General features: G+C 43.1%; 1 protein-coding gene and 1 pseudogene across 2 annotated transcripts; one reads left to right on the top strand and one right to left on the bottom strand.

Moving 5' to 3' along the window:
* The first annotated feature begins 45,962 nt into the window (after positions 1–45,962).
* CCAR1 (cell division cycle and apoptosis regulator 1) lies at positions 45,963–139,080 on the top strand. Of its 2 annotated transcripts, none has more exons than XM_056530322.1 (25): positions 45,963–46,089; positions 69,136–69,250; positions 76,673–76,851; positions 77,700–77,741; positions 79,347–79,379; positions 79,478–79,671; positions 80,585–80,699; positions 80,784–80,982; positions 82,790–82,919; positions 83,680–83,841; positions 84,707–84,932; positions 85,620–85,733; positions 89,895–90,061; positions 90,678–90,888; positions 91,533–91,616; positions 99,214–99,402; positions 99,477–99,668; positions 115,165–115,389; positions 115,875–115,971; positions 119,162–119,253; positions 121,629–121,775; positions 124,501–124,621; positions 124,719–124,904; positions 131,960–132,165; positions 138,689–139,080. In XM_056530322.1, the coding sequence occupies exons 2-25, from the start codon at positions 69,175–69,177 to the stop codon at positions 138,740–138,742; spliced, it is 3,441 nt and encodes a 1,146-aa protein (XP_056386297.1). In that variant the 5' UTR covers positions 45,963–46,089; positions 69,136–69,174; the 3' UTR covers positions 138,743–139,080. The 2 variants fall into 2 exon arrangements, with proteins under 2 accessions (XP_056386297.1, XP_056386296.1); XM_056530321.1 differs by having other exon boundaries at positions 115,875–115,983.
* Positions 62,900–63,059, bottom strand: LOC130283544 (U2 spliceosomal RNA; annotated as a pseudogene).
* Positions 139,081–144,179: the final 5,099 nt, after the last annotated feature.

Here is a 144,179-nt window from a genome sequence, read left to right as displayed (position 1 = left end):
GAGAGACAGACACACAGGTCAACTAGGCCAATTTCAGCTATTGTGCCAAGAAAGCTTGTCCTACCTCACAGGCCATGTTAACACGACAGAATTTCTGAGCGGAATCTGCCTAAAAAATGCCCCTGTTTTCAATGGGATTCTGCTGCACCGTGCACTTGGCACATGTTTCAACAGCAGAAATACCAATTCCACCGAAATGAACATTAGCGGAAAGTCCACTCATGTTTTTCGGGTAGCCACTCTGCAAATCTTACGCCGTGTGAACGACGCCTAATATTAGTAAAATAGACTGCCTCTACTGCATCACTGATTTGGGCTCTGTGCAGTTGCCTAATTTGCTGTCCCCAAAGATAAGTCTTATATGACACACACAGGTTGAAGAACCAAGACAGATAAACATGCGGCTTGATGTGGTTCCTCAGCCCTGGAGAACAACAGGCATCTATTCATATCAATATCTAGGTACTGCAAGGTAAATAAGAACTTCATTTGGGATTCTTTCCAGTGGAAGCGGCTGAACATGACAGGAACCGTCAGTAATGAAGTTTCCCTCTAGGGAACTCACAATTTGGAACAAGAGTATCCAAAGGGCACCCTTTTAACTAATTCCCAGATCCACAGATAATGAACTGCTCTAAACAAATAGTATTCCCATGAGGCTTTACTCAGTTACACTGAATTCAGCAAAATATTGTTTTTGTCATATTTCCCAGAATCCAAAAACAATATTGACCGAAACCCAGATTATACTCTGCCAAGTAAGTTTACATTTTACACTGGGGTACTGCCAAATAGTCTTTGGGTGTAGTGAAAAACTATCAGTAGTTATAGATAAGTGGGAATTGGTGTTTAACGTAATGAAAAATGATTTGCCACAAATCCGACACTTGCAGATAGTTGATTATACATTACTATATGGTTTTCAGTTATGGTTTACTTTTTTGCACATTCTTGGCTTATTAAGACCTCTGAAAGAGAACCTCTACTGGGCTTTACTGTACAAGCTTGCATCATAAAAAGGTAAAAGTCAGGACAACATAAAAAGGCATGAATATAAAAAATATATATATCACTTTTTAACTTAAAACTTATTTTTTACCGAAAAGAGACATCCCACTCAAGAGCTTCTTGACTGTAAAGAGCGACAAGGGTGTTTAGGAATGCCATTCTTTAACCCCTTATGGACACAGTGCATTTTGCCCTTAAAGGGGTAATCCGGTGGAAAACTTTTTTTTTTTTTTTTGTCAACTGGTGCCAGAAAGTTAAACAGATTTGTAAATTACTTCTATAAAAAAAATCTTAATCCTTCCAGTACTTATTAGCCGCTGAATACTACAGAGGAAATTATTTTCTTTTTGGAACACAGAGCTCTCTGCTGACATCACAAGCACAGTGCTCTCTGCTGACATCTCTGTCCATTTTAGGAACTGTCCAGAGCAGCATATGTTTTCCATGGGGATTTTCTCCTACTCTGGACAATTCTTAAAATGGACAGAGATGTCAGCAGAGAGCACTGTGTTCCAAAAAGTAAAGAATTTCCTCTGTAGTATTTAGCAGCTAATAAGTACTGGAATGATTAAGATTTTTAATAGAAGTAATTTACAAATCTGTTTAACTTTCCGGCACCAGTTGAATTAAATAAAAAGTTTTCTACCGGAGTACCCCCTTAAGAACAAAGCCAGTTTAATTTTTGCATTTTCGTTCTTTCCTCCTTCCTTCTAAAATCCATAATATTTTTACTTTTCCATCCACAGATCCATATAAGAGCTTGTTTTCTGTGTGACCAATTGTACTTTGTAATGACACCTTTTATTTTACCATAAAATGTACAGCGTACAACTTCTGGGTGGTTTCATTTTTACGCAGAACACGTTACGATATAACTGACATGTTCTATTTATTCAATGGATTATTACAATTAAAATGATACCCATGTTTACATGCTTTACTATTATTGTACGACATCAAATTAGTATGTTTTAAATCATCCAATTCTGACCCCTATGACTTTCAAATTTTTTCATAAATGGGGCTGTATGAAGGCTCATTTTTTGTGCCGTGATCTGTAGATGTTTAGATGTTATTTGTACCACTTTTGTGTATATGTAACTTTTTGAGTGCTTTTTATTACATTTTTCTGGGATGTGATATGGCCAAAAAGCAGCAATCGATTTCCTTTTTTTTTTTATTTATTTATTTATTTTTTACTTTTATGCCATTCACTGTACAGGATCATTAACATTATATTCTGATAGTTTGGACATTTACGCACACACAGATACCAAATATGTTTATTAAACTTTTTTTTTTTGTAAAATAGGGGAAAGGGGTAATTAACATTTTTATTGGGTGAGGGGCTTTTTCAAATTTTTTAAAAACTTTTTCACATTTATTTTACTCTTTTTATGTCCCCAAAGAAGATGTGTTTATAAAAAATGTTTATAGCAATCATTTGCTAATACTGTTCAGTGCTATGCATAGGCATAGCACTGATCAGTGTTACCGGCGATCTTCTTCTCTGATCTGCTGGAAGGCAGTCCAGAGATGAAGACCCTGGGATCACGGCTAGAGCAGGTGAGGAGACCTCCGTCTGTTATGCCGCGGGCAATCAGATCAGCCATTAGTAGCGCCGCACTACCCCAGATGCCGAGATCTGTATTGATCACAGCATCTGAGGAGTTATGGCATTGGCTGTCCGGGCATGCTAGGAATTGTAGTTTTGCAACATCTGGAGGTCCACACTTTGGAGACCACTAATAAAGGGTTGTATACAAATCTAGACAGAAAACAGAGCTGTGCAGACAGCACATTGTTGAGGGTGTACAAGCAAACGAAAAAGTACAAGCAAAAGTAATGTTTCTGCACCATAATAAGTACAGGGCAAAAAGAAAGAGAATGCTTTTTAAGATGTGCATAGCCTTAACAATGGATTTGACAGGAATTGTTCTGAAAGGTAAGCAAGAGATCCATTATTGGTCATAACCTGCCTGACAATACTCAGGAATGTAGACAACTTCAAACAGTATACCAGGAATTCTTTATGATAAGTAAACTATTTCTCTTTAAATGTTCACTGTGCCATTCAGGTCAGGTACGGAACAAGCTTTAATAAAGGACAAACAATAAATATTTTACATAAAGATAACTCAGCAAGAGTAAATAGTCGGCACCTCTACCCCGAATAGCGCTCCTCCCTTAGTGCTTCAGCAGCAAGATGTATGTACCCTGGTTCCTGAATCTGTCCGTTACAGTTCCATAAAGTGCTGGCAGGCACTGTACACTGTGTGGTTCCAAGTCCCTTAAAGATGCAGCATTCACAAAAGTATGCACAAAGGAGAAAGAGAGGGACGTCACTCACCAGGATACGGTGCAATTTTCTTTATTTCTTATCAACGGTGCAGAGACATGGAGCACGGACGCCAGAAGGTAGGACTAGCTCATCAGTGGGAAGCTGGGTGACAGCTGTTGCGCGGGTCTGAAGAAGGGTCTGAAGAAGCGTGATACGCACGCGCAACAGCTGTCACCCAGCTTCCCACTGATGAGCTAGTCCTACCTTCTGGCGTCCGTGCTCCATGTCTCTGCACCGTTGATAAGAAATAAAGAAAATTGCACCGTATCCTGGTGAGTGACGTCCCTCTCTTTCTCCTTTGTGCATAATTTTACATAAAGAACTTACCTATTTTCTCTAGATTAAGAATATCGTATAAATACTCCAATACGATAATCTTATTATTGGGACAGAGGGGTCAGCCACAGCTTTATTTTAACAAAGGGCAGAAAATAATATTAGGAGGCATTGCCAGGTGCTTTAATATTTTAGAAGTCATAGAGGCCATTAAAGACCTATGACATCCTGAATACCAGCCAATCTTTTCCTGGCTGGATATGTCCTTGATGATCAACAATGACTTGATGTCAAGGCAAGGCTCTTCCTTCCGCCAGCTGGGACATCGAATACAAAACAGAATAACCACAAATAAGTTTTCTGAGTAAGAAAAAATTAAGTACAAACGCAATACATGGAAAATTATAAATGGGAAAGTGAGGAAATCTTTATATCAGTGCCTGTCATTTTAGAAATCTGTGCGAGTGCTCTGCTTCTTAAATATACAAATACAAAAAAATCTTCCCTTCACCCTTTTTATAGCGTGATAACCCAGGGTTCTTCTTTACGCTTAAGATGTCCACATGCCTTCAACAGCTGTCAGCCAACAACTATTCCACTTAACAACTCCCCCCCCCCCATGTACATCCACACGAGTGTTTCCTTTAAATATTTTATATTGAGATTTCATTTAATAGTTAAGTAGCATATACAAATTACAAATTAATATGGATACCCAAGAACAAAGAAAAAAACATTCACCCTTAGGCTAGGACTCCACTGAGATTTTTGCCTTGCGATTTTTGTGGTATAAAAACGCTAGAAAAAACGCCAGAAAAACTGCCACAGTTTTTCCCTGCATTTTTGCATTTTTTTCTGTCGTTTTTTCTAGTGTTTTTACCTTTGTGTGGAATTTGCCGTTTTTTGGCCCCTTTGGCGTTTTTTTTTTTTTACAAAATAGTTGGGTACCAAAAAATAAATAAAATAAAAGGGTGCAGTAGGGATATAAAAATCTATTTAACTAAATGTTTATTTTTTATAACAACATTTTTATAATTTTTTTTATAAAGTGTGTGTGTGTTTAACGTTTTTGTTTTTAAATTTTTTATGTAGTACTACTACTCCCAGCATGGAACACACTGTTCCATGTTGGAAGTAGTAGTACCTGTACTATAGACATATCGCCCCGGGTGTCAGTCTGACACCAGATGCGATCATCCATAATATAGCAGAGATGGAGCGGCTCTATACAGCGCTCACATCTCTGCTCTATTCACATCACTCATTCATATTTTCCGCCCAGAGCTGTGATTGGCCGGATGGTTGCAGCCAATCACAGCTCTGAGGAAAATATGAATGAATGAGTGGCCGGAGTATAGTGCAGAGCAGGAATGCGAGCGCTGTATACAGTCGCTCCATCTCTGCTATAGACAGGACGATCACAGCGGGTGTGAGGAGTGACACCCATTGTGATGTGTCCTTAACTGCAGGTACTCCTACTCCCAACATGGAGCACACTATGCTCCATGCTGGGAGGTGTAGTACCTGCATTAATAGACAGATCGCAGCGAGTGTAACTTCTGACACCCGCTGCGATCTGTCTATTAATGCAGGTACTACAGCTCCCAGCATGGAGCAGAGTGTACTTCATGTTGGAAGTAGTAGTAGGAATGATCACAGCGGGTATCACTACTGACACCCGCTGTGATCCTCCGGTATAATGTATGGATGCGGCCGGCGCTCTCCTATGGTCCCATGCACGCCGTATATATACACATAGAAGAGCGGCCGCCGCATCTATACATTATACAAGAGGATCGCAATGATGATGATCTGTCAATTAGTACAGGTACTACTACTCCCATCATGGAACAGCGTGTTCCATGCTGGGAGTAGTAGTACTACCTAAAAAATGTAAAAAAATAAAGTGATAAACACACACACACACTACATTTTTATTATTGTCGGCTACATTTTTATTGCCCTGCCCGCACACATAAATTGATCCCTGTATAAAAATGTATAAACATTTCGTAATAAAAAAGATAAATTTCATTAGGTATTTTTTCCATCACTACTGTCTTTTTTTATTATTTTTTTTTAATGGTACCCTATGAAATTTTAATTAAAAAAAGGTATCTCCATCACTTTTTTGGATCGCTAAAGTCCAAAAAAGAATAAAAACGCCACGATTTCAGTGCAAAAAACGCCAAACTAGGTTTTTTCGGGCGTTTTGAAATTCCAGCCTCTGAGCCCGAAATTGCTGAAAAACGCCAAGTCAATCTGGCATTTTGCAGTTTACTATTGACTTGCAGCCAACATCTGGCCGCGCCATTTTATCCCAGAAAAAATACTGTGCGGGAAAATTGGCGTTTTTAATGGCGTTTTTGCAAAAAAAAAACTCTGTGAAGTTCCAGCCTTACACCCAACTGCACCATTCAATTACCATTCAACCTGCTTCCCCCCTCTTCCTTTTGTCATCCCAATCTATGCTACAGAAATATTTCTTCAGCCTGGTGTAGTGGTTCCCCAAAGTGTTCCCAGAGATTATAGTATCTACATTTTGTTTTGGTGTTTCTAACCTATCTAGTCGTAAACTTTCCGTAACACATATTTGTTTGAGAGAACCTATTACCTAGGGGATACTTGGTAAATCCGGACTTTTCCAACATCTTGCAATAGCGTTCCTTGTTACTTAGAGTGTGTGGAAAATTATAGTTGTTTTTGTAAGTGGAAATACTTCTAAGCCTAACGATAACATTGCCATTTCTGGCCCCCACTTAATGTTAACCCTCCCCCCCTCCCCTAATAATACTGTCAACAGTAGATAAGTCTTTCTCCAAACCCCCTGTATTTCCTAACAGTCCCACCAAAAATGTTTTAATGAACCAGTCTCTGTTCTGCATCTCCAACACAGAGGGAAAGTTCTGGCGTTAAATCTAGCCAACCTGACCGGGGTGAGGTACCATCGGTAGAGCAATTTACTGGAGGACTCTAGGTGAGATACATAATGTGAGACTTTAGATGGGATTGAAATTGCGTTATCCCATGATGCGTCAGAGATGGAGTGACCCAGATCTTTCTCCCACTTTCCCTGGCAGGACATTTTTGCCGGTAAACACATTGATTGTAGAACTTTATATACCCTAGATATTCCTCCCCTTTCCCCTTTCGATCTCCAGAAGTACTCATCGTATACCTTCCTCCCTTTATCTTCTCCCCACTTAAAAAAGGGCTATGCAGTGGCGCACTTGGAGATACCTAAATGGGGAAAGGCAGAAAGACACAACCAGACAGACCAGAGAAAAAAAAGGGTCAAGCAGTAATTTCAAGCAGTGGTGTGCACACAGCATAAATAAGGCTAGGATTACATATGTCCTGTGTCCGTCATACGTAATCTCAGCCTAAATCATGACACAACTGATGCCACAACTCATGACAACATGCATCAGTTGTGTAGCATCTGGCATCTATTTTTTCGGAAGTGGAACATAGCAAGGTGCGTTTCCCTTTCCGGTGCCGATCCATTAAATTTTTTCCATAAGTGGCTAACTCCTCCTTCTGCATTCTGTCCTACTCATCCTCTATATTTCTATTAGCAAGCACTACAAATGCCATAACATTTCTTAAGTGAATCTGTCAACATCATACTTAAAGGAGTATTCCGGCATTATATATCTTATGCCTTATCCAAAGATCTCGGTGCAGCCCCCGGGATTCTGTGCCAGGCACTGCCTCTGAGACGGGGACGTGTTGTCACGGCCACGCTCCCTAGTGATGTCACGCCCCCTCCATTCATGTCTATGGGAGGGGGCGTGACAGCTGTCACTGGGAGGGGGCATCCCCATCTCAAAGGCTGCGCCCAGCACAGAATGCTGGGTGCTGCACCGAGATCGCAGGTGTCCCCAGCGGCGGTACCCCTGCGATCATACATCTTATCCCCTATCCTTTGGATAGGGAATAAGATGTATAAAGCCAGAATACCCCTTTAAATATATCAGCATAGGTCTGGGTAAATTGAACACATTTTGCAGTAAGAGATTTTCATGCTCCCAGTTTGAGGGTTTTTATGTTAAGTTTGGCTTATAATAATAAATGAATTAAAACTTTCACTTACTAAGAGAACAGGGGTCCTTTGACTCATGCCCCAAAATAGTGCTACAGAAAAGACTGTGGCAGATGAAACAGGAATATGAGGCAAGATAGAGTGACCCTCACATTTGTAGATCTCATTTTAAAAGTCTACAGGAAAAAAAGAAACTGTTTAACAATGAACAATGTTTCATTATAGATGGTAATGTAAAAGGAATTACAATGGATTTACAATGGATTTTATCATTTACAAATAAGGGGTGACAGACAAAGCAAATCTGCCGCACAATCCACAACCTGAACCTACCTACAGTATGTAGCAGTTCTTCCTGACCACATAACACTTGACATCTGGGGTTTCCCTACAAATAGCAGAAAGAATAAAAGAGGAGTCCCTATTAAATTACAGTGGATATGCAGACACATCTGTTATATGAGACATATAAATTACACTTACACATCTGCTATATGAGACATACAAAGTACAGTATCTTGTGCAGGTGTACCATCATCCCATTTGTACAGAGTAGATAAATCACCTGGGTGACACAGCCCTTAGGCACATCCTGAACTAATAAAAGGATTTAGGATAGTTTAGTGTAGTTAGACGATGAGATATACCAATGGTAGACACTCAATAACTCACCCTGAAATTACTGCTACCTCCAATACTTTTCCATTCTAGTCATTTAGAGGGGATAAGTACAGTATCCCACATGCGTGCATTATTTCCTTGCAGCATGGAGGTTCTAAGTGCTGATTTTATAAGTTTTTATCAAAGATTTACAAAGAAAGATGAAATGATGTCAAAATGTAATCAATAAAAATGCAAGTATAACATCATGAGAAAGAAATATAGGGGGAGATTTATCAAATCCTGTGCAAAGGAAAAGTTGCCAGGTTGCCCATAGCAACCAATCAGCTTGCTTCTTTCATTTTTCAGAAGCCTTGTTAACCCCTTAAGGACCATGCCCATTTTCACCTTAAAGGGGTACTCCGCCCTTAGACATCTTATCCCCTATCCAAAGGATAGGGGATAAGATGTCAAATCGCCGGGGTCCCGTTGCATGGGACCCCCGGGATCGCCGCTGCGGCACCGCGCTATCATTACTGCACAGAGCGAGTTCGCTCTGTGCGTAATGACGGGCGATACAGGGGACGGAGCAGCATGATGTCATGGCTCCGCCCCTCGTGACATCACGGCCCGCCCCCTTAATGCAAGTCTATGATGGGGGCGTGATGACCGCCACGCCCCCTCCCATAGACTTGTATTGAGGGGGCGGGCAGTGATGTCACGAGGGGCGGAGCCGTGACATAACAGTGCTCCGGCCCCTGTATTGCCCGTTAATTTTTTACGTTTACGCCGTTCACCGTACGGGATCATTAACATTATATTTTGATAGTTCGGACATATACGCACGCGGCCATACCAAATATGTTTATTTTAAAAATTACGCTTTTTGGGGGTAAAATGGGAAAAACTGACAATTTTCATTTTTATTGGAGGAGGGGATTTTTCACATTTTTTTTACTTTTTATTTTTACATTTTTCAACTTTTTTTTATTACACTTTTTATGTCCCCATAGGGGACTATCTATAGCAATCATTTGATTGCTAATACTGTTCAGTGCTATGTATAGGACATAGCACTGATTAGTATTATCTGCTATCTCCTGCTCTGGTCTGCTCGATCTCAGACCAGAGCAGGAGAAGCCGGGAGATGGACGGAGGCAGGTGAGGGGACCTCCGTCCGCCATTACAGATGACGGGATCACCGCGGCAGCGCTGCGGGCGATCCGATCATCTATTTTATCAGGCGCAATGCCGCTGATGCCGTGATATCTGAGGGGTTAATGGTGCGGATGTCGGCCATTACCGGCGGGTCCCCGGCTGCTGATAGCAGTTGCAACCTGCCATGTATGACGCGAGCACCGCTCCGATGCTCGCGGTCATACACAGGATGTAAATGTACGCCCTGGTGCGCAAAATACCGCCAAGCCAGGATGTACATTTATGTCCGTGGTCATTAACCCCTTAAGGACCGGGGGGTTTTCCGTTTTTGCATTTTCGTTTTTTGCTCCTTGCCTTTAAAAAATCATAACTCTTTCAATTTTGCACCTAAAAATCCATATGATTGCTTATTTTTTGCGCCACCAATTCTACTTTGTAATGACGTCAGTCATTTTGCCCAAAAATCTACAGTGAAATGGAAAAAAAAATCATTGTGAGACAAAATTGAAAAAAAAACGCCATTTTGTAACTTTTGGGGGCTTCCGTTTCTACGTAGTACATTTTTCGGTAAAAATGACACCTGATATTTATTCTGTAGGTCCATACGGTTAAAATGATACCCTACTTATATAGGTTTGATTTTGTCGTACTTCTGGAAAAAATCATAACTTCATGCAGGAAAATTTATACGTTTAAAATTGTCATCTTCTGACCCCTATAACTATTTTATTTTTCCGTGTATGGGGCGGTATGAGGGCTCATTTTTTGCGCCGTGATCTGAAGTTTTTAACGGTACCAAAAATGCACTATTTTGGACTTTGGAATTTTTTTGCGCGCGCACGCCATTGACCGTGCGGTTTAATTAACGATATCTTTTTATAATTCGGACATTTCCGCACGCGGCGATACCATATATGTTTATTTTTATTTACACTGTGTTTTTTTTTTTTTATGGGAAAAGGGGGGTGATTCAAACTTTTAATAGGGAAGGGGTTAAATGATGTTTATTCACTTTTTTTTTCACTTTTTTTTTGCAGTGTTATAGCTCCCATAGGGACCTATAACACTGCACACACTGATCTTTATCATTGATCACTGGTTTCTCATAAGAAACCAGTGATCGATGATTCTGCCGCTTGACTGCTCATGCCTGGATCTCAGGCACTGAGCAGTCATTCGGCGATTGGACAGCGAGGAGGCAGGTAGGGACCCTCCCGCTGTCCTGTAAGCTGTTGGGGATGCCGCGATTTCGCCGCGGCTATCCCGAACAGCCCACTGAGCTAGCCGGCATACTTTCGGTTTCACTTTAGATGCGGCATTCAACTTTGAACGCCGCGTCTAAAGGGTTAATAGCGTGCGGCACAGCGATCAATGCTGCGCGCTATTAGCCACGGGTCCCGGCCGTTGTTAGAGGCCGGGCCCGACCCGCTATGACGCAGGACCACGCCGTGGAACCGCGTTATAGATCGGGAGTGGACACATGACGTTCCAGTACGTCATGTGTCCTTAAGGGGTTAAGGGGTTAATAATGAAAGAAGGGAGCTGATTGGTTGCAATGGGCAACTTAGCAACTTTTCCTCTGGACAGGTTTTGATAAATCTCTTCCATAGAGCGCAAACTCAAATAGGACATCAAAATATAATGTACTTTACAAGAAAGACCTGTAAACATTCCAATGGAGTTCTCCCATAGCACCCACTCAGCTACCACAGCTACATGCACTTCGCTCCCATATCAATTGTGTCCATATTGACATGGAGGTTCTAAGTTCATCTCTATCCAAGAGATACATCACATCTACATGGAGATTTTTAATGCCTTTTCCACCCTCATCTTCCTCTGTGGGTTTCTTTCAGGTATCTTACTGTAGTTTCCTTCTACTCTGCAAAAACAGTTTATGAAATAATCAGTGTTGTGAATGGGTGGATATATAAGATAGCAATATCAGATTGGCGGTGGTCTGATACCTGGCACAGTTGCTGATCAGCTGTTTGATGAAGCCGCAGCATCTTCAATGTTGACTGCTGCTGGATTTTGCAACTACTATACTTAGTAGTATAGGTGATGCAAGGTACTGCATTCTATGAACGGGACCACCCTGCAGTACCTTGTACCACTGCTACCAAATGATGGTGACTGTAGGACAAGAAGCAGTAAACAATGAAAATTCGCTTGCATGAGTTCTACAATTTGGCAATTTCTCTATACCGCATACTGTAATCATAGTCACATGGTATAAAGGTGGTACACAAAAGTACAAATGGGTGGTTGACTGGTTGCATCTAGATACTGACGTATAGATTCCTATATACCATTTACCAACCATTAATAAATATATCTACTCCTGTAACCCCCAACCAACAGTTGGTATATAGTACCCTATACATAAGTATATATACGTTTGTGTACATTCTTTTAAAACAACTGAAGGCAGATTTTGTTTTATTATGTTGTTTTTATTTAGCATTATATACATTTCCACTTTATTATTGGTTTCCTGTTTGACAAACAGTTATTGAATCTTTACCTTTACATACACACTTTTCTTCATTATTATCAACTGTTGGGGTTAAATAAGGATGAATATAAGGATGAAGTAATAAAATTATAGTAAAATACTTTGCTATTTTTTATTTATTTTTTGTAATTCATACATTCTATTTGAGATTTGAATGATATTTCTTAAGAGCAGCTGTTACCTATATAAGATCACTATTAGGGATTGACCGGCTGCACCTTTACAAACATGAACTAGTTGAGGGCTACTTTTACACAGCCATATTTGTGGGGTGCATTCACATCTCGAATTTGTGTATCTGGCAACCGAATACGGCGGGAGAATTTCAGAACCGTCTCCTGCCGTATCGGGTTTGGATCCGCGTTGTACAGCATTGATTTTAATGAGCCTCTCAGAACCATATCCAGTTTTTGAACTGGACTGAAAAGCACAGCAGACAACATTTTTTTTTTTTTTTTTAACGATACGGTTGGAAAATAAGCGAACTGGAGTCACTACCTGACTGGGCGGCTCATTGAAATCAATAGGTTATTGCGCGGATCTGGCAACAATATCGCAGGAAGTGGTTTTGAAATTCTCCCACAGTATCCGGCTACCTGATGCTCAAATCTGAGATCTGAATGCACCCTAAGTGGAACTAAAATACATAACAAATATAAATGTTTCAGTAATACATCTTCTCTATGCAGGTTTAACTCCTGGCTTAGACTTTGCAAATAGTGATGCAAAATATTGACCAAAATACTACTGTATGATTTATCATTAAGGCTACGGTTCTATGATAACTTTTGGGCATGAGAAGCAATGCTTCAAGGGGAGAATGTTTTTGGTGCCTGAATAACTCCTTTAAGTAACATTTTATATTGTACAGTATATAACATAGTGATGCACTGGTGCTGTGTTAGTAACTACACTAGCTGTATGTTGTGACATCAGTTTTACTGATGGATGTATAAACCTTGCTGGAGATAAGCTCGATGTCATCCATACATTTTTAATACAATTGTAAACTAATTCAGCTTTGATGTCTAGATACACAAAATGACACCCTACATGCTATCAAATTCGGTGCTCAAAGTCATAACATAGAATCACAGAAGATGGTTATCAGTACCACTGGTCTGTCCAATCTGCCCACATATTAATTTCTTTTTATTGTTATCTTAGACATGATATATGTTTATCAGTCATGTTTACTTAGGGTAGGATCACACTGTGTGTATTTGATGCTGTAAGAAATCTGCTGGGCAGCAGGAAATATGCTGCATATGCACTAGAAGCAGACACACAAAGCTTTCCCCGCCTTAGCCCTCTGTGTGCACTGAAATTCGGAGGGGGGCCAAGCGCACCACCATAACTGTGATGTGCGTCCCGCTTCCGAATTTCACTGCGCACACACAGGGCTAAGGCGGGAAAAGCCTTGCGTGTCTGCTTGCAGCGTCAAATACGCTGTGTATGCGCCCAGTGTAACCCTACCCTTACAGTGGATTTACCAACCACATCTGCTGGAAACTTGTTCCAAGCATCTACTACTCTTTCAGTAAAATGATAATTTCTCAATTCTTCAACTAACCTAAGATTGTTTTTGTGCCTAGTATGTTTTTAAAACCTCTACACTTGAAACATATTTAGTCCTCTAACATCTTTAAAGGTTTTGATCCAGTTCCCACTTTCCCATCTTTACGCCAGACTTTACAGATTTAGAGGGGAGTTTATAATTGCCCTTTTTCTTCATTTTGGTGTAAATTTTTCGCACTTGTTTTTGCACAAAAATTTGGCAACATTTTTAAATCCCTGTATCTCAAGTGATTTTAGCAAAACTGACTTGGTAGACGCTTTCACCGATTGTGCATGCAATGCTCCTATTTAGAGTTAGAGTTAAGTGCAAATTGTTGTTACAATTGTTTTTACAATGCAAAGAACAGAAATTTTAGCAAATCCACAATACCCCAAGCAAAGCTCGAGAAAAAGGCTTTAAATTCACAGCCTTCTTTAGTATACTTGCCTGAAATTTACAACACGTTGTGCAAACTTTTCATAAATTTCTGTCAACGAAATTCTACGCAAGAAAAAAAAAACACGGAGAAAAGAAACTACTACACACCCGTGATAAACTGCTCCCTTAGTTCTTTAAAGCATTGCTGTTATTTGAATTAACTTTTGACATGTCGCCCACTGAGCTGGGAAGTGAGGCGCACAGCAACGTCCTTCACCAAGCTATAACTAGCAATCAGAGGAGGTATTATTTATATATTTATTTATATAGCGCCTACAGATTCCGCAGCGCTTAGGTATTAGTATTGAGACCCTGACCAATCTTTACTTTTGTGACATGTCAAAAGTTAAAGGGGTAATCCAATAACCTGACTTCAGCTTTTAGGCCCTTGCGACCTGTTTGCTGGCGCTGGAGGTACTCAGGTAGCTGAAATAAGCCAGAGGTTGTGCAATTTTGCATAACTCCTTTTGAATTTAATGGGAATTGTGCAAGCAGTGTAGTCCAGCAAGCTACATTGTTTACATAGCCCTGAGAGTTACATAAACAGATAAACTTACGGGGCTGTGCCATTTGTACAACTCTCCATACAGTCAATGGGACTTCCCCACTTTGGCTGTAAAGTTTATTGGATACATCAAAAAAAACAATGCATCATGGACTTTATAAAAAAAACAGTCACAGAAAATATGAATTTTGTAGTCACAGTGTTAATGATGTAACATACAATGTAGTAGAACCATGAGAGTCTGGGTTTTGTGGTCATTATGCAACTGCTAAAATGCGATCATTTAAACCTGCCTAAGTCCCTTATAAAAATCAATTCTCATGTGTTTCTGTGGTGGAAGTCACTGGTGTAAAAATGACTGTGACACTATAGTACCATCTAGTGGTGGAAAATAAATAGTAGGTCAGAATATAGTGGTATACAGACCTCTAGGTATATATTAAATAAATTGTATTACATAAATATTAGAATTGAGATGTGAGGAAGGTGTGTATGTGCAAATAGACTAGCAGTAGATGATATGAGTAAAAATGTTTTATTAATGTAAAATATAGTCCTAGCAGGGCCCTTGCTATGGATCTACTAAATATATTAACAACAAATTTGTACAAAAACTGTTAAAAATAATATTACGTTGTGCAAAAAATTATAAAAATATTAAAATATAAAATAAAATAATGGGGCAGTCACCAATGGTGTAGGAACTTGTGGACAGTTATAACGCTTTGTAATCCATAGAAATGCTTTGTAATCCACAGAGATACTTTTAGAGTATACTTCAAGTATAGTTGCAGTCCACTGAAGTTTTAGCAAAATAGTAACAAATAGTGTGTGGCTGGGGAGTGGATGCAGGTGCAGATTAGCAATGCTGAAGGCGTCGTCCTCATATTGGAGAGCGCACGAATGCACAGTGGTCCCAAAAGCAAGGGATTCCAGCTGTTGCAAATGGTAGGATGGTGTTAGGCTTCCAATGGTGATCTGAATGCTGGGGGTGGATAAGCTAGGCGCGTTTCGGGAGTGACCCCTTTTTCAATAGCTTTCAATAGCTCTTGTTTTCATCTTCACTTTATAACTCTCAGTAAAAGACAGTTTAAAGGGGTACTCTGGTGGAAAACATTTTTAAATCAACTGGTGCCAGAAAGTTAAACAGATTTGTATATTACTTCTATTAAAAATCTTAACTCTTCCAGTACTTATCAGCTGTTGTATGCTCCACAGGAAGTTCTTTTCTTTTTGAATTTCTTTGCTGACACCTCTGTCCATGTCAGGAACTGTCCAGAGTAGGAGAAAATCCCCATAGCAAACCTCTCCTGCTCTGGACAGTTCCTGACATGGACAGAGGTCTCAGCAGAGAGCATTGTGGTCAGACTGAAAAGAAATTCAAAAAGAAAATAATTTCCTGTGGAGCATACAGCAGCTGATAAGTACTGGAAGGGTTAAGATCTTTCATTAGAAGTAATTTACAAATCTGTTTAACTTTCTGGCACCAGTTGATTTAAAACAAATAGTTTTCCACCGGAGTATCCCTTTAAGGCTATGTTTGCACAGTGTTTTTCCTGGCATATTTTTGCAATGTAGTATATTCCTGACATATCATAACATTTATTATTTACAACCAATTTTTCCTATTTAGCAGACAAAATTTTTATTTCTGTCAATATTCAAAAATGTTTTATCTATTACTTTAAAATTTTGGGTGTGGGTGTGTGTGGAGGCACTGGGTGGATGGGGACGTGCTAAGGGAAGGCATTGGATGGATGGGGGGTATGCTGAAGGGAGCACAGTATGAATGGGGGACATGCTGAGGGGAGGAAGTCATTTCAGAGAAAAAGAATACGTGGAGTTTCTCAGCAGGGCGCCTACCCATCTGCCCGTTTCTCAGCAGGGCGCCTACCCATCTGCACATTTCTCAAGCTCCCCCATCTGGTTTTGATGTCTATGACTTTTGACTCCCTGGATCTGTGAGGTTGTATGCTATATTTTGGTATTGGTTATATTCTAATGGGACATAGTACCGCTCATCAGGAGACTTGTTATTATATGGATTTTTATTTGTAGACAGATTTATTAGGGATAGTTGAACATATATTATTGGTGTTTGAGCACCCCTGGGGTGGGAACCATGGTCCCCACCCCATGTGGAGTTTTCTGCTTCTTTATGGGGACATGTTGAGGGGGCACAGTATGGATGGGGGACATGCTAAGTGGGGGCACTAGATTGATAAGGGACATGATTGGAGGGACATGTTAAGGGACATGAGTGTAGGGACATGTTAAGGGAAGGGGTACTGGATGAATGGGGGACATGCTAAGGGCGTTTTGATAAATTGATAAAGTAAATGCTGAGGGGAGACACTGGATGGATGGGGGACATGCTTTTTTGATGACATATTGGTTGAAAGGACACAGAACCATGGAATATTTATGGTCATTTTTAATACTACAAAACTTCTAGGAATATACAAGTGTGTTCATTTGTAAAACTGAATCTGATTGGTTGCTATGGGCAAATGCATCACATTTCCTCTGCACAGGTTTTGATAAATCCTCCCCCCCTTATGTTCTTGTCTCAATCCTCTATGACTCTCTTGATGACTTTATTAGCTTTGGCAGCCGCTGCTTGACACTGGTCACTAATTCGCGAATCGCATCCCAAGCCACTTACCTGTCCCGGTCCCAGGCTGTCACGTTCTGGCGCGCGCGGCTCCGCTCTCCAGGGCGCGCGCGCGCCAGCTCTCTAAGATTTAAGGGGCCAGTGCACCAATGATTGGTGCCTGGCCCAATCAGTCTAATTAGCTTACACCTGCTCCACATCCATATAACCTCACTTCCCCTTCCCTTCCTTGCCGGATCTTGTTGCCTTGTGCCAGAGAAAGCGTTTTGTGTATGTCCCAAGCCTGTGTTCCAGACCTTCTGCTGTTGCCCCTGACTACGACCCTTGCTGCCTGCCCTGACCTTCTGCTATGTCCGACCTTGCTCTTGCCTTGTCCTTTTGTACCGCGCCTGTCTCAGCAGTCAGAGAGGTTGAGCCGTTACCGGTGGACACGACCTGGTTGCTACCGCCGCAGCAAGACCATCCCGCTTTGCGGCGGGCTCTGGTGAAAACCAGTAGCAACTTAGAACCGGTCCATCGGTACGGTCCACGCCAATCCCTCTCTGACACAGAGGATCCACCTCCAGCCTGCCGAATCGTGACACTGACCCCTATGGTACCCAACTTGTAACCGTGGCCCAACAGGAGTATGTTCCATTGATGCCTACCCTCTTCTTCTTATCACTGAGCCAGTTGCTAACCATTTACATACATCCTCCCCTAGTCTCAGCATCCTCATTTTATGTACTAACATTTTGTGTAGCACAGTATCATATGCCTTAGAAAAGTCCAAATACACAACATCCAAAGCTTCACCTAGTAACGTCTAGAACTGACCTCCTCATAGAAGCTGATCAGATTAATCTGACAGGACCGATCCTGCATAAACCCATGCTGGTGCTGCATTAGGTTAGTTTCATTAACACTTAGACGACACAGGGCATACATGCAGGCCCTACATACATGCAAGCTTACTCACAAGACTGAGGGTCAGATGAAAGATGGGGAGGTTCCATCCAATTCTAAGGGGCCAAGGACCTTTTCTGTGGATGATACCAAAAACTCTCTGATGAACAGAGAATTCAAGAAACCAGAGAAACCTTAGTTCTTGGCTATGATGTTTTGTACCCTTTATCCATGCAGATAGGGAAATTGTCCTCTCAGGAGATAAAATCTATCCGGAAGAAAAACTCATGTTTCTTTTATGGAGAAGCGGGACATTGGATACAAACTTGTCCCAAACGTCAGCAGCCGAGAAATGCCAGCGCCTAAATGACATTCGGGGAAATCATTTAGGCACACAGGTATCTCTGAAATTGTCTTCCAAACTTTTGTTGCCTGTCCAAATATTATTTCATGAAACATCTGTATCTGGTAAAGCATTTTTTGATTCAGGTTCTGCTGCCAATTTTGTTGATCTGAATTTTAAGTCACCACAGGAGAAATTCTAGCACAGACTTCCAGTATCCGTAGTTTCAGGTGCTGCAGAATGGGCAAAACAAAAATTGGAACAGGACCCTCAGTTTACGCAGAAGATTTTGATCAGTGATGGGGCAAACTTTTATGTGAATGGTGAAGTTAACAAACAAAACCACCGCTATTGGTCTAACACTAACCCACATTGGATAGATCCCTCCAAGACTGTTGGAACACAAAAATTGATGATATGGTGTGGTATATGGGGTACAAAGATAGTGGGGCCATTCTTTATCAATGGAAACCTCAAGGCCACTGGATATGTGAAAATGCTACATGATGATGTGTTTCCCTCTTTATGCACTGAAGCTGGCATGTTCCCTGAGTTTTTCCAGCAAGATGGTGCACCACCACATTATGGGTGTCAGGTCCGAGCATTCCTAGATGAACAGTTTCCTGGAAAGTGGATTGGTCGTCGTGGGCCAGTTGAATGGCCCCCAAGGTCTCCCGATCTGACCCCCTTAGACTTTTGTCTTTGGGGTCATCTGAAGGCAATTGTCTATGCTGTGAAGATACGAGATGTGCAGCACCTGAAACTACGGATACTGGAAGCCTGTGCTAGCATTTCTCCTGCGGTGTTGCTATCAGTGTGTGAAGAGTGGAAGAAGAGGGTTGCATTGACAATCCAACACAATGGGCAGCACACTGAACACATTTTATAAGTGGTCAGAAACTTGTAAATAACTCATGAAAGAATAAAGATACGTTAAAACTAAGCACATCATTGTTTTTCTTGTGAAATTCCCAGTTTGATGTGTCACATGACCTTCTTCCTATTAAAAAAACAAAAGTTGGATTCAAAATGGCAAACTTCAAAATGGCCGCCATGGTCACCACCCACCTTGAAAAGTTTTCCCCCTCACATATACTAATGTGCCACAAACAGGAAGTTAATATCACCAACCATTCCCATTTTATTAAGGTGCATCCATATAAATGGCCCACCCTGTATTTTCTAGTGAATTTTTGGGAAAATTCCAGGTGGTTTATCTAGACGATATTCACATTTTTTTTCTCATGACTGGTCATCTCATGTTAATCATGTACATTCTGTCCTGTAGGTACTTCGTCAAAACAAATTATTTGTCAAACAATAGATATGCGTCTTTGGTGTCAAAGAGGTACAATTTTTGGGGTATATCTTAACTCCAGGACATTTCAAAAATGGATCCTGATAAGGTTAAGGCTGTTTCAGACTCGGTGCGGCCTTCTTCTTTAAAGGCTTTACAACAGCTTCTGGGCTTTGCGAACTATTACAGAAAATGTATTTAAAAATGTTTTATTGTCGCAAAACCATTGACTGATTTAACTCACAAAGGGGCAGATCTGGTCAACTGTTCGATCTGGTCAACTGGTCTCCGGAGGCGGAGGCCGCTTTTAAACATCTCAAAGGGTGCTTTATCTCAGCTCCGATATTAGTCCAACCAGATAAAACCAAGCCCTTTATTGTAGAGGTTGATGCCTCAGAGGTTGGTGCTGGAGCAGTTTTGTCTCAGAGAACTTCTTCTCTGACTAATTGACATCCTTTCTCTTGAAAATCTTCTGCAGCAGAACAAAATTATGATGTTGGTAATCGAAAACTTTTGGCAATCAAGTGGGCTTTTAAGGAATGGAGACATTATCTGGAAGGGGTTATTCATCAGATAACGGTTATTACTGATAACAAAAATGTTACCTTGCTTGAGTCTGCCAAACATCTCAATCCTCGTCAAGCTCGTTGGGCCTTTTTCTTTACTCAATTTCATTTTGTCATTATATATCGTCCGGGTACTAAGAATTTTAAGGCTGATGCCTTATCTCAGAGTTTTAATGCTTCTCAGCCTATTGATTCTAATCCTGAGACAATTCTCCCAGAACGTGTGGTAATTTCAGCAGTGTGCTCAGATTTAACTTCTGAGATCTTGAACAATCAAGGTTTGTTCCTTCAGAGACTCCTAGAGGTATGATCTTTGTACCCAGTCAGTTTTGTGTCTGAATGAGAGTTGTGCCATTCCTAAGAGGCTGTGGACTCATATTTCTATGGATTTTATGACTGATCTGCCTCCATCTGAGGGAAGAAACTGTTCTATGGGTGGTGGTGGACAGGTTCATTTAACAGCGTCATCTCCTTTGAAGAATCTCCCTTCAGCAAAAATGATTACTAATTTGTTTTTAAAACATGTTGTTAGGTACCATGGGGTACCAGAGAATATTGTATTTGATCGAGGAGTACAATTTGTTTAAAAATTTTGGCAAGCTTTTTGTAAACAGTTGGGAGTTAAATTGTCCTTTTCTTGTGCTTTTCATCCACAATCTAATGGTCAGACAGAAAGAATGAATCAGAATGTTGAACAGTACCTTAGATGCTACGTAGCAGATAGACAGGATGAATGGGTTTCTTTTTTTGTCTCTTGCTGAGTTTGCCTTGAATAATCGAGATAATTCTTCTATCGGCATGTCACCACATATATATATATATATATATATATATATATATATATATATATATATATAGGTTTCATCCACGGTTTTCTTCCTGTACTAATACCATTATTGATAACCCTGAGGTCGAAACAACTATGAGTAAACTGTGCACAGTTTGGGCCCAGGTTCAGGAGAACATGAGGAAAGCCCAAGAGATACAAAGTAAATTTGCCAACAAGAGACGTACTTGTGGCATTAAGTTTAAAGTGGGTGATAACGTGTGGCTTTCTACAAGAAATGTATGTCTCAAGGTTTCGTCTAAAAAGTTAGCTTCACGTTTTATTAGACCTTATGAGATAACAGAAATCATTTATCCGGTCTTTTTATAGATTGAAATTGCCTAGTTCATTTAACCCCTTAAGGAAACAGACAATTTTATTTTTGCATTTTCATTTTTCCTTCTCGCCTTCTAAAAATCATAACTCTTTTATATTTTCATCCACAGACTCATATGAGGGCTTGTTTTTTGCTTGACCAGTTGTCCTTTGTAATGACATCACTCATTTTACCATAAAATGTATGGCACAACCAAAAAAATATTATTTGTGTGGGGAAATTGAAAAGAAAACCGCAAATTTGCAAATTTTGGAAGTTTTTAAGTTACGATCAACATGATACCCATGACTACATACTTTTCTATTATTGTACTGCTTAAAAAAAATCTCAAACTTTTTAACCAAATTAGTATGTTTAAAATCTTTAAAATTTTGACTACCTAAAAAGCTCTCATTTTTCCGTATACGTGGCTGTATGAGGGCTTATTTTTTATACCGTGATCTGTACTTTTTATCAATATCACATTTGCGTATATAAATAAAAAAGGATGCACACCTTATGCAAATCATCAAGAGTGTACAGTAAGTGAAGGAAGGTAAGATAGATTGCACTTTACCTAGACATGTTATGCTGAGAGCATAATATCTAATAGCGCGTCGTTTGCAGTAAGCCGCCACCTAGTCCCTCCGGTATTCAGCCGGTGAGTCACCGGTAAGCGCAGAGCAAAGCACAATGCCACCAAGGCACAAAAAGCGGACTTCATATGGGGCGTTAAGCAAACATGGTCAGACTTGATGAAAGGATTTTATTTGAAGGTAGGAAGAACCGCCCTGAATAAAAGCATTTCTAGCCCAAACCGGGCTCTTCCTCAGGCATCATAAAAATCACAATGGTTAAAAATTATATTGTCAAACTAGTCATATCATCTATCTGATCCAATGCTTGGAGTGTCATCTCCAATATATAGGACGGACTATACGCCCTCTCCATCTAAGACTCAACCAGCACAGACTCAATATAAGAAATACATTTTTACTGCATTTTTTTACTGCATAGAGTGTCCAAAACATCTGCACATTCAGATACCAGGAATCCAATCAGCATCACGCCTATTGACCATGTTCCATCTAATGTCAGTAATAGGTGTGAACAGTTAAAAAGACTCAAAATTTTCTGGATCTACAAGATGAACACAATTTCTCCCAATGGATTGATTGCAATTAAAGAGGTCCTCACAAATCCATTTTTTAGCATTTTGTCCATTCACCATATTAAACTATATATATAGCGATATGCCTTTTATTCATCACCCTTTTATTTAATAATTTTTTGCTTATAACTCATTATGTCTATTATTTACAATATATCATATACACCTATAGATTTTCTATTGATCACCCCTTCAATTCATCATATTTATTTACTGTCCCATATACCAAATCACCACTTAAAGGGGTATTCCAGGCAAAAACTTTTTTTTATATATCAACTGGCTCCGGAAAGTTAAACAGATTTGTAAATGACTTCTATTAAAAAATCTTAATCCTTCCAATAGTTATTAGCTTCTGAAGTTTTCTGTCTAACTGCTTAATGATGATGTCACGTCCCGGGAGCTGTGCATGATGGGAGAATATCCCCATAGGAGCTGGACAGCTCCCGGGACGTGAGCCATCAGAAAGCAGTTAGACAGAAAACAGCAACTCAACTTCAGAAGCTAATAACTATTGGAAGGATTAAGATTTTTTAATAGAAGTAATTTACAAATCTGTTTAACTTTTCGGAGCCAGTTGATATATATAAAAAAAAGTTTTTGCCTGGAATACCCCTTAATTACATAAATTCTCTTTTTCATCATGGTCATATTTACATAAAATTCTCTCCATTAAATTCAGTATATTGACTCTCTTCATATTTCATCATCCCTCCATCGCATACTCATGTCACATAACTACATATTCTTTCACAACCACACTACCTTGTCTCCATATTCCCATTTGCCCTTTTGCCTGTGGCATAAATTTCTCTCTTTCCCAGTTTGTGCCAGTCTGTTATTTGCACATTTATACAACACTCTTGCGCACACCATATGTTTCATACCACCCATCCATGTGTGGTATCCCAATACAGGTACACGTTCCTGTACTACCTTTAGGCCCTGTCAGGTTGAGTCCCTCAGTGACCTGGGGGCTCCCTGCAGGGACTCCTTGTGTTATCTTGCTAGTTTATTAAATGTGGTGTATGTTACCTTAAGACCATAGATAGGATTCTAATGTATAGATAGTATGTAGGATCTTTGATGGACTCCAAGGACCTGTGAGTAAGCCTGATCACATGTTATGTTATGCAGTTATATGATTTGTTGCAATATGTAATCCCAGAGAACACCAGCTTTAACCTATGACCCACAACTTGATCAATGGGCTATAGTCCAGCCCCCTCACTATATAAGGGGCAGCTCTCTTTCCTCAGACTCTTCTGAGAGTAAGGCTGCTTTCACACTATAAAGTTCTTCCGTTTAAAGATCCGTTATGAAATTCCGTTATAAAGTCTTTTATAACGGATCCTTAAACTTCCGTTAATAAATCCCATTAAAGTCTATGGGATTTTTTAATCTTCCGTTTGTACCTTTTTTGTTCCGTTAAACTAATGTCTGTTAGTTATAACGGAAGAATAGAACGGACATGCAGTATTTTTTTTTCCGTTTATAATTAACGGATCATTGAATGTCCGTTAATTAACATTGAAGCCTAAAGCGTATTGGACGTTACAAAATACACCCGTTATTGTCCGTTAATTTAACGTCCGTTAGTGCTACTGAGCATGCTCAGTAGAGACTTCACACTCCTGACGTCACATGGGAAAGTTGAGTAGTGCTCACACCCGCTGTCACACCCCCTCTACTTCCTGGTCAGACAGCAGGAGGCAGCAGTAGGAGTCTGTTCTGGGTATCCGTATTCATCCGGTGCCATCCGCCTGACAGCACCCCTGATAGCACTTTAACAGCACCCTCCTGCACCCCCCCCCTCCAGGAGGCAGAGTAGTGCACCCTCCTGCACCCCCCCCCCCCCTCCAGGAGGCAGAGTAGTGCACCCTCCTGCACCCCCCCCCCCTCCAGGAGGCAGAGTAGTGCACCCTCCTGCACCCCCCCTACACCCCTCCAGGAGGCAGAGTAGTGCACCCTCCTACACCCCCCCTCCAGGAGGCAGAGTAGTGCACCCTCCTGCACCCCCCCCCCCTCCACCCCTCCAGGAGGCAGAGTAGTGCACCCTCCTACACCCCCCCTCCAGGAGGCAGAGTAGTGCACCCTCCTGCACCCCCCCCCCCCCTCCAGGAGGCAGAGTAGTGCACCCTCCTACACCCTCCCTCCAGGAGGCAGAGTAGTGCACCCTCCTACACCCCCCCTCCAGGAGGCAGAGTAGGCAGAGTAGTGCACCCTCCTGCCCCCCCCCCCCGCCCCACCTTGATAGTCTGATAGCAAGCAAAGCAACCCATAGTACTCTCCCTCTCAATGCTGAAATGCAGACTGCGGCAGGATCATTGTGGCATCCTTTTACACCCTCCCCTTCAGGTAGGAGGAGGAGCTTCAGCTGTTGTGCAGGTAGGGAGAGGTCAAAGGTGAATATAACGGACGTTAATAATAAGGTATTAACGGATAATAATGGATAAACATTTATCCGTTTAATTAACGGACGTTAGAAATCTATTCATCCGTTATAATCGTTTTATTCATCCGTTATATAACGTCCGTTAAATCAGTATAGAATTGAATATAATGGATGTTTTATAACGGATTTATGAACCATAGTGTGAAAATAACAGTTCATAAAAGAAGTAGCACGGCACTGCGGTATTAGTGGAAGCTAACGTGTTGGATATGCGTCGGTGTAGCTAGGTGCTGTTGGTGGTGCTCTGACACAATGAGATTTTCATATGATATTCCAACTCACCATTTCAGCTGGTATGTTCTTCTTTATTGAAGCATACTCACATAAATATGACAAAGGGAGAGGGTGGTGGGGGGATAGTGATATGCGACCGAGCTCCTGTTTCGCACACTAAGTGTGCTTCCTCTGGCCGGAGGAACATCAAAAGTCTTTGCTGAAGCAGCTACCAGAGCATCTGGAGCACCACAAAGCTACAACTCTCCAGTAAGTCAAGTCTATGTCTTCTGTCACTGAAGTTAGTCAAGTCCTGCTCATAGTCAAGCCCAGTCTAATAACAGTCAAGTCTAAATTACAAGTCCAAGTCAAGTTAATTACAAGTATTGTACCAGCAAGCTGCGAGGTCCTCTGGGTACTGGTCACATCTCTGGGACAATCTTTCCATAGCTGTGAAGATAATTACATCTGTCTTCTACTCAGTAAAGCCTCCGTTTACCTGCAACTGGTTGTAAACTCTTTATTCACTACTAGCCCGTAGGATAGCAGAGAATCCGGGCGTGTGGTGTTCCGGAACCCGAAAACCACACTGGCATCATGAACACATAAGGGTTAATACCATCTGACCCCCGGGGGGTTAATAACATCTGATCCCACCACTCACTGCAACACCCGTGGCCCTGCCACTACTTACTATAGTGGCACACCACACAAGTGTCCAAGTTTATTTCTCCAAGCCTCGTCTTTCAGGTTTGCTACAATCCATACACTGGCAGATCTTCACTTTTTTAGTCTGCGCAATCTGCTGTCACAATCAGCAACATCACATTTTCATACTACTAATGGTCCCAGAACGCACCTCCTGGCATATCTGGCCAATACCCCTTGTCAAGCAGTAACTATCCCAGTCAGCGAGTGGGCAGCAAAATATGTTGCTACAGCGGCCGAGAGGCACGTTCAGACTGCTGGCATACCTTGCTGAAATCTCCTGTCAAGCAATAATCATCTCAGTAAGCGAGTGGGCTGTCAATATGTTACTACAGCGGCTGAGAGATACCTTCAATCTGCGCAGATGCACCAGCTCCATATCGCGCAGCGCATCCTGCTGCCTTACAGAAGTAAATTGCAGAGCTTCTGATCCATTATCTTAAAAACAATCAGCTACCCTGTTTTGACATTCTCAACATATCCCTGCCTTTCCTTGATGTTTATTTTATCAAGTGTCTTATCCATTTTATCTTACATATGTTTTTATTATGTTTTATGCTTTTTCAATTGTTTGTTGCCGTTCACACTGTTCCGACTTAGGTTCCGGGAGTATCCCTCTCCCATTAACCAGGAAGTGTTCCTGCACCATGTGTTTTTAACCAATGTGATTTTAATAATCTCTATGCCTTAGGAAGAGCCTGGTTCGGGCTAGAAAGAAACGCTTTTATTCTGCGCGTTGCATCCTAACTTCTAATAAAATCTGTCAAGTCTGACCATGTTTGCTTAGTGCCCCATGAATGAAAAGTCCGCTTTTTGTGCCTTGGTGGCATAGTGCTTTACATTTGCGTATATGTATTTTTTACGTTTACGCCGTTCACCATATGGAATCATTACTATTATATTTTGATAGTTCGGACATTTACGCACGCAGCAATACCAAATATGTTTAGACATTTTTTTTATGCTTTTTGGGAGTAAAATGGGAAAAAGGGACGATTTATATTTTTATTGGGGAGGGGATTTTTCTAATTTTTTATTACACTTTTTCTGTCCCCATAGGGGACTATTTATTGCAGTCATTTGATTGCTAATACTGTTCAGTGCTATGCATAGCACTGATCAGTGTTATCGTCGATCTTCTGCTCTGGTCTGCCCAATCTAAGACCAGAGCAGAAGACTCCTGGAGACGGCCGAAGGCAGGTAAGGGGTCCTCCGACCGCCATGTTGGAGGATCGGTTCCCCACGGCAGTGCCGCAGGCTATCCAATCATCCATTCTAACGCCCGTATTGCCGCAGATGCTGTGATCTGTATTGATCACGGCATTTGAGGGGTTCATGGGGAACATCAGCGCAATCGCTGATGACAGCCGGGACCTGCCGTGCATGATGCGAGCACCGCTCTTCATGAACTATTTCTCCCATTACTATCTTCTGTCACAAAATAATGGCCGCTATTAATAACGGGCTATAATGGGTTAAAACGGCTATTAGAAAAATCCCATAGACTATAATGGGATTTTCTAACAGCCGTATAGGATTTTGTTACTGCCGTTTTCAGCTGATTTTCAGACAGAACTTCGTACGGATGTTTAAAAACAGATAATTTTGTAGTGTGAAAGGGGCCTAAGTAGGGTATCATTTTAATCATATGGACCTGCAGAATAAAGAGAAGATGTCATTTTTACCAAAAAATTTACTGCGTAGAAACGGAAGCCCATTTCAATTTTGTTGCACAATGATTTTTTTTCTGTTTCGCCGTAGATTTTTGGGTAAAATTACTGATGTCATCACAAAGTAGAATTGGTGGATTTTTAGGTGCAAAATTGAAAGAGTTATGATTTTTTAAAGGTAAGGAGGAAAAAACAAAAGTGCAAAAAATGAAAAAACCCGGGTCGTTCAGGTGTTAAGAATAAGTTCAGAAACAACTCTGTTAAAATAAGAGTGTAGGTGCACTGTTCTCTTGAGTAGCTGATCTAATAGGGTTCTGGGTTCAATCCCCACACAGGAAAGAAGATCATAGAGTTTTAAAAAAATGTTTTTTAAAAGGAGTTTCATTAGGCGTCGGGTGGCATGCGGGGGGGGGGGGGGGGGGGGCATGCTCATTTGGACATCGGAGAGATCGGGGCAGGAGAGCAGGGGGGCATGCTCATTTGGACATCGGAGAGATCAGGGCAGAGAAGGAAGCAGGAGAGCGGGGGGCATGCTCATTTGAACATTGGAGAGTTCGGAGCAGAGAAGCGGAGAGCAGGGATGTTGAAAACTGTGTCCCTGCTGCTGTGTCTCGCTCTCACCGCTGCTGTAAAACTGTGAACCGATCCCCACGGCTCTCATCAGCCTGGGGGATGTAGAAATCTGTGTCCCCGCTGCTTGCTCTCTCCATCCCCGTTCCCTGTGGCAGGGATGTAGAAATGTGTATCCCCAGGTGCAGAGGCAGGGGAAACCGCTATCTATCACTGCTCTCCCCTGCCTCTGATTACTGCTTCTTCAAATCAGTATGCCCATGCCTCACTGCTTCCCCATGGGGTGGGGGACGACGACGCTTAGAGTACTTTTCAGAGCTGAAGTAAATTGGTGTGGGTTAGTGTGTAAAGGACGGGAGCTGCGACTTTTGTGCGGCTTTCACTTTCAGAGTAAAGTCACATATCATGAATCGATTACCACTGCATAAAACTGGTCTAAAGCACTACACATGATAGCTCAGGTTCAGATATGATCTATAGTAAAAGTCGCACAAAAGTTCCAAAAGAGACTTTTGATGCAACTTTTTTAGATAGAAAAAAACTGTCTAAAAAGCTTCATGAATTTCCCCATAATGTTTTTCATTGTTCTTTACTTAAATTGTATGTGCCAACACAATCTCCTGTTTCTGATCCTCCTCCTCCAGTTGAAATCGATGGTGAACTGGAGTATGAAGTCTCCAAAATACTGGACAGTCATCGGGTGCAAAAGTCTGTTCAATATTTGGTTCACTGGAAAGGTTACAGTCCGTAGGAGAGATTGTGGGTTCCAGCATCATCCATTCATGCTTCCAGCTTGGTCAAAAAATTCCACAACTCTCATCCGGACAAACCTAAACCCAAATTTAAGGGTCCGATGGCCCCTCCTAAAAGGTGGGATACTGTCAAAACCCATAGGGTTAATAGGTTCTACATTTTCTTTTGTTTGTATTGGTTGCTGGGCTATGGCTAGCTGTCTGACCTAGTCAGTTGACCTTGATGAGAGCACCTGTCTGGCTGTTTATATAAGGCTGGGTTCACACCGCGTTTTTGCAATACAGTTCCCGTATCAGGTTTTTGATAAAAAACGGATTCCTTAAAACCTGACTAAACTGTATCAAAACGTGTGTACAAATTTTAATCCGTATACGATTGAAAACCACATACGGTTTGAAAAATGATGTGATTTTTTAAGGAAAAAATTTATAAGTTTTTAACTTTTCACTCCATTATGAATAAAGTTTCACTTGTTTGATTGCAATTCCAATAAAAAAAAATGTGCAAAGTCAAAAAACGGATGGAACCATATGCACATACGGTTCTGTATGGTTAAAAAAAAACCGTATATGTTTCAATACGGTTTTTCACCCAGACCAAAAACCGTTGTAGGCTACGGTTTTGGGTACGGGAAAAAAACTGATGAAACCATACAGGATGCAAAGCTGACACAACCGAATGCGTCATTTGGCATATGGTTTTTAATGGAGAGTCAATGCATACGGTTTTCAAATTGAAAACGTATACGGGAACTGTATTGCAAAAACATGGTGTGAACCCAACCTAAGCCTGCAGTGTGCCCTCATACCTTGCCTGAGAAAGTTTCCTCCAGTAGCTAGTGTATATACCCTGTTTTCCTGGTATCTGTGACTTTTGGCTTGGCTTCCTGATTCTTCTCTTGTATTGGCGACTTGGCACCTTTTTACAACTCCTGGAATAGACTCGGCTAATGAACTTTGAATAATTGTGTGTGTTTGTTAGCATTATTTCTGTTAGTTTGTGTGCTTCCTGACTGTATCCCAACAGGTGTCTGTTTTGTAGTTTATTTTGTTGACAGTGTCTTCCATCACTTATTTAGAAAGGGGCCTTCACCGTGGTTGTCGATCCACTGTTTAGGGCAGATAGACAAGTAGATAGGGTCAGAGGGAGTAGGTGAGATCAGGGCCGCACTCCTTCCCTGCCCATTCATGACATTATCTTTAGTTTTGAAGAGACTGTTAAAGCATCCCTTTGAGCCCGTAGAAGACATTGGAGGAGATTTATCAAAACCTGTGTAGAGGAAGAGTTGAGCAGTTGCCCATAGCAACCAATCAGATTGCTTCTTTAATTTTTCACAAGCCTCTTAAAAAATGAAAGAAGCTAGCTGATTGGTTGCTCTTGGCAACTGCAATACTCTTCCTTTGCAAAGGTTTTGATCAATCTCCCCCATTGACTTAAAATTGATATAATTGAAGACAGCTTTCCTCCTAGCAATAACTTCAGCTAAAAGAGTGGGGGAGCTTCAAGATCTTTCTTCTAGGGAGCCATGTACTGTCTTTTTTTTCCAGATAAATGGGGAGATTTATCATAACCTGTGCAGAGGAAAAGTTGCCCATAGCAACCAATCAGATTGCTTCTTTCATTTTTAAAACGGCCTGTGCAAAAATTAAAGAAGCAACCTGATTGGTTGCTATGGGCAACTTTTCCTCTCCACAGGTTTTGATAAATCTCCCCCAAAGTCCTTTTTAGATTATTACCTACTTTCCTTCCAAAAAACACTTCTTTTCAAAACACTAAGCAAGTGATTGCCTTACCTGCTCTTTCTCTGGAGGAATATGGATGTCTAAGAAATCTGGATATTGTACGATGTCTCAAGGTCTAACTGGACAGGACATGTGTTTATCCTCTTCCAGGTATGCAATTAAGGTTGCCACCTTTCTTGCACAAAAATACCTGCCATGCCAATTTGCATAATCAATTATATATGCGTGACATCACATTCATTACCCCCCGATCCTCCTGTGCCATAATCATTCTAGTTGATTCCCCCCCGTGTCATACTCTTTTACTCATTTCAATTGACCCCCCCCTCTGAACCCCGTATCATAACCATTCCAATTGATTCATCCCCCCTTTCCACTGATCCTCTTGTGCCATAACCATTCCAATTGATTTATCCCCCCCTCCCACCAATCCCCCTGTGCCATAACCAGTTCAATTGGTCTCCCCCCCCATACTCTTTTACTCATTTCAATTGATCCCCCTGTCCCCCCGCTGCCTGTACCTACTTACCTGGTGTGTATGTCTTCAGCAGGCTCAGATGAAGCGTAAAGATAGCTGCAAGCTTTTCTCCGTGTCGGCGGGCGAAATTCAGTCCCTGCAGCCACCGCCGCAGCACACTGTTTTAAAGTGGCTGCAACGCCGGGCTGCTAGTTATGCGACCTTACAACAGTGAGCTGTGGTGGCTGCTGCAGGCAGGGCCAAGGCAGCAGGTCTAAGGGTGCATCATTTAGGTCCGCAGTGGCCTGGGGCTCTTTCCTAAAAAATACCGGCCTTTACATGGCCGGTATGTTTTCTACAAAATTACCGGCAGATGCATTAAAATTACGGCTACGCCGATAAAATACCGGCTGGGTGGCAACCTAATATGCAATAGAGGCAGGAATTCCTCAAAACCATCCATATCCATGTGGATTTGTGACTGTATTATTTTTGTTACACTTTAGAGTGGTTAGACACTCCAGGCAGAAAGATGCTCTGTACCCATTGAACAGATTTGTTTATCTGCTACCTGGTCTACTCCTCAATTATAGTTATTATAGATTAGACACTAGGCTGGTAGCTCGAGTTTTGTTAACTCTGTTATAAGTTCTGCAAAGCAGTAAGGCCCTCCCTGGGAGTTTTCTCATCTTGCTATAACCCCATAATGTGCTGCTGAGGGACACTAGGGAAGATGAGATTTGAATGATAATCTGTTTTCCCTTAGTCTCCTTAGCAGCACAAGCCCCCCTAGTTTAGTTCAGTTTAAAGGGGTACTCTGGTGGAAAATCAACTAGTGCCAGAAAGTTAAACAGATTTGTAAATTACTTCTATTAAAAATCTTAATCCTTCTAGTACTTATTAGCTGCTGAATACTACAGAGGAAATTCTTTTCTTTTTGGAACACAGTGCTCTCTGCTAACATCATGACCACGGTGCTCTCTGCTGACATCTCTGTCCATTTTAAGAACTGTCCAGAGTAGGAGAAAATCCCCATAGAAAACATATGCTGCTCTGGACAGTTCCTATAATGGACAGAGATGTCCGCAGAAAGCACTGTGGTCATGATATCAGCAGAGAGCACTGTGTTCCAAAAAGAAAGAATTTCCTCTGTAGTATTCAGCAGCTAATAAGTACTGGAAGGATTAAGATTTTTTACTAGAAGTCATTTACAAATCTGTTTAACTTTCTGGCACCAGTTGATTTAAAAAAAAGGTTTCCACTGGAGTACCCCTTTAATGTCTTTATAATTAATAGGGATGTCCCGATACTAGTATCGGTATTGGGGCCGATACTCAGCATTTGCATGGTTTCGGGGACTCGTTTAATGTCCCCGATACCATGTCCGATACCTGCTGCTGTGCGGCCCCGCTCTGCTGTCCCATTCTCCCGATCGCATCATGGCGTCCTATGGAGGAGCATGTGACACACACATCACTCTTCCTCCCCTGCGCCCAGCGTAACTCTATGGAGGAAGCAGAGTGACGTGTATGTCACATGCTCCTCCATAGGACACCATGATGCGATCTGGAGAAAGGGACAGCAGAGCGGCAACACCCGAGGACAGCCGCAGGTAAGCTGTCTACAAGGGGGGGGGGCTGTCTATAAGGGGGGGGGGCTGCTGTCTATAAGAGGGGGGGCTGCTGTCTATAAGGGGGGGGGCTGCTGTCTACAAGGGGGGACCCTGCTGTCTACAAGGGGAACGAAAGGGAGTGCAGTCTACAAGGGGGGGGGCCTGCTGTCTACAAAGTGGGGGAGGGCTGCTGTCTACAAGGGGGGCCTGCTGTCTACAAGGGTGGGTCCCTGTCTACAAGGAGGGGGGTGCTGTCTACAAGGGTGGGTCCCTGTCTACAAGGAGGGGGCCCACTGTCTACTAGGGGGGGCCTGCTGTCTGTAAGGAGGACAAGAGGGAGCACTGTCTAAAATGGGGGGGGGGGCTGTTGTCTTCAAGGGGGACACGGGGGGGGGGGCACTGTCTACAAAGGGGACAAGAGGGGGTGCTGTCTACAAGGGGGGGGGGTGTTGTCTACAGGGGTGGGGCTGCGGTCTACCGGGGGGCTGCTACTAATGTCTGCAACTCACTATACTACCTACAAGGGGATACTACCTACTATTAACCCCTGACTGAGCCCTTTTTCATCTTAAGGACGCAGCCCTTTTTCGCAATTCTGACCACCGTCACTTTAAGCATTAATAACTCTGGGATGCTTCTACCGATTATTCTGATTCTGAGATTGTTTTTTCATGACATATTCTACTTTATTTTGGTGGTAAATTTTCGTTGTTACTTGCATCCTTTGTTGGTGAAAAATCCCAAAATTTCATGAAAATTATTTTGCATTTTTCTAACTTTGAAACTCTCTGCTTGTAAGGAAAGTAGAGCAGCAATTTTCAAAATTTTCATGAAAATTGCAAAATCTGAAGGGACAGATGTTACAGAACTACAACTCCCAGCTTGCCTGGGCAGTCTAGGCATGCTGAGAGTTGTAGTTTGGCAACATCTGGAGGGCCACCGTTTGGGCACCACTGTAATAGTGGCCTCCAAACTGTAACCCTCCAGATGTTGCAAAACTACAACTCCCAGCATGCCCAGACAGCTTTTCGCTGTCTGGGCATGCTGGGAGTTGCAGTTTGGCAACCACTAGGAAGGGCAGCAGTAAATATCGCTTACTGCCCCCTTCCTTAATCCCCCCCACCGTCGCTTCCCTACCTGCGGCGCTGATTCCGCAGTCTCCAGCGATGATCGACGGTCCCCACAGCATCTTCTATCCAGGTACCGGCCGCCATCTTCTCCCACCGTTCTGCCCAACATCCAGGGGTGGGCAGAGCGGGGGGTTTCCATGGCAACCCCCTGTCGTGCACTGCCATTGGTCAGAACTCAGTTCTGACTAATGACAGGGGATAGGAGGAGACCGCAGCACTGCAATGTCGCTCCTATCCCTCAGGATGATCGGGGCGGTCACTGACAGCTCCGATCATCCCTATTTTACGGGTGATCGGGTCACCAGAGACCCGATCAGCCCGGGATAGGAGAAAATCGCATGTCTGAATTGACATGCAATTTTCTCCGATCGCCGACATGGGGGAGAGGGGGGGTCTCAGGACCCCCCTCGGCGATGTGCCGGGATGCCTGCTGAATGATTTCAGCAGGCATCCCGGTCCCCAACCGGCTAGCGGCGGGGACCGGAATTCCTACGGGCGTATCCATACGCCCTCAGTCCTTAAAGGAGTACTCCAGTGCAAAATAACTTATCCCCTATCCAAAGGATACGGGATAAGTTATAGATCGTGGGGGTCCGAGCACTGGGGCCCCCCAGGATCTCCTGGACGGGGCCGCGGCAATCTGCTTGAAGTGAAGTTTCGTCCCCAGCAGAAAGCTGCGGCAGACACTCCGCCTCCATGTATCTCTATGGGATTCATGGAGGGGGCGTGTCGGCCGCCGCTTCATGCGGGGACGGAACGCCCCCTTTCCTGTATATTGCCACGGCCCCGTACCGAAGATCGCGGGGGGCCCCAGCGCTTGGACCCCCCGCGATCTATAACTTATCCGAAGACTAGGGGATAAGTTATTTTGCAATTTAGATGTCCTTTAACCTCCCTGGCGGTATGATTCTGTCTGGAAATTTGTACCAAAAGCGATACAATTTTTTGCACTGAATTTCACATCTCCCCCGTCACATTCCCTCTCCCTTGTCACATTCCCCCTCTCCCTTGTCACATCCCCCCCTTCATGTCACATTCCCCCTCCCTGTCACATTCCCCCCTCCCTGTCACACACACCCCTCTGTCACATTCCCCCCCCCTGTCACATTCCCCCCCCTGTCACATTTCCCCCCCCTGTCACATTCCCCCCCCTGTCACATTCCCCCCCTGTCACATTCCCCCCTCCCTGTCACATTCCCATCTCTGTCACACACACCCCTCTGTCACACACCCCTCTGTCACATTCCCCCCCCCTGTCACATTTCCCCCCCCCCCCCCTGTCACATTCCCCCCTCTGTCACCCCCCCCCCCCCTGTCACATTCATCCCCCCTTCTCACCTTGTCCTACAGCAGAATACACTAGGTTTGCCGGGCAGATTTCATACCTAGTGTATTTGCTGCAGAACAAGTCCTTTCCCCTTCAGCCAATCACTGGCTTTACATCACTGCGGCCTGTGATTGGCTGAAAAGTGAAAGGTCCTGTAAGATGAATAGAGCAGGGACCAGAGCGCATGGAGGGGAACGACATCTGCAGGGACCGGGATTAGGTGAGCAAAAGTTTTTTTTTATTTTACTCCTTTTTCCTTTTACACTTTTACACTTAGCCTTTGGCTGTTAGGGCATGCTGAGAGTTGTAGTTTTGCAACAGCTGGAGGCCCCCTGGTAGGGAAACACTGACTTTTAGTATTTTTCTTTACCTGCTCTGTCCGGCCCCCGCAACGGGAGCCGACCAGAGCAGATAATCGCATGTTTTCCCGGGGGGCCGCATCGCTATATCGCATTGCTTTTGCGATATATCGTGCAGCCAGGCTGGGAACTTTGCAGTTCTACCCCGAGCGTGACTCGGGGTTACCGATCCTGGCAGGGAAAATTAACCCCGAGTCACGCTCGGGATTACCGCTCAGGAGGTTAAAGACTTTAAAATGGGGGCGTATGGATACGCCCGCCGTCCTTAACAGGTTAAAAGCAATCTTACAGCAGAGTCACCTGCACTAACTTCAATTTATAGGTAGATAGTGCAGGTGACCTGGTTTCTACCGCTGCTCACCAAGTGATCATCAGCGCAATCACTCCAGAGACATCAGTTTCGCCGCCAATGCAAATTTCCTGTTCTGTCCAATGGAGAAGAGAGAAATCCTGGCTCATACTACAGCAGCCGCCTCCATTGTACACAACAAGGAACCTACATATCAGCACGGTAAGCAGCGCCAGAGACCACACCACTTTGCTGTCAGATTCCCTTTAAAATAAAAGATATCATAAATATAACCCCAGGTAAGTGTTCTCATATTCTACAAGTATCCATAGGTGGAACAATATTCCGCTAAGTACATGGCACAGAAATCAGAGAGCAAATACATACCAAATAGAGTAAAAACAATACACTGTAGTCCTGGGGGTCCTGCTGTGAGGACGCCACCCCCAGGATAAAGGACATCCCAAAAAAGTATTTTATGGAGTATACATAAGAGTTTACATGCAAGGATGCACATGCAAAACATGATATGATTGTATATGTGTAACGATTGCCTATTGGTTCTATTAGGAGCAGAAACCCCCATATTGTGCTGCTGACGAGACTAAGGGAAAACAGATTATCATTCAAATCTTATCTTCACTGATTCAGACTTTCCATTACTAATGGGAGGGGTCTGTGAGCATCCAGAAAAGATTTGATAGGTGATGTCATCCTGTAGTTCAGAGGAAGTCAGCTGACCCAAGAATGACCATTTCCTTTCTGGGTAACTCTGGTGATCACATGACCCAGTTACAGTAACAAAACAAAGGGATGCAGCTGTGCTGGAATAAAACAAATGGCACTCTGTGACTAGTGATGGCGTGCATGTATGATATGGGCAAAAAACAAAAACTCCAGTGCCTGGCATACCACTAGACTTGCCACAGCACTTAACCACTTCCTTCAATTGGAGGATATTCTAGCAATATTCCATAAAATAATAATATTTTGTCAACCTCTTGGGGACGCAGGGGGCGTATGCATACGCCCTGCATCCCTGATCCTTAAGGACTCAAGGCGTCCTGTTTACCGGGTTTAAACCGTTCTCACCAGCAGAGAACGGGTTAAACCCGGTTGTCACGGGCAGCAAGGACCCACGGTTAAGGCATTAACCCTTTAGACGCCGTGATCAAAGCTGATCGCGGCATCTAAAACGAAAGTAAAAGAATCCCGGCAGCTCAGCGGAGCTGATCGGTACTATCGCGACAAAATTGTGATGTCCCGATCAGCTTACCGGACGACGGGAGGGTCCTCACCTGTCTCTCCGTTGTCCAATCGGCGATCTACTGCTCCATGCCATGCAGCAGGCTAGAGCAGCAGAGCGCCGGTTACACTGATCAGTGCTTTGCAATGGCATAACACTGATCAGTGTATGCAATCAGAAGTGTTACGCCGAGCGCTCCGGGTCCCCGCTCCTCCCCGGAGCGCTCGCTACACTCTCGCTACTGCAGCGCTCCGGTCAGATCCACTGACCCGGGGCGCTGCGATACCGCCTCCAGCCGGGATGCGATTCGCGATGCGGGTGGCGCCCGCTCGCGATGCGCACCCCGGCTCCCGTACCTGACTCGCTCTCCGTCGGTCCTGTCCCGGCGCGCGCGGCCCCGCTCCCTAGGGCGCGCGCGCGCCGGGTCTCTGCGATTTAAAGGGCCACTGCGCCGCTGATTGGCGCAGTGGTTCTAATTAGTGTGTTCACCTGTGCACTCCCTATTTATACCTCACTTCCCCTGCACTCCCTCGCCGGATCTTGTTGCCATTGTGCCAGTGAAAGCGTTTCCTTGTGTGTTCCTAGCCTGTGTTCCAGACCTCCTGCCGTTGCCCCTGACTACGATCCTTGCTGCCTGCCCCGACCTTCTGCTACGTCCGACCTTGCTTCTGTCTACTCCCTTGTACCGCGCCTATCTTCAGCAGTCAGAGAGGTTGAGCCGTTGCTAGTGGATACGACCTGGTCACTACCGCCGCAGCAAGACCATCCCGCTTTGCGGCGGGCTCTGGTGAAAACCAGTAGTGACTTAGAACCGGTCCACTAGCACGGTCCACGCCAATCCCTCTCTGGCACAGAGGATCCACCTCCTGCCAGCCGGCATCGTGACAGTAGGTCCGGCCATGGATCCCGCTGAAGTTCCTCTGCCAGTTGTCGCCGACCTCACCACGGTGGTCGCCCAGCAGTCACAACAGATAGCGCAACAAGGCCACCAGCTGTCTCAACTGACCGTGATGCTACAGCAGCTACTACCACAGCTTCAGCAATCATCTCCTCCGCCAGCTCCTGCACCTCCTCCGCAGCGAGTGGCCGCTCCAGGCCTACGACTATCCTTGCCGGATAAATTTGATGGGGACTCTAAATTTTGCCGTGGCTTTCTTTCCCAATGTTCCCTGCACTTGGAGATGATGTCGGACCAGTTTCCTACTGAAAGGTCTAAGGTGGCTTTCGTAGTCAGCCTTCTGTCTGGAAAAGCTCTGTCATGGGCCACACCGCTCTGGGACCGCAATGACCCCGTCACTGCCTCTGTACACTCCTTCTTCTCAGAAATTCGAAGTGTCTTTGAGGAACCTGCCCGAGCCTCTTCTGCTGAGACTGCCCTGTTGAACCTGGTCCAGGGTAATTCTTCCGTTGGCGAGTACGCCGTTCAATTCCGTACTCTTGCTTCAGAACTATCCTGGAATAATGAGGCCCTCTGCGCGACCTTTAAAAAAGGCCTATCCAGCAACATTAAAGATGTTCTGGCCGCACGAGAAATCCCTGCTAACCTACATGAACTCATTCATCTAGCCACTCGCATTGACATGCGTTTTTCCGAAAGGCGTCAGGAGCTCCGCCAGGATATGGACTTTGTTCGCACGAGGCGTTTTCTCTCCCCGGCTCCTCTCTCCTCTGGTCCCCTGCAATCCGTTCCTGTGCCTCCCGCCGTGGAGGCTATGGTCGACCGGTCTCGCCTGACACATCAAGAGAGGACACGACGCCGCATGGAGAATCTCTGCCTGTACTGTGCCGGTACCGAACACTTCATGAAGGATTGTCCTATCCGTCCTCCCCGCCTGGAAAGACGTACGCTGACTCCGCACAAAGGTGAGACAGTCCTTGATGTCAACTCTGCTTCTCCACGTCTTACTGTGCCTGTGCGGATATCTGCCTCTACCTTCTCCTTCTCTACTATGGCCTTCTTGGATTCCGGATCTGCAGGAAATTTTATTCTGGCCTCTCTCATCAACAGGTTCAACATCCCGGTGACCAGTCTCGCCAGACCCCTCTACATCAATTGTGTTAACAATGAAAGATTGGACTGTACCATACGTTTCCGCACGGAGCCCCTCCTAATGTGCATCGGACCTCATCACGAGAAAATTGAGTTTTTGGTCCTCCCCAATTGCACTTCCGAAATTCTCCTTGGACTACCCTGGCTTCAACACCATTCCCCAACCCTGGATTGGTCCACTGGGGAGATCAAGAGTTGGGGCCCCTCTTGTTTCAAGGACTGCCTTAAACCGGTTCCCAGTACTCCTTGCCGTGACTCTGTGGTTCCCCCTGTAACCGGTCTCCCTAAGGCCTATATGGACTTTGCGGATGTTTTTTGCAAAAAACAAGCTGAGACTCTACCTCCTCACAGGCCTTATGACTGTCCTATTGACCTCCTCCCGGGCACTACTCCACCCCGGGGCAGAATTTATCCTCTCTCTGCCCCAGAGACTCTTGCTATGTCTGAGTACATCCAGGAAAATTTAAAAAAGGGCTTTATCTGCAAATCCTCCTCTCCTGCCGGAGCCGGATTTTTCTTTGTGTCCAAAAAAGATGGCTCCCTACGTCCTTGCATTGACTACCGCGGTCTTAATAAAATCACGGTAAAGAACCGCTACCCCCTACCTCTCATCTCTGAACTCTTTGATCGCCTCCAAGGTGCCCACATCTTTACCAAACTGGACTTAAGAGGTGCTTATAATCTCATCCGCATCAGAGAGGGGGATGAATGGAAAACGGCATTTAACACTAGAGATGGACACTTTGAGTATCTGGTCATGCCCTTTGGCCTGTGCAACGCCCCTGCCGTCTTCCAAGACTTTGTTAATGAAATTTTTCGTGATCTCTTATACTCCTGTGTTGTTGTATATCTGGACGATATCCTGATTTTTTCTGCCAATCTAGAAGAACACCGCCAGCATGTCCGTATGGTTCTTCAGAGACTTCGTGACAATCAACTTTATGCCAAGATGGAGAAATGTCTGTTTGAATGCCAATCTCTTCCTTTCCTAGGATACTTGGTCTCTGGCCAGGGACTACAAATGGATCCAGACAAACTCTCTGCCGTCTTAGATTGGCCACGCCCCTCCGGACTCCGTGCTATCCAACGTTTTTTGGGGTTCGCCAATTATTACAGACAATTTATTCCACATTTTTCTACCATTGTGGCTCCTATCGTGGCTTTAACCAAAAAGAATGCCAATCCTAAGTCATGGCCTCCTCAAGCGGAAGACGCCTTTAAACAGCTCAAGTCTGCCTTTTCTTCGGCTCCCGTGCTCTCCAGACCTGACCCATCTAAACCCTTCCTATTGGAGGTTGATGCCTCCTCAGTAGGAGCTGGAGCGGTCCTTCTACAAAAAAATTCTTCCGGGCATGCTGTTACTTGTGGTTTTTTTTCTAGGACCTTCTCTCCGGCGGAGAGGAACTACTCCATCGGGGATCGAGAGCTTCTAGCCATTAAATTAGCACTTGAAGAATGGAGGCATCTGCTGGAGGGATCAAGATTTACAGTTATTATTTACACCGATCACAAGAACCTCTCCTATCTCCAGTCTGCCCAACGGCTGAATCCTCGCCAGGCCAGGTGGTCTCTGTTCTTTGCCCGATTTAATTTTGAAATTCACTTTCGGCCTGCCGATAAGAACATTAGGGCCGATGCTCTCTCTCGTTCCTCGGATGCCTCGGAAGTAGAGCTCTCTCCGCAACACATCATTCCTCCTGACTGCCTGATCTCCACTTCTCCAGCCTCCATCAGGCAAACTCCTTCAGGGAAGACCTTCGTCTCTCCACGCCAACGCCTCGGAATCCTCAAATGGGGTCACTCCTCCCATCTCGCAGGTCATGCGGGCATCAAGAAATCCGTGCAACTCATCTCTCGTTTCTATTGGTGGCCGACTCTGGAGACGGATGTCGTGGATTTTGTGCGAGCCTGCACTGTCTGTGCCCGGGATAAGACTCCTCGCCAGAAGCCCGCTGGTCTTCTTCATCCTCTGCCTGTCCCCGAACAGCCTTGGTCTCTGATTGGTATGGACTTTATTACAGACTTACCCCCATCCCGTGGCAACACTGTTGTTTGGGTGGTCGTTGATCGATTCTCCAAAATGGCACATTTCATCCCTCTTCCTGGTCTTCCTTCAGCGCCTCAGTTGGCAAAACAATTTTTTGTACACATTTTTCGTCTTCACGGGTTGCCCACGCAGATCGTCTCGGATAGAGGCGTCCAATTTGTGTCAAAATTCTGGAGGGCTCTCTGTAAACAACTCAAGATTAAATTAAACTTTTCTTCTGCATATCATCCTCAATCCAATGGGCAAGTAGAAAGAATTAACCAGGTCTTGGGTGATTATTTACGGCATTTTGTTTCCTCCCGCCAGGATGACTGGGCAGATCTTCTACCATGGGACGAATTCTCGTATAACTTCAGAGTCTCTGAATCTTCCTCCAAATCCCCATTTTTCGTGGTGTACGGCCGTCACCCTCTTCCCCCCCTCCCTACTCCCTTGCCCTCTGGTTTGCCCGCTGTGGATGAAATATCTCGTGATCTTTCCACCATATGGAAAGAGACCCAAAATTCTCTCTTACAGGCTTCATCACGCATGAAGAAGTTTGCTGATAAAAAAAGAAGAGCTCCCCCCATTTTTTCTCCTGGAGACAAGGTATGGCTCTCCGCTAAATATGTCCGCTTCCGTGTCCCTAGCTACAAGTTGGGACCACGCTATCTTGGTCCTTTCAAAATTTTGTGCCAGATTAATCCTGTCTCTTACAAACTTCTTCTTCCTCCTTCTCTTCGTATTCCTAATGCCTTTCACGTTTCTCTTCTTAAACCACTCATCATCAACCGTTTCTCTCCCAAACTTGTTTCTCCCACTCCTGTTTCCGGCTCCTCGGACATCTTCTCCGTAAAGGAGATACTGGCATCCAAGAAGGTCAGAGGGAAAACTTTTTTTTTAGTCGATTGGGAGGGTTGTGGTCCTGAAGAGAGATCCTGGGAACCTGAGGACAATATCCTAGACAAAAGTCTGCTCCTCAGGTTCTCAGGCTCTAAGAAGAGGGGGAGACCCAAGGGGGGGGGTACTGTTACGCCGAGCGCTCCGGGTCCCCGCTCCTCCCCGGAGCGCTCGCTACACTCTCGCTACTGCAGCGCTCCGGTCAGATCCACTGACCCGTGGCGCTGCGATACCGCCTCCAGCCGGGATGCGATTCGCGATGCGGGTGGCGCCCGCTCGCGATGCGCACCCCGGCTCCCGTACCTGACTCGCTCTCCGTCGGTCCTGTCCCGGCGCGCGCGGCCCCGCTCCCTAGGGCTCGCGCGCGCCGGGTCTCTGCGATTTAAAGGGCCACTGCGCCGCTGATTGGCGCAGTGGTTCTAATTAGTGTGTTCACCTGTGCACTCCCTATTTATACCTCACTTCCCCTGCACTCCCTCGCCGGATCTTGTTGCCATTGTGCCAGTGAAAGCGTTTCCTTGTGTGTTCCTAGCCTGTGTTCCAGACCTCCTGCCGTTGCCCCTGACTACGATCCTTGCTGCCTGCCCCGACCTTCTGCTACGTCCGACCTTGCTTCTGTCTACTCCCTTGTACCGCGCCTATCTTCAGCAGTCAGAGAGGTTGAGCCGTTGCTAGTGGATACGACCTGGTCACTACCGCCGCAGCAAGACCATCCCGCTTTGCGGCGGGCTCTGGTGAAAACCAGTAGTGACTTAGAACCGGTCCACTAGCACGGTCCACGCCAATCCCTCTCTGGCACAGAGGATCCACCTCCTGCCAGCCGGCATCGTGACAAGAAGATTGCATGTTTTAGCCCCCTATGGGGGCTATAACAAATAAATAAATAATACATTTAATAAAAAGTTAATTAACCCCTTCCCTATTAAAAGTTTAAATCACCCCCCCTTTTCCCATTTTTAAATAAAATAATGAAAAAAAGAATAAAAATAATCATATGTGGTACCGCTGCATGCGTAAATGTCCGATCTATTAAAATATAAGGTTAGCTAAACCACATGGTCGATGGCGTAAACGTTAAAAAAAATACCAAAGTCCAAATTGTGCATTTTTAGTCACTTCATATACCATAAAAATATTAATAAAAAGCGATCAAAAAGTCCCATCAAAACAAAAATGAGCCCTCATACCATCCAGTACACAGAAAAATAAAAAAGTTTTGGGGGTCATAAGATGCCAATTTTAAACATACTAATTTCGGTGCATGTAGTTTATAAAAAATTTTTAAGTATTAAATTAAAATAAAACCTACAAAAACTAGGTATCCTTGTATCCGTATTGACCTACAGAATAAATATAAGGTGTCATTTTACCAAATATTGCACTGCGTAGAAACGTGAGCCCCCCAAAAGATACAAAATAGCGTTTTTTTTTTAATTTCCCCCAACAAATAATTTTGTGGGCGTTTCGCCGCAGGTTATATTCCAAAATAAGTGATGTCATTGCAAAGTACAATTGGTGTTGCAAAAAACAAGCCCTTATATGGGTCTGTAGGTGCAAAATTGAAAGTGTCATGATATTTAGAAAGGAAGGAGGAAAAAGCGAAAATGCAAAAACGAAAATTTGCTGAGTCCTTAAAGGGGTACTCCGGCGCAAAAACATCTTATCCCCTATCCAAGATGCCTGATCGCTGGGGTCCCGGTGCTGGGGACCCCCGTGATCTTGCACACAGCACCCCGCACAATGCTCCGTCCCCGTGATCGCCAGTAATCAGACCCGGATCGAACACGCTCAGGGGACTGATTCTTTCCGCTAAAAAACGTATGGCAAAAACCGTATGACTCCAAATTAAAACGTATACGGTTTTTCCCCATACGGTTCTATCCGTTTGCATCAGTTTTTGCCAACGGTTTTGCTATTTTGTTGGAATTAGTTTTCAAGCAATTTAACCCCTTAAGGACTCAGGGTTTTTCCGTTTTTGCACTTTCGTTTTTTCCTCCTTACCTTTTAAAAATCATAACCCTTTCAATTTTCCACCTAAAAATCCATATTATGGCTTATTTTTTGCGTCGCCAATTCTACTTTGCAGTGACATTAGTCATTTTACCCAAAAATGCACGGCGAAACGGAAAAAAAAAATCATTGTGCGACAAAATCGAAAAAAAAACGCCATTTTGTAACTTTTGGGGGCTTTCGTTTCTACGCAGTGCATATTTCGGTAAAAATTACACCTTATCATTATTCTGTAGGTCCATACGGTTAAAATGATACCCTACTTATATAGGTTTGATTTTGTGGCACTTCTGGAAAAAATCATAACTACATGCAGGAAAAGTTATATGTTTAAAAATGTCATCTTCTGACCCCTATAACTTTTTTATTTTTCCACGTACGGGGAGGTATGAGGACTCATTTTTTGCGCCGTGATCTGAAGTTTTTATCGGTATGATTTTTGTTTTGATCGGACTTTTTGATCACTTTTTATTCATTTTTTAATGATATAAAAAGTGACCAAAATACGCTTTTTTGGACTTTGGAATTTTTTTGCGCGTACGCCATTGACCGTACGGCTTAATTAATGATATATTTTTATAGTTTGGACATTTATGCACGCGGCGATACCACATATGTTTATTTTTTATTTTTTTTACACTGTTTTATTTTTTTTATGGGAAAAGGGGGGTGATTCAAACTTTTATTAGGGAAGGGGTTAAATGACCTTTATTAACACTTTTTTTTTACATTTTTTTTGCAGTGTTATAGGTCCCATAGGGACCTATAACACTGCACACACTGATCTCTAATGCTGATCACTGGCGTGCATTAACACGCCTGTGATCAGCATTATCGGCGCTTGACTGCTCCTGCCTGGATCTCAGGCACGGAGCAGTCATTCGTCGATCGGACACCGAGGAGGCAGGTAAGAGCCCTCCCGGTGTCCGATCAGCTGTTCGGGACGCCGCGATTTCACCGCGGCGGTCCCGAACAGCCCGACTGAGCAGCCGGGTCACTTTCACTTTCACTTTAGAAGCGGCGGTCAGCTTTGACCGCCGCTTCTAAAGGGTTAATACCGCACATCGCCGCGATCGGCGATGTGTGGTATTAGCCGCGGGTCCCGGCCGTTGATTAGCGCCGGGACCGACGCGATATGATGCGGGATCGCGGCGCGATCCCGCTTCATATCGCGGGAGCCGGCGCAGGACGTAAATATACGTCCTGCGTCGTTAAGGGGTTAATAAAGTTATTATTGTTCTATTGAAATTCCAATCTGCGCATGTGTCAACTCCAAAAACAGATTAGAAAAACCGTGTGCAACCGTATTCTGAAATTCTGTGTACAGTTCTCATAGACAACAATGTTAAAAGAATCGCATACGGTTCGCATACGGTTTTCCAACCGGAGGCAAAAACGTGGTCAACAGGCAAAAGGGATGCAACCGCACACAACATTTGGAATACGGTTTACAACTATGCATACGGTTTCGGATACGGTCGTATACGTTTTTTTGTGGAAAACCGTATACGGTTACCGTATTTTAAAAACGTGGTGTGAACCCAGCCTTAGATGTCTTAGCCGGAATAGTCCCTAAGGGGTTAAGCCAGTGTTTTCCAAACAGTGTGTCTCCAGCTGTTGCAAAACTACAACTCCCAGCATGCCCGGACAGCCTCTGGCTGTCCGGGCATGCTAGGAGTTGTAGTTTTGCAACAGCTGGAGTCTCATTCTTTAGAAAAAAAAAACTCATATCGTGCAGCCACCAGTTCACACTACGTATTTTGCGCTGAATTCCGCGGACCCGTTCACACAGCGGAATTTCGGCGGGATCCGCTTATAGAAAGAACATGTTCTCTCCATAAACTCTACCCTTGGCTGTAATGGCGACTCCATATAGAGCGCAGCCATTTTACAAAATAATCAGTGCGGGGTGACGCAAGCACGCACGCTCCTACGTCACTTACCACATGCGCTCTTGTGTACGGAAAGACTACTACGTGATTGGTATCCACGGCGTGACGTCTTGTGCGTAGAGTAGCTGGAGACCTCGGCGCATGCGCACTCTGGATATCGACGGCAGACCGGGCACAGATGCCATGGATTCGGTGACAGTGTGTAGCGGCTCGGGGTATGTGTTTGGTACCGGCGGGTACAGCGCTGGCGGATATTGACGGCTGTGTTTAGGAGCTGTAAGCGCAGGAGGCAGCAGTGTGAGGGTGACATTGTAGGCTCCTGGTTCCCATTAGTGCTCTTGTTAGTTTGTTGTGTGTTTGTATAGTGTCGCATATGAAGCTGTCGCTCTTCTCGGCAGACTTGCCTGTAGGTGAAGGGTTATTACAGCTGATATTCAGCCATCACTTTACAAGGGGTTGTAGGATTGTCTGCTGTACCTCCATAGTCACCCAGGACTGACAGCTCCCTCATACATGTCACCTCTATAGTCCATCCTACTATCTAGACAGGTGTATGCTTCAGGATTATTCCATTCTATACCATTTCTTATCACTTTCTACACCGCTATCTTCTAACCTCCAACTGTGGCAAAACTACAACTCCCAGCAAGTCTGAACAGCTTTCAGCTGTCTGGGCATGCTGGGAGTTGTAGTTTTGCTACAGGTAGAGGCACCCTGGCTGGAATACACTGTCCTAGACATTGAGAATTGAAAAGATTGTGTCCATAAGTTGTGACATGATTTTCCCCCTTGTAGATCAGCGGTGCCCTGTAGTCACTGTGTATGCCCATTATTTTGCCATAATTTTTTCCGCTTGTAGATCAGCGGTGCCCTGTATTTGCTGGCCATCTCCATTGTTGTGACGTATTATGTTCCCTTGTAGATCAGCGGTGCCCTGTATTTGCTGGCCATCTCCATTGTTGTGACGTATTATGTTCCCTTGTAGATCAGCGGTGCCCTGTATTTGCTGGCCATCCCCATTGTTGTGACATATGTCCCCTTGTAGATCAGCGGTGCCCTGTATTTGCTGGCCATCCCCATTGTTGTGACGTATTATGTCCTCTTGTAGATCAGCGGTGCCCTGTATTTACTGGCCATCTCCATTGTTGTGACGTATTATGTTCCCTTGTAGATCAGCGGTGCCCTGTATTTGCTGGCCATCCCCATTGTTGTGACGTATTATGTCCCCTTGTAGATCAGCGGTGCCCTGTATTTGCTGGCCATCCCCATTGTTGTGACGTATTATGTCCCCTTGTAGATCAGCGGTGCCCTGTATTTGCTGGCCATCCCCATTGTTGTGACGTATTATGTCCCCTTGTAGATCAGCGGTGCCCTGTATTTGCTGGCCATCTCCATTGTTGTGACGTATTATGTTCCCTTGTAGATCAGTGGTGCCCTGTATTTGCTGGCCATCCCCATTGTTGTGACGTATTATGTCCCCTTGTAGATCAGCGGTGCCCTGTATTTACTGGCCATCTCCATTGTTGTGACGTATTATGTTCCCTTGTAGATCAGCGGTGCCCTGTATTTGCTGGCCATCTCCATTGTTGTGACATATTATGTACCCTTGTAGATCAGCGGTGCCCTGTATTTGCTGGCCATCCCCATTGTTGTGACGTATTATGTCCCCTTGTAGATCAGCGGTGCCCTGTATTTGCTGGCCATCTCCATTGTTGTGACGTATTATGTCCCCTTGTAGATCAGCGGTGCCCTGTATTTGCTGGCCATCCCCATTGTTGTGACGTATTATGTCCCCTTGTAGATCAGCGGTGCCCTGTATTTACTGGCCATCCCCATTGTTGTGACGTATTATGTCCCCTTGTAGATCAGCGGTGCCCTGTATTTACTGGCCATCTCCATTGTTGTGACGTATTATGTTCCCTTGTAGATCAGCGGTGCCCTGTATTTGCTGGCCATCTCCATTGTTGTGACGTATTATGTTCCCTTGTAGATCAGCGGTGCCCTGTATTTGTTGGCCATCTCCATTGTTGTGACATATTATGTACCCTTGTAGATCAGCGGTGCCCTGTATTTGCTGGCCATCCCCATTGTTGTGACGTATTATGTCCCCTTGTAGATCAGCGGTGCCCTGTATTTGCTGGCCATCTCCATTGTTGTGACGTATTATGTCCCCTTGTAGATCAGCGGTGCCCTGTATTTGCTGGCCATCCCCATTGTTGTGACATGTTCCCTTGTAGATCAGCGGTGCCCTGTATTTGTTGGCCATCCCCATTGTTGTGACGTATTATGTTCCCTTGTAGATCAGCGGTGCCCTGTATTTACTGGCCATCCCCATTGTTGTGACGTATTATGTTCCCTTGTAGATCAGCGGTGCCCTGTATTTGCTGGCCATCCCCATTGTTGTGACATATGTTCCCTTGTAGATCAGCGGTGCCCTGTATTTGCTGGCCATCTCCATTGTTGTGACGTATTATGTTCTCTTGTAGATCAGCGGTGCCCTGTATTTACTGGCCATCTCCATTGTTGTGACGTATTATGTTCCCTTGTAGATCAGCGGTGCCCTGTATTTGCTGGCCATCTCCATTGTTGTGACGTATTATGTTCCCTTGTAGATCAGCGGTGCCCTGTATTTACTGGCCATCTCCATTGTTGTGACGTATTATGTTCCCTTGTAGATCAGCGGTGCCCTGTATTTGCTGGCCATCCCCATTGTTGTGACATATTATGTACCCTTGTAGATCAGCGGTGCCCTGTATTTGCTGGCCATCCCCATTGTTGTGACATATTATGTTCCCTTGTAGATCAGCGGTGCCCTGTATTTGCTGGCCATCCCCATTGTTGTGACATATGTCCCCTTGTAGATCAGCGGTGCCCTGTATTTGCTGGCCATCCCCATTGTTGTGACGTATTATGTCCTCTTGTAGATCAGCGGTGCCCTGTATTTACTGGCCATCTCCATTGTTGTGACGTATTATGTTCCCTTGTAGATCAGCGGTGCCCTGTATTTGCTGGCCATCCCCATTGTTGTGACGTATTATGTCCCCTTGTAGATCAGCGGTGCCCTGTATTTACTGGCCATCTCCATTGTTGTGACGTATTATGTTCCCTTGTAGATCAGCGGTGCCCTGTATTTGCTGGCCATCTCCATTGTTGTGACATATTATGTACCCTTGTAGATCAGCGGTGCCCTGTATTTGCTGGCCATCTCCATTGTTGTGACGTATTATGTTCCCTTGTAGATCAGCGGTGCCCTGTATTTGCTGGCCATCTCCATTGTTGTGACGTATTATGTTCCCTTGTAGATCAGCGGTGCCCTGTATTTGCTGGCCATCTCCATTGTTGTGACATATTATGTACCCTTGTAGATCAGCGGTGCCCTGTATTTGCTGGCCATCCCCATTGTTGTGACATATGTTCCCTTGTAGATCAGCGGTGCCCTGTATTTGTTGGCCATCTCCATTGTTGTGACGTATTATGTTCCCTTGTAGATCAGCGGTGCCCTGTATTTGCTGGCCATCCCCATTGTTGTGACGTATTATGTTCCCTTGTAGATCAGCGGTGCCCTGTATTTGCTGGCCATCCCCATTGTTGTGACATATTATGTACCCTTGTAGATCAGCGGTGCCCTGTATTTGCTGGCCATCCCCATTGTTGTGACATATTATGTTCCCTTGTAGATCAGCGGTGCCCTGTATTTGCTGGCCATCCCCATTGTTGTGACATATGTCCCCTTGTAGATCAACGGTGCCCTGTATTTGCTGGCCATCCCCATTGTTGTGACGTATTATGTCCTCTTGTAGATCAGCGGTGCCCTGTATTTACTGGCCATCTCCATTGTTGTGACGTATTATGTTCCCTTGTAGATCAGCGGTGCCCTGTATTTGCTGGCCATCTCCATTGTTGTGACATATTATGTACCCTTGTAGATCAGCGGTGCCCTGTATTTGCTGGCCATCCCCATTGTTGTGACGTATTATGTCCCCTTGTAGATCAGCGGTGCCCTGTATTTGCTGGCCATCTCCATTGTTGTGACGTATTATGTCCCCTTGTAGATCAGCGGTGCCCTGTATTTGCTGGCCATCCCCATTGTTGTGACATGTTCCCTTGTAGATCAGCGGTGCCCTGTATTTGTTGGCCATCCCCATTGTTGTGACGTATTATGTTCCCTTGTAGATCAGCGGTGCCCTGTATTTACTGGCCATCCCCATTGTTGTGACGTATTATGTTCCCTTGTAGATCAGCGGTGCCCTGTATTTGCTGGCCATCCCCATTGTTGTGACATATGTTCCCTTGTAGATCAGCGGTGCCCTGTATTTGCTGGCCATCTCCATTGTTGTGACGTATTATGTTCTCTTGTAGATCAGCGGTGCCCTGTATTTGCTGGCCATCTCCATTGTTGTGACGTATTATGTTCCCTTGTAGATCAGCGGTGCCCTGTATTTACTGGCCATCTCCATTGTTGTGACGTATTATGTTCCCTTGTAGATCAGCGGTGCCCTGTATTTACTGGCCATCCCCATTGTTGTGACGTATTATGTCCCCTTGTAGATCAGCGGTGCCCTGTATTTACTGGCCATCTCCATTGTTGTGACATATTATGTTCCCTTGTAGATCAGCGGTGCCCTGTATTTACTGGCTATCTCCATTGTTGTGACATATGTTCCCTTGTAGATCAGCGGTGCCCTGTATTTGCTGGCCATCCCCATTGTTGTGACGTATTATGTCCCCTTGTAGATCAGCGGTGCCCTGTATTTGCTGGCCATCTCCATTGTTGTGACATATGTACCCTTGTAGATCAGCGGTGCCCTGTATTTGCTGGCCATCTCCATTGTTGTGACATATTATGTACCCTTGTAGATCAGCGGTGCCCTGTATTTACTGGCCATCTCCATTGTTGTGACGTATTATGTTCTCTTGTAGATCAGCGGTGCCCTGTATTTGCTGGCCATCTCCATTGTTGTGACATATGTTCCCTTGTAGATCAGCGGTGCCCTGTATTTGCTGGCCATCTCCATTGTTGTGATGTATTATGTCCTCTTGTAGATCAGCGGTGCCCTGTATTTGCTGGCCATCTCCATTGTTGTGACATATGTCCCCTTGTAGATCAGCGGTGCCCTGTATTTGCTGGCCATCCCCATTGTTGTGATGTATTATGTTCTCTTGTAGATCAGCGGTGCCCTGTATATGCTGGCCATCTCCATTGTTGTGACATATGTTCCCTTGTAGATCAGCGGTGCCCTGTATTTGCTGGCCATCTCCATTGTTGTGACATATGTCCCCTTGTAGATCAGCGGTGCCCTGTATTTGCTGGCCATCCCCATTGTTGTGACGTATTATGTCCCCTTGTAGATCAGCGGTGCCCTGTATTTGCTGGCCATCTCCATTGTTGTGACATATTATGTACCCTTGTAGATCAGCGGTGCCCTGTATTTACTGGCCATCCCCATTGTTGTGACGTATTATGTCCCCTTGTAGATCAGCGGTGCCCTGTATTTGCTGGCCATCCCCACTGTTGTGATGTATTATGTTCTCTTGTAGATCAGTGGTGCCCTGTTTTTGTTGGCCATCCCCATTGTTGTGACATATGTTCCCTTGTAGATCAGCGGTGCCCTGTATTTACTGGCCATCTCCATTGTTGTGACGTATTATGTCCTCTTGTAGATCAGCGGTGCCCTGTATTTGCTGGCCATCTCCATTGTTGTGACGTATTATGTCCCCTTGTAGATCAGCGGTGCCCTGTATTTGCTGGCCATCTCCATTGTTGTGACATATTATGTACCCTTGTAGATCAGCGGTGCCCTGTATTTGCTGGCCATCTCCATTGTTGTGACATATTATGTTCCCTTGTAGATCAGCGGTGCCCTGTATTTGCTGGCCATCCCCATTGTTGTGACTTATGTCCCCTTGTAGATCAGCGGTGCCCTGTATTTGTTGGCCATCCCCATTGTTGTGACTTATGTTCCCTTGTAGATCAGCGGTGCCCTGTATTTGTTGGCCATCCCCATTGTTGTGACGTATTATGTTCCCTTGTAGATCAGCGGTGCCCTGTATTTGCTGGCCATCCCCATTGTTGTGACATAATATTTTGCCATTGGAGACCTGCCCTTTAGTCACAGTGCGTCCCCATTGTTGTGATGTATTGAGTTTGAGTGACAATCTCCATGGTATTACCTCAGTGTTCTCGTACCTAACAGCCCTTTAGACATTTGCTAAGCAGTTCAGGTTATACGTCAGGAGATACATTGAATACGTACCTAACCACATGCTGTGGTGTATACCCATAGACTTCCATTATGTCAAAGTAGTGAAACGTATGTCCCTTTTGACTACATTTTGTCCCCTGTCCAATTTCCTATAATTTTTTTTGTGTGATTGAAAAGTACTGCATGCACTAATTTTCTATTCCACAAAAAATGAGTAGGTCCTGTATAGCACAGATTCCCCATATAAGTGTATTGCAGATGGATAGAAGTCCTGTGGGACGGCTTCTGCAGCGGGACTATGCTTTTGTATGGTCCCACCTCTCTGTCTGGCCCCAATACAGCTTGTAAACCTCCATAAAGGGCAGTGGAGCCTTGGGCAGTGTGTGCTCTGTGTGTTTTCAGGCCTCACATCGCACTTTCCTCATTAAAGCCTGTGTGATGCTTAGTGCCCCCCCCAGTACCCTCCTCCTGCTCCTCCAGGGACCATAATGTGACATGAAGGTGTGAAGTGACTGATTGTAATCCCCTGATGCGTATGACATCCGGATGTGTGGTACAGGTGTAATCCTACCCTTACACGGCAGGCTGCTTTGCATGAAAAGGGATGATTAATGGAAATGGTATAAAAAGAAAAACGTTGTTGCCTGTATCATCCAATCACAGGACACCTTCATTTCATCCTCTGCTAGGCTGTGATTGGTTACTAAGAGCAACAAAAACAGTTTCCATATCCGTTCAAGCCAGTTGTTTAAAAGGGTATAGTTGTTTAAAAGGGTATTCTCATTCTTCAAATTTCCCCGTATCCATAGGATAGGGCAGTGTTTAATAACCAGTGTGCCTCCAGCTGTTGCAAAACTACAACTCCCAGCATGGCCAGACAGCTGAATGCTGGGAGTTGTAGTTTTGCAACAGCTGGAGGCACACTGGTTAGGAAATGCTGGAATAGGAGATAACATGTACATCAGTGGGGGGATCGACATTTTAGCCCCCACTGATCCCCCCCCCCCCCCCCCCCAGAACGCGACCACTGCTTCATTCATTCTCTATGGGCTTTTAGAACGTTGCCAAATGCTACTGAATGCTACAGTTTTTGGAGGGTCCGCATGGTCAGACCATCGCTTTTTAGCAAGTTATCCCCTATCCTATAGATTAGGGATAACTTGCTGACATTAGAATCCCTGGGTTTATTTAGTGAATCCTATACTTATTATTGTAATAACACATCATGATGGGGATTTTATTTGTAGAAATTATTGAAAAAAACTAGCTTTTCTGCTAAGTTACATTTCTTAAAGGGGACCTGTCATATAGATGTGGCCCAATCTACAGGAATCATGTTATAGGGCAAGAGAAGCTGAGCAGATTGATATATAGTTTGATGGGGAAAGTTCCAGAATAACCTGTAATTTATTCATGTAAATCTCTGTTCATTCTAGGCTAAGTAGTCAAGTGGGCAGTCCTACTTCCTACTGGAAAACTTTTTTTTTTTTTAAATGAACTGGTGCCAGAAAGTTAAACAGATTTGTAAATTACTTCTATTTAAAAAAATCTTAATCCTTTCAGTAATTATTAGCAGCTGTATGCTACAGAGGAAATTCTATTATTTTTTACTTTCTTTTTTGTCTTGTCCACAGTGCTCTCTGCTGACACCTCTGTCTGTGTCAGGAACTGTCCAGAGCAGCATAGGTTTGCTATGGGGATTTTCTCCTGCTCTTGACAGTTCCTGATACGGGCATCAGGTGTCAGCAGAGAGCACTGTGGACAAGACAAAAATGAAAAGAATTTCCTTCTACATCTGCCAAAATGTACTGGAAGGATTTAAGATTTTTTAATAGAAGTAATTTACAAATCTGTTTAACTTTCTGGCACCAGTTGATAAAAAAAAAAAAAAAATGTTTTCCACCGGAGTACCCCTTCAAACAAAGATAGCTGTCAATGACTCCTAAAACAATCCATCTGCGATTGCACTGGGTCCTGCTGCTGGCACCACTGACAATAGATAATTTTGCAGGGGAGTGTAGTATTACCGTACATGAGCTGCTTGTCCATATCGATGGCCAGAGGTGGACATACATATACTCTTCTTTCTGCATCTCCCCTACTAGATAGGGATCCCTGCTGGTGAGCGGGATGATCAGCAATCTTCAGTTTCATCTCTGCTTGTCAGGGAAGAAGCCGAGCATGCACAATTGCTGACATGCTTTGTAAGGCCAGCTTCAGTCAAGTGTAATATGGACACATATTTGCACCCATATTCAGGGTGTGAGTCCTGGTCCTGTGCATCTAATGACCTGAACTGAAAGCATTATAGATCCTAATGATACTGTCAGGTCATAAGACCAGCGGTCAGGCCGGGACTTGTTACGGTAACAAAAATGTGTTCGTGTGATGCTTTTCTGAAACCAACCTAAGCATACTTGTCAGTGACATTTTAGTTTTTATCTCTGGAGATTGGTGTTCAAAGCTGCAGCTTAAAGGGGTGATCATGTAGCCCAGCGCTGTTGCCAATACTCAAGCTTGCACCAGAGCTCGGAAACAATGGCCCTGATTTACTAAGAGTGTCTGGTTATTTTCAGAATTTTTTTTTTTTCCCGACTAATTTTTCTCACATGTACCGTATTTATCAATGTTTCACACATGTTGGGAAAATTCTGTCGCATGATATTAAATTCTGTCGCACGGGAAAAATAAAGTGTAAGGCAATAAATAAAGCAAAGTAACTCTGCACCAGGACATAACTTTACATTCTTGGTCATTAATTGATTAATGAACAAAAGGTAAAGAAGAAAAAAAGGAAATGAAAGCCAAAATTTTTTTTTTCTTTTAAAAAGAGAAATTCCCAAAAAATAAAAAATGTAATCTAAAAATCTACAAAGGGGACTAAGTAACAGGATTTAAAAAAAATAAAAAAAAAACACACTTTTTAACAGATTCCCCACACCTCAAGTCAGTCGGGTTTTCAAGTTCAGTATTTCACTATTTTTCTGGGGGGGGTTTAAATATAACTGCCGGGTTTTCAGGAAAATGTCAAGAACATGCCCCCAATTATGTAAACCACACCCCTTTAGTTGGTTTAAAAAAATACTCAGAGTAATTAGAAAACCGTCAGGTTTTTACCAGTAAAATGTGCCGCACAAAGGCCCTCATTTACTAAGAGTGTTCTGTAGATTTCTTTGTGTGTTTTAATTCCCTACAATTTATTTTCCACGGTATTTACTAAGGTTTCCCTACATTTTCCACTTTCCCTACATTTTGCTTTTTTTTACACATGTTCTGATCTGTCTGGTTTTCCTCAGCTCAAATCCACCACATTTTATGGGGAAACCTTAGTAAATATGTTGGGTTTTTGTGAAAAATGACAGGAACACGCCCCTTTTCAGAGACCACGCCCCATTTCCCATGCGGCCACGCCCCTTTCCCCCGGGTTTTATTAGAAAAATGGAGAGTTAGTCGGGGTTTTTTCAAATCTGGCACAGACGGACTTTATGGCGCATTGCGACAGAATCTGGCACACAACCCGATAAAACATGTCGGGTTTGCAATAGTAAATGAGGGCCAAAGTGTTGCAGAGGACGTACAACACAAATTGTGTTGCGTAACCCGATAAAAAGAGTCAAGATCATGTTAGTAAATCAGGGCCAATGAATAAAAAATATGTGTAAAAAAAAAAAAATAATAAATAAAAAAAAAATAAAAAAAATGACATTTATACAAATAGTCATGCTAAACTTTATACAGTATAGTGGATTTGGGAAGCTTTTTTAATGAAAAGGGTAAATTATTAAAACAAATTTGCTATTGGTTATTTGGAATTCTTTATATCCATAGATATACATGGTGAAAGTACATTTTACTGACATTTTCCAGCATGCTTAGTGTATAACAAATGTGCCATTCTGTGCTGCTTAAACAGTGTCTGTTGCATTGGCACTAATGTGAACTGTGTCTTTCAGGGACCCCGTGTGGGGTTTGTTTTGTGAACTATAACCTGCACAATACAGTTGCAGCCTCCATAAAACTGGTTTCTCCCAGTAATCATAATGTCCACACCTTGCCGTACACACCTTGGTGCATGAGACAGGCTTGGTGAAGGGCATTCAAAGTCATCTGCCAGCCACTGCTTTTAGTTAGGAAATAGTGCCATATAATTGCCATGCCTGCAATGAAGAGAGAACACCCTGTCTGAAACAACTTGCATTTCTTATGCTTTAAAGTACAGTTAAATAGAAAGCTCTGATATCTTATCAGCGTTTAGCACCATTTTACGACCTCACCCTATCAGCCAAAATGGAGAATTATTCTGTTAGGTCAGTGGCCGCTCTGGCTGACCGGGCCTATTCAGGCATTACATCAGGCCGCCGCCACATGTGGACATTGCTTAGTGCGATTAAAAATTTTGCATTCCAACATTACTGTAATAATTCTCAATATGGTAGCATGGCGACCACCACACAACAGTTGTTCAAAATCCAATTTTGGTAGATGTTTGGTTACTGGTTGTAAGTTTTATGCCACTTTGTCAGCATTGCTCTCAGTGCAAATTGTGATCAACTGTGACCAGCCAGGGACTTCTCTTCGGTTCCTATTTTTGTTCATTTTAGTCAAATGGCAGCTGTACCGGTCATGAAACAATAGGGTACAGACAAATCACACAAATAGATGTGATGTTCTATCATGTCTCTGTGTAGGCTTAGCTTTAAAGGGCTGCCTTCAGTTCTAAGCTATCCTATCTCATGGTGGTGTAAACTGATCGTACCATTGCTTATACTGTGGTTTTCAGTATTTATGGTAGCAGTTTGCATTAGCTCTAGCTCTTATGAAGCATGATCAGATACATTGCCATAGTGCATCTGTCACATACATTTTTGGCATGAAACCGCCACCATAGCCTATCAGGTGTTGGGCACCCCAGCATACCTTTTATTAGTTTTTGAGCCTTTATGCTCCCACAAATTAAGTTTGTTCCATGTTCATCATGTTTTTGTCAGAGCAGCGTGGTTTAGGGGTGTTCTGTGTAACTTGGCCACCATGCCTCTTAGCACTACATCATGCTGCTTTGATTGACACACGGTGCTCACCTGTCAATGGCAGCTTTGTGTGTTTTGTCTGCGCATGCACCGCCATTGTTGATTGTGACCCACATACAGTACGTTTGTGACCCTGTCAGACACATTACGTGTGTGCCAAAATCCCTGCAGGCAGAGAGTTCTTCAGACCCTGCTACTACTGACAGGTCTTCTAGGCCTCTATGGATTTCGATGCATTAACAGTGTGTGTTACAGGTTCACAGACTTACACCGCATGTGCCACTGTCCTTATTGGCATACGTGCCCTGTGTGTCAATCAAAGCAATATGACATAGTCTAGAGAGGCATTGCGGCTCAGAGGCACAGCAGACCCCCAGCCACGACATTGTTAAACACACAACAATGGCAGCAGGCAGGTGTCGGTGCAGTAGCGCACACAGTAAGGCGAAGGCTTTTGAGGCTGGCCTAGTGACAAGAAGGGCAGCGAAGAAGCCCCTTCTCTCTAAGAATAACATGAGGGACAGACTGACATTCTTCATGAAAGTACAGGGATTAGACTGCAGAGGACTGGGGTACAGTTATTTTTTCTGTTGAAGCCTCCTCCAGACCATTTGGGTCTTCTGGAAGGGAAAAGGGGAGCTCTACCATGGGTCTTCTGTCATGCCAACAGTGGACTCACTATTCTCACTCACAGCCATGGAAAAAGACATCCTCCAAGGCAACTTCTCCCAACAATCCAGGAGCATCCATCGGTTAGCATTTGGCCGATATCCAGCATGCCATGAAAAATAAGCATTAGGTACTGCTGTGTGCAGAAATGTTTGAACTATTAAAATATAATGTTAAAGGGGAAAGGCAGCAAAAAACTTTTAACTTTCCCTGTGTCCGGGCTGCAAAAAAAAAAAAAAAAAACTTTAACTCCCCTTCCTACGTTCTCCCCGTTGCGCTGGTATCAGCGTCCCCTTTCTCTGCTGCTGCCCTTCGCCCTGCTTCTTGGGCTTGGAATGTCACACTGTGGTCAAAGTATCGCCGGGCGCAGCGATATCCCGCCTCGGCCAGTGATAGGCTGAGCACACTGTCATGTAAGGAGCTCGGGCAGCGATAGGCTGACCGCAGTGTGACATTCTGAGCCTAAGAAGCAGGGAGCCAGCGCAACAGGGGAAAGTAGGAAGGTGAGTTAAAGTTTAGTTTTTGCAGCCCGGGCTCAGGGAGATTTAAAAGTTTTTCGCTGCATTTCTCCTTTAATGATCGTGTATGGCGAACAGCGTAAATGTAAAAATACCAAAGTCCAAAATTGCAGAATTATTTTGGCTAATCACATTCCAGAAAAAAATAGAATAAAAAATGAACAAAAAGTCATATACCGTATTTTTCGCCGTATAAGACGGGAAAAGTTGGTGCGTCTTATACAGCGAATACACGCCTATCGCCGCGGTCCCTACAGCCATCAACGGCCGGGACCCGCGGCTAATACAGGGCATCACTGATCGTGGTGATGCCCTGTATTAACCCTTCAGACGCGGCGATCAAAGCTGACCACCGCGTCTGAAGCGAAAGTGACACGGCTGCTCAGTCAGGCTGTTCGGGACCGCCGCGGTGAAATCGCGGTGTCCCGAACAGCTTACAGGACACCGGGAGGGACCTTACCTGCCTCCTCGGTGTCTGCTCCGTGCCGGAATCCCCTGCATGGCGGCCCTCTCCTTCAACATCATCACGTCGTCGCGCACGCCGTCCCGTCATCCAATAGGAGCGACGTGCGGAGCGACGTGATGACGGAGAGCGTGGATCCCGGGGAAGATGATGTCCGGAGCGATGGGGACACCCCGGGGACGCGGTGACAGCGATGGAGCGACATCCAGGGCAGCGGTGACGGGTCCGGAGCGGCGGGGACAAGTGAGTATTACCTCCTATCCAGTGGTCTTCAACCTGCCGACCTCCAGATGTTGCAAAACTACAACTCCCAGCATGCCCGGACAGCCAACGGCCAACGGCTGTCCGGGCATGCTGGGAGTTGTATTTTTGCAACATCTGGAGGTCTGCAGGTTGAAGATCACTGTTCGGTTCAGAATCTTTTTTTACTAGGTTTTGCACCTCAAAAATTGGGTGCGTCTTATATGCCGGTGCGTCCTATAGGGCGAAAAATACGGTATATGTATGCAGTACCAACACAAATTAAAGAACACTGCGCAAAAAATTAGCTCTCGCACAGCTGCGTATAGGAAAAAATAAGAAAGTTAGAATAGGGGGTCAAAATAGGGACATTTTAAACATACTTTTGAAAAAGTTATAATAGAAAGCATGTAATTATCGGTATTGTATAGAACTTGCACTGTGTTAAAGTGAACCCCCCCTTCCCCAAAAAAATTGGTAAATTTTTGGTACATTTTTGTCGATACATTTTTTTCTTGGTGAAAAATTCAAAAATTTCATGAAATATTTGAAAGTTTAGCATTTTTCTAACATTGAAACTCTCTGCTTATAAGGAAAATAGACATTCCAAATAAAGTACTGTATTTATCGGCGTATAACACGCACTTTTTAGGCTAAAATTTTTAGCCTAAAGTCTGTGTGCGTGTTATACGCCGATACCCCCCCCCAGGAAAGGCAGGGGGAGAGAGGCCGTCGCTGCCCGCTTCTCTCCCCCTGCCTTTCCTGGGGTCTAGAGCGCTGCTGTCGGCCCTTTTCACCCCCTGGTTATCGGCACCGCTGCCCGTTCTGTCCCCCTGACTATCGGTGCTGGCGCCGATTGCCAGGGAGAGAGAAGCGACGCCGACAGCCAGGGGGAGAGAAGGGGCAGCAGCACCCATTGCCGGCGCCGCTGCCCCGTTGCCTCCCCCCATCCCCGGTGGCATAATTACCTGAGTCCGGTCCGCGCTGCTGAAGGCCTCCGGCGTGCGTCCCCAGCGTCATTGCTATGCGCTGAACGGCGCGGCGCATGACGTCAGAGCGCCGCGCCATGCATAGCAACGACGCTGGGGACGCACGACGGAGGCCTGGAGCAGCGCGGACCCGACTCAGGTAATTATGCCACCGGGGATGGGGGGAGGCAACGGGGCAGCGGCGCCGGCAATGGGTGCCGCTGCCCCTTCTCTCCCCCTGGCTGTCGGCGCCGCTTCTCTCCCCCTGGCTATCGGCGCCGGCACCGATAGTCAGGGGGACAGAACGGGCAGCGGCGCCGATATCCAGGGGGTGAGAAGGGCCGAGAGCAGCGCTCTAGACCCCAGGAAAGGCAGGGGGAGAGAAGCGGGCAGCGACGGCCTCTCTTCCCCTGCCTTTCCAGGGGGTATATCGGGGTATACACGCGCACACACGCACCCTCATTTTTTCATGGATATTTGGGTAAAAAACTTTTTTAACCCAAATATCCGTGGTAAAATGAGGGTGCGTGTTATAGGCCGGTGCGTGGTATACCCCGATAAATACGGTATATATTGATTCGCATATACAATATGTCTACTTTATGTTTGCATCATAAAATTGACGTGTTTTTACTTTTGGAAGACACCAGAGGGCTTCAAAGTTCAACAGCAATTTTCAAATTCAGTCTTTGAATTTTTTACAAGGGGTAAAAGGAGTATGGAAATACCCCATGTGTTGACCTCAAGTGCTCTGTGGGCGCACTACAATGCTCAGAAGAGGAGGAGTCACATTTGGCTTTTTCAAAGCAAAGTTTGCTGAAATGGTTTTTGGGGGTGCATGTCACATTTAAGAATCCCCTATGGTTCCATAACAGCAAAAAAAAACTAAAAAACATGGCATACTATTTTGGAAACTACACCCCTCAAGGCACGTAACAAGGGGTACAGTGATGACTTTTCGTTTAAATTCAGAAGTGTAAATGAAATTAAATTTTTTGCACAAAAATGCAGTTTTCCCTCCAAATTTTACATTTTTACAAGAGGTAATAGGAGAAAATGCCCCCCAAAATGTGTAATGGAAATAACCCATGTGTGGATGGAAAGTGCTCTGCGGTCGAACTACAATGCTCAGAAGAGAAGGGGACCATGTGTGTTAACAAATCCCCCATGCTACCAGAACAGTGGACCCCCCCCAACGTGACCCCATTTTGGAAACTACACCCCTCACGGAATTTAAAAGGGGGTGCAATGAGCATTTATACCCCACTTGTGTTTGACAGACTTTTGGAACAGTGGGCTGTGCAAATTAAAAATCAAATTTTTCATTTTCACGGACCACTGTTCCAAAGATCTGTCAGACACCTATGGGGCGTAAATGCTCACTGTACCCCTTATTACACTCCATGAGGGGTGCAGTTCCAAAATCGGGTCACATGGGGGGGGGGGTGCACCGTTCTGGCACCATGGGGACTTTGTAATTGCACATGGCCTTCAATTCCAGGCAAATTCTCTCTCCAATGGCGCTCCTTCCCTTCTGAGCCCTGTAGTGCACCAGCAGAGCACTTTACATGCACATATGGGGTATTTATATACTCTAAAGAAATAGTGTTACAAATGACCCCTTGTAAAAATGAAAAATTTGGGATAACACCAGCATTTTTGTGAAAAAAAATTCATTTTCAACGAAAATTCTTCAAACACCTGTGTTAAGGCTCAATGTACCCCTTACGTTCCTTAAGGGGTTCAGTTTCCAAAATGGGGTCACAGGTAGGTGTTTTCTTTTTAATTTTTTTGTCAGAACCTCTGTAACGATCAGCCACCCCTGTGCAAATGTACATGGCGCTCTCACTCCTAAGCCTTGTTGTGCGCCCGCGGAGCATTTTACGTCCACATATGAGGTATTTCCATATTCAGGAGAAATTACGTTACAAATTTTAGGGGTCTTTTTTTTCCCTCTTAACTCTTGTGAAAATAATAAGTATGGGGCAACACCAGCAAGTTAGTGTAAAAAAAATTTGTTAGGCAATTTCTCCCGAGTAAGGAAATACCCCATATGTGGCCCCAAACTGTTGCCTTAAAATACGACAGGGCTCTGAAGTGAGAGAGCGCCATGTGCATTTATGGCCTAAATTAGGGATTTGCATAGGGGTATTCTACGCCAGTGATTCCCAAACAGGGTGCCTCCAGCTGTTGCAAAACTCCCAGCATGCCTTGACAGTCAGTGACTTTTTTTTTTTAAGCCGAGGAACGTGCTCTCGATTCACCCAAAGTGCAAGAAAAAGTGCAAACGTGTTACACTAAAAAAACGTGCACAAAGGATGCGGTCTATCGCAAGCCCTTCTCCGATGGGAGAGAGGCCCCCCAACAAACCTTACCCTTCGCCTCCGGACCAAGAGGTACCTGTGAGGTTCCAGGTTCGATGTCCCTTTTCGCCGAAGCTACTAGGGGACCACAAATGCTCCCGGCATCCCCCTTGGCGTTAGCCAAGGTATCTGCCCGCAGAGCCGATAACGGTAGGTACCCTGCCAAAGCAGGAGTACCCGGGGTGTTTGCAGGGAGGTGCGGAACCTAATGGCCACACACACCTCCCCTAGACCGCCAGGAGGAACACCCAGAAGGGCTACCGCATCCTGACAAATCCTGTGAACACACAACACGAAAAAAGTGACACAGTGAGACAAAAAGAAACAAATAAGTGAATGTGTGCAGATATACTGCCCGGACATCCGGACGGATCTATAAAAATTTCTCTGATCCTAGCCAGAAGGCCGGGAATCAAGAGGTGAGTGCCACAAGGTGAAGAGATTATGGTGCCCGTGCTTCAACTCAGTGAGCCAGTACTCCCAGTGAGTTTCGGCACCTCGGGGTCACCACTCCCCGAGGCACAAAAGTACCTCGGCTCTAGACCCTCTCAGCCTCATGGCGAGACCCGGAGGGAACAGGTCACATCGGGGCAGCCGTCGAGCTGATTCCTCAGAACCAGCCCCGGAAAGCCCTGGTACACCTGCGTCCTCCATGCAGCACCCATCCCCACCAGCATGAAAACTGATAAGAACAGATACTACACTTGATCTTAGCCAAAAGGCCGAGAAGCGACAATGACTGTCCGGCAATACTGGGAGTTGTTGTTTTGCAACAGCTGGAGGCTCCGTTTTGGAAACAGTGCCATACCAAATATTTTTCATTTTTATCGGGGGGGGGGGGGGGGGGGAGAGGTGGTAACTGTGTAGGGGTATATGTAGTGTTTTACTTCTTATTTTGTGTAGTGTAGTGTTTTTAGGGTACATTCACACGGGTGGGGGTTCACGATGAGTTACCCGCTAGGAGTTTGAGATGCGGTGGAAAATTTGCTGCATCTTGCAAGCTGGAGTCATACTACTACAACTTCCAACATGCCCTTTGGCTGTCCATGCATGCTGGGGGGTTGTAGTTATGCAACAGCTGGAGGCACACAGGTTGCAAAACACGGAGTTTGTTAACTCAGTGTTTCACAACCCGTGTGCCTCCAACTGTTGCAAAACTACAACTCCCAGCATGCACGGTCTGTCAGTGCATGCTGGGAGTTATAGTTTTGCAACAGCTGGGGCACACGGGTTGGGAAACACTTAATTAGGAAACAGACAATGTTTCCCAACCAGTGTGCCTTCAGTTGTTGCAAAACTACAACTCCCAGCATGCCCAAACAGCCGAAGGGCATGCTGGGAGTTGTAGTTTTGCAACAACTGGAGGAGAACAGTTTGGAGACCACAGTGTGGTGGTGTCCAAACTGTGTCCCTCCAGATGTTGCAAAACTACAACTCCCAGCATGCCTGGACAGCCAAAGGGTATGCTGGAAGTTGTAGTAGTATGCCTCCAGCTGTTGCATAACTACAGTATGCCCTTCTGCTGCCACTGCATGCTGGGAGTTGTAGTTTTGAAACTCCTAGAAGCAGCAGTGAAGATCACTTTACAGCGATCTTCACTGCTGCCTTTTGATGCCGACGCTGCCTCCTCCACTTGCCTGCTGACGATCCCCGGTCCCCACTGCCTGCGCCGATCCTGCGGTATGTCCCCACCGCAGCTCTCATCTTCCCCTGCTCTGCCCGGACTTCTAAGGGGGGGGGGCAGAGTGGGGGAAATTAACTTTAACCCCCCCCCCCCCCCCCAGTCAGCTGAGACAGTGTAATTGGTCCACAAGGACCAATCCCTGTGATCGCTGACCAGGACCATCCACAGATGGTCCCGGGGGGGCTTTCAGAAGTTGTCTCCCGCTGGTAAAAGTGGGATTCCTGCCTTTTAACCCGTGCGATGCCACGCATTGCTGGGTTAACTGAATGACTTATATAAACGTCATGATGTCAAACTACCAGCATAACATGACGTTTATATAAGTCATGCTGCGGGAAGGGGTTAAAAAAAATCTTAATCCTTCCAGTGCTTATCAGCTGCTGTAAACTACAGAGGAAGTTATTTTCTCTTTGGATTATCTTTCTGCCTGACCACAGCTCTCTGCTAACACCCCTGTCCATTTTAGGAACTGTCCAGAGTGGGAGCAAATTCCCATACCAAACCTCTCCTGCTCTGGACAATTCCTGATACTGACTGAGGTGTCAGGAGTGAGCTCTGTGGTCAGACAGAAAGTAAATTCAAAAAGTGAAGAACTACCTGTGGAGCATACAGTGGCTGATAAGTACTAGAAGGAGCGGAGCTGATCGAGACTATCGCAACAAAATTGCGATGTCCCAATCAGCTTACCGGACGACAGCTGCCTCACCTGCCTCTCCGTCGTCCGATTGGCGATCTATTGCTCCATCCAGGAGCAGCAGAGCGCCGGTTACACTGATCAGTGCTTTGCAATGGCAGAGCACTGATCAATGAATGCAATCAGAAGATTGCATGTTTTAGCCCCCTATGGGGGCTACAAAAAAAAGTGTAACTTTTTTTTTTTTTATAAGTTATAAGTTAATTTACCCCTTCCCTATTAAAAGTTTAAATCACCCCCCTTTTCCCATTTTTTAAATAAAATAATGTAATAAAGAATAAAAATAATCATATGTGGTACCGCCGGGTGCGTAAATGTCCGTACTATTAAAATATTAGGTTAGCAAAACCACACTGTCGATGGCGTACACGTAAAAAAAAAAATATCAAAGTCCAAAATTTAGCATTTTTGGTCACTTCATATACCATAAAAATATTAATAAAAAGCAATCAAAAAGTCCCATCAAAAAAACATGGTACCTATAAAAAAAACTACAGATGACGGGGCAAAAAATTTGCCCTCATACCACCCCGTACACGGAAAAATAAAGTTATAGGGGTCATAAGATGCCAATTTTAAACATACTAATTTTGGTGCATGTAGTTTATAATTTTAAGTATTAAAATAAAACCTACATAAATTGGGTATCCTTGTAACCGTATAGACCTACAGAATAAAGATAAAAAAGTGTCATTTTTACCAAATAGCACTGCGCAGAATCGGGAGCCCACAAAAGTTACAAAATGGTGTTTTTTTTTATTTTTATTTCACCTCACAAATAATTTTTTTTTGTTTCGCCGCAGGTTATATTCTAAAATAAGTGATGTCATTGCAAAGTACAATTGGTGACGCAAAAAACAAGCCCTTATTTGGGTCTGTAGGTGCAAAATTGAAATCATTATGATTTTTAGAAGGGAAGGAGGAAAAAGCGAAAATGCAAAAATGAAAATTTGCTGAGTCCCTAAGGGGTTAAAGAACAAATTCTCCAGCGGTGTACCCCTTTAATGTTTTGCCAGGATGTGCAACTGTGCCCATTTAAGGACACCATTCAAAGTCCAGTAAGTGAGGGTGGGCTAGACTGTGCTCTGTCTGATAGGACAGGAGAGAGCCCAGAGGAGCCCTCTCGGACAGGAGAGAGCCCAGAGGAGCCCTCTCGGACAGGAGAGAGCCCAGAGGAGCCCTCTCGGACAGGAGAGAGCCCAGAGGAGCCCTCTCGGACAGGAGAGAGCCCAGAGGAGCCCTCTCGGACAGGAGAGAGCCCAGAGGAGCCCTCTCGGACAGGAGAGAGCCCAGAGGAGCCCTCTCGGACAGGAGAGAGCCCAGAGGAGCCCTCTCGGACAGGAGAGATCACAGAGGAGTGCTAGCCCACCCTCATTTACTGGACTTTGTCCATGCCTTTGCTTTAGCTTGGACAAAGCCATGATTTCTATATAAATGAGGGGTCTCTGACTAAGATACCTACCTTCAGTTCGTTGTGTTGTCCCACTGAAGATCAGCTTCTATATTTCCTGAATTGCGCATCGGAGGCGGCCCCGCCGGGTGAATTTGAATATTCATGCTCAAGCGCTCACGTGACTAGTGACCATGCATATTCAAATTCACCCGGCGGGCCTGCCTCCAGCACGCAATTCAGCAAAGATAGAAGCTGATCTTCAGAGGGACCGGGCGCCGGACTGAAGGTAGGTATCTTAGTCAGAGACCCTGCATTGGTCACCTGTTCACCCACACTATAACCCAGTGTATTGGGTTTAGTGTGGGTGAACAGAATGACTGACTGTTTTCCTTTTAAGGGGTTGAAAACCAAATTTTATATGGGACATTTCTTGATGCATCTTCACTATATTTATATCTTAGGATAGCTTTTATTTGAATGTATCTGTCATTTATGTAATGCTCACACTTTGTGTGTTTCGATCAATATGAATAAATAGTATTAGGCCCATGGATTAAAGAGGTTCTCCACCATAAGGTGATTTTTGTATGTACCTGGCAGGCAGTAATGGACATGCTTAGGAAGGATCTGCATTTGTCTTGGGGATAAATGGCTATGTTGTGAAATTACCATAATACTGTGGCTAGCTGTGTGTGAGCTGGTATTTCCTGTTTGATTTTTTTTTTTTTTACTACAAATCGCATAATTCCATTCTCCTCCCTCTTGCACATCAGCCACCTCACTCATTGAAATATAAATGAGCTGCATCCATTCAAAAGACCTGTGGTTTTCAATCAGGATGCCTACAGCTGTTGCATTAGTTGCAGATTGATCCCTCCACCCATTGAAGCAGACAGGCTCCCTGTCATCAGCTGACGAGTGAGTCAGGTCTCGGCCGCATTGCAAGCTGGGAAAAATCTGAGACAACAGTCATTGTGTATGCTGGCAAAAATAAATATTGGGGTGAAAATCACAAAAGAATTGTGAGAAAACCGTCACACAGAGGTACAGACACTATATTATGAACTACACTAACTTCACAGCCCCCGTAGCATAGTCAAATAAAAAAAAAAAATCCTGGAATACCCCTTTAAGTTGTAGAGACAACAGGAATGTTAAAGACAATGTGAGGGTTAGAAATCAATCATTTTCTGTGTTGAACCTGGACTTATGTAAGGTTTTCTAGTGCTTTGTTTCCTACCTCACTCCAGAAGCTAAAGAGAGCTCAATTATGTCTCCTATTTGTGTGTATGTAAATGATATTGCGGGTGGGGTCTGATCTGATCACATATGTTCTGTGTATAGCGGAATACGTGAGCTACATACGTAATCAGGGCAGTGTTTTATGCTGGGACTAAACGGACAGGTTTTCCATGTAGTGTATCACCTCCTATGGAAGAGGTGTGGACGGGGGACTGTAAATAAAATCATAAATGATATGACTGGGCACAACTTGTGTACCTCCATAGTGTTGGTTGCTGAGCAGTTAGCTGTATGACATACAAAATGATGGTGCACATTGTGACAGAACATCTGGGTTTATAGAGTATGATCCATGTAAGTCATATGATCTGGTGTCTTATATGTCATGTTATTATTGCTGTGCTATGAGGAAACGTTTTTGTTTTGCTTTCCTCTTTTCTTGCAAGATTCCACCCTGACATCAGTGCATTTTGTTCTTGGTCTCTGCTAAATAAACATTTCAGGGTTTTTTTCTTTGCCCGTATCATGCACACTCACTATTACTAGCCCTACAGTGCCATTTGTTTCATTCCAGCACAGCTGCATCTATGAATTTCATTACTGTAACTCGGTCATGTTATCACCAGTCTGACCCCCCAAAAAATCACAGTGCTTAAAGTGTACCTTAAGTGTAAAAAATAAATAAGTGCTCCAGGCTTACTTTTTAACTGGTTCTCATCCTGTCCCTTGTATTCCCTTGTTTATGTTGCACACACTGCATGCCATTTACCTAGTAGGAGGGGGCATTCCCTTGCTTACCCCCCGATATAATGTGGAATTTTCCACCTTTACCCCTGTGAGCTTATACTTGGCTACTGTGCGCACTGCTTCTCTTTGACGTTCCCCCGACTCGCACAGCAGGCTGATTGACAAACCAAGAACTTGCACAGAGCCCTGCTTGTCTCGCCCTTTCTGTATTTTGTCTGGGTACAAAGACACAGGCAATGGCTGCACCCCCCCCCCCCCTCCAGCAAACTGCTGGGGCCCCGTTCAGGAGATCGCGGGGGTTCCTGCACTCAGGACCCTCCCCGCCCCAAGATCTATAACCTATCTCCTATCCTTTGGATAGGGGGTATGTTATTTTTCACTACAGAACTCCTTTAAAGGAGTAGTCTCATGGCCCAAAATGTATCCATATGAGCAGGATAGGGGATAAGGTTTAGATCGCGGGGGGGTCTGAGCTCTGGGGCCCCCAGCGATCTCCTGTATGGAACCCCAACTCTCCCCTGGAGCGGTGCATCACAACACCCACCCCTCCATATCTCTCTATGGGAGAGCCATTTGGCTATCTTCTGCTCTCCCATAGAGAAATATAGAGGGGGCGTGACAGCTCCTGCTTCAGGCGGGGGTCATAATGCTCTGCTCCATACAGGAGATCATGGGGGGTCCCCAGTGCTCGGACTTCCCGTGATCTAAAACTTATCCCCTATCCTGTGGGTAGAGGATAAGTTTTTATCCATGAGACTACTTCTCAGAGATCTCAGTTGTGATGGGCTGTGCGCCTGTCAGTGGGGCAATGATCTGGACAAATTCACACAGTTTTCACTTCAGGTCATTAACCCACAACTGGTCCGGGATTTACACCTGTCTTAGGCTGCTGTGAACCAGGTCTCGCAGTGAAAGTTTCCATTCGCTGACAGCAGGCAGAGTTCTTGGAATTGACATACAGTAGGATATAGTAGAAAGTTGCAGCACTCTTCCAGAACCCCCTTTTATTAGCATTGACTCATAGCTGTTCCATGTGTGTTTTTCTTGCAGGTTACAAGCCTAATCCTGGTGTGAAGTTGTCCATTCACCATGGCTCAGTTTGGAGGACAGAAGACCCCTCCGCCATGGGCCACTCAATTCACAGCAACCGCAGTATCTCAGCCAGGTAACCCTTTGGGATCATGCACTTGTGAACCTTTTTTATTTGGCACTGAAATACATAGGCCAAGCACATAGTCTGTAATATCTAAATTTATAGCAGATTTGATGTGATCCAGATGTCCTGCATGGATTAAAATATACTGTTTGACTGCACCCACTAGTAACCATTATGGGGGCTGAACTAATATGGTTTAGAATGCAGACTGTAAAAAGACTAAAGTGGTGTCACCGGAAAGCTCCGAACTGATTCATAGTAATCTCATTTCATTAGGTATTGATTTTAAGCCTGGGCTGCACAGACACTTTCTGTAGTACTACTGATGTCTTGTAGGATAAAATATAAAAAGAGAGACAGACTGGGGAAAAAAGTACTCTCTGCTCTTCCAGTAGTGTCCAATTGCCACCAATCTTATCTCTTACTGGTCCCCATGTCAGCCCAAAGGAAATGCCCGCTCTGCCAGTCAATGGCTGAGGTACGTCAACCAGTTATTGGCTGATTTGGAATTTCCTGTGTCAAACTCAAATACTACTGTCCACATTATGAAGGGCAGTGTTTTCCAACCAGGGTGCCTCCAGCTGTTGCAAAACTACAACTCCGAGCATGTCCGGACAGCCGTAGGCTGTCCGGGCGTGCTGGGAGTTGTAGTTTTGCAACAGCTGGAGGCACCCTAGTTGGGAAACCCTTATGTAGGGGAATGCAGCAGTACCAGCCCCCTTATTTTTTATTTTATTTAACCCCCTGGTAAGTAAGGCTTTTGGATGTGGAAATGAATCGTATCCTAAACAAGCATGTAACGCTTTCCATTAGAGAAACATTTTTGTAATCTTCATCTAGTGTAGACACATCCCTCCTTATAGGCTAAAAATACCCGGGTAATTATGTGTCGTTGGCACACTGGGACGAATTCCCTGCACTGCTAATTTATAGGAACATTGTGATATGTAAGGAACTGCTATAAAAAGATCTATATGCAGAGGATGGAGGTACTGGATGGGACTTGTATAATGACTGTATGCTTGTGAAATAGCATTTATAAAATGTGCAATAGAGATGTCAGAAAAAACCCTAATGTGGCTCTTTAGATACAGTGCCAGAACTGAATGGCCATGTTTAACCATGACAAGCATGTAGAGGTACAGTATGGGCCTGTGATCTGTGGCCTCGTGCATGGACATAAATTCTCTGCCACATTAACCCTTCTATATTTTTTCAATATAGTAGTACAATCTTTTCAATAGTCTTCCCTATAATCCCTCACCACTTACTGACCCAGTATGTGATCTTAGGGTTATCACATAGGGTTATGGCCTGTAGTTCAGCTAGCACTAGGAGTAAGAGTAAGGCTAGGTTCAGACTACAGAATTTCCGCCTACAATTTCGCTTTAAAATTGCAGGCGGAAATTCCGCTTGCTAAATGTATAGTGTAGTGAATGGTTTTCCGTTCACAAATTCACACTTCGGAATTTGTGAAGCGGAATTTGTGAACGGAAAATCCGCTTGGAAATTTCCGCCTGAAGAAAGGCGTTGCTCTTTCTTCAGGCGGAAATCCGCGCGGAAAACATTGCAGTCTATTGGAGACTGCAGTGTCCGCGCGGTCCTAGCGCCGACTGATTCAGTCAGCACTGGCCGCACTCGGAATCTCCGAGCGGAAATTGATGGTAGTCACATTGATGGTAGTCTAGTGTAAATGTCACATGGATAACATAGAGCTTTCATGGAATATTTGGTGGACGTACCATGTGATGTGATGTGCAACATTAGGAAAAAACATACATTTAATGAAAATGAATTAAAATAACATAAAGAGCTGTCTCCGTGATAACCCTGTGAGATTTTTTTCATTGTTAAATTAGAACGAAGCTTGGCTCCTCCGTGATGAGAGCGAGGTTTGAATAATCTGACGTGGATAGTTAGAAAATGCCCGCCTATCCATTCACAAAAAGAGCGACCAATAGCATTCCGGGCCAGGAATGACGTCACGTGCTGGAGTACAGGAGAGTTCTTGCGCATATATACACATATGTGGTCACGTGGTACTTAGGGGTGACCAATCAGTAGACTTGTGGAGCGAATGTACAGCCATTCGAAAGTGTTCTTTCTTCATATTATAGAAGAAACCCATCGGGCGGTAAATATGAAACCGAAGTTTTCTTGAGCGATGCGGTTTGGACCAATCAGAGGATTGCATTCTGTTGTCTATGGTTGGCTATTGCTCGTTCGCTGGTAGCCAATCAGGGATGTGTCAATAAATTTGATACTCGTTACCTCTGGACTCCTTGTGAATTTCACCTGAATGAGCAGCGCCACCACAAGGTTTTTTTTCTTGCCTAAACACTCTCTATCCTGTGGATAGGGGATAAGTTGTCAAACGTTGGAAAACCCCCTTTAAGTGTAGTAGGAACACAACCCTCTGTTCTCTCCAGAGCTCCAGATGAATTGTTCTTACACTGGCTGATATAGTATAAGAAACTGTGTCTATGTGAGTATAGGACTAGGTTTTTACAGGTTGGCAGAAGTTTTTATTCACTTACAGCACATTTTGGCACTGGTGAAGGAATTGAAGCACAGCGCTTATTGGAGCGTTGCAGAATGCTCCCCTAGACACTGTATTAACATTACTTACATAAACCTGGAACATTTTGTAAGTAAACCTAAACATTGTCCTTGCAATAGTTGTCAGTGTTTGATATCCAGAGAGGATCTGAAGGTTTGAGAAGCACAAGCAAATGTGTATTAATAAAAATATTCCTATCAGTCAGCACTTATCTCCTGACCTCAGACATGTCTCGCTGACTGGATATGTGAGTGATGACTGGTGAGCGTGAACAGGTTTGGTGACAGCCGCGTTCTCTAGTCTGGTGTCACAGAGCTGTACTTGGTGACATGAGAACGTTATATCTGCTGATGCTACATATATCGATCTATGGAACTTTGTGCAGAGACTCTGTAGGTTCTTTACTGTGCACATTCTGACACTTCCTGGTATTGTGCAGCCTTGGTTGTTACTTTGACATATGACACTGAGTAGTGGTAGAATAATCTTTATTCACACGTACAGTATTCTGCGCAGATTTGATGTGCAGGATTTTCTACTGCAGATTTCAATGTAAACTGACTGAACACAGCTTAAAATCCTGCGTATCAAATCTGCGCAGGATACTGTACGTGTGACTTGACCCTGAAGAGATATATGTACAGGACAGTAAATATGATCTTCTTGTGGAAAGAAGAGATGCAGTGTTCTGCCAGATGCATTCCGAAACCTATCCTACTCTTCTTGGCCTAGCTTGATGCCAGCTGTGTTTTAACATACAAGTAAGGCTCTGTTACACCTAATTTATTAATCGCATATAATATTTTCCAATCCTGTTAAATACAAAAAAAAGCATAAAGAACGTGATATGTGCACAGGTATGAAAGCACAACTGTGGATGTTATCCAGCTTTTCTAGACAGTATGTATGTGTGTGTGTGTGTGTGTGTGTGTGTGTGTGTGTATGTAAATATATATATATATATATATATATATATATATATATATATATATATATATATATATATATATATAATAATTTTTTTTTTTTTTTATATTAAAAAACATCAATGTGTCTGTATTTTCCAGCATCACTTCCAAACCGCTAAAGATATTAACATGAAACTTGATGCACATGTTACTTATATGTCACCAACAAACATAGGATAGGTGATTTAACCCTTATCCACCCCCATTTGCGAGAGATATGATTAGATATGAGGACAGGATATTGGGGCAAGATGTGGGGGCGGGATGTGAGGTTGGGGTATGCGGACAAGTACTTCCTCCTATGTTGCTTTTCCTTCCCCACAAGGATTAGGTAGGAAAAAAGGGGCAATGCTGGATACTCAGCTAGTCTAGTAATAACTTGAATGGGATATGGGGTCGGGATATGGGATCGGGATATGAGGTTGAGATGTGAGGTCGGGCTATGAGGATGAAATATGAGGTCGGGATATGGGGATGGGATATGAGGACAAGTACTTCCTCCCGTGTTGCTTTTCCTCTCCCACAAGGATTAGGTAGGAAAAACCGGGCAACGCCGGGTACTCAGCTAGTCTAGTAATGAATTGTATAAAATGTTTAACATCTATAACATCTTGATAGAACAAGGACTACTGGATTATAATCTTAACATTGAAGGGTTTTCCCCATCTCATAAGGTTATGGTATATTGTTAGGATATATCTTCACTTTGAGACAGTAATGGTCACATCATTGCCTCCCTTACTGATTTAACCCTGCACATATGGAGGGAACTGCACCGTGGCTCCATTCAAGTGAGTGGAAATAGCTGCATTTCCCTGCACAACGCTACAACATTGTCATGATCAGCTGGGGTCCTGAGGACGGACCTCCCCGATCATCACTATTGGCATCAGATAGAAAAAACTCAATTACATGCTACAGGTAAATGTGACATATTGGCTGCTCATTTTTCACACTAAATTTGAGTGGAATTACACAATTTACACCAGCAGCAAGGTAGGTGAATTTGGCAAAATGTTATCCACACAATGCGGAAAGATCTGCTCTAAATCTATGAGGAAATTGACCTATGGTTTAAGTTTTTAAACCCTCAGCAAGTCCGTTTTGGGTCGGATGTGCTGTGGATTTATGGTGGAACTTCCCTATGGAAGTCTAGATTTTCAATTTTTAAAATAAGATTTCATAAAAAAGAGAGCAAATTCTTTAAAAAAACACATAATAAATATAATGGCCGACATTTATCATGGTCTTAAGACTTTTTTTTTGTGTCTAGAAAAGGTGCAAAAAAGGCGCAAGCAGGGTTTAGTTGCGCCTTTTTTTGGTTTACACATTTCTTCTGATTTTGAGTTGCAATCCACTGATTTTGGCAATACACGTGATATGGACAGATTTTATGAACTGCACCTTTTTATGAAAAAGCGCAAAGCCACTGAAAAGTCTCTAAAACTAAACCAGCCCAGACTTAGCTTTTTGGTGTATGTGAAGAGGAGAAATTTCAGAAAATGTGACCTGCACAAAATAATAAATTTGGTGCTCCTACACATTACCAGCACACAAAAAATAGTGTCGAAAAATGCTTCACTTACACCTATATGATAAATGCCGGACAATGGGGCATTGTTCAAGTGGGCACCAATTTTTCTAATAGTTACCAATGATATTTGCACAAAGTGTAAGACCGTACATCCAAAAATGTATAAACCTTTATTTAAATAAAAAATGCAAAGAATGGACCCTTAGTTCTGACATACGATATAATAATTTTCAATATGAAAAGTTGTGTTTTTATTTTAAATATAAGTCTCTGTGACAACACTGCATTAGAATCTGTCAGTATTGGAGCCAGTGGCTATGGGCCTGTATTTTAAGTTTATTATATTTTGGAATATCAAGACATTTTACACAGTTTAATGTACATTAAAATGCTTCATTTATTTTCCTATGATAGTGCTTTGTTAATGTGCAGTAGAATTGTTAATCTGTGAAGTGCCCTGGATGCCGCCTCTCTGTGACCCGGCTCTATAAATAACTATAGGAGCCGTCTGTTATAGCTCAGCATAGCGGACGCCCCAATTCCCACATGACATTGTAGTCATCTAAACAAATGATGGGTGTCAGCACCACTCTAAAGCCGAACACAGCACTGACACAAAGGCCTGACAAGAGAGCAGATGGCTGCCCGGGCACAGCAATGCAGGCAGCCGTGTGTGCGGGCCTCAAGATTCTCAGTCTGACTCACTGGTTATAATGTGCCTTTGGGCATATGAATGTAGTTCTGGTCAATAAACTCTGTTAATAATGGAAGACCTACACATTTCATGCAAACATAATGGCTTAGTCCCCTGGCCCTTAGGGATCCTCTATTTGCATGGAGTTAACCCTTGGTTTTACCTTAGGCTGGTGTCATAAGGCAATAATCCTCTAGTGCAGTGCCACCCCCTACAACTTCCATCGTGTCCTGAAAGCCAAACGCTGTGCAGGGGGAGATTTATTAAAACCTGTGTAGAGGAAAAGTGGAGCAGTTGTCAATAGCAACCAATCAATTTGCTATTGATTTATTTTTAAATGAAGAAAGCAGTCTCGTTGCTATGGGCAACTGCTCCACATTTCCTCAACAGAGGTTTTGATAAATCTCTTCCTGTATCTGTCTGTTTTCTCATGATTTAAAAAAAGGACCTGTGGCCAACCCTCCAACCCTGTGGCTTTCAATAAATAGCTAAGGGTACCCTGATCACACTCCTATTTACAGTTTCTTGATACGTCCCCACCCCGTTCCTGAGATATATGGGATTATAATTTGTCTGACGATTTAGGAAATCGGTCAGATGGGCGTAAAATTTCAGTAATGGGAGTGACTCAGTGATCACCTCTAGATGGAAATTCCACCAGAGATCCCGCTAGTGATGAAAGGACCGCGCGGACTGCATCGCAGTCCTCATAAACGGCAATGCATTTGTGAGCGGATCTTTTGGAGCATGTCCTCAGGAATGCATTGTCATCTATTGGGACAGAAAAGGCAGTCTGTGTGGTCCTTACTCCACCCGCAGGATCTCAGGCGAGAATTCCGTCCGGAGGTTCCACAGTGTGAACCCGGCCTTATACAGTCAGGGGGTGTAAATGTTGTACATTGAGGGATGTGTATGCCTAATAAACACCACCTAACTGTATTAGCCCATCTGTCACCTGTCACTTTTTTAATTTTTTCCCCTCTTTTTGTATGCTTTATTAATCCATTAACTACGGTACATTAAAGTTAAAATACGGCATTACAAATTACATATTTAATTTTCACCCTTTTATACCCTCGCCCCCCAAAAAAAAAACTCCTCTTCTTAACCAATAATCCTGTTTTTTCATATCTTAAGCAATCTGATCCTCCTTAAATTCTGTACTCCCGTCTTATCATTCCTAACCATTCATGTTTATTTGGGGGATTTGGAGCAATCCTTTTTTTTAACAATCAAATATCTAGCACAGAATAATAGTTTGTGTAATTTAATGTTCTTATCCGTCTTTAATTTAATCTCCGGATCATCTCCCAGTATTCAAACTAAAGGAGAGGGGGCAATATTAACTTCTTGCTGTTTCTCAATTTCTGTATACACTTCGGACCAAAATTTGTAAATTTTAACACAACCCCACATCGTGTGTAAGAACCCTGTCACTTTTATTATTAAAATCAAGTTTGCACCCATCTGACTTATTCCTTGAACTGTCAGACAAGCTATAAACCCACAAATATTGGGAATATGAAAGCCTATAAAAAAAAAAAAAAAACTGTAAAAAGGTGTAAAAGAAGCGATCTGATTGGTTGTTATGGGCCACTCAGCAACTTTTTCTCTGGACAAGTTTTGATAAATCTCCCCCTTATTGTGCATTGTACTTACATGGTGTTTTCTTCAGCTCCACTAGGAGTCCAGCAGCCATCATTACTTGGGACGTCCCCCACAATCTACACTCAGCAATCTGCCCTTGCCGCTGCCGGCCTCAGTACCCCCTCTCCAGCAAACTACCAGCTCACTCAGACCGCAGCATTACAGCAGCAAGCAGCAGCCGCAGCTGCTGCAGCGGCACTTCAGCAGGTAAATGCTTATTCTGTGTAATTTTATGTAATTTATTTGGTTGAACTCGGTGGAATGTCTATGACACAGTTTCCAGGTTACTTTATTAAAATGGGTGGGGTCTTGATTAAATAAAATATTATACAACTTTTAAGCTAGCAAATTTGCAGTAGGTAAGTATATGTACTAATCCCAGAGCAGAAGATGTATCACTGTATACTTATGTAGAATAACATCTTATGTGAACCGTGATGGCTACAATGTTAGCAATCACTCATCAGCTATGTTTACAGGCGGATTCTTCCTTAAAAATAATCAGAGGTGCCAGATTAGCCTCATTCTTTAGGGCACAGATTAGCCCCATTCAGTAGGGTAACCCGTTCATGCTATCCAAAATGTGTTCCAAGTGGAAAACACTTTCCTTAACACAGATTTCATATTTTGGCTGTAGTCAATGTAGCTTCAGAATACATATGGCATTCTGGGAACTAAAATATAGCTTCTGGCTTCTACTTGGTTCAAAAGACAACTAAAGGAGATATATGCAGTCATTTAGGCTTTAAACATGTTTCTCTGAAATACCCTCCTAAGGTACATTTAGAAGTGATAAAAAAGTGCTGGATAGGCCATTGATTTTCATGGGGTCTGTTGGGTTTCTAGCTGGTGACTGTAATTTTACTTGATGTTAGCTGGGCAAGAAAAGTGTTAAATTATTTTCTTTTGTCCAGTTTATTGACCAGATTCTGCCACCGAAGCCCCAAAGCAGATGTTAGCATAGCCTAAGACATGTTTTGTGGTGCATGTTGCTTTCTTTAATCTGATGGTTATTATATAAATAATACAGTTTTGATGATTTTTTTTCTTTTTAGCAATATTCCCAACCTCAGCAGATTTACAGCGTGCAGCAACAGGTTTGTGGTAATTTATAACCTCTTTCCATGAAAATACTCCCCACTAGCTACAGTTACTTGCAACAGGTAAAATACATCGGACTATTTTTTCCATACAACTGCAGCACTTTATACTTCTTTCAGCTCCTTTTGCTCTTTAAAGTGGTTTGCCCATCTTCTGGGGGTGAGGTGATACTCGAGTATAAGCCGAGTTTTTCAGCACCATTTTTCGTGCTGAAAACTCCCCCTCTCGGCTTATACTCGAGTGAACTCTCCGCCTGTCAATCCTCTCAGTGGTCTTCAACCTGCGGACCTCCAGATGTTGCAATACTACAACTCCCAGCATGCCCGGACAGCCTGTCTCTGCGGCCTTCGTCATCATCCAGACCCCCCCCCCCCCCTTTAGTTTTCTACTCACCTCCCCTCGGTGGGAAGGAAGGGTGAGCTGGTCCGGGCCATCTATGCTGCGGGGACCGTCCGGTGGGGAGGGTTAGTCGTTCCGGGCTGTCATCTTCATCGGGAGGCCCTCTTCTCCGGGCCTGCCCCGGACTAGTGACGTTGCCTTGACGACGACGCACAGGGACATCCGTGATGTCCCTGCATATGAACGTCCCTGTGCGTCGTCGTCAAGGCAACGTCAGCCCAGAACGACTAACCCTTCCTACCGGACGGTCCCTGCAGCATAGATGGCCCGGACCAGCTCACCCTTCCTTCCCACCGAGGGGAGGTGAGTAGAAAACTAAAGGGGGGGTCTGGATGATGACAAAGGCCGCAGTGGTCTTCAACCTGCGGATCTCCAGAGGTTTCAAAATTACAACTCCCAGCATGCCTGGACAGCCGATGGCTGTCCAGGCATGCTGGGAGTTGTAGTTTTGCAACATCTGGAGGTCCGCAGGTTGAAGACCACTGATGAAGGGATTGACAGGCGGTGATGATGAAAGGGGGGGGTCTGGATGATGACGGGGTCTGGATGATGATGGGGGGGGATGATGTATTTCCCACCCTAGGCTTATAGTCGAGTCAATAACTCTTCCTGGGTTTTTGGGGGAGAAATTAGGGGCCTCGGCTTATATTCGGGTCGGCTTATACTCGATTATATATGGTAAATCACATATGTAGCTCAGTAAGCAGAGTTTGAACGATGCAGATAGCTTTTTCAGAAGTGCACTCCCCTGCTCATCAACCTTGTGTGTAACAAGCAGCTCACACACTGCACCAGGCACAATATACAAGCCCTAGAGCCATCTAAAAGCTGCTTGTCACACACAAGTGGCCAGGGGAGTGCACTTTCCAGATCCCAGCCTTTTTGCTGCCTTTGCAGTGGTCGGTAACCTAGGCAATGTGCAGTAAAGAATGGAAAGATGGTGCGGACAACAAAGAAAGTGAGCAATTTTGCCATTAACATGTATTTGCAAAATTGCCTAGTTTTGCATGATCTAAAAATAAATGGTGATGTGGGAGATGGGGAAAACCCATCTAAATGTTATTACTGCTTACCTATGTTTCTAGCTGGATAGAATTTACTATTGCTTAGATTTCCAGCTGAATTTGTCATTGTTCATCTTAGTTTTCTGTACCTGCCATGACTTTTTGTTCTTATGTGCCTTTTCTCTTATCTTTCTTCAGTTGCAGCAGCCGCAGCAGACTCTGATAACTCAGGTGAGTGAATGGAGTCAGCAACAAACAAATAAGGGTTTTTATAGGATGACATGCACTGTTTTCTGCCTATTTTCGTACTGACTGACCATTTTTTTCAGCCTGCTGTTGCCCTGCCTACAAGTCTCGCCTTGTCTACACCCCAGCAGGCTGCACAGATAACGGTCTCGTACCCCACACCAAGGTCCAGTCAGCAACAGACTCAACCCCAAAAACAGCGTGTATTCACTGGAGTTGTAACAAAGCTACATGAAACATTTGGCTTTGTGGACGAAGATGTTTTTTTCCAGCTGACGTATGTATTCATGTTAAAGGAACAGTAGTGAACAGTTTAAGCACACAGCAACATTTGCGTGTTTAGATAGAGAACTCTGCTTTTTTTATATATAAACTTGTTTTATTGACACTGAAAAGCTTAAATCAAAAATGAAAATGGTGCAAGCGCATAAAGGAAAATATCCTGAGACTCCAGATAGGCACACATTGGGAAATCAGAGCTTGAGAAGAAAGTACATATACAAAATAGAGCTCTGCTTCTTTCTTCATTTCTTCATCACCCTCAATATGGAATACGATAGCAGCATTACTGTGACTAACATGTAACTTTAGTGTCACTTGCAACTTTGCAGTGAAGTTACCTGCAATTTTAAAGGGTACCTCTCATCAAATAAACTTTTGATATATTTTAGATTAATGAATGTTGAATAACTTTCCAATAGCATGTTAATGAAAAATATGCTTCTTTCTATTGTATTTTTCCCGATCAGTCCTGTCAGCAAGCATTTCTGACTCGTGCTGGAGTCCTAAACACTCAGAGCTGCCAGCCTGCTTTGTTCACAGCCAAACAGGCTGTGAACAAAGCAGACTGGCAGCTCTGAGTGTTCTCCTTTGTGAACAAAGCAGACTGGCAGCTCGTAGTGTTCAGGACTCCAGCATGAGTCTGAAATGCTTGCTGCCAGGACTGGTAGGGAGACCCCTAGTGGTCATTTCTTCAAAGTGGAAAATTAAATAGAAAGAAGCATATTTTTTAATAACATGCAATTGTAAAGTTATTCTGCATACATTAATCTATAATATATCAAAAGTTTTTTTGATGAGAGGTACCCTTTAAGTAATGGCGTGACATTACTATGAATCTGTATCCGCTGCTTGTAAGATCCAATTCCAATACACTTGAATATATCTTCTTTTTTCTTTTGTCTCTGCAGCGCTGTTAAAGGAAAGTCTCCACAGGTTGGAGATCGAGTTTTAGTGGAAGCCACTTATAATCCTAACATGCCATTTAAATGGAATGCACAGAGGATTCAGACGCTCCCTAACCAGGTAGGTGTCCCTGATAAACCTGCCTTCTAATCTGCTATTGATGTTTGTTACTTTCATCTGTATTTGTTTTTGTCTACATTGCAGAATCCAGCTCCAGCACAGCCTTTAATAAAGAACCCACCAGCGGTTATGCCTCCTGTACCACAACAGCCTGCTTATGGGGTGCAGACTCAGCCCCCACCGCAAGCACAAACTCTGTTGCAGGCACAGATTTCTGCTGCATCTCTGAATCCATTGCTTCAAGCACAGCCATCTCCCCTATTACAGCAGCAACCACCAAAAGGTACTTGCCACCTATACTAGACCACATTACTCTCATCACTTTTAGCACTATCGATGTAAGGAAACTTTTCTGTGAAACTAAATGTTTTTATTTAACATGCCTGGAGATGACATTGCATACTTCAATATGTGTTTTGGTCTTGAACACCTTAAATGACCCATAGTGATTAATTCGACATTTTAAAACTTTCCATGAATATTAGATGGGCGTTTGTTGACATCCTCAAACAGATTCTCAGATATTGTGTCTGACAGGATTCTTTTTTGCTGTAGAAGATTTGACATTTCTCCAGAATGCTTCATTGTGGATAGAATGCATACATGGATTAAAGGGGTAGTCCAGTGGTGAAAAACGTATCCCCTATCCTAAGGATAGGGGATAAGTTTGAGATCGCGGGGGGTCTGACCGCTGGGGCCCCCCGCGATCTCTCTGTACGGGGCCCCGGCTCTCTGCCGAGATAGTGGGTGTCGACCCCCGCACGAGGCGGCGGCCGACCCGCCCCCTCAATACATCTCAATGGCAGAGCCGGAGATTGCCGAAGGCAGCGCTTCGGTTCTGCCATAGAGTTGTATTGAGGGGGCGTGTCGGCCGCCGCTTCGTGCGGAGGTCGACACGCCCCCTTCCCGCGGGCTGTCGGGGCTCCGTACAGGAGATCGCGGGGGGCCCCAGGGGTCGGACCCCCCGCGATCTGCAACTTATCCCCTATCCTTAAGATAGGGGATAAGTTGTAAACCACTGAGTCACCACTGGACTACTCCTTTAATATACAGATATTAGTAGAGATTTGGCTTCATATTGGTCTTTACACTCAGACATGGAACAGTGTAGTACTGATGGTCAGAGTGCCATTGGGTTTGCTGCAGATTTTATGCGGCAAATTCAATGCTGCGAAGTTCAACTGTTTATGTATATTGATTATGCAGCATCAAATTCACAGCATGAAGTCCACAGCAGATTGAATGTATGTGTACCTGATGCCATGCTATGTATATTGTGTATGTACATGTGTTACCAGTCTGTGAAGAATTGTGGGTTTTTTGGGGGGAATTTTTATGGCCACTTTTGCATTTTTTACTTTTTTAAATGACTGTTTCAAGCTTTTCTCGGCTTCTTGTGCAGCTTGAGAGATTTTATGATGACACATTTAGCCCATTTCTACGTCCTGATATGCCTGCGTTTAATGCACTCCTTGCTGTCAAGTGATCTCAGCACAGTCTTCAGATAGTGGGGACACATTGAAAGGGCACATAGTTCAAAAAACATAGAATGCCTCTGTAAAGGGGTACTCCGGTGGAAAACAATTATTTTTAAATCAACTGGTGGCAAAAAGTTACAGATTTAACCCTTCCAGTACTAATCAGCTGCTGTATGCTCCAGGGGAAGTTCTTTTCTTCTTGAATTTCTTTTCTGTCTGACCACAGTGCTCACTGCTGACACCTCTTTCCATGTCAGGAATTGTCAGGAGCTGGATAGGTTTGCTATGGGGATTTGCTCCTGCTCTGGACAGTTCCTGACATGGACAGAGGTGTCAGCAGAGAGCTTTGTGGTCAGACTGAAAAGGACAACTCAACTTCTTCTGAAGTCATTTACAAATCTTTATAATATTCGGGCACCAGTTGATTTAAAAATATATATATATTTTCCACTGGAGTACCCCTTTAAGTATTTTATGAAAGTACCCTGATTGGTTGTATACCACAGTACCTCAAGCAGGGTAAATGCAGTTTTGTCCTCTATACATTTACACACTTTTAGTAAACATTTAACATTTTTACACCTTTTTTTTTTTATTTCCTTTATTTTTTAGCTGGTTTGTTGCAGACCCCAGTTCGCATTGTGTCTCAGCCACAGCCAGTTCGCAGAATTGAGCCACCATCAAGATTCTCTGGTAGAAGTGATAGAGGAGATGTCATATCCAGTAGAAAAGATGACAGAAAGTAAGTGATTGTGAATAGCTGTAGGAAAGAGTTAAATTAAACTATATGTAACACTATTGTTGTCAGCTGCAAACAAACACTGCTATGCTGTTTCCATTAGATGTATTGGAGTTACGGAAACAGCGTAAAAAAGCCAGCTTGTAGTGTTCCTAGCCTGCTGGGGCTGGCTCGTTTAGGCAGGATGGGGTTGGAGATAGCTGAGGCTGGCATCTGTCTTATTTTTATGGCATTTCCTTGGGAGTTAAATGTTTTCTCTCTCCCTTAGATTGTTTTCACACTTGTAATATGGATGCAAGTCTTAACCTGACCGCAGTGCTGGAGACCCGAATTGAGATCATCATAGTGATTAATTTCATTCGGCTGGGCTGGGACTTACTTCCATATTCTGCATGAGTAAAAGTGTCCTTATTCTTACATAATAAACCTTTTATTTTATTCTTATGTAAACTTGGGCTATGTAGGTAGGATGAGAGGGCTAGCACTGAAGCTTCCATTGACTTCAAAGAGAGCTTCAAGGCAAAAGCGCATGGGGGAAAAAAGGGACATCACTTTTTCTGTTCAGTTCCCCATCTCCCATTGAAGTCACAGGGAGCAAAGATTTCGCAGCTGACTGTGTGTGTTTTTTGGCACAGAAATCTCCAGAGTTACTCTGCAAAAAGCAGACAGATTATGCCTGTGAAAAAAATGGTCTTAAAAAAACTAAAATTGTACTGTGAAGTTAACATTGTTTTGTTGAAAATTCTAATTTCTGTAACTACAGTCGAGATAGAGAACGGGACCGGCGCAGATCACGTGACCGCTCACCTCAGAGAAAACGCTCAAGAGAAAGATCTCCACGCCGTGAAAGAGAGCGGTCACCTCGCAGACCTAGGCGGGTGGTGCCCCGTTACACTGTACAGTTCTCTAAGTTCTCCTTGGACTGGTGAGCAAGTGAATGGGTGTGACCAATGGTTATGCTTTTACACGTTTATGTATGTATTTTAATTGTTCACAATATTTATGTATGTATTTTAACTGTTCACAATATTGACTAGCTTGATGGATTTTGATGTAGATAATAAAAGCCTATTAGAGTTGTTAAAACCTGTGCAAGGGAAAAGTGGATCAGATTGCTCCATTTGCCTAAATTCTCTGTCAACTATAACCTCTTAGTTACAATGTACAACCACTTCAGCTTCCTTACACAATGAGCTTAAAGGGGTACTCCAGCCCTAAGACATCTTATCCCCTATCCAAAGGATAGGGGATAAGATGTCTGATCGCCGCAGTCCCGCCGCTGGGGACCCCCGCAATCTCTCATGCAACACCCACCTGTGTGAGCTGCATGCCAGCACTGGAGGCTCAGAGTCTGAAGCCTCACAACTGCGGGGCAGTTGTATCGTGATGTTATGACTCCGCCCAGTGGGACATCATGCCCCGCCCCCTCAATGCAAGTCTATGGGTGGGGGTGTGACGGTCGTCACACCTCCTCCCATAGACTTACATTGAGGGGGCGGGGGGTGACGTCCCACTGGGGCAGAGTCGTGACGTCACAATACTCCGGCCCCGTAGTCGTGAGGCTTCAGACTCTGAGCCTCCAGCGTTGGCGTGCAGCTCACACAGGTGGGTACTGCATGAGAGATTGCGGGGGTCCCCAGCGGCGGGACTGCGGTGATCAGACATCTTATCCCCTATCCTTTTGGATCGGGGATAAGATGTCTTAGGGCTGGAGTTCTTTGAAGAGGAGGGTAAAAACCCCAGTAGATGCTATTATTATACGTTGTAAGACTTCTCCTCTTGTGCTGCAGCCCAGGATGTGACATGATGGAACTGAGGCGGCGTTATCAGAACCTGTACATTCCCAGCGATTTCTTTGATGCCCAGTTTACCTGGGTGGACGCTTTTCCTAGCTCTCGGCCATTCCAGCTTGGAAGTTACAGTAATTTTTATGTAATTCACAAGGAAGTGGATCCACTTGAGAAAAATACTGCTATTCTGGATCCTCCTGATGTAGACCATACATACAGTGCTAAGGTAAGCAGATTATTTTGTCAGTGCAGTGCAGTTACTGACCAACGGCTGAAAAAGTTTTGAACAAGATTTTACACTGGTTTCTATGTTTTGTGTTATTGCCAAACAGAGTATCCAGATTGATATTTTTAAATTAAATGTGCTCACGGTGAAGGAAGAAAATAATATCACTGGCACTCATCTGCTGATGCTATTCTGATGCCATACTGCTTAGCACATAGGAAATGCCCACTCAGGCAATCACACCATTTATTGGACAAGCAGGCATTTCCTACATATTGAGACCCCAAAAGAAAGCATCGGCAAGGAATCTGCAGCATTTGAGTACCAGTGTTTTATTTATTTTTCCTCTCACCCTGAGTACTTTTAAATATAAAAATATTTATCCAGACAACACCTTTAATCAGAGATGAATGTTCTAGAACTATGTAAAGAGCAAAATTGCTATTAATCCCTACAGGACACAGGGCGTACAGGTACGCCCTGGGCACTTGGCTCTTAGGAGAGGAGAAAAAAAACGAAAACGCAAAAATGAAAATTTCCTGTGTTCTCAAGGCCAAAATGGTCTGTGTCCTTAAGGGGTTAAGCCTATCATATTCCAGTCCACAGCAAACACTAGCGTTTATCTGTTTTTATGTTATTTATGGATATCTGATTTTTATTTTCATTCTTTAAACATCATGCAACTAGGTCATGCTACTGGCTAGTCCTGCTTTGGAAGATTTGTATCACAAATCTTGTGCCCTTGCAGAAGATCCGGTGGAGGTTAGAGAAGGTTTCCAGCACCCAGCAAGACTAATAAAGGTAAATATGTTGTATTTGAAAAATTGGTTGAGATCTTTATATTGTCCGATATTTTATATGTATATTACCCTGTAAGGACTTTGGTTGGGTAGTATGAAATAAGCAGTTACTTTTCTTTCAAATTCATAATAGCTGTGCACTGAGAATTTTTTAAGCCAGCATATGTGTGGATTTATTTAACCTGGTGGTATACTAGGCTAAGTTCACATTGCCGTTACGCTCCGTCCCATTCAGCTCTTTTTCTTTTTTTTTTTTTTTTTGCGCGGGGTGGCCCCAAAAAACGGGTCGAAGCCCAGCGGACTGCACTTGGTACCAACGGATATAACGGAACCTGACTGCAATGTAAACGAGCCCTTACAGTTTATGGTAACACTCAAGGTGTTTTCTGCATTGGAGGTTGAGAAACGAGATTGCTAGCCCCATGGACTGATATGAATGATAATAATCACTGTTACATTGCAAAATACCTTGTCATATACCTTATGACAGTCTTTATCACCATGTGCACCCCAACCCCCCGCCTCAAACAGTATGTATATTTATTGGGAAATTCAACGTGGTGAGAAGTGTTTTGTATACTAAAACCCTGTGGGGTAGATTTAAAAAATTATTTGTTGCCCATAGCAACCAATTACAATGTGTTTTTTTTTTTTTTAGAGAACATTTAGTGATAAGTTGCCTTAGAAACAGAGTTTTTCTTTTAAACTATTTCATAATCTGCCGTATGTACTCCAAAGTGTAGATATGAGTGTTTAACAAAAGTCTTACAATCACAATTGTGGAACATGTGATGAAAGAGCATAGGAAAGTAAGGCTAGATTCACACTGCGATTGCCTTTACGTTTAAAGCATACATTTTCTACTCCTTTTTTTTTTTTTTTTTTTTAAAGGGATAAAAACTTGTTTAAAGTATGCTTAATATGAATTCGGCTGTACAACATACATAACGCATAATCCATTTCACATTGACATATTCCTTATAGAAAAAAAAATTGGAACGTAAATGTTTTTTTCTCATGTGTCTTATTTGGGGCATACATTTACCATGGGGTATAGATTGTGGCCATTAAGAGGATAACTTTAAAAGAGTTGTCTTATGAAAAATAACTTGTCCCTTATCTAAGGATAGGGGATAAGTTACAGAACGCGTGGGGTCAGGGCGCTGGGACCCTCCCCCAATCTCCTGCACAGGACCCTCGCAGTTTGCCGATAGCTGACGTCCGACCCCCGCGGCCGGCACACCCCTCCAAGTATTTCTATGTGGTACATGGAGGGGCATGTCGGCCGGCGCTCCATGCCCCTTTCCAGCAGACTGCCGGGACCCTGTGCAGATCATGGGGGGCCCCAGTGCTCGGACCCCCTGCAATCTAACTTATCCCCTATCCTTGGATAAGGGGATAAGTTATTTTTCACCAAACAACTCCTTTAAGAATAAAAAAAAAAAAGACTGCCCCTCCCAGAAGGCAACACCAATCCACTAGCAATCTTTGTTAGCCTATTGTTAGTAGAAGGCAGATTTGGGTCTAGTTGTTCTGGGCCAGTCTCTGCTTTATAGCGGTGCTTTTTATTTATTTATTTATTTTTTTTTCCTTCATGTCCTTGGATTTGGGCACTATAGGTAACCTAGACCCACCCTGTACCCAACAAGGACACAGCTGGTATTATAGACAGGCTATTAACCATGGGTACCCACCAGTTGGACCCTACACTCCATGGCAACAGATCAGTCTCCCCATTTTCTGTGGACACTCCTCCGCCACCCGCCTCTGCACATTTTGCCCCTCTGATGCTTTGTAGCCAGGTACTTTGCCTACAAAAGAGAAGAATATTAGGGGAGTATTTTTCCCTTTTTCCTTGTCTCTTCTTCTTTCACCCTTAGCTAGCTGACACAGTAGTGCGGCCTTCACCAGAGCAAAAAGTGTGTTTTTTAAGTTTAATGGGCAGATTGAGCCTTGTCTCCCTTTCACAGTTCTTATATTGTTCGGAAGAAGCTGTTATCTCCAATGCCATGGGAGGAAAGAGCTCTCCTCTTAATCTAATGTGCCTTTAGTGAATCTTGCTCCTTTTGGACTCTTCCAGCCTGCTCTGATAGTTCTTCTGCCTTCTGGGGCTAATGACCTTCCTTTCCACATTATTTCATTATTTTCTTCCTGGCAGTCCCACTCGCGGCTCCTCTTTCAAGCCCGACTCCTCCGAGGCTGCGATGTCCTTTAGGTGCACTTTTCTTAAATTCCCCTCTCCATCTCTTCCACAGCAAGCACTTTCTATGCTTTATGGTCGACTATTAGTTTGTGGGTCTCATTTCAGGCTTTGTGATAGCCCACCCATCTTCATGAAGGATATGGTGGCTGTCATGGCTCTTCTTCACGCCCTACATTGGAGGCTATTCTCTGTATCCTATAAAAAAAAGTCAAGGCATGAGGAGTTTGTGATCCTGGTAGCCCCGGACTGGCCCACTTAAGGGCAAAGTGTCCACTCTTTCTGTTTTTTTTCCAGAGACCCTTGGCCTTCATCTGATTTCAAGACCTTCCTCCAAGGTGTTACTCACACCGTGCTACATACTTCCCCATCACCCTTGTCTGGGATTTAAATCTCATCTTGGATGGGCTCTATGGTCTCACTTCAAGCCTTATCAGGAGGCTCCCTTGACCCTGCTCTTTTGGAAGGTAGTTTTCCTAAATGGCTATCACATCCATTCAATGGCTTCAGAACTGGCGGCCCTTTCCTGCCACCCCCAATTCCTCATTGTGCACCGTGACAAAATGGTCCTGCGCCTGGTTCCTTCCTCCCTACCTAAGGTGGTTTCTGCCTTTTAACCTTAATGGGGACAGTGTCCTCCCTTTCTTCTGTCCCTCCCCCTTTCACCCTTGGAAGAAATCCCTACACTGCCTGGATGTGGAGCAGGCCATTTGCATTTACCTTTCTGTGATGGATGCTTTTCACCACTCAGACTCTTGGTCATCTCAGAAAGCTGCCATTACAGGCTTCTGGCATCTAAGGTCACCATTGCCTACTGGACTCTGCCATTGTAAAGGCACACTGCAGTAAGGCTAGAGTTCCCACCCTTTCCAGGTCACAGTTCATTCCACCTGTTCAGTGGGTGCTTCTTGGACAGTTTGCCCCCAAGATCTTGCCTCTGCAAGGCTGAAAAAATTGTTTTACTTGGTTTTAATGGGTGCACACTTATGCATTGGCCGATGAATGTCTGGGTTGTACAGGTGGTGCTGACCTATTGTTCTAATTAGCTCCTTGTTTTTTCTCCTCCATGGACTGCTTCTGGATGTCTCCAATAAGATCCCAGAGAAAAGAAAATTAAAAATTTTCTTAACGTAAAATCATTCTCGTAGTCATGTTTGGGTGATGGGCACAAAACTCAACCTTTTTTTTATCATTAGGATTTTTATTTTCTTTGGTTGCTGAATGGCATGTGGTTCTTGATCATGAGTTTAGAGTTTTTTTTTTTCTTAGTATCAGGCTACTAGTGGCAAAATTCTATACCTCGTGGTAGCTGTCCCCCAAAATGATGACAATACTCTTGTGCTGTATACAATAGCATAGGCAGTCAGCTACCCTTTTGTTTATTGCAAAAGTAGATGTAATGGAATTTAAACAGTGAAATGTGAACATAAAAGGCAGTGTGAACCAGACCTTATAGGGTATTGTAGACATTGTTGAAAATGGTAATGTAATTACACCAAAGTTTCTTAATTGTGACACTTTAAAGGAGAGCTCCAGTAATAAAATAAAATGTTTATGGTATTTTGAGACAGTTATCTAATTTGTCATGTAAAGATAAAATCTAAATATAAAAAATAAAAAATAAATCCATGGTGTACTCATATTTTTGACAACTGGCACATTCTAAATCTTCCACTGAGCACCACACTCATTGGCGCATTCCAATTCTCTTGCATAGATTGAAACATCACTGCTCTGTGTTGGAGGCATCAATAAAGGGGAAATATATGGCATGAATTCTGTCAGAAATATTTTATAATAGTCTACACACAGTCACACTATAATAATTCTACTGCATGACGATAGTGATAGAAGGTCCCTGGAGCGTTTTTGGATATATAGCTTCAGACCCACAAGTTCTTGACAGTGAAAGGGTTAATCCTTCTTTCCATTTTTTTTTAATATATATATATATTTTTACAGTTTTTAGTAGGAATGAAGGGTAAGGATGAGGCAATGGCAATTGGAGGACACTGGTCTCCCTCCTTTGACGGTCCAGATCCAGACAAAGACCCTTCTGTGCTCATCAAAACAGCTGTCCGATGTTGTAAGGCTCTGACTGGCATTGATCTGAGCTTGTGTACACAGTGGTAAGTCCAGTTTTTACATCGGGCCACGTCTCCAGTTTTATCTAAGGCTTCACTTTTCTAGAACATTGCAGTTATTCTAGTTTTTAAATTTTTACGTCTTTTCTACAATGAAGAGCATGAAGTTTGTTTATATGAATACTCGATGTTTCTGTACTTTATGAAGACTTATTTTTTTTATTTCATGCTCAGCTACAGATCGTCCAGAAGAACCCATCTTAAACTGTCCTAAAACAAAGTTGTGTTGCTGTGTTTTCTAATGGTATTTCGAGCTTTGTTGACATCTATAAGAAAATTCTTCGGAAATCATTGTTTATTTAACTGCAATAAGTATTCTTCTGCCAATCCAGTTTCTTAAGAATTTTCAGTAGGTTCAGTATCCAAAGCAGTAATTTTAGTTTTATTTTAAAAAAATTTTTTTACTTACTCAAAACAATGCTTCGACTTACCTGAAGAAAATCAATGGCCATTCTATAATTGTTTTATTTTTTTTTTTGTTTTTTTTTCTTTATAGACAAGCCTGAGCTAGCTGTTGATGATGTACTACAAAATAACTAGGCTCTTATATTCTATGCATTCTAGATTTTGTTTTTCCAACATGCTTCTTCCCTTGCAACAGGTATCGTTTTGCAGAGATTCGCTACCATCGCCCTGAGGAGACCCACAAGGGGCGTTCGGTTCCTGCTCATGTGGAGACAGTGGTTTTATTTTTCCCGGATGTTTGGCATTGCCTTCCCACCCGCTCAGAGTGGGAAAACCTGTGCCGAGGATACAAGCAGCAGCTGGCCGACAAGCTTCAGGGTGAACGCAAGGAGGCTGATGGAGAACAGGCACTGAACGCTAATCCCTTTTTCTATTTCCGCTTCTCGCAGGCACAGGAAAACAGGCACAATGCACTGCACACACTAAACACCACCCCGCCCCTCTAAAGAACACTTCTTGCGACGTCTGCAGTGTAGTGAATCTCACGTATTCCAGCTCCCTAACATGGAAAATTTAGCATGATATTTAATAATTCCTTGGTTTTATTTTTTTTGTATTTACTTCTTATTAGAATTAGTTTGCTGGGGTTTATTGGATTTACTGACATTTGGCCCTATTCACCGTCTACCCATTATAAGGTTCACATTTATCATTTTCATACTTAAAATGTAAAAAAAAAAAATTGTGGGTGACAAATAAGCAATAGATATTTGGAAATATCATGGGGGCTTTAACTACAGACTTGTGTCTTTGTAGACGAGCAATGTCTGTATATCCTGTTATTACTTATTCTATTTATCATCCCTTTGTTTCACAGATCTGGCTTTGATTGACTTAGTGGTCAGTGAGAGTGCTAGAATGTGTGTCTGTGCCTCAACAAAGCTTTAGGAGAAGACAATGAAAAACTGTGACCTTGCTACTTGCACGGACCTGCGACAGTCAGACAGTCCCCCATGGCCTCTTTCTAACCACATTGTTATGTTTGTACTAGGAAGAAGAGGATAAAGATGACGGGGATGCAAAAGAGATCTGTACTCCTACCCATTGGTCAAAACTTGATCCCAAGGTGATGAAGGTAAGCCAGATGTCCACAAAAGACAACGGCGTAATTACAATGCTCAATAGAGAACTGAGAACATAAAACATACTTGTCAAAAGCTTGGCTAAAAGGTACATATCAGGCAAAACTAGCTTAATTAATGGATTAAAGGCTATAACAGGGGTCTTATACCCAAAATGAATCAAAGGCCAGATCAAAATAGTCTGGCCTAACCTTCTTTCCTTATTGATTTAGTGATTTATTTATTGATAGTACTGCAAGACCTGTTCCTTGCTTCTGCCGGATTATGCTACATTCGACCATTGCAGCGCTACAATAAATAGTTCTTTTTAAACCTTGTATTACAGAGAGAGGACAGTGATGTTCGGGTTGAATAGCTCTTATTTTGGAGAGTTTTCCCAGCACAGGAAAAATTATAACATACTAAAGCTCCTTATGTTGCGACCACCTTGTGCGAGTGAAACTAGGTGCATACATGTTTGGCCATGAGTCGCACTCATGCTGCCATTGGCCACCTCATGCCAGAGAGGTTTTGCTTGCATGCTGTGGTCACAACATAGGACCAGCTCTGGCAACATAGATCACCCTCTTCAAGCATGGGAAAAAATTATAGTATTGACACACTCCCTGATGTTGAGCACCAGGAGGGAGTGAGGGTATTTTTTATTGTGTAAAGAACAAAGTTACAAACGTTATGCATGTTCCCAATGTGGGGTTATTACTGTTTTAGTCTGGTGTGTGAAATTTATTCCCCACTCACTCTGGCCTAAAGTCTTGTATTCCTTTTGAAACTGCCCATGTCCCATCCTGCACTGTGCCTCCTGCGGCCATTTTACAATGTGACGTCATCACAGTGAGTCAGGCTTTCCTCTGCATCTCTGTACTGAAGCCTGCCTGCTCCATGTACTCTCACTCAAGCTCATGTGATGCTTCAGGTCATCGCAGAGATCTCTGGCTAATAAAGTTTGACGCATACGTTATGTCACAGCCCTGCAGGGATTAGGAAGAGGACAAATCACAGATATTGTAGATTCGAAGATATCCAAGAACGGGAGTTAGTTAGCGCTGCCACCAAACATAGACTGAAAGGTAGATAATTTTACTGCACAATAGGGATCCATGGAACGCGTTTCAAAGCCGCTCCGGCTTTTTCATCAGGCGCGGTTACATATTAGTGAAAATCCATTTACACACTGGAGGGCATAAACCCTCCTTTGGAAATAACATAATACATGTCCCCATCAGTAAAAACTTCACTTCAGCAACAACATTTACATATCAAGCCAAAAAGTATAACATAATTACACCTCATAAATCTATTAAAGACTGTATAGACATATAGAACAATATTCTAAAAATCTTTTTTTTTCAATAATATCATTCAAACCTGCCGGGAATAAAGTGTTTTGATTCCCTATTTATTAATCTCTGGAATCTATTAGGGACTTCCTTCGGAATGGTTTCAATCACTAATACAGACAAACATTCAGTATTTCCATCATGCATCAACGCAATATGCCGGGACACGTTGTGCTACATGAATTTAGCATGTATGTTGTATCTATGTATCTACGTACAGCCAATATACTGTAGGCCACACATACATATTAACAAGTAGATGACATAGGTAGCGGAACAATTGTTCACTTCTCTCAGAGCCAAAAATTCACCCGTAGAGAAGGATTTCACACAGACAGAGACACCTAGGGAAAGTGCATTTGAAGGTTCCTACCTTCTCCACATTCACAGCAACATTTTCATTCTTTTTTTTTTTTCTTTTTTGAGATGACTAGGTGCAAGGTAGTTTCGCAAGCTCTTTGCTCTCCGGTAGGTCATTGCTGGTGCTTTCGGGAGCTGCCGTTTTAAAATGTTAAAATTAGTAATAAAATTTAATTTACGTTTCTCATTTTTCATATTCCTTTTTTATTTTTGTTTTAGAAACTAACAGATCTCCTTGTTCCATAGTATTCGTTTTATTAAAAGCAGATTCCAAGATTTTTTTTTTTCTCTAAAACGTGTACATAATAGATTGTATTTTAAAATCTCCATCCAGAGTACAGTTTTTAATCTTCTGATACTGTCCAAAGTGTTTATTTCTAACCCACTTTGGAAAGTGACAGCTATCATAATTTAAAAAGCTATTCACGTCAACTTTATTAAAATGGGTCCTAGTTTCAATGGTGCTTAATTTCACTTTAAATTATTCCGAAACTTCCATAGTATTTTTAGACCTTGAAATTTTTAAGGATATTAACAACACCATTAAAACTAGGACCCATTTTAATAAAGTTGACGTGAATAGCTTTTTAAATTATGATAGCTGTCACTTTCCAAAGTGGGTTAGAAATAAACACTTTGGACAGTGTCAGAAGATTAAAAACTGTACTCTGGATGGAGATTTTAAAATACAATCTAATTTATTATATACACGTTTTTGAGAAAAGGGTTATCCTAAAAAAAATAATCTTGGAATCTGCTTTTAATAAAAACGAATACTATGGAACAAGGAGATCTGTTAGTTTCTAAAACAAAAATAAAAAGGAATATGAAAAATGAGAAACGTAAATTTAATTTTATTACTTATTTTAACTGTTTTACTTATCTATACAAAAAAAACTCTTAAAAATCACTGGTCCATATTAATGCAACAATTAAAACGGCAGCTCCCAAAGCACCAGCAATGACATACCGGAGAGCAAAGAGCTTGCGAAACTACCTTGCACCTAGTCATCTCAAAAAAGAAAAAAAGAATGAAAATGCTGCGGTGAATGTGGAGAAGGTAGGAACCTTCAAATGTAATGTCCCTAAGTGTCTGTGTTGTAAGTGGATCCCTCAGGTTAATTTGAGAAAGGTGAAATCCTTCTCTACGGGTGAATTTTTGGCTCTGAGAGAAGTGAACAATTGTTCCGCTACCTATGTCATCTACTTGTTAATATGTATGTGTGGCCTACAGTATATTGGCTGTACGTAGATACATAGATACAACATACATGCTAAATTCATGCAGCACAGCGTGTCCCGGCATATTGCGTTGATGCATGATGGAAATACTGAATGTTTGTCTGTATTAGTGATTGAAACCATTCCGAAAGAAGTCCCTAATAGTTTCCAGAGAATAATAAATAGGGAATCATTCTGGATATATAACCTTAACACTTTATTCCCGGCAGGTTTGAATGATATTATTGAAAAAAAGAAAAAGATTTTTAGAATATAGTTATATATGTCTATACAGTCTTTATTAGTTTTATGAGGTGTTATTATGTTATACTTTTTGGCTTGATATGTAAATGTTGTTGCTGAAGTGAAGTTTTTACTGATGGGGACATGTGTTATGTCATTTTTTAAGCAGGGTTTATGCCCTCCAGTGTGTATTTAAATGGATTTTCACTAATATGTAACCGCGCCTGATGAAAAAGCCGGAGCGGCTTTGAAACGCGTTCTGTTGATCCCTATTGTGCAGTAAAAATATCTACCTTTTAAGTCTATGTTTGGTGGCAGCGCGATCTACCTCCCCTTCTTGGATATCTTCGAATTTACATTTTGCGCTTAAACGCTGGGAGCCGCAGCAGCCGCTGTCTAAGGAACCTGATCAAGCGTTTTGAGTAGTGTGCCTCCATCTGCACAACGTGCACAGGTGAGTGCATTTTCGTCGGGCTTTCCACCATCTCATTTGTCTGGTTCCACCCAGGGGCGCGCACCCTGTGTTCCTTTGTAAATCACAGATATTGGCCCTGATTTACTATGAATGGAGTGTAGGTTTCTTTGTGGGTTTTATTTTCCTACCATTTTTTTATAACAGTATTTACTAAGGTTTCCCTACACTTTGCTTTTTTTTTTTTTTTTTACACATGTTCTGATCTGTAGGGTTTTTCTCAGCTCAAATTCACCACATTTTTTGTGGAAACCTTAGTAAATATGTAGAGTTGTTGTAAAAATGTCAGACACGTCCCTTTTCACTGTGGTCACGCCCCCTTTTCAGGTTTTCTCAGTAAAATGGAGAGTTAATTAGGTTTTTTAAATTCTGGCACAGACAGAATTTCGGGCGCAATGCGCCAGAATCTAGCCCACAACCCGACAAAACATGTCAGGTTTGCAATAGTCAGGGCCATTGTGTGTACATGGAAGTAGTTTGGCGGTACAGTGGATAGATGTTTTAGAAATGTTTTGCCCTTTGTACAGACAACATCTTTTCGGGTGCGTTCACACGTTTATATTTTTGCTGCAGATTTGCTTCAGCAGATTTTGCTGTCCATTGAAGTCAAGTTTAGACCGCTGTTCCTCCCAACCCCTCCATACACATGAATGTTGGCTCATCCAAGCATGCAAGTGATCTCAATAGGAAGAGGGGAATAAGCCACTGCCAGGTTGCTCCTTATATTTGCTGTCAATAATTTAGCAACTTTTTTTTTAATTCATATGTTTCCCTCTGAAAAATGTTATGAAACCCCTTTGATTTAAAATGGAAAAATGTCTTTAACTTCCAAAAGCAACACAGATTTTATAGTCCCCACCAGTTCCTCCATCAAGAATGTCACAGGTTGTAGCCAACACCTGGCAATAACCTTTAATGTTTATGTATTTTAGGTATGGCTAACTTACACCAATCAGTAGCTCTCACATATCCCACCAGTAGGATAGTAGGTACACACACAAATGTGTTGCTTAAATCAACCTTGATCCCCCTGTTTCAGCCTAAAAAGTGAAGAGGGGCAAATTAGCACCAGAGCCTATGTTTAAAGGGAACTTCTGCTGCAATTTCAGAATGTGCAGAAGACGCTGCCATCCCCTTACACAGGCATCATGAAGAGCTGCATCTTTCTAACGTACCTTTTTGCTTCTATATCTCACTATTTAGTGAATAGGATAATTTTTTTGTGCTCCTACATTGGATAAAGACCTAATATGTTACTTACAAGTCTATCCAGTTTATACATTCCTGTTTAGGCTATATAGTCTGGACTGATATGTTTTTCCTACATTCTAGAAAACTATCAGGACACACAGCTCTAGGGGGTGTTTACGCTGCGCAGATTTGATGCATAGGATTTTCTGCTGCAGATTTCAATGTAAACTAAATGACTGAGCACAGCTTCTAATATGCAGTTACAAACTGATCATACCCCTAAATGTTCTTTATGGCTTTTTTTAGTGTCTGGATGTGAAAAATAGCGTATTTTGGTCACTTTATACAATAAAAAAAATAGTGATCAAAAAGTCCGATACCGATAAAAACTTCAGATCATGGTGCAAAAAATTAGCCCTCATACCGCCAAGTATACAGAAAATTTAAAAGTTATAGGGGTCAGAAGAGGACATTTTTCAACATACTAATTTTGGTGTATGTAGTTATAATTTTTAGTAGTAAAATAAAATCAAACCTATTTTAATTGGGTATCCTTGCAACTGTATGGACCTACAGAATAAATATTAGGAGTGCGTAGAAACGGAAGCCGCTAAAAATTACAAAATGGCTTTTTTTCCAATTTTGACCCACAAATAATTTTTTTCTGGTTTCGCATTAGATTTTGTCGTAAAATTATTCATAGTATTACAAAGTAAAATTGTTGGCGCAAAGAACAAGCCCTCATATGGATTTTTAGGTGTAAGTTGAAAGTGTTATGATTTTATGTTATGATGTAGGTGATGATGAAAAAACAAAAGTGCAAAAATGAAAAATAGCCAAAGAGGGAAGGGGTTAAAGGGTAGCTCCCACCAACCCTCTTTTTTTTTTTTTTCTGTCCCTGCCTATTGCCCTTCTATCCCTAACCCCCTCCCTGCCTTTATTTTCATATTTATTGACTAATAATTGCCATTTTGTCTGCCTGGTAGTGTGCTCACTACCAGGCAGACTTCCCCAGCAGGCACCACGTCACTGATGCCTGCTGGGGGGGACTTCCGCCCTTAGTTCTAACAGGGTGCCTCCAGCTGTTTCACAACTACAACTCCCAGCATGCCCTGACATCTACTGGCTTACAGGGCATGCTGGCAGTTGTAGTGGGGAAACAACTGAAGGCACCCATTTGTACCAACCTTCCGCCCCCACCCCCCTCCCCTCACCTCCGGTCGCTCAGATGGATAGAAGAAGCCGGGACCGCGAACTCTGCGCTGCGCGGCGAGCTGCGGAGAAACGGGGAATCCAGATGCAGGACGTGCCGGGGAATCCAATTCAGTTACCGGAGTCTGCAGAGAGAGTGCAGACTCCATCTGGGCTGAGGTACAGGCTGCGTGCCTGCTGCGGCCAGGGCGGTTGCTCCTGGACTTTACTGCGCTGGCTTCCTGCCTGTTGAATTGACAGACAGGAAGCCAGCGCGCAGTGAATGAATTTCGACTCATTTGCCCGGCTGAAATGAGTCGAAATTCTGTAGTGACGTCACTGCAGAATGCATTCGGCCACTAGGAGGGCGACCCCTAGTGGCCGAATTTAAAAGTGATTTTCAACTGTTTTAAAATCACTTTTTTTTATTAAACTATATTAGAGATATGTTGTAGTACTTAAGTACTACAACATATCAATTTTTTGTTTTCATGACAGTGCCCATTTAAGATCTATCTGTACAATACCATTGAATAAAAACATTGTTATGGATTTTGTAATTTTTTTACGTGTACGCCATTAACCGTGCGGTTTAATTAACTATATATTTTTATAGTTCAGACATTTACGCATGCGGTGATACCACATGTTTTTTTTTATTAACACTTTTTTTTTTTTTAATGGGAAAAGGGGGGGGATTCACACTTTTATTCTGCGATGGGTGAAATGATCTTTATTAACTTTCTTTTTTTACACTTTTTTTTTTTTTGCAATGTTATAGCCCCCATAGGGGGCTATAACATTGCACACACTGATTCAATACACTGATCACTGTTATGCAATAGTATAACACTGATCAGTTTTATCGCCGCTTTACTGCTCCTGCCTGGATCTCAGGCACGGAGCAGTCATTCGGTGATCGGACGCGCAGGAGGCAGGTAGGGATCCCCCTCGCGTCCTGCAGGCAGTTCGGGACCCTGCGATTTCACTGCGGCGGTCCCGAACAGCACCACTGAGCTAACCAGCATTATTTACTTTAGTTTTAGATGCGGCGCTCCAGTTTGATCGCCACGTCCAAAGAGTTAATACCGGGCATCAACCCGATCGGCTCCCCTACTGATTGTGCGTCATACCTCGGGAGCCGCAGATGGACGTTAATGAATGTCCATTTGCGGCAAGGGGTTAAAAGAGGTAGGGAATTGTAACAAATAACTTTAAAAGGGAGTCTGTTTTCTGCATCTGCTTGTACAATAAAGTGAATATCTTTGGGGTAGCTGTCTTTGTTGTCAAAGCAGAGAAATTTGCGTGCCACATCAGTGCCGCAGTCTGGCACGACCCATTGCTCCTTACAAGTGGCTGTAAAACTAACTTTGCATGCGCCACCCTTTGAATTATCAGCACTGGCATGAAACCTAGATGTGGGGTTCAGGGCAGAACGCCGAGCCATGCATATTAGAGGGAGGGGGTATTTATAAATGCTTAAACAGCTTTAATAGTTGTTGTTGGATAGGACTGATTAGATAAATAGCTACTGGAGAATGAGCATTTGGTTTTAAACCTTTATCATTCTTTCAGGTAAATGATCTGCGTAAAGAGCTTGAAAGTCGAACTCTAAGTTCTAAAGGGTTAAAATCTCAGCTAATAGCTCGATTAACAAAGCAACTCCGCATAGAAGAACAAAAAGAGGAGCAGAAGGAGCAAGAAAAATGTGAAAAAGAAGATGAGGAGGAGGAGGAAGAACATAAATCTGAGGATGACAAGGAGGTTTGTATCCCATTATCTGCAGTTGTAAACGGACGTGTGCAATGACTATAACACACTTTATCTTAATTTACTAGGAAGAGGAAAGAAAACGGCAAGAAGAAGTGGAGCGTCAGCGACGGGAAAAAAGATACATACTTCCTGATGAGCCAGCAATTATTGTTCATCCAAACTGGTCAGCCAAAAATGGGAAGTTTGACTGCAGTATCATGTCCCTAAGCGTCCTCTTGGATTACCGGATAGAGGACAATAAAGAGCACTCATTTGAGGTACAGACCTTACTCCCTGTAATGTTGGGCATCATTCACACAGTGCAGATGGGGTGCATTTTTATGTGTATTTATACTTGTGACCTTTAGCGTAATTGTATGTTGTCCAGACTTGTTAAAAGTTTTGATCACGCCAGGTCTCAGTCCTGAGAACTGCTGCGATCGTGAGATATAGCTAGGTAAAATCGGCCTGCCAGCTGATAAGACTGGTTTTCATTATAGTGCATAGAGCACATCAGTCAAAAATTACACTTTAAGAATATCGGAGATCCATATTCTTTTTGCATATACTTCTTTCTTACCTGCTCACCATGGCTCATATCTAGCCTGCTCAGTGCATTCACACGAGCGAATAAACTCATTGACTTTTTAGGCTACGTTCACACTACAGAATCTCCTGGTGCTGCCAAAATCCTTTGGTGAAAGGACCACATGGACATGCACCGTTATTGTGACATCAAAACAGTCTGTGGGAATTCCACCGAAAGAAAGAAAATGTTCATTCTTTTGGCAAGTAAAGAGTCTAAAATTTCTGCAGTGTGGGCAGTGCAGCAGATCACCCTTGAAATCAATTGGAGGCTGCTGCACTGCAATTTACGAGCAAAATATCAGTGAACATACCTTTATACACATACCATTATTGCAATTTAAAAAGTCACAGCTGTGGGGAATTATCCTTTTAATTGCCATTTTAACCAGTGCGTGTAACTTTGTGTGTCTGAACAAACAATCAAGGGACTGATTATGTTTTCTAATTCATTACCAAAATTTCACAATTTCTGCCAGGGTGTGCAATTTTTTTTTAGCACAACTGCATATAAAAGTGCTGTAACAGAAAAGGACAGTGTGACTGCAGTAGCGTATGCCATGGCTAGCTATGTACCAATATCTTTTTCAGAAGGGCTATTTGCAGAGTAAGATTCAGTTAGTTATCTTAGCATTAAAAGAGCATGTGGTACAAACAGGCTAGTCACTCTGGATAAAAGCTGGTCAGTTTCCCCACCCCCTAACCAGCCGCTTTTTTTTTTTTTTTTTTTTTTTTTTTTGTTTCTTTCACATTTGTAGATTTAAAAGATTATATATATATATATATATATATATATATATATATGTGTATATATATATATATATATATATATATATATATATATATATATATACATATATATATATATATATATATATATATATATAATCTTTATTTATTTTTTATCAGTATGCACAATTTCTTTATGTGATAAATATGACCTTATTTTTATGTAAGTTTTGGATTATACTTTTTTTTTTGTGATAAAGACTAGAGATGAGCGAATCGATTTGGACGAATCCAAATTCGTTCCGAATTTCATGAAAAATTTGATTCTGATCGAATCCGAATTTCCACTCAATTCAAAATAATGAATTTCTTCATTCACTCCATTTTGTTACTACTCTAAGGCTAGGATTCCACTGAGTTTTTGCAGTAAAAAAAAATGTATTTAACCAATTATTTTTTTTTCTATTAGAAAATTTTTATAAATTTTTAAACAGGGACCAATTTATGTGGGCAGGCAGGGACCTAAAAATGTAGCCAACAATAATAAAAATGTAGAAAGGGGCCATTTAAATGTAAAAATAATCTATTTTTTAGAATTCATTTTGTTAAACTTTTTATTAGTAATGTATTTTAATAATGTGTTTTAATAAAGTGTGTTTTTTCACTTTTTTTTTTTTTTAGGTAGTACTACTACTCCCAGCATTGAACAGACTGTTCCATGATGGGAGTAGTAGTACCTGTACTTATAGACAGATCGCCTCGGGTGTCACTTCTGACACCCGTTGCGATCCTCCTGTAAAATTTATAGAAGCGGGCAGCTGGCCGCTCTTCCGCGCAATCCTTCACTATGTTCTGTGATGTAAACTTCTTCACATAACAGATTCATATTTCCCACAGAGAGCTGTAATTGGCCAAATGGTTCCAGCCGATGACAACTCTCTGCGGGAATTATGAATAATAGGTATGTATACGGTGGTGCAGGGGACCAGAGAAGAGCGGCCGTGCCCCGCATCTATATATTATAAAGGAGGGATCACACTTGGTGTCAGGAGTGACACCTGCTGTGATCTTTCCTTTACTGTTATAGACAGATCGCAACAGGTGTCACTTCTTACACCTGTTCTGATCTTTCTACTGCAGGTACTACAGGGACTAATTATCGGGAGAGATATTATACAGTATAGATTTTCACTTTACTTTTTTAGCCCCATTTTATTTTTTAGATGTGTTGGCATGAATAATTGCAGGGGTCAGAGATGAGACAGGGACATTAGTAATATGTATAATACAGTAGGAAAAAGTTTCCTTAATTTACCAAAAATCCATAAATTTACAGAGGTCTTCTATCAGAAATTAAAGATACTTCAAATTGTTACTTGCGGAGGCAGATGGCCGGGACAATAATGTATGTATGTATTTAATGTAATTGGCAAAGACTATGTCATTGTAATTATACAGTATGAGCTGGTTTTAATTGACAAGTTACTAAAAAACTCTTCTTGCAATTCCAGTGTCTCTGCTCTGTATGTGAAAAATCTATTATTTTTTTTTTTTTAATGTAGGGTATGATGGAAGTTGTAATTCCTGAATTCATTACAGTGGTTGCAGCGGGACTGGCAGAGAGTCTATGTCCGTCCTGGGGCCGTATAAATAGAAGAAATAAAGTTTGGAAATATACAGTAGCTGCTCTAAGAAAAGTAAATTAAGGTGAATTGAATAATGAGACCACCTCCAATTAAGGTGAAATAGGTAATAGAACATCAAAGGAATGTAGGTCACGATGTTAGACCTTAATTGGCTTTGGTTTTATTATTCAATCAAGGTGTTTCCCTCCTATTTCCTGTTCTTCATTCATCTGTCTGCTGTGTGAGCGGAAAAAAAAAATATATATACCTATATGAGATGTGTGTGTGTATGTATGTATGTGTATATATATATATATATATATATATATATATATATATATATATATATATATAGATAAAGATAGATAGATATATATATTTATTTATGATCTAATGTGAAAGTTTACATCTACAGTATATATTATTACATACTAGCTGAATACCCGGCGTTGCCCGGTTTTTCCTTCCTAATCCTTGTTGGGGAGGAAAATAAACAGAGGAGGAGGCTTTTGATTTCATATCCCGTCCTCATATATTGTTGTCATATACCAACCCCATATCCTGTCCTCATATCCTTACCTCCTATCCCGTCATCCTATCCCAACCTCAAATCTCATCCTCACATCTCGTCCTCCTATCCCGAACTCTTATCCCGAACTCTTATCCCCACCCCCTATCCCCACCCCCTATCCCCACCCCCTATCCCCACCTCCTATCCCGTCCTCCTATCTTGACCTCATATTCCGACCTTTAATATGTGTACCAGGTATTGAAATATCTCCAGCCGTAGGAAAGTTATGTGGGAACATACATTTCCCATTGATTTGCATGGGACTTTAAACGAAACCCCCGACCCTCACAAATGGGGGTAGTTAAGGGTTAAATTAACTATCGTATATTTTAAGTGGACATATAAGTAACATGTGAACAAGTATTATCGAAATATCTCCAGCCGTTTTGGAAGTTATGCATTAACATATATTTCCCATAGACTTGTATAGGACTTTAAACATAAACCCCGCCCCTGACAAATGGGGATAAGTAAGGGTTAAATCACCTATCCTATGTTTGTTGTTGACATATAAGTGACATGTGTGCCAAGTTTCATGTTAATATCTTCAGCCGTTTGAAAGTTTTTGTGGAACATACATACATACACACACACACACACGTTGAGTTTTATATATATATATATATATATATATATATATATATATATATATATAGACTAGCTGAGTACCCGGCGTTTTTCCTTCCTAATCCTTGTTGGGGAGGAAAATAAACAGAGGAGGAAGCTTTTGACTTCATATGCCGACCTCCTATCCCGTCCTCCTATCCCGTCCTCCTATCCCGTCCTCCTATCCCGTCCTCCTATCCCCTCCTCCTATCCCCTCCTCCTATCCCCTCCTCCTATTCCGTCCTCCTATTCCGTCCTCCTATTCCGTCCTCCTATTCCGTCCTCCTATTCCGTCCTCCTATCCCGTCCTCCTATCCCGTCCTCCTATCCCGTCCTCCTATCCCGTCCTCCTATCCCGTCCTCCTATCCCGTCCTCCTATCCCGTCCTCCTATCCCGTCCTCCTATCCCGTCCTCTTTTCCCGTCCTCCTTTCCCGACCTGTAATATGTGTACCAGTTATTGAAATATCTCCAGACGTACGGAAGTTATGTGGGAACATACATTTCCCATTGATTTGCATGGGACTTTAAACAAAAACCCCGACCCTCACAAATGGGGGTAGTTAAGGGTTAAATTAACTATCCTATATTTTAAGTGGACATATAAGTAACATGTGACCAAGTTCTATCAAAATATCTCAAGCCGTTTGGAAGTTATGCAGTAACATATATTTCCCATTGACTTGTATGGGACTTTAAACATAAACCCCGCCCCTGGCAAATGGGGGTGAGTAAGGGTTAAATCACCTATCCTATGTTTGTTCTTGACATATAAGTAACGTGTGCCAAGTTTCATGTTAATATCTTTAGCCGTTTGGACTTGATGCTGGAACATACACACATACATACATACACACGTTGTGTTTTATAAATATATAGATTATCCATATGGTACATATACTCTATATGCTGGGTCCTGCAACAGTATTGACAGTTGCTGCGGGATCCATGAACATTCCGTTTGCAAACAGTGAAAAATATATGTTTGCAAACTGTCCGTGGGTATTCAAATAAGATGCGGGTCTCATTCGTTCAACCCAGGTCAGATATGCTGCTGGATTGACGGTACCCATGGACAGTTTGCAAACATATATTTTGCACTGTTTGCAAACTGACTGTCGGTGTGTCCCGCAGCATATGTCAATACTGTTGCAGGACCCAGCATATAGAGTATGTGCCATTTGGATAATATGTAATAATATAAACTGTAGATGTATGTAGATGTAAGCTTTCACATTAGATCATAAATGTATACATATAGCTACCTATATGTATATGTGTGTGTGTGTGTGTGTGTGTATGTGTGTGTGTGTATATATATATATATATATATATATATATATATATATATATATATATATAATATGATTTATTTTATTTTTTTTTGCTCACACAGCAGACAGATGAATGAACAATAGGAAATAGGAGGGAAAGACCTTAATTGAATAATAAAACTACAGCTGATTAAGGTCAAACCACTTGACCTATATTCCTTTGATGTTCTATTACTTATTTGACCTTAATTGTATGTGGTCTCATTATTCAATTAACCTTAATTTGCTTTAATCAGAGCAGCTACTGTATATTCAAAATTTTATTTCTTCCATTCATACGGCCCCAGAACGACCATAGACTCCCTGCCGGTCCCGCTGCAACCACTGTACTGGAATTCAGGAATTACAACTCCCATCATCCCCTACATAAAAAAAAAAGAGGAGATTTTTCACATACAGAGCAGAGACAATGGAATTGCAAGAAGAGTTTTTCAGTAACTTGTCAATTAAAAACAGCTCATACTGTATAATTACAATGAAAATATATATAATATCGCTCCCGATATTTAATCCCTGTAGTGCCTGCATTAATAGACAGATTAGAAGAGGTGTTAGTAGTGACACCTCTTGCGATCTAGGGAAATGTAGATATGTGTAGCTCAACCACAAAAAATGAGCGAGGTTAACTAAAAGCTCTCCCCCACAGAGAGATATAGAAAAATTATAAAAATAGGATATTAGTCCTCAGCTCAATACCAAAAAAGATTAATGGGGGATGTCTGGTATCAATAATAGAGAAAAAACACAATTTGTATATAAATGATATTTAATAGATATTAAATCATGCGTTCCCACAGGGCCCTACGGTGGCGCACAATTTGTTAAAAAGTAATAAATATAAAAAATGCAACAAGTTATTACACTACAGAGCGAAAGGTACTCCTAATAACAAATGTATCTATTATGGCTAACAGCCGTATAATGATACACTGGGTGATGATGTGACATACAGTGTTACTCTGATCAGAATGGTAGTAAATTCAGTGTGCACAAAAAATAAAAATAAAATGTTCCTCCTGGAAAGAAAATGGCTTGATAGAAAAAATAATAATAAAAAATGCAAAAAGTCCTGTAAATGAAAAGTGACAGTCCTATAGATGATGGAGTTATGTCCTGTAGGGTGGATCCTACAATTGGCCTGAAACAATGTCCTGCAAAAAAATCGTATGCTGTATATGATTATAACATATGAATTGTTTGTGTAGTGGGTATTAGAATTGGATCGCTGTTGCCGGTTTCTCCACTCCACTGCCAAATGGCCTGCAAATAGAAATAAAGTCACTGGCACGATTGTGCCACTCACCGCACCGCTGGTGGACAGATGGACGATGGACAAATGCGCTCTAGCCGGGGCGGCGTGATGGTCACAGGATATACAGCCGTTCTCACCGGCGAGCTGTCCCTTGGCGTCAGGTGTACTCTTGCCGGGGCGGAATGTTGGTCGCAGAATATCCAGCCGCTCTCACCGGCGAGTTAACTCTTGGCGTCTGACGTAGCAGGTCAGCTGATGGCAGGTCAGCTGACCTTGTGCGGGAGGTTAGTTGATACTAGATGACGTTGGATAACAATGATGCATGCAGATAGAAATATTAATCCAATGATGGAGGGCTCTGCACCGGTTCAGCAGATGGATTTGAATACAGGACCATGTAATAGATGAATAGTAAATGAGATCTCTCCAGAGAGGAACTATCCGATCAGTGCTTGTATAACCGCAGCTGTAGTGTGAACTAGACCAATATAAAAGGCTCAATCACAGTCACCCAACGCATTTCGGGGTTCAAAGCAGATGAGTAGTGCCCCTTCCTCAGTTGGTATTGAGCTGAGGACTAATATCCTATTTTTATCACCTCTTGCGATCTGTCTATTTATGCAGGTACAAGAGACACTACTTATTACATATAGGTAAGGCTGGGCGGTATACCGGTTCATACCGGATACGTTTTTTTTTTTTCGGCGCACGATATCAATTTTTGCCCATATCGGCATACCGGTCGGGCCCCTCCCCCCACCCCTTGTGACGCGGCCGCGGGAAGTGCAGGAGAGGGAGCCGCTGAGCTCACGTGCGGTGCACAGCCCTGCTCCCCCTGCAGCTGACGCTTGTTCTCAGTGATCAGAGCCAGGGGAAAGCGCAGAAACTTCATCCCCTGGCTCTGATGTTTCCCTCAGCCCGGAGCCGGCTCCCTGCTCAGCCCCCCTCTCCCCTTCCCACAGGCTATTTGTTTATTATACCAGTCCCCAGGCGCGGGCTCTGCAGGACCACCTCCCCCCTGCAAGCACTAAATGTGACAGGCAGGCACAGGACATCTTATCTTCATCCCCGCTCTTTTCTCGGATCCCCGAGCAGGAACGGGGATCAGAAGCTCTGCCACGCCGTACATTCAGCGCTTGCAGGAGGAGAAGGCTCTGCTGATTCTCACATTCCCGTCCCTGCTCAGGGATCAGAGAACAGAGCGGGGATGAAGATAAGATGTCCTGTGCCTGCCTGTCACATGGGGAGTAGGCTCTGCAGCGGCTGGGGACGGGGATTATAAACTGCAGTGGCGGACAATGTATGTAAATAGCTGACAGTGCGCCCGTGGGGGGAATCACGATAGCGTCCCCATGACGGGGAAGGGGTTAACTGTCAGCTGCTGCACTTCTACACTGTTTCCCACATGATACCACGGTAATACCGTGATACCGCCATGACCTGAAAAAATACCTTGATATAAGTTTTAGGTCATACCGCCCAGCACTACATATAGGTCCAGCAGAAGACCAAAATAATGTGTATACACTCCCAAAAATGTTAACAGAAGAATAAAGCCTGATCACTAATATAGATTAGAACAGGGAGGGACAAAAACATAACTTTTAATTTCTTTAAGATAAACACAACAAAAAACACCCATTGTACAGTGTTCTAAAAAAAAACTAACCCAGAGATGCTGAACACAAACTCTGGTTTAGGCCGGAGTACTAGCGTCTGTTCATGTGGATGGATCAGGTCATAGACCCACTAGAACGTGTGCCAATGCGCAATCCTAAGTAGCAAAGTGCTATGCACTAGTATAGTTTTGCAGCAAATTAGTGCTTGACGAACAAATTTGGCCACAATAACGAAACAAGATGCATGAATACTGATATTTGTTGAGGTTCCCAACGCGTTTCTGCCCGGTTATACGCCGTCCTCAGGGGTAGCTCATAGTTACTCCCAACAATAGGCTCATGAGAGAAGAGATAGATAGATATAGATAGATAGATAGATATAGATAGATATAGATAGATAGAGATATATATATATATGAATATGCAAAGCAGCTCATTACACCACCTTATTCAGGTTTATATTATTATTTATAAAATAAAGGTATGGGACTAATGTGCATATGAAAGATCATATTTGCTTAAACAAAGAGGCATGCCTGATGAAGCGGTTTACCGCGTAACGTGTTGCATTGTGGGTAATAAACCTTCCTTGTTTTACCTGAGTTCCATGCACCCTGCTTGATCCTGAGAGTTTTTGGAGGTCGTCTTTGTGTATGCTGTTGTATCCCAGAAGCAGCTGCTGGGTCTTTGATCTACTGATCACCCACACGTTTTTCCATTGTTGTACTTGGCTCAGTACAACCACCAAGGGTGAGCACTTCCAAACTTGTGTTCATCTTTGTTTTGTGTCTACGATATCACACTATGGAGCACTTTCTTTTGTTTTAGCTGCAAAGAATAAAAATATCATTGATGAATCTGGCCCATAATAGGCCATAATCTGCCCCACCGTAGTGTTCCCTGTGATCAAATAACACTGGTGGCCTCCCACCAGCCTAGGAGCAAGTTGGCCTATGTGGGGGCGCAAGGGCTCCCCATTGCCATGCCCCCAACCTGGTGGAACATTTTACCTTCATAAAGAAAATAATTTCATGTCAAGATAAATTCCAATAATTTCATAATCAGATTGTGTGACTGCATATGTACTCCTCTGAAGGACAAAAAATATGCCACTGCTCTAAGTCCCGTCTCGTGAGGTATATGCTGGTAAGTAGAGTATTACTATAAATTGTGGTACCCTCTAGTTTCTGTAGCAAGTCCATAGTATCTCTTGTGTAAGATGGAAGTGATAGTACAAATTCACGTAGAACCTTGTCTATATTCTGTCCCCATTCTGTCCAAGGCTCCCTATGCCTGATACAATGGGACGATCCTTGAGAGGGGTCGTCCCCTTGTGGATCTTCGGTAAGGCATAAAAGGTAGCCATGACAGGTGTTTGTGGTAGCAAGAACTCACACTCTCCATCCCTCAAAAGTTTGTCTCTACCCTGTGCGATAAGGAGTGAGAGCTCATACTTATACTTAGTTGTGGGATCACTCAAGAGTATCTCATAGGTAGAATTATCATTCAGGAGTTTGCGGCACATAGATCTACTTGATCGCTCACAGTATATCACTATGTGTCGTCGTCCCCCCCCCCCTTTATCTGCTGATTTTATAATGAATTCCTCATTATTTTGAAGTCGTTTTAACGCCAATCTTTCAGTTTTAGAAAAATGTTGTCTCATTTGTCTTTGGGGGGGCGACAGAGAGTCTCCTGATATCTCCGAGAGCCAGCTCAAGAAAGACGTCAAGTCAGGAAGTCTCAGAGACTGGAAACAACTTGCTTTTAGGTTTCAAGGAGATGAAGGGCCCCTCATTACGAGGACGTTCATTGTCCTCCAAGAGGGAGGTCAGATCTCTCGCCGCAGGGAGTTCATTGACTCTAAGACACAGTTCTAAACATTCCCTTCTATCTCTTTGTTTATAAAATTTTTGCCATTTTAGTTTTCTGATAAACAGATAAAGATCAAAGGATGTTGTAGGGACATATGATAAACCACGGCTCAACACCTTCATCTGTACATCACTCACTGGTATATGTGACAAATTGACCACTCTAACGGAGCCTTCTTCTTTAGCAGATGTTATTTGTGACGCCCCTCTTTCGGGCGTAGGGGTTAAGGCTCTCTGTTCCCTAAAAAAATGACGAGGATTGTGAGGAGATACCTGTGGCCCATTCTGAGTTATTATATTGGTTCCTATTTAGATCTCCTCGACTTCAGCCCGCTCCTCTATTCCTTCTACCTCTAAAAGTTCCTCTGTCCCCTCTATTTGGAGGTCTATCACTATCCCCTGCCTCTGTATCCGAGGAGGATACTTCTGTCTCTGTATCCTGGGGAGTGTTACTTTTGTCCAATACTGAGAATGCTTGCTTGATTTTCCCTAAATTCATGCAGGTCCCTAATGAATTGAATGTTTTCTTTCTTTTAGCTGGTATTGGAATCTCTCAATAGTCCCTTGTACTTGAGTCTCTTTGGCTGTGAAGTCTGGATTGTCTTTAAATCTTAACACTATTTCTTTTTGCTCTCAGTTTATTTTCTGCTATTACTAGGTTGGCCTTCTCTTCCTCCAGTAACATCTGTAGAAATCTCAGGGAAGTACTTGTGGCCTCCGCTTCCCACTTCTTCAGCACCACAGGGGTGCAAAGTATGAGCACTGGACGCGTTGGTATCCTAAGACCTCTGGGAACCATACTATGTTTAATATAGTTTTCAAAGGCCTGGATTTCCCAGAATGATCTTGTATACTGTTTGTGACAGATGACTAAGTCACGTAACGCAACCTTTAAAGCGGTACTCTGCTGCCTAGCATTTGGAACAAACTGTTCCGAACGCTGGAGCCGGTGCCGGGAGCTCGTGACATCATAGCCCCACCCCCTCATTATGTCACTCCCCGCCCCCTCAATGCAAGTCTATGGGAGGGGACGTGACTGTTGTCCCGCCCCCTCCCATAGACTTGCATTGAGGGGGTGGGGCGTGATGTCATGCGGGGGAGGGGCTATGACATCGCGAGCTCCTGGCTCAATTGTTCGGAACAGTTTGTTCCAAACGCTTAGCAGCGGAGTACCCTTTAAGGACTGGGTATATTTCGGCTGTGAGAAGGCCCTCTCTGAGAACACTTCTTTCGCGTCGAAAAGCCACTCAGCTAGATTGTGTGTTCCTGTGACGAAACTGGCCATCACAAAAAATTTTTTTGTTTTAAGAGACACTGCTTATTAAATATAGGTCCAGCAGAAGACCTAAATAATATATGTGTATACACTCCCAAAAATGTAAACAGAAGAATAAACCCTAATCACCAGTATAGATTAGAACAGGGAGGGACTAAAACATAACTTTTAATTACTCTAATTAAAGGAGAACTCCAGAATAGAAAAATTGTCCTCCATACTGCTGGCAGTAAAAAAAAAATAGATACATACTTTCCTTCGCTCCTCCGGTAACCCACTTTGGTCTCCGCCATGATACTCTTCCTGGTTGCCGGTTGTCGGCGAGTCATACTGCACTCAATCAGTCATACGGCCAATCAACGGCCGCAGGGATGTCCCGACTCGGCCGGCGATAGGCTGAGCGGCAGTGTGACGTTTTCGGCCCTGGCACCTGCTGTGTACAGTGGTTTTAAAAAAACAAATCTAGAGATGCTGAATGCAGACTCTGGTTTAGGCCAGAGTACTAGCGTCTGTTCATGTAGATGGATCAGGTCAAAGACTCACTAGAATGGGTGCCAATACACAATGCTAAGTAACAAAGTGCTATGCGCTAGTATAGTTTTGCAGCAAAGTAATGCTTGACGAACAAATTTGCCCACAATAGATAAACATGATGCAAGAATACTGATTTGTTTGTACAAAGACAGTATCACTACAAAATATTATGCCAAAAATTACAGAATGTATCACAAATATTAGGTTCCCAACACGTTTCTGACATGGTTATACGGCGTCATCAGGGGTAGGGGGTTCTTTCTAGGTGCTTTGGTACATCCATGAATGGTCTTGAGTAGGATTTTTGGGGCATACTGTGGACTTTTCTTTTTACAGGAATATTTGCTGACACATCTCTGTATATTTTCCTTTGTGTTTAACAGTTACCTGGAGTCTCACGGCAGGCAGATCCATGTTTGGGGGATAATGTACTGTGCAAACTCATCATCAAGAGTTGCTATCTCCTAAGGATGTATTTCTCTGCATATTGTTTAGCATATTCATTACAGTACTTTGCTCATTAACTTATTATGCTCTAATATCATTAGCACTCCTTGGATTTGGATGCCTTATGTATATTCTCTCATGCATCTACTGTTGAGAGTATCTATGAGCTACCCCTGAGGACGCCGTATAACCGTGGCAGAAACACGTTGGGAACCTCATATTTGTGATAGATTCTGTTATTTTTGGCATAATATTTTGTAGTGATACTGTGTTTGTACAACCAAATATCAGTATTCTTGCATCTTGTTTCGTTATTGTGGGCAAATTTGTTTGTCAAGCATTACTTTGCTGCAAAACTATACTAGTGCATAACACTTTGTTACTTAGCATTGCGCATTGGCGCCCGTTCTAGTGGGTCTTTTACCTGATCCATCTACATGAACAGATGCTAGTTCTCCGGCCTAAACCAGAGTTTGTGTTCAGCATCTCTGGTTTGTTTTTTAAAAACACTGTACACTGGGTGTTTTTTGTTGTGTTTATCTTAATGAGAGTAATTAAAAGTTATGTTTTAGTCCCTCCCTGTTCTAATCTATATTGGTGATTAGGCTTTATTCTTCAATTAATGCAGGTACTACAGCTCCCAGCATGGAGCAGAGTGTGCTCCATGTTGGAAGCAGTAGTACCTACAGTAAGGGACAGATCACGGGGTATGTCACTCCTGACACCCGCTGTGATCCACCTGAAAAATGTATAGGTGCGGGCGGCCGCTCTTCTCTGGTCCCCTGCACTGACGTATATATACACCTATTCATATTTCCCACAAAGAGTTGTGATTGGCTGGAACTATCTGGCCAATCACAGCTCTCTGCAGGAAATATGAATCTGTGATGTGATGAGCGGCCAGCTGCCTGCTTCTATACATTATACAGGAGGATCGCAATGGGTGTCAGAAGTGGTACCCGGGGGATCTGTCTATTAGTACAGGTACTACTACTTCCATCATGGAACAGTCTGTTCCATGCTGGGAGTAGTAGTACTTCCTAAAAATTTTAAAAATAAAGAAAAAAATTTGAAAAAAGTTAAAAACAAACACACACTTTATTATATCAATTTGCCGCAAATTTATTCGGATCAAATAAAAAATTTTCCAAAAAATTGGGCTAATCAGCCAAATCTAATTTTTCAAAAATTCGCTCATCTCTAATAAAGACTCTGCATAAAGTGATCGGGAAGGCTGGGACAGCAATACATGGCTCTCTTCTCCTGCAGCAGAACAATCTTTGTGCCACTGCAGAATGCAGTTAAATGGGCACTGTCTGATATAAAAACTTTATATGTTGTACATCTTGGAAAACAATAGTTTTTCTAATATCCTCCTTTAAAAATATTTCACATTTTATTAAAGTAAACTGCCTTTGAAAATCCCACCACTAGGGGTGCTCATACCTCCTGGGACACTGAGTCCCGCATAAGCGTGTCCAAGGGTCATGGATACAAGATGGCTGATGGATAAGGCTGCTGGAGCAACACTGCTGTAACACTGAGTTTTACCAATCATGTGCCTCCAGCTGTTGCAAAACTACATTTCCAAGCATGCCTGGACACTCAAAGGATGTCTGGGCATGTTGGGGGTTGTATTTTTGCAAAAGCTGTAGGCACACAGCTAAATGCAACACTGCTGTAAATAGTTATCCAAACACTGAACCTCCCACTATTCCAAAACTGTAATATGCAATTTTTTTGTGAAATATTGGTGAAAATTACATGTACATAAATATATATATATATATATATATATATATATATATATTTTTTTTATTTTTTTTTGGTGGGGTCTGACAGGTACGCTTTAGTTGCTGACTGCCTAGATGATGTACAGCAGCCCAGTTAAAAAGTTGTATAGAAAACACAGGATCAAACCATTCACAATAGATGATAGTCACAGCTCCCCTTCTCTCTCTCCCGTTTTAGTGACCTCTGCACAGATTAAATATATAATAAAATATATATAAATTTTACACTCCTCTTAATGGGTTATTCCCATCCTTCTGATAGCATATCGCTAGGGTATGCCATCATTACTTGATTGTCGGGAATCTGAACGCTGGACCCCCACAAATCCTGACAATGAAGGGCCTACAGTTTGGTTTAGCACTAGATCACTAGATTAGCACGTTTTAAGTTTTCTCTGCACAACAGTGCACCTAGAGCTGGGTGGTATGAGCAAAAACGTGTATCACGGTATTTCTGTAAGCGATGGCGGTTCCACGGTGTTTAACGGTATCCCCCCATGTGTCCTGGGCGCCGCTTCTCTTCCAACCCCCCCTCCCCCAATGAATCATCAGCTGCGCTATCCCCACATCATGTCACCGCAAGAGCTCCTCTGCTCATCCTCCTATGAATTGCGGGCCGCCGGCGCTTGAAATCTGTACTGTACTACAAATATCGTTTCCCGGGCTCTGGTACCGTGTTCACTGTCCTGCGCTGCAGTCCCCTTGCTGTTTCCTTTGGACGGGAAAGTCACAAAACCGCCAGCCTATCATCGGCCAGGGTGGGACATCGCTGCGGCCTGTGATAGGCTGAGCGCACTGTCATATATGAAGCCAGCCTGCTCCTTACATGACAGTGGGCTCAGCCTATCATCAGCCGGGGCGGGACATCGCTGCGGCCGGTGATAGGCTGACGGCTCTGTGATGTTCCCATCCCCAAGACCGCAGTGGAGGGACAGTGAGGCCGGTAACGGAGAACGTCGGAAGGGGAGTTAAAGTTTATTAAGTTTATTTTTGCAGCCCGGGCAACGTTATTTGTAGTACAGTACAGATTTCTAGCACTGGCGGCCCGCAACTCATAGGAGGATGAGCAGAGGAGCTCTTGCGGGTGACATGTTGTGGGGACAGCGCAGCTGATAATTCATTGGGGGGCGGAAGAAAATCAGAATCACATATGATTAGTTCCCCGATGTGGGGACAGTGCGCTGCGGCGGATAATTCACTCATTCGAGGGGGGGGAGAGGGGTCCAACCGGTATTGCGGCATGGGCAAAATTCATATCGTGCAGGAAAAAAATTTCGGTATGAAACCGTATACCGCCCAGCACTAAGTGCACCACCTGCCTGTACAGGGACCTACAAACGTTTCCATTGAGTGGAGATGTGCTGCAGGTCCCTTCACAGTGGGTGCCCAGGGTGCAGAAATAGTAACTAAATCAGTGCTGCAACCTCTTTATTTTTAGACCATTTTAGGGCTTCTAGACATCAAATTGTTACTTATCATAAAATGATGGCATATCCTTACACATTTTATTATTTATACTATGTTTATCAGGTATCACTCTTTGCTGAACTATTCAATGAAATGCTTCAGAGGGACTTTGGAGTTCGCATATACAAAGAGCTTTTAGCTCTCCCTGAACGGGATGAGAAAAAAGAAAAGAAGATTAAGAAGGAAGAGAAAAAGGAAAAGAAAGATGATGAAGATGATGAACCAAAAACCAAACGAAGAAAATCTTCAGATGAGAAAGTTAGATCAGAAGAAAGAGATGAAAGAAAGGTATATACTCTACTATTACTGTATACACATTATATTTATCTTCTTTGTATATAGACAAGGGCACACTAAGAAGATGGAATATCAACATTAAGATGCTTTCTTTGTGAATTCACACATGAAACGGATCCTAGAAGAGGTTTCTGAATATGTATACTGAGAGCCTGTAAGCTGTGTAAGGGAGGCGGTGGGACTTTACGATCTTGCATATGCACTCTCGATCTATTCCCTGGACCATACACTGCTGTCTTCATCAGTCCCATAGAGGCTGAATGCAGTGGTAGTGTCCAATCAGTCAATTCCCCCAGAAATTATAGATTTATCACAGATCCTGTGGACAAGTGATAAATGTTGTTTTTGCGGAAGACCTCCTTAAGTAATTGGGTGTATCAGCATTATTTTGTGTATAGAAATGTATTCTTCAGGCTTAGTTGTGTAGTTCTGTTTACTTTCCACCGTTATGTGAATCCTATGTGGTTGATTTATAGAAGGAGGACCGGAAAAGAGAAGATTACCGAGATGATGAAGAAATAGATGAGGATAACCAAGAAGATTATGAAGCCATAGCAGCAGAAGAGGATGACGGTGACTATGAGGGTCAGATTGAAAGGATGGCTAAGGCCTTTTTACTTTGGGGCTTATTGTAATTGGCTTAAAGAAAGAAATGATGTCTTGATCATTGCAACAAACAGTTTCCATTTTTCCTTAATGTTCAGGTCAGTTGTATCCTTACATAAGGCCGCAGCAGAAGTGTTCATAATATACTCTCTTTAACCTCTTAACGATGCAGGACGTATATTTACGTCCTGCGCCGGCTCCCACAGTATAACGCGGAGTCATTTGGTGACCCCGCGTCATAGCTGGTCGGTCCCGGGGGCTAATGATAGCCGGGACCCGTGGCTAATACCGGACATCACCGATCATCACCGACGGTGATGTCTTATTAACCCTTCAGACGCGGCAATCAAAGTTGATCGCCGCATCTAAAGTAAAAAAAAAAAAAAAAAACATTCCCAGCAGCTCAGTCGGGCTGATTGGGACCACAGCGGTGAAACCGCGGTGTCCCGATCAGCTGTTAGGATACGAGGAGGGTCCCTACCTGCCTCCTTGTTGTTCAATTGTCGAATCACTGCTCCGTGCGTTAGATCCAGGCAGGAGCAGTCGAACGCTGATAATACTGATTAATGCTATGCTATGGCATAGCACCGATCAGTGTCTGCAATCAATGTACTGCATGTTATAGTCCCCTATGGGGGCTATAACATTGCAAAAAAAAAAATAGTGTAAAATAGTTAATAAATGTGATTTAACCCCTTCCCTAATAATAAAATTTTGAATCACCTCTCTTTTCCCATTAAATAAAAAACTATATATTAATAAAAATAAATATAAACACGTGGTATCGCCACATACGTAAATGTATGAACTAAAAAAATTATCGTTAATTAAACCGCACTGTCAATGGTGTACACGTAAAAAAAAAAGTCCAAAATAGCATACTTTTGGTCACTTTTTGTACCATAAGAAATTAATAAAAAGCAATCAAAAAGTCTGAACAAAAAAAAAATGGTTCCGGCACAAAAAATTAGCCCTCATACATCCCTGTATGTGGAAAAATAAAAAAGTTATAGGAGTCAGAAGAGGACATTTTCAAACGTATTGATTTTCGTGCATGTAGTTATGCACGAAAAAAGTTAAACAAAATCAAACCTATATAAGTTGGGTATCATTTTAATCATATGGACCTACAGAATAAAGAAAAGGTGTCCTTTTGACCGAAAAATGCACTGCGTAGAAACGAAAGGCCTCAAAATTTACAAAATGTTTTTTTTTTCTCCTTTTAATTTTGTCCCACAAATATTATTTTTTTCGGTTTTGCCATAGATTTTTCGGTAAAATGATTGATGTAATTACAAAGTAGAATTGGTGGCGCAAAAAACAAGCCATCATATGGGTCTGCAGGTGCAAAAGTGAAAGGGTTATGACTTTTAAAAGGTAAGGAGGAAGTGCAAAAAAAACGAAAAACGTCCTTAAGGGGTAAAATATTTGAAAATATTTTATTTAATAAGAATCAACTGCATACCTGTACGCCCTGGTCCCGCTCCCTTGCTATAATACGGGGTCAGCCCATGATAACCGGGGGTCAGCCGGCAGCACCCGTGGCTAATGCCGGATATCACCGCTCGTGGTGATTCCCGGCATTAACCCTTGATCGCCGCGTCTAAAACAAAAGTAAACTGTTCCCGTCAGCTCAGTTGGGCTGTTTGGGACCGCCGCGGTGAAATCTCGGCGTTCCGAACAGCTGAATGGATCCAGCGCCGATAACACTGATCAATGCTATGCCATTGCTTAGCATTGAACAGTGTATGCGCTCAAAGGATTCCATGTAATAGTCCCTATGGGGACTATTAAAAAATGGTGTAAAAAAAAAAGTTTATGTGATTTAACCCCTTCCCCAATAAAAGTTTGTATCACCCCTCTTTTCCCATTAAAAAAAATTGATTAATAAATAAAAATAAACATATGCATGCGTAAATGTCCGAACTATAAAAATATTTCGTTGATTAAACCGCACAATCAATGGCGTACACATAAAAAATTCCAAAGTCCAAAACTGCATATTTTTTGTCATTTTGTGTACCCTAAAAAAATGTATAAAAAGCGATCAAAAAGTTCCATCAAAACTGAGTCCTCATACATCCCTGCATGTGGAAAAATAAAAAAGTTATAGGGGTCAGAGGATGACCATTTTAAATATACTAATTTTGGTGCATGTAGTTATAATTTTTTTTAAAGTAGTGAAATAAAATAAGACCTGTATAAATTAGGTATCCTTGCGACCATATGGACCTACAGAATAAAGATAATGTGTAATTTTTACCGAAAAGTGCACTGTTTAGAATCTGAAGCCCCCAAAATTTACAAAATGGCGTGGGTTTTTTTTTTTTCAATTTGCCCCACAATATTCTTTTTCCTGGTTTCAACATAATTTTTATGGGAAAATGATTGATGTGATTACGATGTAAAATTGGTGGCGCAAAAAACAAAAAAAAATGGGTCTGTAGCTGAAAAATTGAAAGTGTTATGATTTTTAGAAGGTGAGGAGGAAAAAACGAAAGCGCAAAAATTAAAAATGGCCCAGTCCTTAAGGGGTTAAACAGCCATTGAAACTTGCCATGGTCGACGTCCTGTCCATATTGCTCACATGTCTCTCTTGTAAATAATTGAAATTGGAAAATCTTTTCCTAAAATGTTGTGTTATGTTAGTCCACTGTTTTGCTGTAAATGTAAGAACAAGGCTCGGTTCTCGCGACACTTGTATACATGTTTAGTGTGTTACAGTAAGCATAAAAATCTTTTTGTGTATATACTATATACTCTGTCATACAAAATATCTGCTTCTGCTGTCACTTAGTATTATTGTATTGAAGAACTTAAAGTGGTTGTCCAGGAATAGAAAAACAGAGCAAATTTCTTTCAGAAACTGCTCCTGCCTGTCTCAAGGTTGGGTGTGGTATTACAATTGGCTCCATTCACTTCAATGGAATTAAGCTGCAAAACCACACCCAACCTGGAATTTTTAAAAAGAAATTTGCTCTGTTTTTCTATTCCTGGATATCCCCTTTAAAAATAGTTATCCCAGGATCTAAAGTTATCCCCTATCCACAGCTATAACTAATGATTGAGGGGGCTCAGCTCTAAAACACTGACCGATCTTAACTTTGGACATGTTAAAAGTAAATTTGAATGACCGCAACGCTGTTTATATTTCTAGATCGAGATGATGATGACGATGACTCTAGCACCAAGGAGAAGCGCGAGGACAAGAAAGACAGCAGAAACAGCAAGGAATGGGCAAAGGATAAGGTATGTCCTTCTAAGGGGTAATAGCATTTTTCCTCACTTCGTGAACAACACATGTTAGGGCCCATTCACACTACGGAATCTTCTTTCGGCAGAGTCCGAAATCCAGAATTTTAATGGCGGAATGTCTGCCGCTGAAATTCCATAGGGTGAATTGTTCAGCAGAATCCCATTTAAAGCAGTGGGGGCTGTTGCTTAGGATTTTCCACATATATGTGAATGGGCCCTTACTGAGATTCAAAGAGGATTTCTACTCAAGAGTTAAATATTTTAATTTCTTCAGGTATTCAATATATTATATATTTCTTAGTTGTTTTTTGGGATTCATTCATTCAGTCAATTGCAGCTATATTGTCTCTTTTAAATTAGCTTCTAAGGAACTGATGAACAACTGTAATTTTGTCTGCATGTTCACACTACAGCAAAGTGACAACGTAACAAGAAGCTAATTCAAAGATGAAACACATTGCATTAAATAGTCCAAACACAAGCAGCTGCCAGGTCTGCAGAGCTCAGAAGGAGTAGACTGAGCTCCACGTTTATGTATTTGTGCAGCGTCTGGCAGTATCTTTTAGCATTTTTCCCCCCATTGTTATGAACTGGAAGAACAATAACTCACACTACCTCCTAATAAGCTCAAGAGGGGGTGAGACACTGTTGTATTGTGTATGTATCCTATCACCTGAGTAGTACCCATAAGAAATCTGGGAAGCCGCTGACTTTGCATATCTTACCTGTAGCAATATATTGTAGAGTTAACCAGGTCGGGTTTTGCACCTACCAGCATACCATAACACGTTCCTATATACCCATGAGGGGAATTCTTTTTCTTATAGCTAGCTAGACCATTTTAGATGTGTGTGTTTTTTCCCTATGATTGTGCCTGTACCATAACCCCTTAAAGGGGTACTCCGCCCCTAGACATCTTATCCCCTATTGGGGATAAGATGTCAGATCGCCGCGGTGCCGCTGCTGGGGAGCCCCGGGATCCCAGCTGCGGCACTGCGCTATCATTACAGCACAAATTACAGCGAGTTTGCTCTGTGCGTAATGACGGGCGATACAGGGGACGGAGCCGCGTGACGTCATGGCTCCGCCCCTTGTGACATCACGGCCCGTCCCCTTAATGCAAGTCTATGGCAAGGGGCGTGACGACCGCCGCGCCCTCTCCCATAGACTTGTATTGAAAGGGGCGGGCCGTGACGTAACGATGCTCCGGCCCCTGTATTGCGCGTCATTACGTGCAGAGCGAACTCGCTCTGTGCTGTAATGATAGCGCAGTGCCGCAGCAGGGATCCCGGGGGTCCCCAGCAGTGGCACCGCGGCGATCTGACATCTTATCCCCTATCCTTTGGATAGGGGATAACATGTCTAGGGGCAGAGTACCCCTTTAAGGACTCGGCCCATTTGGGCCTTAAGGACTCAGACAATTTTATTTTTACATCCACAGACTATTATGAGGGCTTCTTTTTTGACTGACCAGTTGTCCTTTGTAATGACATAACTCATTTTACCATAAAATGTATGGCGCAGCCCAAAAAATACTATTTTGCTGATTTTTTTTTTTATGTTCACGTCGTTCACCATACAAGATAATTATCATTATATTTTAATAGTTCGGATATTTACGCACGCGGCTACACCAAATACGTTTATTTAAAAAAAAAATTACACACTTTGCTGGTAAAATGGGGGAAAAGGGACAATTAAATTTTTATTGGGGGAGGGGATTTTTCAAAATTTTTTTTTTTACTTTTATTTTTTTATTTTTTGTTTTATTTTTACACTTTATTAGTCCCCATAGGGGACTATCTATAGCAATCACTTGATTGCTAATACTATTCAGTGCTATGCATAGGACATAACCCTGATCAGTGTTATCGGCTATCTTCTGCTCTGGTCTGCTCGATCTCAGACCAGAGCAGAAGACGCCGGGAGACTGATGGAGGCTGGTGAGGGGACCTCCGTCCACCATTACAGATGATCGGATCGCTTATGCAGCGCTGCGGGTGATCCAACCTTGCATTGACAGCACTCCCGCAGATGCCATGATCTGTATTGATCACGGCATCTGAGGGGTTAATGGCAGACATCCGTGTAAATATACGTCCTGGTGCGTTAAGTACCACTGCTCCAGGACGTAAATTTACATCCTGCGAGGTTAAGGGGTTCAAAACATATGTTGCTTGCAGACTCCTCACTGACCTGTTCCTATTCGCAAGTCAATGATAAATAATGTATTTTTTATTTTTTTCTTTGGTATTGAATTCAAGTCTGCTTACCCAGAGCTCCTCAGCCATGCGTAGACCTTAAAATGCTCACTGTCTTCAATAGCTTTTAGCACAATCACCCAGTTTGTCATATTTATGCTTTCACAGGAGAAAGAGAAGAAGCATATGATCACAGTCAATAAAGATCTTCTCATGGCATTTGTATATTTTGATCAAAGCCATTGTGGCTATTTATTGGAAAAGGATTTAGAGGAAATCATCTACACACTTGGACTGCATCTCTCGAGGGCTCAGGTACTTGATCTTTGTCTTCTATACTGAAAATATAGCTGATGGTCACCCATGTAGTAGGTCACCCACAATACAGGTGATCATATGAGCTTCTGACACTGGTAGCCCCCACAATGCGTTGTCATGCCACTAAACACATTTTCCCTCCAGAATTGAAGCATTATTCATTAAAATATATAGTTTCTGTGTAATGCGCAGGAGTGCAAGATTCTTTGGACCAAGAGATGCTCTTTGATCTGGTTAGTGAATGGAGGCTTGTTCTGGAAACATCATGTATTCCCTCCACATGCCCTAAAAGGGTATATCAAATTGAAGGCAGACAGTTTTAGAAGCTATGTAATCCTAAATCCCATTCAGAATTAATACTGAAAATCCATATACAGTAACTGGTTAAATGACCTCTGTCATTTCCTGAATGAGTTCGGTAGGTGGGCCCTGTTTTACATTGCGTTTTTTGTTAACATTTTACATATATGCTGGGAAAAGCTGCCAACGTATATGTTAAGCGGAGGACGTGACTAATGCCTAACTGCTTTGTGAATAGCTCACATTAGGGCCCATTCACACTACGGAATCTCCACACGGAGAAATTCCGCCAAAGACTTCAGGGACAGCAGGACCAACAGAACAAACCAGCACGAGGACTGCTTGTAAATACATAGGGGGAGATTTATCAAGATATGTCTGTTAGATCAAATTTCCACCTTTTTTTTTTTTTTAAATCTATACTTTGACTAGCGTGCACCTTATTCATCAATAATGAGCAGCGTAATGATGAATAAGGTGCAGCTCTCCTTTAGTGTATAACGTACACCTTTTCTAAATAAGAGTCAGACCAACAACCAGAGGCCTGGGTTCTCAACCCGTGGTACACGTACCTATAGGGGTACGCCACGGGTTGAGCGTTGGTATGCGAAAGCACCGACAAATACTGGCCATGCACTGGCAAGTACCTGTCAGCGCATAGCCGGGCAAACCTCCAGCTGTTGCAAAACTACAATTCTCAGCATGCAGTGACAGAAGGGCATGCTGGGACTTGTAGTTATGCAACAGCTGGAGGCACACTACTATAACTTTCAGCATGCCCTTTGGCTGTCCGTGCATGCTGGGGGTTGTACTTATGCAACAGCTGGAGGCACACTGGTTGCAAAACACAGTTTGTTACATAACTCAGTGTTTCCCACCCCGTGTGCTTCCAGCTGTTGCAAAACTAAAACTCCCAGCATGCATGATCTGTCAGTACATGCTGGGAGTTGTAGTTTTTCAACAACTGGAGGAGAACATATTGGGGACCACTGTGTAGTGGTCTCCAAACGGTGGCCCTCCAGATGTTGCAAGACTTTAACTTCAAGCATGCCCAGACTGCCTAGGCCTGCTGGGAGTTGTAGTTCGGCAACATCTGCAGGGCCAGATGTTACAGAACTACAACTCCCAGCATGCCTGGACTGTCTGGGCATGCTGAGAGTTCTAGTTTTGCAACATCTGGAAGAGCACAGATTGGAGACCACTGCACAGTGGTCTCCAAACTGTGGCCCTCCAGATGTTGCAAAACTAAAACTCCCAGCATGTCCAGACTGGGCATGCTGGGAGTTGTAGTTTTGAAACTCCTAGAAGCAGCAGCGAAGATTAGTGATGATCTTCACTGCTGCCTATGCCCCATTGCCTCCCCCATCCCCGGTTCTATAATTACCTGTTCCCGGGGTCCACGCTACTTCTGGCTCCTGCGGCGTCCTGTGCACTGTGCTGCGCAGCACAATGACGAGCGCCCAGTGACAGATCAGGATGCCGCCGGAGCCAGAAGTAGTGCGGACCCCAGGAACAGGTCATTATAAAACCGGGGATGGGGGAGGCAATGGGGTGGCGGTGGTGGTTGGACTAGGGAGGACCCTAGGACAGGCAGGGGGAGAGAAGCGGGGGCGGTGGCGGTCTCTGGCCCCGCTAAGGCCCCTGCAGTTCATTGATTTAAAGCGCTCGCTTTAAATCATTGATCTGCAGCGGCTTCCAAGGGGGGGGGGGGGGGAGGGAGAAATAGCCGTTAACTTATACTGGAATATCGGTATAAGTTATCGGCTATCGGGCTGGTAACAGCGGGACTTCTGCCAGTTAACCGGTGCGATGACGCTCATCGCCGGGTTAACTGAATGCTGTCTAGAGACGGCGGAATGCGCGAAGGACCTGCGCAATTCGACGTCTATAGACGGGATTCTGCAGGAAGGGGTTAAAAGTTGAATTGTGGAAGGTAGAAATTATTCTCACGCCTACTGGCAGGTGGTGTAGCTTTGCGCCTAAAAATTTACTTTGGGCACAAAATAGCGACTTTTGACAAAAGTCGCAAATGATAAATATTTGACCACTGTATGGTCAAAAAGAAAAAGTTCTACGGGCAGGCAAAAAGAGTAAAACGGTCTGTATCAAAGGGCGCATAAAAGTCTCAAAATATGCTGCTTGTGCCTGAACTGCGCCTAAACTCTAAAAGCAATGATAAATCTCCCCCATAGTCTCTATAGACAGCACTGCATTTCTAAGCGGATTTTTTTTGGTTTTTGTTTTTTGGCATACACAATGGCATAGTTCACTGCGTTGTGGCATGCAGCAAAATAAAACGGACTGTAGCGGAAACTGTAAAACAGAGACAAAAAAGTTGTGTGAACCCACCCTAAAAAACCTTCCAAACAACATACAGTTGTTTTGATGAGAATTGAATGATTCTCAATTTTTTTTCAAACAGGTGAAAAAACTCTTCAGTAAAGTATTGCTGAAAGAAACCTGCCACTACCGCAAGCTAACAGACACTTGTACTGATGATGGAAGCCATGAGGAGCTGGAGTCCATCCAGGATGACATTCTAGGTACTGCTCATGCACCTTATTTTGCTCAGTCTCTTCCTTCTTTCTTTCCACCCAGTGCTTACCAGCTAAACCTATGTTTTTATTACTTTCTTTCCAGGAAATCGATTGTTTTTGCCATCAAAAGTTGTAAGATCTGGAGTATCTGCTGAGGAAGAAAAAAGTGGCCTTATTGTCTACAAAGGTGCAATGGTCGATATTGGAAGTCTTTTGCAAAAATTAGAAAAGAGTGAAAAGGCTCGGGCTGAGTTAGAACAGAGGCTACAGACTATTCAGAGCAAAACAGGTACTAGAAGTCAGTAAAAGGGTAAATAAAAAATCATGCACCATACATTTAAATGGTTGCCTCTCCCCCTCCCCCATTTTAAAGCCTTTTTGTCTCATAGCATATTTGTAAATCACTTCATTTACTAAAATTTACCCCACAAAAACAGCTCTAAAGTCTTGGCCTCTATGGGTCTTCTTTATCTACACTTATTGTCTCTGGTAACAAAACAAAAAAAAACATGCAATGAGGGAGGGGCTTAGCATCTACTATGTTGGAGAGAGATCCTAAAAAAGTAATGTCTGCATACCTGCATTCTGAGCCAGTCTGCCTGCTGAAGATAATCCTCAAAGGTAAATCATGGCTTCCCTCTCTCACCACCAATAAAGCTTAGGGCAGTAGTCCCTTGTGTAAATATCAGTGTACCAACTGCAGTATGTCCAGTGTTGCAGTATAATCTCTTCCTCCCCTTCGGGGGCTTTGTAAACGCACATGGCCCCCGACTTCTATTTAAACCAAATTCTCGGGGGTAACAATTTTTTGGGGGGCTTTCTCCTATTACTCCTTGTGAAAATAAAAAATTTGGGGTAACACCAGCATTTTAGTGAAAACATTTTCACGTCCAACTTAAACAAAAGTTTGTCAATCAATTGTGGGGTGTTAAGGCTCACTGTACCCCTTGTTACATTCCTTGAGGGGTGTAGTTTCCCAAATAATGTGCCATGTGGGGTTTATTTTTTTTTCCTGTACTGGCAATATGGGGGCATCCTAAATGTGACATGTCCCCCAAAAACCATTTCAGCAAAAATGTTGCTCCTTCCCTTCTGAGCCCTCTAGTGCACCCACAGAGCACTTTACATCCACATATGAGGTATTTCCTTACTCGAGCGAAATGGGATTACAAATTTTGGGGGACATTTTCTCCTATTACCTCTTGTCAAAATGAAAAATATGGGGTAACACCAGTATTTTAGTGGGGGAAAAAAAGTATTTTCACGTCCCACTTAAACAAAAGTTCGTCAAACACCTGTGGGGTGTTAATGCTCAATGTAGCCCTTGTTATGTTCCTTGGGGTATAGTTTCCCAGATAGTGTGCCATGTGGTTTATTTTTTTTGCTGTTCTGAACAACAACTTTTAGGGGTGCCCGGACTCCTTGAGAAAGTCAGCGTGGTCTGACGAAGCGTCGGGGGGTGGATGGCTAGCACTAGATTTTAAATTGCAGCCGCATATGCCAGTAGTAACAATAAGTGAATGTCCACAGCTAACAGCTGATCATTACAGAACTACTCAGTATTCTCTTGGACCTACACAGTGACTTGACTGAGCTTAGGCTGTGTTTTTAATGAGCACACAACACTATTTTTTTGTCTCAATATTAGATTATTTTAAACGAATGAAATAAAGCATTGGAGTTTTTTAAATATAAACAAGGGGGGATTTCTAGTTTAGGGTTAACCCCTTTTGGGGGGGCACCTCTAAAAGTTGTTGTTCATATTAATGCCCTGGAATCCTCGGGGGTATTTGTTGTTACATTTTTTGCTGTTCTGACACCATGGGGGCTTCCTAAATGTGACATGCCCCTCAAAGACCATTTTAGCAAAATTGGCTCTCCAAAAGCCCATTGTCGCTCCTTCCCTTCTGAACCCTCTAGTGCACCCACAGAGCACTTTACATCCACATATATGAGGTATTTACTTACACAAGAGGAATTGGGTTACAAACTTTGGGGGAGGAGCTTTTTAACCTTTTACCCCTTGTAAGAATGAAAAAAAAAATGGGGCTACAAGAACATGTTAGTGTAAAAAATTTAGATTTTGAATTTTCTCCTTCAATTTGGTGCTATTCCTGTGAAACATCTAAAGGGTTAATAAACTTTCTGAATGTAATTTTGAATACTTTGAGGGTTACAGTTTTTATAATGGGGTCTATTATGGGGGATATCTAACATAAAGACCCTCAAATTAATATAAAAAATGAACTGGTCCCTGAAAAATTGGAAAATTGCTGCTAGACTTTGAAGCTCTCTAATGTCTTCTAAACGTAAAAACATATCATTTTTATGATGCCAACATAATGTAGACATATTGTATATGGGAATCAATATATCATTTATTAGGAATGTCCATTTTCCTTACAAGCAGAGAGATTCAAGTTTAGAAAAATGCTACATTTTCAAATTTTTCCTTAAATTTTAGAATATTTCACCAAGAAATGATGCAAGTATCGACGAAAATTTACCACTAACATAAAGTAGAATATGTCACGAAAAAACAATCTCTGAATCAACTTTATAAGTAAAAGGATCCCAGAGTTAATGCATAGTGTCAGAGGTCAGATTTGCAAAAAATGCTCCCGTCCTTAGAGTCAGAATGGGCTTCATCCCCAAGGGGTTAAATACCCACTGGCAGTTATCATTCAATGAGCTGCCAGGGATATATGTTACAGCAACACTTTCACCATGTATTGCACCCCATTCGTCAGTAATGAAGGTCACTGTGTTATCTGTGTTATAACTTCATTGTTGAAATCAAGCTTAATGTTAAATATAATCTATTACTGGTTAAAAACATGGAAGGTTTTGTTGGATTAGCCCTACAGAGAGGTGACAAGGTGATTTTCTGATTTTACTGCTGTTATTGAACTCCTGAGAGCCCTTTTTCATGGTGCACAGCTATTTTCCCTTCTCTCCATTTCAGGGTTTAGAACCATAGCTGGGCTGTTTGTCAGTAGTACACACAGGCACATCCTTTGCCCCAGCTGTCTGGCCAATCACAGCACCTACACCTTCTCTCTACTGCTGTAGTGGTGGTAAACATACACTGGACTAAAAAGGCTGGCACTGTTCTGGGGGTGATTTAACCCCTTAAGGACGCAGCCCATTTGGGCCTTAAGGACGCATAAAAGTTTATTTTTACGTTTTCATTTTTTCCTCCTCGCCTTCAAAAAATCATAACTTTTATATTTTCATCCACACACTAGTATGAGGGCTTGTTTTTTCTCCATTGTAATGCCATCACTCACTTTACCATAAAATGTATGGCGCAACCAAAAAAAAATACTATTTGTGTGGGGAAATTAAAAAGAAAACCGCAATTTTGCTAATTTTGGAAGGTTTTGTTTTCACGCCGTCCAATTTACGGTAAAAATGACATGTGTTCTTTATTCTTTGGGTCAATATGATTAAAATGATACCCGTGATAACATACTTTTCTACTACTGTTGCACTTAAAAAAAAATCACAAACTTTTTAACCAAATTAGTACATTTGAAGACCTATAACTTTTTCATTTTTCCGTATAAGCGGCAGTATTAGGGCTCATTTTTTGCGCCGTGATCTGTACTTTTTATTGATACCATATTTGCTTATATAAAACTTTTTAATACATTTTTTATAAAAAATTTTTGGAATGAAATGTTATAAAAAGCAGCTATTTTGGCCTTTTTTTTTTTTTTTTACCTTCACGACGTTCACCGTACGGTATCATTAACATTTAATTTTAATAGTTCAGATATTTACGCACACGGCGATACCAAATATGTATATTAAATATTTTTTTTAACACTTTTGGGGGTGAAATAGGGAAAATTGGGCAATTTACGTTTTTATTGGGGGAGGGGGTTTTTCACATTTTTTTTTTTTTACTTTTATTTTTACACTTTAATAGTCCCCATAGGGGACTATTTAAAGTAATCATTCGATTGCTAATCCTGTTCAGTGCTATGTATAGGACATAGCACTGATCAGGGTTATCGGTCATCTTCTGCTCTGGTCTGCGGGAAGGCAGATCAGAGCAGAAGACTCCCGGAAGACAGCGGAGGCAGGTGAGGGGACCTCCCGCTGCAGTGCTGGATGATCGGATCGCCGCGGCAGCGCTGCGGGCGATCCGATCATCCATTTAAGTGACCGCGATGCTGCAGATGCTGTGATCTGTATTGATCACGGCATCTGAGGGATTAATGGCGGACATCCGCGGGATCGCGGATGTCCGCCATTACCGGCGGGTCCCTGGCTGCGATCAACAGCCGAGACCTGCCGCGCATGATCCGGGCATCCGATGCCCGCGGTTATGCTTAGGACGTAAATGTACATCCTGGTGAATTAAGTACCACGTCACCAGGACGTACATTTACGGCGCTCGTCGTTAAAAAGTACACTGCTATATGGGGCATGTAGAGGGAGAACGGGTTACTGATGCACTTGTTTTGCAGGTGCTATGTCAGCAGTAAGGAAATAAACAGGCAACACAGCAAAGAAGGGGTTACACTAAGCACTGAAATGAAGGAAGCCTTGAAAAACCTCATAACCTGTGAAGAGGAAGAGTGGTTTTATTTAGAAAAAGCCTCTGGAAAATGAAAGAAGCAATCTGTTTGGTTGCTATGGGCAACTGCTCCACTTTTCCTCTATACAGGTTTTGATAAATTTCCCCTATGTTCCTATCTTAGTCCCTCTGTTCGAGAGACAGACTGCTGTTTATTGTTTGTTTTCAGGCTCCGTTTGCACAGTAGTAGTGGCCAAGATTTTAGAGCATTTATTCTGGGGTAAGAAGTTATTATTGGTAAATTAAGTGATTTACAAATATGTTAGGAATCACATTAAATCACAAGTTGTGTTGAAATTACAATGACCATTTAAACAAATTCTGAAACATTGTTACTCTGCCCATTAAGCCTCATTGTAAGGAAACACTTTACAGAGATTACTTTTTAAATGGTACCTGTCACCATCAATGAAATTTAATATATTATCGATTAGCCAAATTAATAACTTTTCTGGTGTACTTCTTAATAACATTTTGTAACCTTATTTGTTAAATTGACCCCTAAAAGTTTGGCCACTATATATATGGTCTTATAAGAGGCCTAGGATAAGAAGGACTGTTGTGTTATCATCAGCGGAAGGGAGGACTCTCTGTCCCGAATTTGCTAAAATATTACTACGCTGCCCGTATTGCCCAACTTGCCCTTATTCATGCCAAAGTTAATACTCCTAGATGGGTTGATTTGGAGGAATCGCTGGTCACCCCCCCACTCGTTACCCGCACTAATGTGGACCACATCCCCTATTTCTGCTCTTCTCCCGTCCTCTGCTGTAGTGGTCTTGCATGCTCTCTCTCTCTGACGTCAGGTTCGCTTTAAACTTTCTCTGCAGTCTGTCCCCTCTCCACTACTTCCTTTTCTGCATAATCCGTCTTTTCCCCCCCGGCGGATAACCCGTCTACATGACATTTTAGTCTGTCACTCACTCCCTACATTAACTAACTTGGTTCACCGTCATACAGTACCCGACAGGGAATTATTTAGGGCAAGACAAATCACGTCCTTTTAAACATCACTACATCCTGGGTCACCCCCACCTCATTTGAACGGCACATGCTGTACTCCCCTGACTTGTCGGGTTTAATTTCTTTGTTGTATGCACACTTCAACTCTCCACCACAGGACACCAAGCTAAAGTTTATGCTGGACTGGGAGGGGGATACTCACTCAATTCTCTCAGTGGCTCAGTGGAAGGATTGTTGCACCACTATTAGTAAGGGCAGTTGGCAGGTTTCCTTGATGGAAACCTCACTACGGATTCTGCACCTCTCCTGTAGAGTACCAACATTCCTCCATACCATTTATCCATACCATTTGTCTCTCCGTTGTGCTTCCGTGGATGTGGCTTTAGGGGCTCCATGTACCACACTTGGTGGAGCTGCCCTGTGGTGGCTAGGTTGTGGACACAGGTCCTAGATCTGCTGACATCTTTCCTTCCTTGTAGAGTGCCACGTACCCCTTCCTACTGCTTGTTGAGCCACAAGCCCTCTAGAATGCAATATCATCCATTCAAACTTTCCCAGTATGTGTTGTTAGCTACACGCATTCACATCGCCACTCGTTGGCGGACACCTATCCTACACTCCCACATGGTGGTGGAGCGGATCAATACCATTATGTTGAATGAAAAATTGTCGGCTATTAGGGAGGATAGGGTGGACCATTTTAACTTACTATGGGACCCTTGGATCTCCTCACTCTGCCTAGACATCCGCCATCATCTCTCTTTATTGAATCGTGGATGTCTTTGTGGGGGACTGTGGAGGGGGGGGGGGTGTAATACTTTTGGTTATATGTATTGTCATACCTTTTTATTACACACTGGAGGTGAGCTGGCAATAGTTCTCCTTGATTGGCTGTTTTCTTGGCTCTGTACCTTTTTATTTTACATATGCAATCCTTCTTTTATTGTACTGTAACACTACCTGTGTACCTGGTTGTTAAGTTCTCAGTTGGGTCTTTGGACCGATTTCTTTTTGTACTACAGTATTGTACTTATGCTATCTTTGATGTACCCAATAAAGCTTCACTGTTGGATGGTTAAAAGTTTGGCCACCATGGGTCCTCCTTCTAGTCCTGCTAGCAGGTTGTCTTCTGCAACAGCCGAAAGCTGTCCAGGCGTTCTGAGATTTGTAGTTTTGCAACAGCTGGAGGCACCCTGGTTTGGAAACACTGCCGCAAAGCCATGATGCCTCCAGTGCATAGTGCTGAATAATGTGATAAATATTGTGCTGGATATTTCTGCTCCCTTTTCCAGCTGCTGGGCAGATCTGAGCCGACTTTAGAGTTCAGTGCCGAGAGCTTTTTTTGGGGGGAGGGGGGGATGTAACTTGTTTTAATTAAATTGTTTTAAGTAAAAAAATATACAGGCCATACAGTAACACATTACTTGTGTGTATTGTGATAACTTGGTAAGATAATACATTGTGTGGTTTTACATAAAACTGTAGATGACCTGACTAAATTATATTACACCACCATCAATTGTGCCAGATAACCATGTCAGCGTTGCTTTATCTAACACACTTGTTTCTGCTATGTCTGCACGAGCACAAGTAGATTTGTATGTATAAGTGCCATTCAATATGATCCCGTCACAATGAAAAATAAGTCCCGGCTGTGTCTGTATTATTAGCAGAGTCTGGTTTGCAAGTTTTATGAGCTTCAAAAATTCTTTGTGTAGATGATTCATTGTCAGTCTGTAAATCCATTGGTTTTTATGTCTTGCCTTTTAACAAAACTCTTTTATTTGTTGCAGAGGAAGATGAAAAGTCAATTTCTCAGTTAGAGGTTTCTAATAAAAGTTTGTCTGGAGAGCTGAAAGACACAAAATGTGATCTTGGCCGCTTACGTGAGAGTCTGAAAGCCCTGGAAGACACAAACTGTCAGTATGAGGACCAACTAAATAAAACCCTGAAAGACCTGTCTGCCACAATGGAGGGGATCCAGAGTGTTCTCAACAAGGTATACCCGATGTACTGCTGTCACACTGCTGCTGAGCTCCATACCATTCAGTGCCAAACAATGGAGCCGAGCCGACCCTTAGCACAACAGACACTGCCAGGTCCCGACGTATCCTACTGACTTTATTGGGGTCTGTCAGGTGTCCGGTATTTCAGATGAGACGAGCAGCATTTTTTTTCTCTGCTCATCTCCTGTCCTTTCAATGGTTGAGCGATGGAGCTTCTTTTAGTGGTGCTTAAAGGGGTACTCCGGTGAAAAACTTCTTTTTTTTTTTTTTTTTTTTAATCAACTGGTGCCAGAACGTTAAACAGATTTATAAATTACTTCTATTTAAAAAATCTTAACCCTTCCAGTACTTATCATTATGCTGTATGCTCTACAGGAAGTTCTTTTCCTGTTTAATTTATTTTCTGTCTGACCACAGTGCTCTCTGCTGATATAGCAAACCTCTCCTGCTCTTGACAGTTCCTGACATGGACAGAGTTGTCAGCAGAGAGCACTGTGGTGAGACAGAAAAGAAATTCAAAAAGAAAAGAACTTCCTGTGAAGCATACAGCAGCTAAGTACTGGAAGGATTAAGCTTTTTAAATAGAAGTAATTTACAAATCTGTTTAAGGATCTGGCATCAGTTCATTTAAAAAGTACCCCTTTAATGGCAGTGTGAACCTAGCTTAAATTTTATGGTGACTTGTCACAGTGACAGACCCCATTCATTTAGGTATCCTGTAATATTCGGTCCTCAGGCTGCGGGAAAAATAATAAAGCAGTGTACTTACCAAGCAAACTCCCCCACTGCTATATTCCCAAGCGCTCTGTCTCCACTGCAGTCCTCTTTTTCCTCCTTCCATACATACCGTGCAGATTGGCTGAGCGGGCACTTCCTATCACTATTCTGGGTTTGTTATTTTCAGGTAAGCCTCATATGAAACCTGCCTGACACGCTCCCTCCATGCATCTCTATTGGACAGCCGGCGATACATGGACGTGGTCTCTGGCTCTCCCATAGAGATGCGCGGAGGTGGCATTTCGACCACCGCTTTGTGCTGTGGTCAACACAGCTCTTTTTATGTGTAGGCGGGAGGCCGGGCAGGAGATCGCGGGTGGTTCCCAGCAGTCGGACCCCCCTGAGATCAGACTTTTATGCCCTATCCTTTGGATAATGAATACATTTTACTAAATTGGCTTACTCCTTTAATGACCATTATTTTCAGAAACCCACTGCAACAAGTTCAAAGAGGGTTGGGGCCCCAAGTTTTAGAGATAGATGTAGGTGTCTAAGGCCACATCTACCTCTAGAACTGGAGGCAGTGGGCTTCTGAAAACAATGGTCATTAATGGGAGTAATGGTAACAGCGACGATTGAGCTATACTGTTTACTTCTGTTATCTGGACAAAACACCTGACAAAGCAGCTGCACAATATTTTCTGACCACTCCATCAGCTAACTTCTCTTATAGACCCTACAAAGATTGTAAACTGGAGCTACCCTTTAAAGGGGTACTCAATCCGAAAACTGGGTGTGGGCTGCAGGGGATTGTGGTGTCACGGCCACACCCCCTCAATGCAAGTCTATGAGAGGGGGCGTGGCAGCCTCCCATAGGCTTGCATTGAGGGGGTGTGGTGTGACATCACACGGGGCGTGGCCATGACATCACAATGCCCGCACCCAGCATTCAGAACAAAATGTTTTGAACGCTGGGGCAGGGGAGTACCCCTTTAAAGTTTTATCGTGTACAGAGTTACTGTTTGTGGCACACAAAATGCATTGTAAGCAAACTTAAAGGGGTACTCTGGTGGAAAACTTTTTTTTTTTATTTTTTTTTATGAACTGGTGCCAGAAAGTTGAACAGATTTGTAAATGACTTCTATTAAAAAAAATCTTTAATCCTTCCATTACTTATTAGCAGCAGTATGCTACAGAGGAAATTCTTAGCTTTTTGAATTTCTTTTTTGCCTTGTCCACAGTGCTCTCTGCTGACACCTCTGTCTGTGTCAGGAACTGTCCAGAGCAGCATAGGTTTGCTATGAGGATTTTCTCCTGCTCTGGACAGTTCTTGATACGGGCATCAGGTGTCAGCAGAGAGCCCTGTGGACAAGACAAAAAAAAAAGAATTCAAATTCAAAAAGCAAAGAATTTCCTCTGTAGCATACAGCTGCTAAAAGGTACTGGAAGGTTAAAGATTTTTTTAATAGAAGTCATTTACAAATCTGTTTAACTTTCTGGCACCAGTTGATTTGGAAAGAAAAATGTTTTCCACTGGAGTACCTCTTTAAGAGTATTCTCTTACGTTTCTAATGTATGTTGTCAATTTTTCATGACCTGCAGGTGTCGCTGTTTCAACAACTTTCATGAAACTGTACACTTTGTGTCTTATACTTAAAGGGAGGCAACAGTTTCTAGCCATGAACCAAATTCGCATCAGTTCTACTTTAGTGTCTTCACAATTACTTGTATGTCTGTGAAGCTGGAACTGACCAGTCAACTTAACTTGATAATCTAGAGCAGTGTTTCCCAACCAGGGTGCCTCCAGCTGTTGCAAAACTACAACTCCCAGCATGCCTGGACAGCCGAAGGCACCCTGGTTGGGAAACACTGCTCTAGTTATTCTGCCAGTCAGCACATTATATGAACATGCATAGGTTACTTTTACTGTCTACATTCTGACACTCATCAGTGACCGTTCATAAAATTATAGATCCAATATAAAAATAAGGAAAGCAGGGTCCTTTCTCCATGGACCATGGGCCTTTTTTTTTTTCTTAAATATATTGAGGAATGATAAACCAATACATAGGACTATGGCTCTCACTTGTCTGCTTGAGAGCTGATGCTTGTGTTTATTGCGTGCAGCATCTTTTTTATCTAATTCTCTGCCTTCAGTTTTGTAGGACTTCCTTCTAAATGACATCAATGCTGCATATGGGTGATGAAGCGGAGTAACAAATATTAGAAATGCGTATGGTTAGAGCATAACTCGAAAGATGCTCCAGTATGATATTTTTTTTTTTAAATCAACTGGTGCCAGAAAGTTAAACAGATTTGTAAATTACTTCTATTTAAAAATCTTAATCCTTCCAGTACTTATCAGCTTCTGTATGTTTCACAGGAAGTTCTTTTCTTTTTGAATTTCTTTTCTGTCTGACCACAGTGCTCTCTGTTGACACTTCTGTCCATTTTAGGAACTGTCCAGAGTAGGAGCAAATGTGCTCTGTACAGTTCCTGACATGGACAGAGGTGTCAGCAGAGAGCACTATGTTCAGGACAGAAAAGAAATTCAAAAATAAAAGAACTTCCTGTGAAACATACAGAAGCTGATAAGTACTGGAAGGATTAAGATTTTTTAATAGAAGTAATTTACAAATCTGTTTAACTTTCTGGCACCAGTTGATTTAAACAAATATATATTTTCCAGAGGAGTACTCCTTTAAATCTCCTGGCAACCTTGTAGCCTGTGACTTGTTCAAGACTAAAGTGATGTAGATTTGAAGGTCTCATAGACTTGCATGGGACTTCGGCAGTTCTGTAGCCTCATTGCTGTAGTCTCAGGCTACAAAGGCTACTGGAGTTACACTTTAAAGGGGTATTCCACTGGGAAACATTTTTTTTTAAATCAACTGATGCCAGAAAGTTAAACAGATTTGTAAATTACTTCTATTTAAAAATCTTAATCCTTCCAGTACTTATCAGCTGCTAAATACTACAGAGGAAATTCTTTTCTTTTTGAATTTCCTTCCTGTCTGACCACAGTGCTCTCTGCTGACACCTCTGTCTGCGTGAGGAACTGTCCAGAGTAGGAGCAAATTGCCATAGAAAACCTTTCCAGCTCTGGACAGTTCCTGACATGGACAGAGGCGTCAGCAGAGAGCACTGTGGTCAGACAGAAAGGAAATTCAAAAAGAAAAGAACTTCCTGTGGATCATACAGCAGCTGATAAGTACTGGAAGGATTAGGATTTTTAAATAGAAGTAATTTACAAATCTGTTTAACTTTCTGGCACCAGTTGCTTTAAAAAAAAAAAAAAAATGAGTACCCCTTTAACTCATTTGGTGTGACTGCTTCCAAATCGATTTCCCTTGTTCTGGTGGTAGCACATGTATCAAAACTTGTTCAACCAGCGCCAATCTATTACTGAGCTAAAGCCATTATAGTGCATGCACATTTCCTGGTTTATCCTGATGGCAGGGGAAAGAATCCAGAATCGGCACCAAGATATTAACAATGGATACTGTAAATCCTGTAAGATGCAAGGTAGAGACAGCAGGAATTGGACTTGTTTGTCCAGAACATTCTACAAAATGAAAGTTTAGATTGACATGTGGAGAATGCGGAGGCCAGAACAACCCCTGGAACTCTTTATGTCCCTTAAACTGTTTATTAGCAATGTTGGCAGTGCAGCAGGGAACTTCATCCTGCCGATAGAGACCACTGGCGTTGGGGAATACTATTGATAAGTACCACCTTCCTAAACATTGCTGCAAGTCCGGAGCACCACTTCATGTCAAAGTAACAAGCACATGAATGCTGTGACCCATGGTTTACAGACAGAACTTTGCCCAGAACACACAGACTCTCATAGCTTATTTTAGTGCAACCTATTCTATATTTGATAGGTATGAATCCATGCATAATGGAAACACCCCATCTCCATTTTGGAGATTCTCTCACCTGGTCAGCCAGCCAAAAAATTAGTTTCAGAAAGTAGGCATGACATCTGAAACTCACAGCATTTGACAGCTGCAACTTATCATTTCTTCCAAGAGTGAGAACTTGTTCATCTCCACTAAACCCAAACTGGGTTATAGTGCCGGTGAAGCTGATTAAATAGAGGTATACCATGTATCTGTGGTCTGGTCCCGGACATCCAGGCTGTTTACTTTCACCATTGCTAACACCCAATGGAGCAATGGAAGCGGGAACCAGTATACAAAGCTTCCCCTCATGTGCCCGCTGGTCCCCTCATGCTCTCATGTGCCCGCTGGTCCCCTCATGCTCTCATGTGCCCGCTGGTCCCCTCATGCTCTCATGTGCCCGCTGGTTCCCCTCATGCTCTCATGTGCCCGCTGGTTCCCCTCATGCTCTCATGTGCCCGCTGGTTCCCCTCATGCTCTCATGTGCCCGCTGGTTCCCCTCATGCTCTCATGTGCCCGCTGGTTCCCCTCATGCTCTCATGTGCCCGCTGGTTCCCCTCATGCTCTCATGTGCCCGCTGGTTCCCCTCATGCTCTCATGTGCCCGCTGGTTCCCCTCATGCTCTCATGTGCCCGCTGGTTCCCCTCATGCTCTCATGTGCCCGCTGGTTCCCCTCATGCTCTCATGTGCCCGCTGGTTCCCCTCATGCTCTCATGTGCCCGCTGGTTCCCCTCATGCTCTCATGTGCCCGCTGGTTCCCCTCATGCTCTCATGTGCCCGCTGGTTCCCCTCATGCTCTCATGTGCCCGCTGGTTCCCCTCATGCTCTCATGTGCCCGCTGGTTCCCCTCATGCTCTCATGTGCCCGCTGGTTCCCCTCATGCTCTCATGTGCCCGCTGGTTCCCCTCATGCTCTCATGTGCCCGCTGGTTCCCCTCATGCTCTCATGTGCCCGCTGGTTCCCCTCATGCTCTCATGTGCCCGCTGGTTCCCCTCATGCTCTCATGTGCCCGCTGGTTCCCCTCATGCTCTCATGTGCCCGCTGGTTCCCCTCATGCTCTCATGTGCCCGCTGGTTCCCCTCATGCTCTCATGTGCCCGCTGGTTCCCCTCATGCTCTCATGTGCCCGCTGGTTCCCCTCATGCTCTCATGTGCCCGCTGGTTCCCCTCATGCTCTCATGTGCCCGCTGGTTCCCTCATGCTCTCATGTGCCCGCTGGTCCCCTCATGCTCTCATGTGCCCGCTGGCTTCATAAATATTCATAGACCTTTCGCTCTTGTGGGCATATGAGAGCAGAAGGGGACCACAGATCTAGAGTTATACCTCTTTAAAATCAGGTTCACCCGCATTATAACCAGGTGTATTGGGTTTAGTGCAGGTAAACGGCCATCAGTTTCCCTTTAAAGGGGCGCTAAGACATCTTATGCCCTATCCAAAGGATAGGGGATAAAATGCCTGATTGCGGGGGTCTGTGATCGGCAGTCATCAGACCCGGAGCGAACATGCTTTGGGGGCTGATGGTAACGGGGTGCTGCATGAAAGATCACGAGGGTCCCCAGTGGCGGGACCCCCGCAATCAGGCATCTTATCCCCTATTCTTTGGATAGGGGATAAGATGTCTTAGCGCCGGAGTACCCCTTTAAGGGAACACATCTTGACACGTAACATTGTAACAAGATTATCATTGTTTACTTCACCTGTCAGTGTTTGTTATATTTGACTATGTTATTTGGGCACCATACTGTGTGGAACCAACATATGGGGCCTTATCACTCCTACTAGGAACAGCCCCATCAGCACATGTGACTACCTTCAGAGTATTCTGGGTTATCTTTTTTTCTTCTGTGTATGATCATACTGTCCTATCCTTACTGAAATGTTTCTCATATTCACAGAATCCAGCAACATCTGAAGATCAGAAGGTAAAGGAAAATGGAGCCAGCTTTTGATGTATCTTTCCCTCCTGTGTTGGAGAGAGAATAATAATGTTAAATAATATAATCCAAATCTTGGTTTAGGAGTGAAGAGAGGTGGGATGTAGTTTTACTTGCTATTTAATGGAAAGAAGTTGTGTATATAGTTTTATGAATGTGTGATGAGCCGCCTCTACATCATTGCCTGCAACTGACAAGACAAAAGCAGAATATACATATTTTGGAATTAAGGAAACGCTTCATGTCAGCAAAATAACTAAATAGATTGTGTAATAAAATGGATCCTCTATATATTTTTCCTTTTGTTATCCCTTTCACTTTTTATGTACATATTAAAAAGAAATCTAAAAATCGATAGTGTTTGTTTCTTTTTATCTGTTCTTTTATTAGAAGGTCTGTAAAGGCAGGAGACTCCCTACTGAGCACTGATCATGTGTGTAAAGCTTATTCATCACAACTAGAGATGAGCGAACTTACAGTAAATTCGATTCGTCACGAACTTCTCGGCTCGGCAGTTGATGACTTATCCTGCATAAATTAGTTCAGCTTTCAGGTGCTCCGGTGGGCTGGAAAAGGTGGATACAGTCCTAGGAGAGAGTCTCCTAGGAATGTATCCACCTTTTCCAGACCACAAGAGCACCTGAAAGCTGAACTAATTTATGCAGGATAAGTCATCGAATTTACTGTAAGTTCGCTCATCTCTAATCACAACTAATGATTCCTCACATGTTCATTCTGTATGCAGAAAGCAATGTTCAGTACACATGCTTCAAATTAAGGCTAGTAAAATGCCACTAAATGTACGTTTCTCCTGCTATGCCATAGGAGAAATGTGCAGCTGCCTACAGCGCTATCAGGGTAAAAATACAATATGCAGTTAGTGCTTCTGAAATGCTGCTGTTTAAGGGGTATTCTGGCATTTATTTTGACTGCGCTACAAGGGCTGTAAAGTTAGTGTAGCTAAAAATATAGTGCATGATGGTTGATCTCACAATTCTTATGTGATCTTTTCACTGATATTCATTTTTAGCAGCATACAGAATGAATGTAGTCTCAGCATTTCCCAGGTTGCAGTGCTGCCAGAGACATTACATCACTAGTCAGGTGTTAAAGGAAACTTTTTGTATTGTGCAGCTAAATGGAAGGTACTTACACCCAAACAAGTACCAATTAAGTAACTACAGTGAACCCCCGACCTACGATGGCCCCGACATACGATCATTTCAACATACGATGGCCTCTCAGAGGCCATCGCATGTTGAAGGCAGCATCAACATATGATGCTTTTGTATGTCGGGGCCATCACATAAACGGCTATCCGGCAGCGCAGACTGCTTCAACTGCCACCGGATATCCATTTACGGTGTCCTATGTGGTCCGCTGACGATCACTTACCTGTCCTCGGGGCTCCGGCGCATCCTCTTCGGGGTCCCCTGCATCGTCGGCGCTCTCCATCATAGTCATCACGTCGCTGTGCACACCGTCTCGTCATCCAATACGAGCGGCGTGCGTAGCGACGTGATGGCGGCGACGGAGAGTGAGGATGCCGGCGAAGCAGAGGCCTTGCCAGGGCAGCGGTGACGGTCCAGTGTGGCGGGGACACGTGAGTACAACCTTTAATACCAGTGGTCTTCAACCTGCGGACCTCCAGATGTTGCAAAACTACAACTCCCAGCATGCCCGGACAGCACGGATCCTTCAACATACTATGGTTTCAACATCATGGTATGGTATAATTCTGTATATGTTTTAACACCTCCCCACAAGGGCCCTGTGAAAGGAGGTTGTTATTAATGTTATCTTTTTGCAATCTTTTTTACAATTATTTTATAATAAATTTTTCTCATCAGTAAAGTGAAGTACAGTTCTTTTCATTATCTAATAATCATCATGTACCATTTTATGGTATTAGTCTAGAGGCTTATGGTACCCCTCTTTTTCTTCTTTATAGTTACAGGAAAACTGTCAGCTTTCTCCCCCCCGCACTAACCAGCGGTACTGGCTGGTAGTGCGGGGGACACTGATCAGTTTGGACCTTATCGTGCCCGGATCCGCCGTAATCTTCAATTTTCGGAATATGCAAATGAGGTGCTAACTTGCACACTCCGGGCTTACTGGCACTCTGACGTCGGTGCCGCTGGCCGCAGCACCGCCCAGCTCATCAATATTCCTCCCCTCCCTCTGCATCTCTCTCTTCTCCCCGCTCTGTAATGAAGAGAGGGAGGGGAGGAATGTTGATGAGCTGGGCGGTGCTGCGGCCCGGCACTGATGTCAGAGTGCCAGTTAGCCCAGCCAATGCCAGTTAGCGCCTCATTTGAATATACCAAAAATAGAAGATTTCGGCGGAACGGTGCGGATGATCCAAGCACGGTAAGGACCAAACTGATTAGCGTCCCACGCGCTACCAGCCAGTACCACTGGTTAGTGCGGGGGAAGAAAGCTGATAGTTTTCCACTAAGAGAGTCTGAGTTTCAATGGGTGGAGCGACCACTGGGTGTAATGGAGATCATTTTCCACAGGGCTGCAGGGAATTGTAGTGCACAGCATGCAAGGCAGCTCAGGTGGGGTGGCTGATGTGTGAGGGGAAGAAAAGTCACCTCACACTTACAAACAAGGGATCCTGGGACTTTTAGTTGAAAAGAGGGAACAGGGAAAAAGCCATTTCACCAAAAGAAAGCAGCAGTGTTATGGTGGATCCACAACATAGCCATTTATCCCCAAGACAAGCGCAGATCCTTCCTAAGCATATCCATTACTGTCTGGCAGGTAAGTGCTAAAGTCACCTTATGGGGGATAACCCCCTTAAACTTTTTTTTTTTCTTCCCGCTAAGCCTAGCAATTTCTTTTTTAATAAAAACCCCCCCATAGGTTAGCAGCATTTCAAAAGTACTCAATGCATATGGCCAAGCACATTGTGTGTTTTTACCCTTGGGTTATGTTCTCATGGCAGAATGTTGCAGAATAATTCTGCCAAAACTTACTGCACAATGGCCCTCATTTACTATTGCAAACCAGACATGTTTTGTCGGGTTGTGCGCCAGATTCTGTCACTTTGCGGCAGAATTTAAAAAAAAAAAAAAAACCTGACTAACTCTCCATTTTGCTATGAAAACCTGAAAAAGGGTCGTGACCGCCGGGGGAAAGGGGTGTGGCCTCTGAAAGGGGGCGTGTTCCCGACATTTTCACAAAAACCCAACATATTTACTAAGGTTTCCACATAAAATGAGCAGAGGAAAACCCGACAGATCAGAACATGTGTAAAAAAAAAAAAAAAAAAAAAAGTGCAGGGAAAGTGGAAAATGTAGGGAAACCTTAGTAAATACCGTGGAAAATAAATTGAGGGAAATAAAACCCACAAAGAAACCTACACTCCACTCTTAGTAAATTAGGGCCATTATGTTTAATTTAGCAGAATTCTGCAGCAGAATCCCACTGAAGTAAATGGGGCTGGGAATTTTGGTGGAATTCTGTGTTTTTTTTAAGCGCAAAGAAATTCCGCCGGAATTGCGTCTAAATTCTGAAAAAAAAAATCAGTCTACCTTTTTGAGAGGAATTTGAGATATTCTGCAGTGTTAACAAAGCCTTAGGCCGGGTTCACACGGCCGAAAATATGGGTAATGTCTGCCCAGGTGGACATTCTGCACATTTGAATGATCCGTAGACGCTCATAGACTGTAATGCGTTTTTGAGCAGAATTCACAGAAAAAGTATTTTCTGCGTTTACTGGAACCGGGATCTCCGCAGCAGAAATTCCAATGTGTGCACAGTGAAGCAGAATCCCATTAAAATCAATGGACCCTGTTTCAGTGGAATATTCCCGTGGAATTCTGCACCGACATTCTGCTGTGTGAACTCAGCCTTAGGCTGCTTTCACACTATAAAATTCATCCGTTTTAAAGATCCGTTTGATGTTCCATTATGAAAACCCTGAAAATCTTCAGTTAAAAAAATCCCATACGGCCGTTAGAAAATCCCATTACAGTGACCCCCCCGACATACGATGGTCCCGACATATGATCAAATCGACATACGATGGCCTCTCAGAGGCCATCGCATGTCGATGTCAGCATCGACATACGATGCTTTTTTATGTCAGGGCCATCGCATTAAATGCTATCCGGCAGCGCAAAATGCTTAAGCTGCTGCCGGATAGCAGCTTAATGTTCCCCGTGTGGTGCGGTAAGTATTACCCCTCCGCAATGCTCAGGGGTGCCCTCCGGGTCCAGCACTGGTCCTCCGGTGTCTTCTCGGCCCTCTCCGGTGACGTCAATATGAAGCTGCGCACGCCGTACCGTCATCCAATAGGAACGGCATACGCAGCATCAGCGGAGGACCGGAGAAGACCAGGAGAGCCCAGCAGAGGACCAGAGAAGACCAGGAGAGCCCAGTGGAGGCCCGGGGACACCATCGGGAGCGGCGGGATGCAGTCCGGAGCGGCAGGGACAGGTGAGTGCACTTTACTTTTTTACATTGCACGAATCCCTCAACATACGATGGATTCGACAAACGATGGCTCGTTTGGAACGAATTGCCATCGTATGTTGAGGGACCACTGTATAGTTTTTTCCATTTACCTCTTGTGAAAATAAAAAGTATGGGGCAACACCAGCATGTTAGTGTAAAAATTTTTTTTACACTAACAGGCTGATGTAGACCCCAACTTTTCCTTTTCATAAGGGGTAAAAGGAGAAAGCCCCCCAAAATTTGTAGTGCAATTTCTTCCAAGTACAGAAATACCCCATATGTGGCCCTAAAATGTTTCCTTGAAATACGACAGGGCTCCGAAGTGAGAGAGCACCATGTGCATTTGAGGACTAAATTAGGGATTGCATCGGGGTGGACATAGGGGTATTCTACGCCAGTGATTCCCAAACAGGGTGCCTCCAGCTGTTGCTAAATGTCCAGCATGCCTGGACAGTCAGTGGCTGTCTGGAAATGCTGGGAGTTATTTTGCAACAGCTGGAGGCTCAGTTTTGGAAACACTGTTGTACAATACGTTTTTATTGAGGGGGGGGGGAGAAAGTGTAAGGGGGTGTATATGTAGTGTTTTACCCTTTATTATGTGTTAGTGTAGTGTTTTTAGGGTACATTCGCACTGGCGGGGGTTTACAGTGAGTTTCCCGCTAGGAGTTTGCTCTGTGGCAGAAAATTTGCCGCAGCTAAAGCTTGAAGCAGGAAACTCACTGTAAACCTCTACCCTGTACAAACCTCCAGGTGTTGCAAAACTACAAATCCCAGCAGGCATTGACAGACCGTGCATGTTGGGAATTGTACTTTTGCAACAGCTGGAGGCACACTGGTTGGAAAACCTTGTTAGGTTCTGTTACCTAACTCAGTATTTCCCAACCAGTGTGCCTCCAGCTGTTGCAAAACTACAACTCCTAGCTTGTATTGATCGCCAAAAGGCATACTGGGAGATGTAGTCATGCAACAGCTGGAGGTAAGCAACTAC

This window comes from Hyla sarda, chromosome 7 (assembly GCF_029499605.1).
Source record: "Hyla sarda isolate aHylSar1 chromosome 7, aHylSar1.hap1, whole genome shotgun sequence".
Lineage (NCBI taxonomy): Eukaryota > Metazoa > Chordata > Amphibia > Anura > Hylidae > Hyla > Hyla sarda.
This window is presented reverse-complemented; position numbering and strand designations above follow the sequence as displayed.

Bases quoted from the DNA above. Each gene is read 5' to 3' on its own strand.
- CCAR1 (XM_056530321.1), top strand. From the start codon at position 69,175: ATGGCTCAGTTTGGAGGACAGAAGACCCCTCCGCCATGGGCCACTCAA. The intron at 84,933-85,619 runs GTAAGCAGATTA...TCATGCAACTAG, and splicing joins ACCATACATACAGTGCTAAG to GTCATGCTACTGGCTAGTCC. The intron at 115,390-115,874 runs GTATATACTCTA...GTTGATTTATAG, and splicing joins AAGAAAGAGATGAAAGAAAG to AAGGAGGACCGGAAAAGAGA.